The 121,896-nt window shown below is 37.9% G+C and overlaps 3 protein-coding genes across 5 annotated transcripts in view; 1 reads left to right on the plus strand and 2 right to left on the minus strand.

Annotated features, from left to right (window-relative positions):
- KIF14 (kinesin family member 14) overlaps positions 1-16,531 on the minus strand; it is a 20,042-nt gene extending 3,511 nt beyond the window's left edge. The window contains exons 1-24 of the mRNA XM_054286127.1: positions 15,441-16,531; positions 14,820-15,074; positions 13,348-13,435; positions 12,744-12,842; positions 11,713-11,765; positions 11,327-11,357; positions 10,862-10,969; positions 9,600-9,716; positions 8,894-9,012; positions 8,422-8,594; positions 7,933-8,080; positions 7,780-7,843; positions 7,387-7,571; positions 6,591-6,693; positions 6,215-6,375; positions 5,307-5,454; positions 4,527-4,679; positions 3,835-3,961; positions 3,135-3,228; positions 2,492-2,630; positions 1,977-2,080; positions 1,415-1,509; positions 470-691; positions 143-327 (exon numbers count right to left, since the gene is read on the minus strand). Coding sequence (XP_054142102.1) covers positions 143-327; positions 470-691; positions 1,415-1,509; positions 1,977-2,080; positions 2,492-2,630; positions 3,135-3,228; positions 3,835-3,961; positions 4,527-4,679; positions 5,307-5,454; positions 6,215-6,375; positions 6,591-6,693; positions 7,387-7,571; positions 7,780-7,843; positions 7,933-8,080; positions 8,422-8,594; positions 8,894-9,012; positions 9,600-9,716; positions 10,862-10,969; positions 11,327-11,357; positions 11,713-11,765; positions 12,744-12,842; positions 13,348-13,435; positions 14,820-15,074; positions 15,441-16,531 — 4,062 coding nt within the window. The remainder of the gene's footprint in view (positions 1-142; positions 328-469; positions 692-1,414; positions 1,510-1,976; positions 2,081-2,491; positions 2,631-3,134; positions 3,229-3,834; positions 3,962-4,526; positions 4,680-5,306; positions 5,455-6,214; positions 6,376-6,590; positions 6,694-7,386; positions 7,572-7,779; positions 7,844-7,932; positions 8,081-8,421; positions 8,595-8,893; positions 9,013-9,599; positions 9,717-10,861; positions 10,970-11,326; positions 11,358-11,712; positions 11,766-12,743; positions 12,843-13,347; positions 13,436-14,819; positions 15,075-15,440) is intronic.
- A 3,318-nt stretch (positions 16,532-19,849) lies between these two features.
- DDX59 (DEAD-box helicase 59) lies at positions 19,850-41,905 on the minus strand. Of its 2 annotated transcripts, XM_054285818.1 has the most exons (9): positions 41,819-41,905; positions 35,061-35,156; positions 25,335-26,158; positions 23,989-24,156; positions 23,353-23,442; positions 22,720-22,971; positions 22,404-22,556; positions 21,790-21,918; positions 19,850-20,159 (listed from the first exon to the last, which is right to left on the minus strand). In XM_054285818.1, exons 3-9 carry the CDS (start codon positions 26,145-26,147, stop codon positions 19,896-19,898), a joined length of 1,869 nt encoding a protein of 622 aa, XP_054141793.1. In that variant the 5' UTR covers positions 26,148-26,158; positions 35,061-35,156; positions 41,819-41,905; the 3' UTR covers positions 19,850-19,895. The 2 variants fall into 2 exon arrangements, with proteins under 2 accessions (XP_054141793.1, XP_054141794.1); XM_054285819.1 differs by lacking the exons at positions 35,061-35,156; positions 41,819-41,905 and adding an exon at positions 27,158-27,358.
- A 338-nt stretch (positions 41,906-42,243) lies between these two features.
- Positions 42,244-120,748, plus strand: CAMSAP2 (calmodulin regulated spectrin associated protein family member 2). Of its 2 annotated transcripts, XM_054285636.1 has the most exons (18): positions 42,244-42,708; positions 55,083-55,342; positions 82,798-82,959; positions 83,627-83,710; positions 88,946-88,978; positions 93,118-93,259; positions 96,398-96,537; positions 103,020-103,113; positions 104,185-104,278; positions 107,864-107,934; positions 108,444-108,513; positions 109,336-111,529; positions 112,590-112,726; positions 113,205-113,425; positions 114,509-114,581; positions 116,503-116,618; positions 117,767-117,885; positions 119,396-120,748. In XM_054285636.1, the coding sequence occupies exons 1-18, from the start codon at positions 42,570-42,572 to the stop codon at positions 119,699-119,701; spliced, it is 4,455 nt and encodes a 1,484-aa protein (XP_054141611.1). In that variant the 5' UTR covers positions 42,244-42,569; the 3' UTR covers positions 119,702-120,748. The 2 variants fall into 2 exon arrangements, with proteins under 2 accessions (XP_054141611.1, XP_054141612.1); XM_054285637.1 differs by lacking the exon at positions 88,946-88,978.
- The last annotated feature ends 1,148 nt before the right edge of the window (positions 120,749-121,896 follow it).

A 121,896-nucleotide genomic window follows, 5' to 3' on the forward strand; every position in this document is an offset into this window, starting at 1 on the left:
TCTTCCTTAGGTGCATTGTTTTGTCATTACACACACTGGACATTTAAATGCTTTTAGCATTCAAATAATATATACTATAATAAATACTGCATTAATGCAGAAAAATTTTCTACACACAGATGAATTCTTTAATATGCTTTACCTGCAACAGCAACTGTAAATAACCTCCCAAGTTCTTTATTTCCTGTTTCATTTCTTCATCAACTTTTCTAAATCCAGGACACTTTTGGACATTATTAAGCCAGAGTTTACTTATAACCACAATCTGGTCAAAAGCAGAGACAATTCTGATGCTGTAGGACTGAGCGGCACGATCAAGAGAGAAAACTACAAGAGAAAGAAATGAAAATTGAATTCTGCAAATGAACAGAGGAACATTAATTCTTGTGACTGACAAACACATAAATGCTTGTGCATCTGAAAGACAAGTCATTAGAAATGTTTAAACCATTATGAAAATGAGACTTACAGTTTTCCTGACATTCTTCATCTTGCTGTTCATAGGCTTTGGAAATGGCAGATGCCCCAGAAAAAATTATTAACAAATTAGTAAGGAGACTATCTGCTATGCTTTTTCCTCCTTCATGATTCTGTTCCAGCAAATCTAAAGCTGAACTTAGAGATTCCTTGCAAATTCCAGGAAGAAACAATTCAGAAATGCTTGAGCACATGCTGGACTTGTTCAGTGAACCTGTACAAGTTAAAAGCAAAAAATACATGCATGAAACTCTTCACAGGAGTTAGCAGTCCATGTGTCTTTTTAATGACTTTTCTAAAGACATTGACTTACTCAAGGCAGTGAGTCAGAAAAAAAATGTGCAAAATGTTCTAAACAGCTTATAAGTTCTGTTAGTCCAAAGAGAAATTCCATAGTGAAATTCCTTAGCATGAATACATTTGTTTCAACAATCAAAGCTACAGAGAAATAAAAAAATAAAATCCAACCAACCTAAAATAACTGAATGCAGTCAAATATTTGGAAGACTAAAGCATCCCATATTTCAGGAAAACAAAGGTTGTAAAACCTGGACAAAAGCTTGGGGAAACCTTAGCAATTGAATTAATAACAACTCAAGCAAATGAAGTCTCTATATTACTGTTTCAGGATTCAGCCTCATTCTCCAATTAACCCACATAGTTAAGCAAAGTAATGTTTTAGATAAATTTCTTAAATTAGGCTTATCAAGTGCTGGTCAGGAAGGTTTTGCCCTAAGAAAGGATAATCAAAAATACAGAGACCCCTACTGTGAACAGCTTGACATTACAGATTTGAAGGTATCATAAATAGGACATTTTTTATTTTGCTTTCCAACCCATAATTTTCAAACAACCATCAGAAGCACCCCAGTTTATGCATGTGGTAGGTTCAAATTCTGAGTATGAAATGAAATATGTTCTGCTATTTAGAAAGTACCTGATACATAGGAAGTCTGTTTATTCTGAATAGATTGCAATTTTATCTCAGACAAACATCCAGAAATTCTCTTGTTCTTCATGAAGCTTCTACTTCTAAGAAAGGATGATAAAAGAACATGAAAAACCTTGAAAAGAAAAGCATTTCTCCTCATCAAGCATTTCCATGATGAGCTACAGCTTGCACAAATGTGTGAGTCAGTTATAAATACTGTTATAAGGCTAAAACTTCAAATGCAAGGTCCCAGACCATTTGCAATTTACTCCTTAAAAACAATGCTTTGACGGTATAAAAGTGGGAAGGAAACATTAAAAACTACACATTTCACTCTGCACTGATGCTTTGGAAAGCTCTACATGCAACTTTTGTTCCTTTTATTTGTCCATGGAGGAAATCCAAGAGAATGAGTGAATACAAGAGAAGACTCGCCAGATGAAAGTAAGAGAGTGGAACAGAAGTATATTTAGATATACACAATATATCTACACAAGATATATTTAGATAGCTACACAATTTTTTGCTTTGTTTTAAGCATAGGAGAGTAGCTACAAATTACTTTTACCTTCTTCTGGAAAGCGAGGAAATGGAGCTGTCTGAAAGGTCAGGTTCCCACTCATCAGCAGGATCATAAAACACATCAGCAGCAGCTTTATTTCTATCATTACTCTGAAAAAATAAAGGAAACACAGGGGAGGACGAGAGTTAAACAGAAAAAGCGACAAAGTAGTCAACATATGGATAAATAGAACATAATAATGAAAACTCAATTTAGAAATTCAAGTTCTTTTACAATATAAAACAATTGAACAACCAAAAGAATCACAAAGCAGTCCTTGCTTTACTGCTTCTTACTCTATACAAAATGACCTGAATAAAGTAATTTATTTTTATTGTATTCTTTTTGTTTAATAGACAAATGCATCTGCATGTTTTTAGTGAGAAGTAGTCATGTATCTTGCTGTTTAAGATATATAACCCAAAAAATCACCAAGATTTTCCTCCTGTATGCATTATCAAAACCTTATCTTTGACAAAATATTACTGATTACTAGTGGTTCTTCTTCAATTGTTACTGACCTCATAGAGTTCCTTCATTGCTGCTAGTTTGCATTCAAATTTCTCTAGGCTCCAAAAAGTTGTTATTCCCAGTTTGATGTTACGAACCTGCACCTGAATAGAAGACACTGTTCCTGTTTTATCATCAATTTTGTCATGCCTAAGAATTGGAGAAAGTCAAAAAAAAAAAAAGAAGACAAAAATCAAGACAAAAATTAATATTACAAAAATAAATAAGATACTGGTAGGTAGGATTGTACAGAAACTAAAAACGTGACCTGCACACAAAAATTTCCTCAGACATCATGCATCTCAGTTACTGTGCTTTAGGACCACTTTAATAAGTGAACCAAAGTAAGATGGACATGGGCATCAGAAGATTCACCTTCAAAGCACACTAAATTCAAAGTTAATTGTCTATAGCATACATTTAAAGTTTTGATCTGAAATTCAAATTAGAAATTCCCATTTCAAAATACCAAGGCTCAGCTACACACCAACTAACAATAGTTTGGAAAAGAAATTTATCATGTTCAATTGCACAAGACTGTTAAAAGAAACACCAACAGCTCACTGCACATACTGAATCCATCCCCAAATATATACATAAATATTATATAACTATTACATATACACATTATAATTAAGTAACTCAGATACTGACCTGCAGAAAACAGTGTTTTTCCCTAGTGCAGTGCTAATGGCATTAGCCTCTTTAATCATCACAGACAGCTTCAGAGACTTCCAGTTCAGTGGAACTAATAAAGAATATAGAACATACTGATTTTGTGAACCAAACAATGTGATGCAACCACTTTGGGGTTTAAAAACTAAAAGGCAGAAAAGAAACTACAATCCAAAAGCAAAAAAGTAATTTAGCCAACAATAGTTCCAAGAATTCTCAACACATTGGGAAAACATTACCCTTCCAGGCAAGATAACTCTTTTAAATGGTTGGGTAAAGGGTATTTCAGAAACAGAGGCATAAGACTAGAGACTGTATTATTATTATTATTCCAAGATAAGAAACTGAAAAAAATGAATTCTGTTACTCAGTTTCCCCAATGAGTTAATGCCTAACCAGTGGAGACAGACAGGAAACAACTTTTAAGTAACTGGAATAAATACAGACTACAGGTATGTCCCCCTAACCACCCTGAGTGGGATTAAACAGAGTTTTTAAAGCAGTCCATACATACAGCTGATGAATAGAAAGGATTGCAACAACCAGAAGGCTGTTCTTGGTCAGGATCACTGGAGAAGTATCAGTGGAACAGAAAAGGTTCCTGTATCAATACCCATCACCCATGCCCACTGAGAAAAGAGAAGCCAGCATTGCCTTTGTAACACCATGCATTACATACCCATCACTGATTTATTCCCACTGCCATGGTTCTTCTGAAGGGCATGTATTTCCTCAGCAATCTTCTGCTTCTCAGCTTCCAGAGCTTCCACTATCTTTGCATGACGAATAGTATGGTCTTCTAGAGCCTGGGGGAAAATGGGCAGTACTAAAAAAAAAAAATCTCAACTCTTAATACTGTTTGTTGAAGCTAAATTTTCTGTTCCTGGCATTTTAAAGACTCACAAAATGAATTTTATACTGGACATCTGCTATGCTAATATAAAATAATTAATTTTCAAACTGACAGTTCTCTGGGTTTGCTTACACATTACCATGCTCAAAAAAACCCTGGAATTAAAGAGGAACAGCTTTTTTAAAAGCTTGTACTTGTTGCAGCAGTCAGATATATATAAACACCAGCCAAGACTCAGACATTACTTACATTAATGCCTGGAGTAATAACTTTTGCCAAAGGCAACAGTTGCTAAATTTTGGTGCAGGAACAAAACCATCCACATTATTTAAGAAATGAGATCAGCATTAGCTAATCCCCAACATTAATACATTAGCATACTCAGGTTGCAAACAAAACATCAGTTCTTCTGCATAAAATCATTTCCTTTACAATAATTGATTTTCAAAAAAATAATTTTAAAAAGTCCCCCAACCAAACCAGAGTTTATTGCCCTAAAAGGTTTTTTTTCCAATCACCTGCTTGGTAGCTAAGGTCTCCATTTCTAAACGCTTCTTATTGAAGTGGAGTTCTAGCTCAAGGCTTTTCTTTGCCTTCTCCAGCTCCTGTATTTTGGTTGTGGCTTTTTGGTTATTCAGTTCTTGGATTTGCTTCTTACGAGATTCTTCTCTCTAATATCAAAAAGGAAAGTGAGAGGAGGAATACTCCTACAGAATTTCTGACCCATCCTTCAGGCAGATATTCCATACATTTTAAATGTGCAGCCTCTGACCTACACAGCCCAAGGTCAGCAATGGTTTTATCCCAGTTCACAAGCATCACTTTAGGTCTTCTGTAGACTATGTAAGATACGAGATACATCATTATTTTTTTACCACAATATACCAAATTTTATGTCAACTTATGCATGTTGCAACTGCACTGAAAAAAAAACAATTACAAAGCAGCATGCAAGCTTGGAAAGACAAAATAAAACTGTATTAATCAATCTAGTATAGTGAATTAAAAGCCTCATACAATAAAGGTATATTCTGTAAGTATTTCTCTTTGCTTACAAGTTACAATTCCTGGAGTAACTCTGAAAAGGATAATGACTTTACAACTTCTTCTGTTACTAAGGCTGACTTTTTTTCAAGAATGAGGCTTTGCATTCTCTAACATGCTGCTAAAATATGCAAAAGAAAACCAAAGCCACACAAAGCAAGGCCAAGCAAGCACTGAAAAAACAGATACCACATGCTACAGTTTCTGGTTTACTTGATTGATAGATTTCATGTAATGATGCAATGACAACTTACCACCTCTGCTTCCAGGGATTTTATTTTGCTCTCATACGCTTCTTTTTGTGAGGTCAGTTCTTGCTGAACCATCTCTTTTGCTATCTGGACGCTTTGCATCATTTCTTCCTTGGCTTTGAGTCGTGCCTCTTCAATTTCTGATTCAAGCCTACAAGTGTCATACATTTAGATTGCTGCTGTTTGTCTCTTATAAGATGCATACAGATTATAATCTTTTTTTCTCTCATAAGTTTTTTAACAAAAACTTACTTTGCACGGTTTCAATTTCATGGACAAAATGTCGACACTTCCAATGTAAATATGAAAGACATTCAAGACATTCCAGAATTTCAAATCCACTCAATTTCCACATTTATTTTATTACACCATTTTCACAAATTTAAAGACTGTGATGGAAATTCACTAAATCACATTAAGACATAAAATTATATTTTAAATCAATGAGTCCTCTGGTTTAATAACACCCCATAATGAAGTACAAATAACATTTCACTGTCTCTCAAATTCTCCATCACAGAAGACCTAAGGTTATTACTTTGGTTTCTTCTCATTTTCCTAAGGCATTTACTTATCAGATTTTAAATCTCTTTGAAACATCAAAAGCCATTTTCAGACTCATCACATGCTTGGAGAGAAACCTTAATAAAGAGATAAACAGTACTCTGAGGACCCCTGGAGCTCAGGGTTTCTCTAATAGCGATCTACATTGTTGGTGTCTGGATTAGCTTGTGGTGATTGAACCTTAGAGGTGCACATCATTCCAGCCAAGTCTGTGACTTCCATTACAAATGGAGTTGCTACTTTCCCCCTTGTGAAATAATGAATAATCTTCAGTTACTTCTAAAACTAATTGCATGGTTGAATTAACAACTGAACTTCTTTTCAGAACAAGAAGAATCAATACTTACTGTGTTCGCTGTGCAATCAGTAGCTCATTCTTGGCAAATTCAAAATCTTTTGGACCATCATGCAAAGACAAGGTCCCACAAGAAGGTGTTTTAACTTTCTGAACCTCTGCTGGATGATTAAACCTGAAATAATGGTCTCCCCCAAGAATCACTCGATCACCCTATTGGGAGAAAAAAAAATTCTGCTGAAACTTTCAGATTTATAAGCAAATTTTCAGTTCTTAAAACATGCAGGTGAAGCTAGAAATCAAAGAGAAGAGACAAATATTTATGGTTACAAAGCATTCTCAGAAAACCTGCAGTCTGAAGCTGAGATATTAACAAAGCAAAGAAACCCACACATGCACAAATTACTATTACCAGATCAATTACTTACATGATGCAGAATTGTTGGGTCCAAAATGCATTTCCCATTTACATATGTCTTGGCTTCTCTAAGTGGAATAATACTTACTTTGCCAACAGTATTTTTAATAACACTGAAAACAAGAAACATTTGCACTATTAGTAGCTCATGATAATTGCAAGTGCTGCTTCCTAAGCTTTAGATGCTATTGTTTTCCTAGGTGTGTATTGTCTTCATACTACTTAGGTACAACACAACTACTGAATGACAACCTATATTTTGGTAGAGAACCTATATTTATATCTAGGAATCCACTGCGAGAAACTTACTGCAATACCCTGCCATCTGAGAATTTCTTTGATAATGTGACTTCCATGTTTTTAGTAACTGATTAGTTACATTTCTTACAGCATTTTTTTGGGGACCAGTTGCAGGGAATGCACTTTGAGCAATATTTCTCCAGAACAGCCAAGCTGCTGTTTTTATTAAATTAAAACTGTCAAGGCATTTCACTTTTCCACTGAACTTAATGTAACATTTATCTATCACACAGCATCATTTGATCAGGTCTTAGTCTATAGAAATGCTGCAGAAGAAACCTTTGCTACATGAATGTAATAAACAAAGAAACTCAACTACATCAGTTCACAGATTTCTAGAGGGAATAGAGGGTAGCTGCCTTAATCATTGAGTAGTACAAAACATATCCCTACATAGTATTGTCTTGGCTAGAAGACTATATTTTGTTACTGCCAGAAGGAAGAGTGACTCCAAAAGAAAGGGAAGGGTAAGAAGAAATTTAAAATATAAAAACAACACTACAAACCAATGGTCATCAGCAATCAGCACTCCAGAAAGCTGGATGTCATGTTTTGAATTTGGTGTACACCTTCCAACTGTAGTTTCTCCTTCTTTGATCATATATAACAGCACCTCAGAAAGCTGAGGATCTTCATTGAGATTGACAAGGTTTGGTAAATGATTGTCCATTTTGAATGCAATTCCAGCTTTCTAGATAAAAAAGAGCTCTGCATTAAAAAACAATTTACTTTATGCATTCATAAAGTAATGAATATCTACATTAAATTTTTCAAAGAAGTCACAGCAATCTGTTGCAAGGTGAGTATTAGGGAAACCAAATCTTACACTGTTCTCATTCTTCTGCAAGGCTTGCTGAGGTTATATTTTCTGCTTTATGTCCTATAGAAAAAAAATGTACCTGTAATTCTTTTATGTCTTCCAATTTCCTTTTTTCTGCTTGTTCAAGTTTTTCTTTCCAGGCCCTTAATATATGGGAAAAATAACATATTAGGAGAAAATTACAGCATATAAATTTTACTGTTTCAAATTAAGACATTAATGAGTGCCTGACCTTTGCATTTCTGCCATGTTTCTCTCCTGCTGGTGCAATTCTACCCTCAGAGATGTTATTTCCTGCAAATAACGCCTGTATTTTTCACGATCAGTGTTCAGAGCACTTTTCTGAGCTGCCCTCAGTTTTTCAATTTCAGCTTTCAATTCTACATGAGACAAACCAGACATACAGTACGTGTAAAAAATAAAGGCAAAATACACTTCAGTACAACAGTACAAAATTAATCCTGTTATTTATTTTAAAACAAAGCATCTTTCTCTATTTCTGGTTCTCAAGTGTAGCCTAAGATCTCACTTGCATTTTGGAAAATAAAAAAGCTCACAAAGAACAATAATATTAAAAGGAAGACATCCCAAGCTGTATTAGTCTAGTTGACAAGAGGTCAGTCAACACAACAGAATATTAGCAGTAACAACTCTTATAAGAAATAAGCTAAACACACATGCAAATGACAACCCTGAAAGACTGCTGAAAGGTCAAGCTCACCTCTGATTAGTTTGACATTGACATCTTCATTTACTTTAGCAATGTTGATAATTGAACAAGCCTGTTTGGCATAGCGAAGGGTGCTGAGCGTCTCCTCCGTGCTGCTGGCAGCTGGGCTCACTGTGGCTATCATGGTTGTTTGGGAATTGCCACCAAGACTCTCCTTTAGCAGCCTTCATTGGACAGGACAATACCAGTCAATCCCTCACACTGACAGAAAAATTCAAAACTTCCCAATTGGAACAGATTAAATACAAAATACCCAGGGTTTTGCTACTTATTTGAGAGGGACTGTTAGCTGCTTAAAACACAAACCAAGCTTCTGTTTGGTCTTTATCTGATGCAACAGGCAAATTCTGCCCTCCACAGGTCATAAGAGAGATAGGGAGAGAAAGGATGGGAAGAGATGCATCATGAATAGATGAGAAAACCACAACCTCAGAGAGCCTCAATCGCTATATAATGTACGTACCAGGTAAGGACAGATTCCCGGTAAGGAATGAAAGTTTTCTTTCCATTTTGAGACTGTTTAGACAGGGCAGAAATAACCCTTCCAAGGGTCAACAGTGATTTATTGATACTCACACCTTCCTACACAAAGCAAAAATACAAATATTTATGATACAGTTGCAGTTTCATGTGTGATGTTAACAACTATATTGTTGATTAATTATGTTTGTTCAATGTATGCTACAGCTGTACCACCTTAAATGTCCCCAGTTATTAAAAAACCAGTAAGATGGAAGGGCATCTTCATTTGGAAAGAACAAAGACCCTGCCTTTAAAATAAGTAGTGTTAAGAACCATCAAACTTACAAAGACAGCTTGAAATAAAGTCTCTTATCAGAAAAATCTAAAAAGGGGCAAGCCTCAACTCCATGTGATATTGGTTTCATGATTTCCAAAGTCATATAAACAGTTCCCCCTCCCTCCTTCTGCAGGATCATTAGGCGTACATAACATGGGGAGAGGTGTTCTAAGCAAGATCTGCCACATTGCACAGTTCAAGAGCTTCTTCAGGCCACCCACTCTCACTGGCAAAATGTGATGCAATACTGGTAAGCATAAGGGCTATATACATCCTTTTATAGCTACAGTTCCTGCCCAGAAGTCCTGTTAGGTGAGCATGCTTTGGAGTTTAGGGGGGTTCTTAGGAGTCCAGCCTTTTCTTGATTTACCTTCAGCCTTTCTCCAGTGGTCTGAGCCTTTGTACAGCACTCACTGCCAGCCAGATCAATGAGATTTATGTAACTGGTGAGCCTGCGATCACACTGTTCTTCATTCACAAATTCTGCCTGGAAAGAAAGGGAGATGCTGGCATTCAAACCAAAATAAAAACCCTGAGGAGGAGCAGAAATTGGACAAGCAGGTCACATTAAATACATAAAAATTTCATGCTGCCATTTATGTTTTGACAGGATACTCTTGTGTATATCCCTTGAAGGAGACTAAGTTCAGATTTATAACCACAGTATCAGTTAGCTGGGGCTGAATAACTGCACAAGCATAAACTGCAAACCAAACAGATTACCAAACCAGGGGTTTGGCTCTGAAGTGTGCATGATAATTGCAGTCAATCCAATTGCAGTTATCCAATAAACATGCAAATCAGTAAGCTGTTACTGACTTAGACCAATGAAGATGAGTTAAGGAGTCAGTGGAAAAACTCAGGAACAGCTGAGATAGAGAAAAATCAATAACAGTGGTGAGACTGGCAAGGGGATGAAGAAAGGAGAAAGTCCAGGAAACTGGGACAAAATATTAAACCAATCAAGACCAGAATGCCCCAGCCAACAAGTCATTTGTCGATGGAGAAAACTGACAGTCTGTAAACTCCTGAGGAGCTCTACCTATTCCATTTCTGTCTTCAGGCTCACGTCACTAAGTCAGGTTTTGTCTTTTAAGCATCTGTAAATCAGATGAGCAGTTGTAGTCCCTATATCCTGGAGACACTTGGGGAAGAAGCATCCTGAAGCAAGAAAACATTTATTCAGTGAAGTGTGTTGAAACTGAGCAGAAATTGCATCTCCTACCAGTGCCCCAGTTTTTTGCCTGCAGGAACTCAGCACAGCCACACACCTCACACAGCCCAACCTTCTTGGAAGCTAAGATGTGTTGGCAGCAGTGTGAAATTCAATCTAGCCTCAATTAGGATTCCTGTTACATCTCAAAACTCACACTGAGAAGCTTGGAACTACTCCTAGATCTGTCAGCCTAGACATATTTATACTGCTGCTATAAATATACTTAGCACAAAGACATCAGAATCTACTCAAAGCATGTAAAATAAAACAAGTTCTGTGCTGTAGAAAGCCACGTTAAAATGCCCTGTGCTTTAACTCAAAGATCTTCAAGTATATTCTCACAATTTTGTAGGCTGTACACACAAAAGAACTTTCTACTACCAGATTTGAACAGATACACAAAACCCCCAGAATACCTTGGTTTGTGTCATGACAAGGGTGAAGACAGAATGAGATCTAGAGCTCTTGTCATTCATTACTGTAGCAGCTGTTGCTCTCTGCTTATTACCTAGTTCAAGCCAACTCTGTAAAAGAGAAAAATCAGGACATGAAACCAAACCCTACTTTGGATGGTTAACTGAAGATTAAAATGTTTGCAAATACATTTATTAAGACAAATTATGACTATAAGAGAAGACTTAAAAGTTAAATTTTAGAAATAACAATGTGAACAGTGATACTTGACTGTACAAATCTATTCAGCTCCATTATACAGGACTAGTCTACATCACCTTTTCACAAAATCAGCTGAAATATCATAGACTACTGGATAGTCTGTTAAACATTTTCTTCCCATCCATGGAATTTATTTTTCAGCAGTAACCAGAAAAGGAGAAGGCAAAAATATTTGTATTCCCTTTTAGTAACCAAAAAACTCTTACCTGAATATCAGAGTAAGAACGGACAACGTTCCTAGAGTGGGGAGAAAAATTAGAAAGTTTGGGTTCAGTTTTCTTTGTATAGATTTCCCTGCCTGAGTTCTGAACCATTTTCCCAGTTACAAACAAAATACAAATACATAATGAAAGCTGCAGTTGTCTTGAGACTTCTACACTTTTAGATTTCACTAAGGCAATTAAGAAAATATATCAAGCTAGTCACGGGTATGCATTTCTCTAATACTACATAACACTAGGATCTTGCTTAATTTACTGGTGAGTACACAAGCTTCCATAGAGCCCTCAAGATATCCTTTCTCAGGATTACACCATACTTCTGTTAAAATAAGTACAGATAACAAACAGTTAACAAATAAGTTCAGACTTACACTGTCAGGCCTTCCACATATGGTCCTAACACTGGATGTTCTCTTACACGAAGCTGATGAGAATAATTTCAAAATAAAAATTATTAGGAGTGCATTAGTTAGATCTAGTACTCAGGAATATCTTAATAAAAGATTCTACAACATAAATCTATTATGGCTCTAAGTAGCTAACCCCAAAATCACTAACAAAACTCAGAGTGAAAGCACTTTTGCTTTAGACAACACAGTAGAGTCTTCATTTCTTTATAACAAGTCCATCTAAGCTTAGGTTAAAGGACTTAGTTCAACAGCAAGGTGGATGTTGCATACCAACTTTTGCATACCATCTGTTTCATCTATTATAAACTAATATTTAATTTATACACAAGTGGCCAGGATAGTGCTCAATGTCAAAGCACAGAAAGTACTTTTTTTTTTTGATAAATCAGACATAATAAATTCCTTCCTTACATACACTACTTAAGACAAATTTCTTTAATTTACAGTTCTACATATTTTAATACACAACCGCTAAACACTAGCTAAACTGGTTTAACTAGTGATACTTAACTAGTTAATCAGTCCAATCTTGTTTCTTTCCCCCTCCTCCAGCTCCTTAAGAGACAACCAGGTTTAAAAAAAAAAAGAAAACTCCATCTAAATTACAAGATCATAACTCAAGTTATATTGTACAGAAGATTCTTATTATAAGCTGGAGATTTAGATATATCCTAGGAGACTTTTTATAAAGGCTTATAAGATCATCTTCATTTTGTATATAAGGGGAGATTTTAACTTGTTTGATGGATTCTACTGAATCATTTTGTTTCTATTTCAGCATTGCTCAGCATTTGTCCAGTGACAAGCATTTTGCTTTAAGTCATCTGGTGATATTTTGATATTTTTATTTGTTTTTTTACTTGAATCCCATAGTTCACAACTAATGTACGTAGATTAAAGACAATGATCACTTGTCATTAGTGCATTTTTGTTTCAGAATAAATGCCACTCCTTAAATGTTATGCAGATATTTGATTCTGTGAGCAACTTACTTGTTGTTTCTTCTGTCCATGTTCAGCTTTAAAGACAAGCAAATCATGAATTTTCTCATTGTATACTTCAAAGAAGCTCATTTCAAGATGATACAAAACCTAATAAAATTAATGATAGTCAGTCATTACAGACACAAACAACCACACAAAAAATGAAAGTGAGGGTAGTTATTTTTTGTTTCAGCTAGAATACTGACCTGGAATACTAGAAGTGGAATACTATTACAGTGCATTTTGCTTTGATACGTGATGTTTAACAATAAATTCATATTTTTGAGCTCTATTTTACAGCCTTCACTGAAAGTATGGAGCCCACTGGGATTTTGTTTTTGCCTTTCCTTACATATATCTTAAAATGTAAGACATGCAATACAGAGGAAAGAATCCCTGTCTACTGACAACAAAAATATCATGCCCATATTTCTTCCTCACATTACTGCCATTAAGGAAGCAAAACAATGTTGATTTTAACTGTTTAGGGAACACCATGAATCAGAGCTATCAACACAAATAAGATTTGAATCAGCAGAAGAATATGAACACTAATAAAGGGATCAGCACTAAATATCACTTTCCCCATAGTCCAATGGCACAAGCATATCACCTGTTCCTTGTCCATTTGTGCTATTTGATTGAAAAGATCTTCACAAAGTCTTGGAATTATTCCTCGGTCTTCATCAAATCCCATCATCCTGCAGTCAAAAATCCTGCTGGTTTAGTTTGTGACTCTCCATGGGCAGTTTTAACATTAACTGTACAGCTCTACAATTGCCATGCCTCTCACATCTAAGTTATACAACAACAAGCAACAGAAATTAACCTGATCTAAATTGGTGCTTGTCTAAATCTGGAGTGGGACAAGGTGATATCCAGAGGTATTTTCTATTTCATCCATTGAGAAATAGTTTGAAAACCCAAGTCAAACTAAGACTCTACAGCAGCTGAAGAGTCTAAACCCACAGAAGTCCAGTATCATACCACGCCTGCATTTCATATTCTCTGCACACTTCCAGTGCAACCTAAGCCTGTCTCCAGCCCTGGTGCAGTTTGCTCCTGTTGAGTTCTGCCACAGCAGCACACCAGTGCACTGGACTAATTCCCTGCAGTCTGGAGACACACAGTGCTGCACAGCACAAATCTGTTGTGTAAAGTTGACCAAAGGACGCTGATACTAATTTCAGTCTTGCTCAAAACACAAAGGTAAGTTATTGTTTAAGTGAAAGAAAAAAATCCAAATACAACACAACAAACCTACAAACAGGATAACAGCTGCAACCCTGAGTTTATCTTTCTTTTAGACCAAGGTAAAAACAGCAGTGTCAGTAAAAACTGAGTTCATCCACTTAAAATGGAAGTTCACTCATTGAGAGGGAACTTACTTCTGTTTAAGTTCTATATTTATTGTAAATTGAACAGAAACATTTCTGGTCCTCAACTACCCTTATTAAAAATCTATAGCACCTGATAGGAATTATAAAACTCAAACTAATTTTAATAGATGCATGTTTGGAAACCAAACAGCTCACTAGGCATTCTATTTCAAAAATATAAATAAAGTATACACAATTGGCTATAAACCCTAAAAGTCTTACTTATCTGGGATTATTTTGTGCAAAGATTTGATTTCAAATAAGCAGTGCCACAAACATCTGAATTTCTTTAAAGTTCTGAAGCATAAGGACCCTAATTATAATGATCTCTTAAGTGTCTTCTCCAAAAAACATGCTATACTTTACTATGCCACTTCATGCACAAAATAACAAACACTGGTGAAAAACACCACTGGGAGAGTCTGACAAGCTCTCTGCATTAATAAAGGGGTTTTTTCCCTAAAATCTCAGAAAAGTTTTTATTTTCTCCATTAAAAATAGAAAGAAGTCAGGGTTACATACACAAAAATATTCTAAAGTTAACTTTTGTTTAATTGCTATAAATACTGATATAATTATTTTTAAAATACACAATAACATTTTGACACAATTCATTCACTCTGAAATCTATTCCATTCCACCTCTTTCATTACTTAAGACTGCATAACAATTGGCAGAATTTTAACAATTATTATTAGCAACTTACGTGTATGATTTTCCAGAGCCAGTCTGCCCATAAGCAAAAAGACAAGCATTGTATCCCTCAAAAGCTCTTTCAAGGAGTGGCAGTGCCAAAGTTTTATAAATCATTGCTTGGCTTGCAAAATTAGGATGACTCTTATCAAAAGACCAGAAGGAGAAGTCATAACTGAAACTGTAAACTTGGTTTGTGGATGGATTTTGTACAATTGTCTCTGAACCACTCATGGAGACCACAGGGAATGAGTCTTCAGTTTTCTCTCTGAAGGGAAAAAGTGGGAAAATAAAAAAAAAATATATAAGCTGCATGCTTTAAGTTAGTAATTTCACTGTCTAATGGAAAATTAAAAAATCAATGATCATTGCTAAAAATATCCATCAGATAAACATACAGAGTATTAAGGTTCAAAACACTTTTGTTAATGAATATGTAAAAAAAAGACCCAAACACCAATAAAATCAATTCAGTTTCTCAATAAAATCTTAGTGTTGCATGAAGTATCAGGTAATTACCTGATATGTAGGTATGTAGTATATCCTTCTTGGATCAATGATGAAATAACTCAACAAGAACAAAGCAGAACTCAACACAGAGTGTTAGCACCAGAAATAAGCCCAGGACACGAACCTGTTACTGAAGGGCCGCACCCGCACAGCTACAATCACTTTGCTGTTTTTCACCTTGAAAACATCTTCCCCAGCACTGCTGCTCTCAGCTAAACCTTCTGGGTTCCCTTTTGTTTCTGAACTGGTGCTCACAGGAAGAGAGCTGGAGACACTGGGGAATTTCTTGGCTAAAATTTGCAGATGAGGTTTTTGTTCATTTGAGGCCGGCTTGAGAGATGGTTGGTCTTGAGAAGTGCTGCTCTTTGGTGTAAGTGCAAATCTTTCTGTTAAAACCTTTGCTGGTGTCCTTGGTCTTTCCAAGCTGCTGTGCTTTATCAAGTGCTGTACCTTTTGCTTTCCAGCTACCTTATTTATATTGCCTTTTTCATTCAGCTGCCCTCCTGACAGACTATTAGCACATTTTGAGGTAATGAACCGTTCTGATTTAGGAGCTTCATCTTGAAACTTTATGTCAGCAGTGCTTGTCTTATCTTTTAAACACGTGTTGATGGCATTTTCACAGACACCACCAATTAAACCAAAGGCATCCTTGCTGTTCAGGTTGTGCTGCAACTTGGTACTTGACTGACCCTCAGTTAACTTTAGGTTTGGTTTAACACCATCTGTACCCTTAATATTCTGTGGAAGTGCAATCTTGTCATTTCCTTGTGCATCAGATTCATCATTTCCTTTTGTAGGCACAATATTCTGATTAATTTTACTCCTCTCTGTGGAGCCAGTCCTCACACGCCTGCGCAGAGTCAGTCTTTTCCCTGTTTGGAGCTCCTCTGCACTCTGTGCTGTGTCACTACCAGACACTGATTTTTTGCTTGCTCCAGTTCTCCTCTGGAGTGTCAATCTGCCCTCCAGTTTAAAAGAAGTTGACACATCAGTCACTTTTGCACAAGCTGAAATCACATAGGTCCTATTTACTTCCTCAGTCTTACTCTGAGGACATGAAGGCAGCCCATCCTTTTCTCCCAGTGCCTGTGACCTCAGCTGCTGCCCAGATGCTTTACTGCTGGCCAGGGCACTGTGTGAGGAAGGTTTCTGCAACGTGGCTGTGCATCTTGGCCCAGCAGGGCTCCTGGCAGGAACTGTGTAAATAGGCATCTTCTCTTCCAGCTAATTAAAACCCAAATGTTGAAAAGTACAGCACTTTCCTAAAGGATTATTTCTAGTTGCTGCTTCATGAGGAATCTGGGGAGACAAAGCAAATAAATTTTTATGATGTTGATGTGCAGTGTAAGTGATGTTTTGCTGCATGGGGAGCTCCTTAGACACACTGCACTACATGTTCCCAAACATTAAGAACAACTAGTATCCTGTTTTACCTCTGGTATTTAAAAAAAAAAAATCTTTTATATCTGAATGACTGCTTCCAACAAAAGGCTATTTGACTTGATTTATTGACTTCTATGATTTGTTTCAGTAAGCAAACCAAGCATCAGAAAGAGCACCGGTTGGTAAAAAGAACAATCTAACTATTTAGCAAAAAGATGACCATGGATATTTCTTCCAAATGATCTACCATGATTTCCAAACTGAGGACATTCCAGATCATGTCTCCATTCACTCACATCTATTTACACTCTTTGTGTTTCACAGCTAACAGACACCAACAGAACAACAAACTTAACCTTGACTAGGAAGTCTGTAAACATGGAAGGAAGATTTTTACCAGGATTTTGATATGCAATATATAACCCAGTATCAGAACAGGAAATAAAGATGACTATTAGCAGTAACTTTGGATGTTATTTTAGTTCACTCTGGTACAAATAGCAAAACAAGAGACACCTGGCCTAGGGGATAAAAGAAAACTGTAAAGTATACTCCCTGTCCTTTCTACATGTAAATATTTTCAAAGCTCTATATATATAATCTGTATAGGAAAGCATGTTCTCCCTGTTGCATCTGCATCATAGTTATTGGGTTGTATCAGGTTTGATATTAATACTCACTGCAGACTTGTCAACTGCATTTAATGCATAGTTACAAGCCAACAAGAAGTCACCTGCCTTTGATCCTTTAAAAGCTGCAGTGTCATTAACAACAGCAGTAGATGGTCAGAAAAAAAAAAAAAGAAAACAAGATGAGAGCAAGTGATGTAGAAGAAATCATTTAGCCACTGCTCCAACAAAAGTTTCCTTTAATGCTACACTTTAAGTAGTAGCTTTCAGAGTACTGTCAGAATTTATGCAATTACATCCACTTACACATGTCATGACTGTACAGTTTTCATAGCTCACAACTTTTGAGGAAAATGTCAACATTTCAGAGCAGTGTATTTGTTGCTCAGACAAGTTTCAGACAGGAAAGTATGTTACGTGACTAGTAAAATACAAGCTTTGTGGTTCCCTCTAGCAGTCAGTAAATACAGAAACACGGATGTAAGCTATGAATGGTGTGTATTCTGGAAAGACCACCCTTTAACATAAATCTTGTAAGTTCTCCCCTCCTCTCGCCACAGCTGTGCCTTATGAATAATAACAAAGTCTTTCTGGAGAAAAGTGAAACTCCCCATTAAAGCCTACTTTGTTCTACAATAAGGAATGAGGTTCAGTTCTTGAGAACTGAACTCAGAATGAGAAATATGCTCATTCCCCTCTTTTAAAGAATTACAACCACTAACTAGATAGGAAACGCAAGCGCTCAAAGCTGGAGCAACCGGCAGCTCCGTTCCCCTCAGCAAAGCTCCCCTCCCTCCGTCCCTCCCTCCCTGGCCGAGCCCCGGCAGACCCCGCACAGCCACGGGCCCGCCCTCAGCGAGAGGGCGCGGAGGTGGCGGCAGCTGCACCTCCAGACGCGGCGCCGCCCCCCACGACCCACAGCCCCGCGGCTGCCCAGAGCGCGGCCCGCAGAGGGGAAGCCCCGCCGGGACGCGGAAGGAAGGAAGGGTGGGTCGGTCGGTCCGTCCGGGCCGTCCCTCACCTGAGCGCGCCCCTCCTCAACCGCCGCCCCGCAGCGCCCAGCTCCGCTCGGGCCGCGGCACCGCCCCCGCCCCGTTTGAACGCGCCGGGCGCGCCTGATTGGCTGCGCCAGACTCCGCCCAGGCCCGGCCCCGGCAGCGGCCGCGCCACCAGGGGGCGCCCCGGCAGCCCGGGTTTGAGGGCTGGGGCACCGAGCGGTGACCGAGCGCAGCCCCGGCGGGCCGAGTGTGAGCGCTGGGGCACCGAGCGGTGACCGAGCGCAGCCCCGGCAGCCCGGGTTTGAGGGCTGGGGCACCGAGCGGTGACCGAGCGCAGCCCCGGCGGGCCGGGTGTGAGGGCTGGGGCACCGAGCGGTGACCGAGCGCAGCCCCGGCGGGCCGAGTGTGAGCGCTGGGGCACCGAGCGGTGACCGAGCACAGCTCCGGTGCCCCGGGAGCGCTGCGGGCCCACCCGGATCCCAGCCAGGGCCCCCCGATCCAAACGGGCAGCCTCACAGTACCGCGCCTACACCGCACTGCCGTGTATAGCCAAAGCACCAGTGAAAAGGGGAGAAAAAATGGTGCGAAAGGAATTAAAAGAACACACGATGGCTGTGACGCTTCCGTAACTTTGGCACTCCAAGCAGCACCCGGGGAAGAAATAAAAACAGAGTGCTGGAATCAATGGATACATGCACCCATGAAAGACACATTGATAATAAAAATATATTATGCGAAACCATCTAAACCCAGTAACAATGAGAAAGCTTGCTTGAGAAAGCTTGCTACAAGCTTACTGAACCGGGTTGCTGATACAATTTTCCCTTGACACAACCAGTACTTGCACTTAGTTCCTGGGACAAACGTGGGGTTAATCTGTTGTTTGATTTCATGATTGTTTAACACAGTTTGTGGGAGTTTGGTACAGCAGGGGTTCCCATGCTTCTGAACATACCAATGCCTAAATTAGTCTGCAGGAGAGTTACACAAAAACATTTTATAGGCAGGAGTGGATTATTTCAAATTAACAAATTCCATCTCCACATCATTTTGATTAAATAAAATCAAAATTATAGGTTGTATCTTATTTCTCTTCCATAAACTTACACTAATAACAAACTATTTTTTTTTTTGCAAAGTCCTTCAACAGAACTTGCAGCTGGTACACAGGCTCTAATAGAGTTTCAGTATGTTTACAAACAAAACTTACATATATGTTCTTAATAAAGCCCAAGACAGCATACTGAGGAATTGGAGAAACATTTTCCAGTGGAAGATTTTATTTAAGCTAACAGGAAAGGATTTTCAGAGGCTAATCTGCCATTAATTTTTTTTCCTTGCCAGCAAGACCAAGGACTACTGGTTTTGAAAAAGGGTTCCAGAGTACTTTTACTAGGTACTATAGTAATTCAAGCACACAATAGCCAGTATTTCAAAATAAAGATGAGATAAAAAGGAGACTTCTTAAAAACTGTACAAATTTCTTTTTAAAATGCAATATGCAAGACAACATTTCGTATTTATTTTTAATCATACTTTTATTGTAATTAGATAAATATGCCTTTATTACCTCTGAGAATTATTTTTGTTGTGTTTTTTAATAATGTCCATAATATTGTCTCCTGTTACAAGGTTATTATGTAACTGTTTAAGTCTCTGTTGTTCCCTTCTCTTCTGGTCATGCAGATATGGGGAATTAAGCAGCTGTGGGGGAAGAATGGTGCCTGTGGGTTTCACTCTCTTCACAACATCCCAAAAGAGCTTCTTGCTGTTGTTATTGATAAAAGTAATTGCAGTTCCATTGTGACCCAATCTCCCTGCTCTTCCAACCTGAAAAAGCATAAATTCAGTTTAAGTTAGCAATATTACATGGAAGTCCTTCCAGTTGTCTCAGAAGTTTATTTTCTTATAGAACAGCAAGTAAACATAAGTGACAGGACCAAATCGCTCTCATCCTCTAAGCACAAGGGTATTTAAGCTTCCTGAATTCAGGATGTGTAGATCTGAAGCTGTAGCTGAAATGCATTTAAAATTATGACTTGTTTATGTGACATACCAGAAGACTGATATTGTATTGAGATATGAAGCAAATCTGTATTTTGTATCTGTACAGTAAATCTGATCCAAACAAAAGGTTTTAAACAATACTAAAGATGCCAAATAATTATACTTCATATCAAGCACAATATGTGTCAGCATGGCCACAAAAATGCCCTTTACTTTCAATGTCCTAGTAACTTTAAATTATTTACCAATATTCTCTAAAATGCTTGAAAAATTAGAATAAAGTCTACAACGACTCTCTATTCAGAAACAGCTAACATGTTGATATTGGTACAGTTTTGATGCTAGAAAAAGAGCATCTTTATTTACTTAATACATGCTTGAAACTTTAGCAGAAAGATATTTAAAAACAAGAGGGGAATTTTGCAGTTAACAACACAGGCTACTTGAGGAGTTCATGACAGTGGATAACTTCCAGAGGTCCTCCTCATCTGTTTGGAACCAGTTTTACTTCAAAGTCAGATCAGCTCCCTCAGGGCCTTGTTTCCAGTGTCTGAAGCACAAAGGATTTTCAGGCAGTATGGGACCTTTCTCCCTGCTATGAGGCCACAATTTCCCTTGCAGAAAGCTACAACTGCTGGCTCTTGTCCTTTCCCTGGGCATCCTCAAGGCCAGTCTGGCTCTGTCTCCTCTGTAATCACCCGAATGTAGACAGCAATTAAGTCTCCAGAGTAGCCCAAACAAGCCCAGTTGAGCCTGTCCTCAAGTGTCACGTGTGCCAGCCCCTGACTTCACCTGGACTCCCTCCAGTTTGCTGCCCTTTCCCACAGCTGCTGTTCCCAGAACTGCACACAGTAGCACTGTGTCTTCCTCATGCCACAGAGAGGGCAAGAATGAGTTCTCTTGATGTGCCAGCTGAAGTAGGGCTGGACTGTGCACATAAACGCGCACACACGTGAAACTCACAGGCCATCTCTTCTAAAGCACGAAATCCATAGAAAAAATATCTTGACTAGAAACAGGTGAAGAAATCAAGTTCATGACTGCTGTCCTGACTATTAATGCATATCCCACACTGCAGATAAGCTGCACCTGCAAGAGGGGCATTTGGCCAATCTTCATACAATAAAAAAATGGTAAACTTTGTTTTCTATAGACACAAAATGATATAAGAGAGTACAAAACAGAAAGAAATACACTGCAAAAGTAAGTAATTTAAAAACATTCTTCTAGGTTTTAGTAACTTATATAGGAGATAATAGGAACAGTATTCTAGATTTGAGTAATTTACATAAGAGACTTACAGAAGAGACATCCAGCACCATTTTTCCTTTCCTATAAAAATAATTCTGAAGAGGAAAATTATCTTTCTGTTTACATTAACATTTCCATAGCTGGCTGTCATATTCCAATATACTTTTCAAATAAATCATTAGCAATTTATTTATTTATTTACCTGGTGTACATATTCATCCATACTTGAAGGCATATCAAAATTCACCACCAGTTTGACATTGACAAGGTCAAGCCCTCGTCCAAGGACTCCAGTACTTACTATAACTTCATACTTCTCTTGAAGTAATCCCTGGCAAGGAAGGAACAACCTACAATTAATTCTTCTTTCCTTATTTGTATTTTGAACCTCTCCAAGCATGGGTTAACATCTAGTTATTTGGTGTAAGATCACACCCAGTGGGATTATTCTATTGTTGGAAGAGAGAATGGCTCCCTGTATTCTTGATTTAAACAGGAATATAATTCAGAGAGATAACCAAAGAGAGAACCAACCCACAATTTTAATTGCAAATATTATTTGAAATGGGAATTTAAATAAGCATTTAATTGTAACTGATAATCAGAGAAACAGTCTCTGTATTTATCTACATTTAAAACAGGATTATTATCTACAGTTTTGCTTAGTCCTGTCTGTCTCTCATCTCCCCCAGCAATACCTCAGGTATTACTGCAGAAAAGCAGTCCATTATGACTTCAGTCATTCAAATGAAGCCACATTTTAAAAAAAGGCCATTTGAAATTTACCAGACACCCTGAACTTGAGTAGGCACAAACCTGTAATATGTCTGTTCTTTCCACCTGAGACTTTTCAGAATGCATAGCTGTGCACTGCAATCCTGTAATCTTATGAACAGCATCACTCAACAGATCTGCTCCTAGTTTACAGTCCACAAACACCAACACTGGAGGCTTGAAGAGCTTGTTATCCTGTAAAATTAAAGTGTTTATTTAAAAAGGGATTACAATACCTGGCTGTTCATCATCAGCATGGATTCATTTTGTCCTGATCATGAGATGAAAACCTGACAGAGATTTGGAAATATATGAATCCTTTTATAAATTGCTCTTATGAGAAAAATATTAAACTTACATTCAGTATTTCAAACAGCTTTTTCTTTTTAGATGGTTCTTCTACCCACAAGATAATTTGTCGAACATTGGAACATGGCAGATTCTTGTCTCCAATTGTTATTCTGACAAAATTGTGCAGAAGCTGATTTGCCAAGTGCTCAATGCCCACTGGAATCGTGGCTGACACCAGGATGGTTTGATGATCATGAGCGATGTTTTCCAAAATATCCAACACCTGCTGCTGGAAACCCATTTTTAGCATGGTATCCACCTAAATGAAAAATATTACAGTTGTACCACTTTTTTTTCCATGAACAGCAGGATTCCAAGCTTAAATTGACAAAAGAATCATAATGTAACATGTAACATTCCAAAAGCAGGAGCATTTACAGTCAGAAGAAAAGCTAAGTCAGAAAATTAAAAACAAATGGTTCACACTGGCTCAACAGTATTATCCTGTACCTAACTTTACAGCAATAGAACATTTGTTGTTTAAACACATTTCAAACTGTGTCAAAAAATAAAACTGTCTCTTAAGAAATATATTCTATTTTTATATCAAACACTCTGTATGTTTAATAAGTGAGATTAGCCACTCACATTACTCTGCCAGGACCCCTGTGTAGGTAATAGAGATCTGATAAATACTTACTTCATCCACCACTACAATTTTTATGCCATGCAGTTGAACAGAACTTTGCTTTAAAATCTCAAGAAGTCTTCCAGGTGTTGCTATTATCACCTGAAAAAAAAAAAAAAAGAGGGAGGAAAAAACCCCACGGGAGTAAGAAATTCCATGAAAGGACAGAGGACCATCCCAGAAAAACCATAAAACTCCATCACATACATAACAATGGCAGTAATGAATGAAATTACCTGCACTCAAGTAAGTAATAAAACTTCTAGAAAACTTATAAATTATGAAGCGCTAAGAGGAAATGGACCTATCAAAACTTTAATGGAGAAAAGTTACAAGAAATAAAATCTGCATGAAAAACAATTACAACTCCTTGTGTGAAATACTGGCATATTTCAGTCTTTGAAAGCAACAATATCAGAATGTAACTTTTTAAAAACAAACAAACATACAAAAAAGCTATTAGATGTTTAACCAGAAGTGAAAAAGTTTTTCAAAAATTGTGCAACTAAATTTTCAGGCGGTAACAAATGTTTCAGTAGCTCAGGCTTAGGAGAAAGCCATCTCTGTGTGTTCATAGGTGTCAGCAGTCACATTTCTGTTTCCTGTGAATGTTGACAGCGTGGCTCTGCACTCTGGGTCCGAGCTCACCTTGACACTCTGCCTGAGGCGGTGCAGCTGCGGGGGCAGGGGCAAACCTCCCACCAGCAGAGCTGTCCTCATGTTGGGTAACCCAGCCATCAGCTCCTTCGCCTGGTGCTCAATCTGAATTGCCAGCTCCCTCGTTGGTGCCAAAATAAGGGCACATGGAGTTTCTGTCTAGAAAGGAAAGGAAAAATCTGATTAATTTGGAATTGCATTATTGTTTAGATAAAAAGCTTTCAAATTTCCCAGTCTTTTGCATTAAAAATGAGAATTATTTTAAGCAGCAAAATAAAATTACTTCTCAATATATAGATTAACTTGTACAGTGACCTAAAGATGAAGCATGAAAAAGATTGTGTACAGATGCATTTTTCATTGAGACCCCAATTTTGCACATATTGCTATAAACATGTATCTGTCTTGCAGACTTTAATGATAATCAGACAGAGGAACTGCTGGAGTGTATACACCTTTTCTTACCTACTTCTACATAATGCTTTTGTTCTTAAACTAGAGTTTAGGAGTTGCTAAAGTACTTCAAAGAAAAAAAGAGTTACTTAAATAATCTTTCAATTATTCATTTGAAAAAAGTTATACACATTTGTGTGTATATACATTCTGTAAAAGTATCTAAACAGTGCAGAGCATCAGTAGAATCATGTCCCAAATTCTCTAATACATCAAATATATATCCAATATATATCCAATACATATGCATCCCTTTTTGAATAAATCCTGTAAAGCAGAAAACAGTTCTGAACCACACACAAGGTACAGAATACTCACTGCCATTGCTTCTAATCATACGTTCATGTCCTTACAAAGCAGTTTTCTTAATTTTTTTTCCCACTGTATAAAAGTGGAGACTGTGTAACTACAGGATTTCAGAATTTTTTTACCCCAATTTCCTGTAATTATCTGACAGTCAACCAAATATATTGCAAGAGAAATTACTCTGTGAAGTTATACAAATTCCAGCAAATCTCTTTGAGCCATTTGATACATGAAGATACAGGAAGAACTTAGAGAGGACCTGGAATTATTTTCACTTTCTATTTTAAGTCATTTAGGAAGTCTACCACAGAATTTAATTAACTTCTCAACAAGCAGGAACTGTGTAATAGGTAATATTGATAGAGTTGCTTCATCTCCTGACCAAAGTGAAAAAACATTCAATTTAATTAAAAATAATTAGCACCTCCCCCCTCCAAGAACCAAGTGATTGACCAATGAAAAGTCAAATAAATCACTGAATGTTAATGAAAAACACTGCAATCACATTCTGCATTACATTGGGAATCCAACAGACAAAGCTGCAAACTGCTTTCTCTAACTATCTGAAGTTTCATTACCTCTTTCAAAACCTTCATAATAACAGGAAGCAGGAAAGCTGCTGTCTTTCCAGAGCCCGTGTCAGCACTTGCCAGAATATCCCTCCCTAACAGTCCAACAGGGATCATTTGCATTTGGATGGGAGTTGGGACTTCATAGCCAGAATTCTTTAAATTATTGTTTAAAGTTTCAGGAAAACCACAGTGTTCAAACTCTACAATAGGTCTTGGAACTTGCTGGCCCTGGACAGCAATACCCAGCTGCAGTTTAAGGTTCTCAACCTGCTCCTCTTGCAAACCTAAAATAAAGGAATGATCTTTGTAGAAATAAGGTGTATTAAGCAGGTGAGCTTCTGCTTGAGAATCTGTGGCTTGATCAGAAGTTAGCTGCTTTTCCTTTGCTTGAGTTTGTAGAAGGTGCTTGGCTTTACATTCCAAACTACAAACATCTTCATCTGTTTCATCGCAGATGTACTCCCCGTAGCGGCCACACACAACACACACGGGTTCTCCAGGCTCCGCCCAGCGCTGGGATTTGCTGAAGGATTTGATAGGTTCTTCCAGAGAGCCATCATCCTCGGTATTTTGGCTGTCCTGTGCCAATGCTGTACTAGCAACACCAAGGTCTGCAGCTGCAGGTTCTGCGTGTTCTTGTACAATTTCACTTGAATTGTCTGTTGAAGCAGAAGTTTCTGTTCTAACTGACTTACAGTCCTGGAACTCTGGGGTTTCCCCTAGTGAAGATCCTCCAGAAGACAGTTTACTTTTCTTAGCTGTACAACTTTTGTCCTCATCAGCAGTCCTCTTGACTTTAACAGATCGTGGTAAAAACATGCTTCAGCACACTAGAAAGAAAATGGTTACAGTTGTTAGACACTACTACTACTGGAAAAGGTACATTTTACTTTGTTACCACCAAAAAAAAAAAATCTACCAAGTATTGGCAAACACAGAAACCAACTGTCAATCTCTGAAAAGATCTATAATATGTCTTGTTTAAAAATTATCTTGATTGTAACAATGTTGATGCAAATGTGAAGAAGAATATATAGAATACAGTTAATTATTGTCAGTATTCAGCCTTTGCAGCTGAGTGAGAACTTTGCTTTTCACCGTGTGGAAATTTATCAATTTTGCAAGCCAGTCATATTTAAATCCTGGGAGAGTTCACCTATTTCTAAGATGAAACCACAGATGCAAACACTCTTCAAAGGTATGGAAAAAACCCACCCAACCTAAACTAAATAAAACTACCAGTTTTGGAAAGGATGTCAAATCCAATACAGGATCCATCCAAGGTCACTCTTTTAGCTGCTCTTTTTAAAGTCCACTTAAAATTAAGCGCAAACTTTTGAGATTTGTTTAGAGTTCAGCTCTGCTTGTTCAATGTCCAGAAACAAGCGAAGACTCACACCATCAATTTGCCAAACATACACTGTAATACAAGACATATTGTTAAAACATAACCATATTTTATATTCTGAAACTTTCAGTATTTGTCTTCAAAAGCATCAGATATGCTCACCAATCGTTTGCTATCGTACAATCAGTAAAAAAGTACACAAACCACGGCAATTTTATTCTGAGAAAATTGCACTGTGCCTACCAATCTCTACGAACTTCTTCTTACACTATCTTTTTTAAGCACCCCAAGCTATGTCAGCGTGCACAGTGAGCTGTGTTTGTGTAACCGGGAGCAGTCCGAGGACGGAGCAGCAGCGCCGGCCCGCAGAGCTCCGCGGCCGGACAGCGGTTCCGGGGCCGCAGCTCCGCCGCGCTCCCGGGCCAGAACCCAAATATCACCATTGGATTTTCGCGCCTAATGGGAATCTCCAGCAACGAACCTCTCTGCACGCCCAGCAGCCTCTCGGCGAGGGCAGCGCTGACGCAAAGTGAAGGGCTGGCGGACGCTGCTCGGGACCCCGGCAGCCTCTCCCAGCCCTGTTATCCGGCAAGAGCCACACACCACACGGGAGAACAGAGCGGCACGAGGGCTTTCCTGCCCGACAGCCGTGCCCGCTGCCGCAGGCGGAGTGCAGCCCCGGCCCCCCCGGCTCATGAACCGCTGCCGCCAGGCCGCCACCGCCTCCCGCACAAAATGGCGGCGGCCGCACGGGGCCGCTCCCGCCCACAGCGCCCGGCGGGCAGGGCAGGGCAGGGCAGGGCAGCGCAGCGCAGCGCAGCGCAGCGGCCGGGCCTGCGCGCTCCGCCGGGCGGGAGCAGGCCGCGACTGCCGGGCTCGGCCTGCGATGGGGGCCGCAGGCGCGGTTGTTACCCACTAAAATCGCGTTCGCTGCCCAGCGTGCAGCAAGGCAATATTTACACATTCGAGACATTGATTATTTATCTCAGAGTTGCGCAAGCCTGTGTGCGCGGTGGTACTCCACAAACCAAGCGCGCCAATTATCAAAACTTTTCACTATTTATACATTCTAGCCGACAAAGAAATTCGAGTTCATTGGCTACAAGTTACACGGTTCTCTTAATTATCTGAATTCTATTTCTGTTATTAATGATTCCCTCATTTCTCGTGCTAATTAGTCCCCATGCTCAGTCTTTCTCTTTTGGGTTGGTGGGCCATGAGACTGCTGACTCAGCACAATCCTGAGTTGTCTTTATTAGTTTCTTCCTTATCTTGGGAATTCCGGTGAATCCTGCGTTCCTGTAAATCCTGCATTCTTTGTGTCCAGTATCAGTGAACTTCCTTCTTCCCAGGCTTTGCCAACCTTCCCACAGGTCTGAGGTCAGTGGAACATGTCAAGCCCTGCCCCGTGACAAGGTAATTCTACCAACAAGTAATTTGTTTTTCTAACACCTGGACATCACTTAGAGCTTGTTTGTTAGCTGCTCTTTGTTCCATGAATTAAATTTCCCTTCTTGTTGATTAGGCTTGAAAGTATACAGAGATCAAACAAAGAATTGAAAAGAATTGAAAAGATTATTGAACATTTGGAAAGTGGGCATCACTAGACTTACAAATTTGCAGGCACCTTCCACCCACACTCCATACATTCCTGTGAAAATCCCCACCTTTCTCTGATTCAGCCTCTGTCATTCCCCTTTGTTTGCACTAACTTTCCTTCATTTTCCCTCCCTAACAGAAGCAAATTTCCTTTACTTACTTCCATTTTTACAAGGTCATTTCCTGGAATTCAAAATATCATTTGCTAAACAAAGACCAGTATTTCAACAATATTTAATAGTATAAGAGATGTTTCATACCCTATACAGTCCATGCACCAAAATGCAAACAACTTATATATATCTGTTTTTTCTAATTTTTTCAGTGTGCAACAGCAGTAAGAAAAAACTAAGGTAGGAAATTCTCCTCTTGAGTGAGAAAGACTACAGTAGAAATTGAAAAAAATTTTAGAAAAGCACTCTGTGGATATTCAAAAGCATGAAACAGCTTCCATGCAAGAAACAACTATGTAGACTCAACAGTCTGAAAAAGAGATGACTAATAACAGGTAACAATAGAGCTACTATGCCTTGAGTGGCTTGTAAAGGCTGGACAGCTATTGATAGTTCATTATTTCTTCCAACAAAAATTATAATGTGCTTTATAAAAGGTGCTCACTGCTCACACAATGTAGTAGGTTATTCTTTATTTACATGGAGAAGTTAATCAGTATAGATGTAACAAAACCTCTTCTGAAACAGATATTGTACTTTGTGAGTTCATTGAATAAATATTTTTTTCCTGAACTAAAGCATAAACATTCTGGTTCAGTCACTTGCCTAAGTTTTCTTTCAGAATGATGAAATATGTAAGAGTAAGAGGTGCCTTGGGGAATTTAATTCCCATCCTCTCAGCTCTTGATGCTGCTAATCAGATCTGAGGTGAATGGCATTTTAATAGGATTTTTGAATTCCAATTTTTGTACCTTTAGAGTACATTACATGTCCCAGACAAGATGCTCTCAGATATGCTACAAAGGGGTTTGTCTTCATATTTTTCCTCCTAAAAACTAGTTAGTTCAAGCACTGGCTGAATAAAGGTGGATTTAAGTCCTGCTAGAAATCCATGAGCAATTATGGACAGTAATTTTTGCTCTTTCTGGACAATTTATCTGGGGGTGTCATAAAGGAAAGTGTTAACGTTATTTAAATGAGTTGGTAAAACTCAAAGACTTTAAATATTCCCATCTTGCCCACACTCATGTGTACAATAGCTGCTCAGGAAGGTATCACGTATTGTTATTAGAAACCCCTGCACAAACATAGTCCTTATATAACTAAAGTGTCTCTTCAGAGTAACTTCTAAAGTAAATATTAGGAGCTACAGAAATGTAACAAAGCACACACAACCCCACATGTACAAAAAGACCCATACATACTGACAGATTTACTACCTAAATATATAGCAACAGATTATTTCAATTTTATGCACATTTCTGTTAGAATAACAAAGACAGCAACTATTGATTAAAAGTCAAAAGAAATAATGAAAACCATAACAAACAGATTATTTATAGTAAGTATCCCACTTTTTGGTCTATTTTAAATTATATCAAGATTTTTTCATGTTCACTCAAGGTTTAGATATCAAATATACAGAAAGGATTCCTGCCCTCAGTTTAAAAACAGGCATTTGCCCTATAACATCTCACAGCCTTTCTTTTGAAGCATGAATCAATCTTTCCCAGCACTTGCAAATAATAAATAATTCAGTAAAACAAGACTGGATTAAAGCAGAAGACTGAAATCCCTCTACTCCCAGGCCCAGTAAATCCATAAGAAACAGGCATTCCATGCACTAATTCAGAGGCAGCATCAGAAGCACTGCAAAGAGCTGCCTGGCTGTGCCATGCACCCCAGCTCCCCACAGCGATGCCACCCACAGAGACCCTGTTAGATCCAACCTGAACCAAACTGCCCCAGAACCAAACCTCTGTGCACCTCCTCACATCTGGCAGGCAAGGCCAAGTTCCACACAGGGGTGTGAGGAACAGATGAAACCATCCCAAAGGGGAACTGTCCAAAACATTTTAATACAGAGCATTTCGAGTTTCCTTTGTAGCCAAAATATCTTCACACAATGTGAGAGTTTTCCACCTTGAGTGAGCTCCCAGCACGTGCAAATCTGCTGAGAGTGGACTGAAACTGGAGTCCCACCAGCACCTGTGCATCACTCCCTCAAGTGGCAAGTGCCAGGACTGACCGATCTGACACTTAAAATGTGTCTAAAATCACATCCAGAGGAACAGCTTTGGGTTTTCTTTAAGCTATTAATTCCTTCAAATATCTCAATATGTATCCCATGTTACATTATTCTAAACTAGGAATTCCAGAGCCTTGCTGCTGCTGTTCAATAACATTATAATGAAGAACATTAGGTTTATGAAGATGTCAATTAAAGAATGAAAAAATTATTCTCTGTGGGTTTTTTTTTCAAGTATGCCACACTTTAATACATATAATTGGAGTTAACAAAATATCCACTTCTTGGGTGGAAAGGAGGGAGAATGTCTTTCCATTCAGGAGCCATGGAAGCCACAGTATGTTTACTTGGGAACTGGTGTCTGTGTCTGCTCCACCTGATGCCATAAAACTAAATATTGTTCTTGTTAAATATTGTTCTGTTTATGTAATGCTTGGGGATTTTGAAGCCACTCAGCATATTTTTTAGGTAGGAAATCAACTGCAGCTCTAACCCAAAGTGTATTTAATGAATAGTTCTTTGATTGAAGGAACCAGTGAGTCAATTACTCCACTGGTTTCTGAATTGCAGCTTTTAAGGAACCACACAGGAAAAATCCAGATAATCTAAAAACAAATAATTGTGGCTAACCATTAACTAGACAATTAATATTCTTGTGAAAATGTCCTGATTGTACAGGTATTACATGCAGTATACTTATTCTGAGGCCTAGTTTTTCTAATTTCATTTAAACTAAACAGGCAAATCCTTCATTTTTGAAAGTAAATCATCAGTAAAAAAATATTTGAACTAATTTTTTCAGGCTTCCTGAGCATTCTGTTTGAAGAGCCACATTCTAAGGAAACATTGGCCAATATTAAGTCTCTGCAGAAATCCACAGTGAAACTTGAACTTAAAAAATAATCTAATTATTTTAAAGCATATTACTGAGAAGGTATAATTTTTCCTTTCTAAAGAAAAAAAAAATTAAAATGAAAAATAACAGCAATCCTGCCCTGAAGCTTCAGCATTTAATGCCAATAGTCCATAGGGAAATAACTTTATAGGGCAATTCATGAAAAAATTATGAACATAATTAATGTATGTGATTATATGCTCAAGTACTGCACATAATATTTACTTTGAAAACTGTAGGACTCCCTAATTCAGTATCATCATATTGTTAGCACAGCTATAAAAACTACAGTGACTACAATTCCCAACCTTTGTGTACAAGATAGTCTAGCTTCTTGCAATTAAAAGGAATGATTTTAGGGTATGAGAGTCATTTAAACAAATTTAAACTTACAAACCTCTGTTAGGTCTCTGAGACTTAGAGAGCAAGGATTTGATCAAAAGATTGCAAACACAATTGCCAGATTCCAGGGACTTCAGTAGGCAGCAAACTATAACCCAGACTGTTGGAGAATTCAGGTGGAAATTAACAAGATTAAATAAATCTTGAAATATAATGTAATTAGAATTAAGAATTAAAAGTTCTCTTCTTTTCTGTTAATCTGTTTTTCTTTCTGAGAGGATATATTTGTGTTCCAATTAGTAAGTCTGTTTGGAGGCAAAAGAGATTGGCATCTGTTCTAACAGTAAGATAACATTCACACAACATGCACTTACTGAAAGTAAACCTTTTTTTCCTCCTCCTTTGGGGTCTCACACAAAAGGATGGGAGAGAAAAAAAGAAATTCCACAAGAGACAAGAGGAATCATCCAGTTCCAGCTTGTCAGATAACCTGTGTCCAACGTGTGTTGCCACCTGCTCTTCAATAAACTCTCATTTCAATTATGTAACTTAAGAGATTAAGACTTTTCTAATTAATCAGCAAGTATGACAAATATAATAGGTACATATTTGTATTATAATTATACCTATACATAATAGGTATAATTGCATTCATAGGGAGTGAAGGAAACGGAGTCAAAATCCAATACTATGACAAACTGAAGACAAGATTTATGGCATAAACCTTTTGAGTAAATGGCTAACAAATTTTTCTTTCCACCACTAAAGCTCCTACCAACACTGCTGGTTTTAGCAGCAGAAACCACTGCAAGAAAGGTCTAGAATACATGCAAGAGAGCTGCTACAAACCAGACTTTTTATCAATTCTCTTGTTAAAACTGATGCCAGTATTAACCAACTGGTTTAGCCTTCATGCTTCCCTACATTACATTTGGTGCTCCCTCTGTCTGTTGTTGAAGGATTAAATTGCCCTAGTTCAATCCCTCTCCAAAAAATCACTGAAGGGCACAGAAAGGCTGAAACAACACTTTTTTAATCGCACACTCAAGGATCTCAGACTGCTAAAGTGAGACCAACAGGTTTGTCCTTCTGCAATTGTTACTTTCCTAAACTTTGTTTGTTTTGAAAACATGCAGATAATGCATTAGCTCAACTTGATAAAGCACAATGGCTATTAAAAACAAAAGTAAACCTGAAAAATGCAACATATTTCTCAGTATCATCCTTGAATGACTGCTCCCCATGCTTTTTTTTAGGAAGATTCAAAGATGCCAGGAACCTTACAGCTGGTAACTGTAATAGCAGAGGGTAACAAGACAGAAATAATGAATGCCTCCTTGTTAAGCAGTGTTGTTTGTGCTGTTCCAAGAGAGATCTGCCAAGAACTTTTCATGCAAACCTTATTTTTCTGGGATCTGTAACTTGGTGGCAAAAAATTCCAGCATGATACCCTGTTCAAAAGAATTCAGATTACAAGCTTTAAAAGACATTTTTGAGTTTTGGACTAAAATAAATTTACACTAAACAAAGTAAACACTTTAGCACTGCATGTATTTCTCTTGCTTTATTGATAGAAAATTTGTGTTTATCAAGTTTTGCACCCCAGATAATTTTATGTTTTCTAACTCTTGGATATTAAATAAGTCTCAAGTACTGCAGTGTGAAAGGAGACTTTGTGCTGTATGGTCAAGATTTCACTGAAGTGTGTTTTCTTTTTAAGGAAGACTTTATGAAATACACATGAAACACTCCTTATTTTATCTGCCAAACAATTCAGTGGAATAAATCTGTGCTAATTCTTAATACAACTCAGCTGACCTGGGTATAATGCCAGGTTGTGAAAAAACCTGGCTATTTAACATTTAGCCCAGAATTTAAATGTTAAATTATGTCAGGTTGGTTTTGTTTTGTTTTTGAACAAATGATTCAAAGCTTTGAGCCACACAAAAGTCCAATTTCAGCATACCCATTTCATTTTTGCCTCTTGACCCATTACAACCAGGTAATTTTGTAGAGTTCCTGGCCAAAGCAACATTCTTTCCTGTGGCAACTAGCAAGATATACAGAAATGAGATTTCAGGCACAAAACAGATTTCAGCCCAAGCTAAGGAAGTTTTCTATCAGGTAATAGCCAGGTGTCAAGAAACAAGAAGGATACAATACTGAGTTGACTGATACTGGAAAGGAATTGGTGGCTTAGGCTTACACCCATAAGGAATAAACCTCCCAGCAATTCAAAACTAAAAGGAGATAATAAAAACATATAAATATCATCAATATCAATATATTATAAACTTTTCTTAATATATATGGTGAGGTCATTTCAAAGGAAACACTAGAAAGAACAGAGCCAGAAAAAAACCTAGAGACAGAGTATCTTAAATAAGTTTCTGCTGATTTTCCTAACTTGGCTTTTTCTCCCCTAGATCACATTATCCCCCAAAATATCTCTAACTACCTTACAGTTCAAGACAAATCAAAACTACAGAAGTCTATGAAACCACAGTTGCTTTGAAATTATTTGCAATTCAGCTAACATGCTGGGTGTATAGAGACATTACCATACTTGGAGAGTTTGCATTAACTGCAACTTGTCTAAAAAGGCAAGGTTGCCAAAAGGCTTCTGTCTTACTGCCACTGTCTGCTCTGCAAGGAGCCACAAAGGGAGTCAGTGGTTACAAGAGGGTGTTGGCCCTGGGAAGCATGGCATGTCATCCTTTAATGATTAAAGAGCCAGCAGAAGCCCAGACACACCATCTCCATTCAGATGGCTCCTAACCTGCTGCTGATACACAAGGAACCTGTTCTCTAGCTGCAGTGAGGACATTTCTGTGGGACAGGCTCTCTTAGATAACAAAATCAGAGCAATATAGTAATCTAAGCCTTTCTTTGTTACCCTTTGCCTAGTCTTACAATATCTAACACCTGTATTATTCTCACTCTGAACTACAATGGTTCATCAGTTTGTTCAGCATTTGCATGATATCTTTGACTAGAAATCCTATGATGTGCTACAACATAAATAGCATGTGGTTTGGGCTTTTTTTCTGTTCCTACTGAACTATTGCATCTCCAGTTCATCTCTTTACCCCAAAAAGTCAAGTTTTATTCCTAATTATACCAGTACAATACCACTGAAGACCTTGGTGGTAAAAGAAAATAAAGCGCGGCTACGTGCCTTCTACCTTGATCACGCTTTCTTACTGAGACTGTTTTTGCTTCCTCAACACTTTGGGGACCATGACTTACTGCTTCTCCCACTTCTGAAAGTGCAGACTACCAACTGCAACAGAGACTTTCAAATACCCCATTTCAACAGTTGCCCAATGCATAGCAAAATACTCACTCATCTGAACCAGCTGGATCTGTATCACACACTGGCACATTGCAGTGAAATCTGTTCTGTTGCCCTACATTCTCCAATCTGGCACTTGCTTCATTTCTGTTAGGAACAAATAAAAAAGGAGGAAAGAGTTTGACACAAATACAGAGACTTGCCAGATCAAAGGTAATAGGTATAAATCCCAGCAAGTTTCCCTCCTTGTATAAAATCTCCAGGTGTTACTTTTGTTGTTTCATGGAATGATCCCCTTGATTCAACCCGGTGCCTGCCAGCATCCTCTCCCCCAGGGTGATTCTCCACTCCTTTAGTGAATTACCATCCATAAGAACGGAACTGTGGCTGTGAGAACAAACCCTGGATTAGGGGGGACTTTCTGACTGTGCTGAACTGGGGGTCCCAGGGGTACTTTTTCTGTCTCAGGCTGCTTCCAGGGCAGTGGCCATCACACCTGGGGCTCACACACACCCTGAGCAGCAAGGCCAGGGCCTCCTTCCTTCATCCACATTCAACCAGACTGGTGATCAGAGAGTTCCCAACACCCATGAAAATGATGGACATTTCTCTTCTTTGTGCCACCAAGTGGAACAGAGACTGCTCCCTGCCCAGGTGAGATAGCAGAGATAACTCTCCAGGCTTTAATGGAGCCATGTGTATTGTAGGGCAAGAATACCACAGGAGGACAGAATAACCAGAGATGTGCAAACTTTTGTACTTCATTTCTCTTTTGAAACTTTCCACAAGAAAGAGACCACCTAGGTTTTTTTTTTTCAATTCCAAATAAACTGCATGACACCTTTAATCCAGAAAACCAATTCTATATACCGTTATATTTAATCATGTCTGTAGCATCAGTGATTTCAAATGGGAGCAACACATAGGATTAACCTGAACTTAAAAAAAATCTTTGTTGGAGCCAAGATTTTATTGCTAAATATATATATACACACACATTTGGTTTAAGGCTAGTATTGAAATAATTGTTGTTCTTTCCATGTTTCTCATATATATTAAAATTGGGGAATATTTGAATATTTGAATGAAATTGTTCTGTACATGGCTTAGATATCCCATACATTTTTCTATCTTGAACATGTTTTCAAATGAATCATAAGGCAAACACTCTTTAAAGCTACTGAGAAAGTATTATAAACAAATTAAGTTATGCCAGAAGAGAATTAAATGTAACAGAGTTCTATACACTCAGGTTGTGATGACCTTACTAAGCATGCATAAATGGTTACAATAATAATCTTTGATATACACTTTCCAGGGCTGATTTTTAAACAGTTACCAGCCATGTACAGCAGCTCCCTAAAGTAACAAAAAAATCCTCAATAACATGCAATTTCTCAGTAATTTAAGGGAAACGGAAACTCCCTAAAAGTATCAGAGAAAATTTGGATTATGATGTTTCAAAGGCAAAAAAAACCTACCAAACCAACTTTACTGGGTAGTCTTCCATGCTATTCCCTTGCTTTCCCTTCCTCATTCATCTTCTTTAGCAACTCTTCGGGAAAAAGAAAGAATTTCAGTGCAATGAAATGATACCAGAAATCTACTGTTCAAACATAGCATTCTCTTTACTGCTGCTCTCATTCAGACACACATGAGCTTCAGTGAAAACTGGAAGCAGGGCCAAAACATGGGAAACTGAAGTCTATTCATGTTCTTCCAATAAATTATGTATATGCTCAAAACAAATGAGCTTTTATGAATGTTCAGATCTTCCTTCACATGTAGAAGCAGCACAAAAAAAGCCAGTCACAGCATGAAGAAGTGCACTATTTTGTATTCACTCTCATTCAGACTTAGTGAAAAAGTGTTACTGATTTAAACTTCTTTTACCTGAATGTACAGTTTGAAAACTAGTCATGTCCATTTTCCTCTAAACTGGGATGCAAATAAAGCATTACCTAACAACAATAATAACATGGTGCTTTATTTTTGTACAAAGTATTTTTCTGAATGCAAGTTTCCCACCATACATCTATTTTACAGTGCAGCCAAGCCATTTAAAGATTATATTCATTAAAAATTACCCTCAGAATTTTCCATAGAAAACATGTCAGGCAGTAGGTGGTCATAAAGATATAGTGCAGATCTTTCACTTAATGAAGAGGGTAGGATCTTTTCCATATGTTTTAAAGTTTATAGTAAAAAATACAAGTTATAGCAGGGTATTTTTTTCATCACAGACAACCTGGCAATGGTGGAATGTCAAGAAGAAGAAAGCCCTGGAATTAGGGAGTATTGCACAGCATATGTGGGAAGACAGCTCATCTAAAACCCCCTAGAACAAGAGCAATTCCACTAGATGGGAAGAACACAAAAGAAGCCAGTGGAAAACTGGAAATCAGATTTTAAAAATCAGAAGCAAAATTTAAAATCTTAGAAAAGAAGACACCAAAGTAAACAGAGAAAAGGACAAAAGAAACGAGGCAGTCCTGAGTGTTGAGGGAGATCGAGGTTTTGCAGAGCTACATTAGGTCAAAGTCAGGTTAAGGAAATGAAACCAGTAGTGTCCAAATAATAAGAGAAGTGACTGTTGGGTGCCACACCTGATTTTCATTGAGCAACTTTTTCATTGTGCAGATTTCAGTAGCAGTAATGTGCTAAAGTAGCTATTATGCCAATTTTCCTTCTTTTCGTTTTAATTGTATCAAAAATCACAGATGATTCAAGTAAAATGTCATACAAACCTTCATTTTCCCTTTGGCTCATGACTACTAGAATGTATAAAGTTGGTAAACTGTTTTATTCCCTCAGCACTTTCTGATCACAAAATAATAGAACAATTTGAAAGACAGTACTTATGTAACTGTTCTTGTACTTTTGTATCATCCTGAAACAGGAAGAGCACATTCCCTTCCAAAATATGCTCTGAGAAAACTCCTAGCTTGCAGAAACTACATATATGCATGTTAGTAATAATGGCAAAGCACTTTAATCATTCAGCTAATCATTCAATTAATTATCACAGAATAGCCTGGGTTGGATGGGACCTTAAAGATCATCTAGGTTTAAGAAAAATATTTTTAAGAGCTGCCAGCTCTGGTCAGCTTCTTTATCCCTATGGACAGTTTTCCAGGGAATCATATTCACCAACTCCTAAACAACTAGAAGTCTGTTCCTTCAAAGTTTGGGGTCCCAACTTAGCTCCTTGCCAGGCTCACAATCCTCACAATCTCCACCAGGGAGCGGTCACTGCAGTCCAGGCTTTCACCAATCTTGGCCCCTCTAATGAGCTCATCTGCATTGGTAAGCACCAGCACCCATAATCCTTCTCTTCTGTGATGCCTGGACCAGGAAAATGTCTCTACACACTCCAGGAGTCTCCTAGATTGCTTATAGCCACTGGATTGCTATTTAAAAATAAAATTTCTTAACTGTTACAGTTTTACCACTACCTGTAAAGAAATATATTTAATGAAGAGGCTAAAATATCAATAGTTCCATTTCATAAGTCATCCTTTGGCTGTAATAATCTCACACAATGATTTATAGATTACCTGTTTAACTTCATATATGTAACACAAAACCTGCTGAAGTCAACAAGCACATTCCTCAGGGATCCCCCTGGGACATGACTGGTTCTTGGTTTGCACACTGACAGCACCACATCAAGTCATGCATGCAGCCTCACTGCAGAGGTTACAGGCCACAGGGTGCACCCCTCCCCTCAGCCAAACCACTTTATCATGACTGATATCCTCTAAGCTCAGGAAAACAGATGGGATCATCTTAATTAGGCAAATTTGATAACAGCAATTAAAGGTAATATGCCCACAGTGTTATTCCAAGTCTGTTTCCAACCTCAAAAGTGAAGCATTACTCAGCAGAATAGTTACTGTGAACTGCTGTGTTTGTGGATTTGCCCTAATATGAACCTAAACTGAAGTGGGAATGTTTTTGCTAATCTCCATAGGTAGCCTGATAAACTGGCTGTTCACTAGCACCCAGTCTGGCTACAGACAGTGCCTCTGCAAAAACAGCCAAGGTATTTCTAACTTAACACATTTTACTTTGCCTTTACCATCAAGTGTTGCAAAGGAAGAAACTATGCATGAAATGTTATTCCAGATTGAACACTGGAATAACTCAGTGTTCAGTATAACTTCAGTACTCTAGTGCTGCCCTGAAATTAGCCTACAGGCTCTATTCTACACATAGCCTCTTGAGAAGCTAAGTGAATCTTAAAACAAGTGGAAAAAATGTATGAAATTGTTAGTCAGGACTCGTTCCACTATCTCCAAAGGTTAGAACTATTAGAACTTCCATCCACACCATTATTCACAGCTTCATGGTCATATTGGTTCCTTTGCCTGATGCTCACTACAGGCTTGGTACACCCACTGTGAAAATGGCCAGACACATGACAGTGAACAATCAGGCTTATGATGTAATCACAGGCTAAAACGAATCAAATGGGATTCTAATTTGGGGTAGAGGGAGGCGAAAGGAAGGGAGAAAGAAGGTAAAAAATAAAAATCTGTGAGATGCTTGTTTTAATACTTTGCCTTTCTGCTCTGAATTAACGCTAAAGTATAGAACACTGTGCAGCAGAAAGCTTGCATACAGGAAAGTATCACTATTTAAAATATTTCAAGATGTATAAACAGGATCAGAGCAGAAAGGGATGACTCCTCATTCAGTTTTCCTGTTTATTTACTCTGAGCAATTAGAGCAGTTTTTAATATTTTCCATTTTGGCTGTTGATATCTTTGACAATGCAATAAGCAAGATGGCATTTTGGCATGTTTGCAAAAGTAGAAGAACTGGCACAGGCACTCCAGCAACTGGTGGTAATGTCTTCTTTTGCACTTATATTAGATTTTATATTCATGCATTCTCTTTTAAGAGCACTAAGCAAGTGAAACCCCACTTTGATTGCAGTTACCCCACTTTGATTGCTGATGAAACTCTGAACAGGTTTCATCACCACAAGTGCTGCACCCACAAAAAACTGCATTATAGCTAAATAATGGCCCTACAGTGTTTCTAAACGTTTTCCTACAGACTGATCTAATTCTGAGGTATTTTCTCAGTCATACAACAAATTAATTTGGATCTGGAACATAATTCTTTTTTTTCTTCTTAGCACAAATCATTTGACATTTTAAAGCTTAAGAATTTCAGGTGTTTGTTATTAAATATGCAGGAAGAATTTTTAAAAAATTTCTATTGGCAGTGTAAAAAATAGTTAAAATAATGTGAAGTGTGTAATGTTACTTATTTCCAGAGTACGCATAAAAATAATTTAGGAAAATGTGCAAATATTAATTGTTGAAAACTAAGCATATAGTCTTTCTTAATAGAGAACATTTTCCAAGTGTATATTAATTTGGCATTATTATTACTATTTCTGCTGCAGAGGATCTGGGAAATTCAGATTTCAGAATCTGAAAGCAAGGATTTCTCAACTTTCCTCCTCCCCTCCATTCTGCTGAGTACTGCCCACATCAGCTCCCAGTTATGAGTGGTATGCATGACAATTTGGGAATCCCATCCCAGAGAGTGTATGGGGAATACTCAGCTACAATTTCTTCAAATGTTGACCTCCACAACCTCTTCATTACTCATTACTAATTAATATGGCTACATGTCAGTAAAACTGTGAAGTACTCTTGCCTCATAATCGTGGTGTTTGTCTCCCTGAGCACCAGAAGTGCTAGAAGCACACACAGACACACAGCAATGGAAAAATCTGTGCAGATCAATTCACAGTCCCCCTGAAACACAAAGAAATAATAGTCTGGCCGGAATATTATTTGAAATCTTACTATGTCATGCTTAGAATTTGTCTAATTCTTCTTTAGGGGAAGAAGGGCAGACTTAGACATTACTCCAAACCATACATATAGTTTTTATATACATATATACATGTAGATATACACATATATACACACATACAATAACAATATATCCACAATAGGCTACAATAACTATTTGCTGCCTAGACGTGGCGATTCCCGCCCTGTGACGCCGCGGGTCACCGATGACACAGACAGTGCCCGTGCCGAGGCAGGCGCAGCCTCCGCCGGGCTCCCCTCACAGCACGGCCGCACCCTCAGCCCCGCGCTCGGAAGCCGCCAACCCATCCAGTCCTGTTTGAGTCATTAATCACGCAGTCGCTGCTTCCTCCCGTGACTAATGTTCCCTCCACGCAGCCACTGTTACAGGGGTTCTGTGAGCGCCCCAAAACAGCCCAGGTACGTGTGAGCAAGACAGGAGATGGTCTCTAGCGCAAATCGCTACTCTTGCTGCTATTACAGTGGTTACGTGACCAGGCCTTCAACTATTTTAAAGGCTTTGTCATTTTTTTACCCGAGTATTCTCAAAGTTATATATAGACCCGATTTAAATTTGGAATGACAAATGCACGGGGCGGGGGATGCTCAGCCCGCCTCCTCGGCAGCGCTCCGTGCTCCAGTCACCGCGACCCCGGCCGGCGGGGCTCCCCTGCATCCGGGCGGCTCCTCAGCCCCCTCACAGACGAGACACGCGGAGCTGATCCCGACCTTCCCCGGCGACACCGCAGCGGGCCCGTCCGGCCACGCAGTGGAGAGCGGCGACGCCGGGGCGGGTGGACCCGCGGCCGAGGGACACCGCCCTTTCCCAGCCTTTCCCAGCGCCGCCGGCGCCCCCTGACCGCGGGAAACGCTCCCCCCCAAGCCTCCTCCTCCCGCTGCCGCCGGGCTAAGGCTGGGCTGGGCTGGGCCTGTCCGCGCTCCCGAAGCCGCCCCACCCCAGGCCGGACCCACCTCGAGCGACCCCGCCTGACGCGGCGCCCGCAGCCCCCGTGGGGAGGGGGCGGCCCGGGCCCGCCCCGGCGCTGCCCCTCGGGCTCCCGCCCCGCCCGGGCGGGGAGGCGCTGGCGGCACATGCGCAGCCGCCTTCGCCCATCCAGTGCGGCAGCCGCGGGTGGAGAACCGCAGCGGCATCGCCGAGCGGCGCGGGCAGCGGGGGCCGGCCGGGGGGCGCCGGGGCCGCCGGGCAGCGTTGGGGAGCCGGCTCTGCTCCCGGCCCGTAGAGGCCGCCGCTGGGGCGGTGCGGGGCCGTGCGACGTTTTGGGGCCGGACCCCGGCGTTTTGACATCCCGGCGCTGGGAAGGGCCGCGTCCCGGCCTGCGGCGGCTGCGGGGGCCCTGCCGGCGGCTCCCGCCCCGGGCCGGGGCACTGGCGGCCGCCTGGGGCGCCCAGCCCTGGCCGCGGGGTCTCCCCAGGGAACGCGGGGCCGGGGCCGCCGGGGGCATTTCTTCGGAGGCGGAGGGACGGCGGCGTGAGTGAATTGAGACAAAGAGCGAGGAGGAGGAGGAGGAAGAAGAGGACACTCGGACTCGGCTACATTCCTGTGCAGAGAAAGGCGGGAGGCGGTGTTAGCCCTTTACGGACAGCTGGGTCCGGCGCTGCTCTCAGCTGCTGTCGGCGTATTTACAGCCGGCTCTCCCGGCCGTGGGAGGAGGACGGAGAAACAACCATGTAAGTTCCCAATTGCCGGGGGTCCTGTGAGAAGATGGGGGATGCCGCAGACGCCAAGGAGATGAGGAAGACTTTCATTGTTCCTGCCATCAAACCCTTTGACCATTATGATTTCTCCCGAGCGAAAATCGCCTGTAATCTGGCCTGGCTGGTGGCCAAAGCCTTTGGGACAGGTAGGTGGCGTCTCCTTCTTCCCTTTCTTTGATGCTGGTTCCTGCTTGGTTGCTTCGCTACTGAGGACGTGAGAGCCATTCCCTGAGGAGCTGAGAAGGGGGGGGAGATGTGTGGGAAATGCTTTTGGTCTGTTCCCTTATCCTTAAGATCTCTTACCCCTTGTGAGATGTTTTGTTTTTCTTTTGTTTTTCCTTAATTACACTTAGTCTTTTTGGAGTAGCCCCACTGTTTCCATCAGCAAGTAAATTTTGTGTATTGGTGCTCATATTGTTTTCCTTGAGTGAATCGATCTCTGTAAATAGTATTTTATTTATTACTCTGGTCACACTTCTACGATGCGAAAAAACCCCAGCAATCCACGTCTGTCATCTTGAAAATTTTCCTGGTATTGCTTAGGAGCAGAATTGGGGGCTGGCAATGGAAATGGGTTCTGACATGTGTGACAGTAGCCTGTAGCCATTTGAGTGGTTCAGCAATAAGAAGGTTTCAGGGAAAAGAGCATTTAGTGCCAGGTTTCGGCCTGCACAATACAGAAGGCTCTCCTTGTCTGTAAGTGTAAATGGAATCGATTTGTAATGCCTCCAAAAGGCATCAGTGCTCTGTCGTTGAAAACCTTGGACCTTGAGGAATACCAGACCTATTATTCTGTGCCTGAAATATTATTGGGCCTTGAGGAATACCAGACTTGCAGAGGTCTTCTGAGGGAAGCATTTTGAAAATTTACCAAGCTGGGGGATTTTTGTTTGGGTTTTGTTTGTTTGTTTTGGAATTTTTTTTAGGTTTGTTTTTAATTAAATTTTTTAGCTTTTTGGGGGGACTTGGGGTTGTTTGCTTATTGTTTGTGGGTTTTGGCTTTAGTATACCTGTAGTGTTGTAATAATTTAATATTCTGTTCATTAAAAATAATGTGTTTTTTGAAAGGTGAGGTAGATATCAACAATCATTACTTTTGCCATTGTTTATTTAAAAAATAACAGGAAAAGGTTCCTTCTTATGGAGTATTGCACCTTTTACATTTAGGGCCAGGGTGCTGTTATGTATTTAGCCTGGGTTAGGATGTATTTAGCATGTCTTTGTGGGACACACTTCTGGGAACTCATATTTGATGCAATGCTTCCAAAAAGTCACTTTTAAAGTGCTTGAATCTAGTGAAATTTCAGTGAGTGCATCACTTTAAAAAGAAAGAAAATATCAAAATATTGTTTCCATATAAAGATTTGTCAGTAAACTCTACTTGCTTTTCTTTGTGAATTCTGGACCAATAATATTTTGATATATGGCTTTATTAACTATGCAGGTATGAGAGGTAAAACAGTAGGGAAAATTCTTGGAAGTACCTAATTGAACATTTTCAGAGATGATTATATTTTTAGGTAGCTTGGTTCCATAGGGTTTACTCATAGGATTCTGAGTGTACAATGCTTGTACAATTATATAACCCGGCCTTCTAACCTGAAAACTTTTTTCTACTGGAGTTTGACAGATTCCCAACCTATGGTTGAAATGTCTTGATTCATACTGGTTGAGTTTCTATTGCATGTGTAAAGCCACTTGCAGGGAACTTTTCTGCTACTTTTTATAAAAAGTGTCATCCAAAACAAATTCCTTGACTCTTTCATGACTGGGGTTGTTCTGAGATGCTCAAATAAAACATGATCAGGGGGAATAATTGCTCCATCTGCTCTCTAATCACTGCAGTAATGTAACAGAAGGAAGAGAGGTAAGCACACACATTTGTAGTGTGTGGTCCCAATTCATTGTGATGTTTCTGGTCCCAGTTCTTCCACTAGGTTAATGTAACTAGAAATGTCAAAGAAAAGTTTGGCTGAAGTAGGGAAAGACAGTATTCAGGACTTGCATGTCTGCAGTACAAATGCTTCCTTTATACTTGGAGTGAAACAGAAGAACTGACCTTCACCTTTTCCAAGAAGGAAGGAAGTTTGGGTTGGTTAAATTATTTTAGTTCTTAGGAATAAATCACAGCCTCAGTCATGTCTTCTAACTACTGCTATATACATTTGTACAGAGAAACACAAAGGATGATTAGTGTGTTTATGGGTGCCACATTTTATTTCTTTTTTTGAGCTTGAAGTATTGAAGTTCCCTAAGGCTGCAGGGGAAGGTGAAGGGTTTTTCCCTATGAAACAAAGTAATGCAGTTCACTTTCATTAAGGAAAAGCATAGGTTGTTACAATCATGTATCCATTAAAGAAATCCAATTCTTTATGTATCAAAGGGTGCATCTTTCAGTGGATGGCTTTCACAGTCTTAAAACATATTTCAATACAATCAGAGTTGTGGATACAGCTTGACTATGTGTTGTGCATTTGCTTTGAAAAATCCTTAGAATAGGTACTGTTCATTACCATTTCTAATGACTTCTGGTGTTTCATTGATACCTAGATCCAAAAACTCAGAGAAAAATTGTCTCTTGCTATTGTCCTTGGTTAAAGTGCAAGTGTAGAGTTTGATCCACAACACAGGCAGGTCAAAAGAAGTTGTCCTATTAGTGAGGTGTCACAGGAGAGTAAGTATGTATTAACAGTCATGTTGAAGGCATCTTGTATGAAGAATTGGTTAAGAAATACTAATTGAAGAAGGAATTCATATTTAAATGTTGAGGGTGTGTAGGATTTTATATCAGTGTTAGGACATGTCAGATTAAATGTTTTGTAATAATCAAATTGTTTAAGTGACACAACTTGCAGTAACTGAAAGGGAGAAAATTAACAAGTGTGAAGTATAAAAGGGGGAATGTTTGACTTTAGAAATTAAATCTGTAAATACTTAATTTCAGCCTTGTCTCCCAATGCTGGCAGTTAACTTTTTCAGTATAGAAAAATTTCTTCCCAAAGAACTGGGTGAACTGTATAGGCACTATAACCTTCAACTTAAAAGTATGATGGGACTTACTTCATAGGAATAAGTTGAAAAATGTCTTCATGTTGTGGTAGTCTGTGCTGTTTTTACTTCTAAAAGATGAGAATTGTGTTTCACTGTTTTGGAATGTGAAGTTTTTGCCTTCTCAGTCTGCTATAGTAATACAAAATGTGCCTGAAAAATTTGTTATTCATCCATGTTCCTAAAGACAGGCTGAGCTAAATATACATCATTCCTGACAGATGTTTGTTTAGCCTGTTTTTTGAAAATCACTAATTATAGACTTTCAACGGCATGTCTTTTAGTCAGTTTGGACCTCATTTATTTTTAGATGTTTGAGCAGAATCTTGATGTCTTTTGCTCCCTTGTTAAGCCATTACTTGCCCTCTTCCTGATGCTTCTGAGAATGGTGGGCATGTTACATTTTTATAACCCCTTTCATACAATAAAAGCAATGTCTGTTATATTGCTTGGACAAAACAGACTTCTTTTTGGTAGGTCAAACTTTTTTTTGCTCTCTGTGTTTATTAGGGGCTTGGGGTTGTTTGTTTTGGGGTTTTTTTGCTTGGTTGGTTTTTTGTATAATTTTTTCCTGTGGTTGGTTTACATGAGCTCTGTATTTAAATCTAGATCTGTTGGTCTAGCTAAACCGTTACCAATACAAGGTAAATTTGAAGAATTATTTCATGTTTCCAACCTATAATACTCTGATTTATTCACTAAAATATGATGTTTGCCATTTCTGCCTCAGCCTAGAATTGTTGACTCATGCAGTCTGTGATTCACTGTAGCTCTCTATCTTTCTCTGCAGAGCTGCTGCCTACTCAGTTGTTCCCATCTTATAATTGTACTGTTGTAGGTTCCTGCTTTGCAGCTATACTTACATAACTGCATCCTATTTCCAAACCACTCCTTCCACTTATCAAAATTATCTTGAATTATAATTTTGTCCTCCAAGGTGCTCCCAATCCTTCTGTAGCTTGGAATCACTTCTCTACAACCTTGTCTAGTGTGAAGAAAGATGTGAGCTCTTGAACCTGGAAGTACATGTTCTTCCCATTTGGTAGGGGACATCTGAGTACTCTTGGAAAATGGTTTTTCAAACCGCTTTTCATCCAATTTTTAGTTACAAACTTAAGAGAATATCTGTGTCTGATTTTCAGAAAAATATGGGAACAGTTTTAAATCAAGTTAAAGCTGCTGCAACTTTACTATCCATACAATATATTATTCTGTTTCAGTAATACATGTAACTGGTTAGCATGAGATTTTTATTTTTATTTTTGGACAAGAATAAACTAAAAGCAAAATAAAATGACAAAATCTGAGCAATTGCCATAAACATTTTTGTGTTTTCTAAAGTAAAAATAAGATAGTGTACCTTTTAACCTTAAATTTCACATTAAATGTATCCTTTATAGGTGTTTGAAGCAATAGCTTACAATTGCATCATCTACAAGTAAATATTACCCAAGAAACCTAAAATAGCTTTCTCCTGATGATTAATGTTTTCAGAACTGGTATGTGGCTACTTACTGCTCTCTGCCCATGTTGCCAGCAGAGCCATGAAGGGAGGAAATGAACACTGTGTATCTGACAGAAACAAGTTTGTAGCTAAATACTCTCATCTGTTGGATGTTGCAGGCCAGAGCAAATTTTAATCTTTTTCTAGCAGAAGTAATTTCTTCACTTGTATTCAGTCTGGCAGTAGCAAAACCTTGTAGAAGGGTTTGGAGTTCAAAAGCAAATGTTTGAGATTCTTGTGAGAATTTTTTTATGTAGATTTCATTACCTCTCTGAAATAGTTGCTGACAAATGGATACTTCAGTCAGTCCTACTACAATCAGTGGGTTAGACAGATCATCTACTGAGATCTTTTACGTGGAAGGTGGCTGTATCACTCCTTTCTGTAGAGCACATTTGTAATGTAGTTTGAGTGTAGATCACTTTTTTGAAGTAAATACATAAAATTACATGAACTTCTGGATCTGTTGGGTTTGACAGAGCCCTCTGAAGTTGTCCTGTGCGTGTACAAGTGTAAAGGAAGGTGATCAGTAAGGGGACAGTTGCAGGATTGGCAGCTGACAATGGACCTTTGGGGTATGGAATCTGTTCTTTCAATGAGCCTTTGAGCCTGTTTGCCTTTTCCACTCTGAGTGCTTGTCTGCAGAATGTAACAGATCTGACAGAGACTGTAGCCAAACACTCACTGATTTCAGGTGATGAGATGAAATATATTTCTTCTCCCTATACCTGGTGTCTCTTTATATTTTTTGAACCACCATTGCAGTTACTACTGAAAATATAGTTTAAAATTTTCCCCTTCCCCCTATGATTTATGGTCATCTGTTGTGTTGCTTGAGTGACTCCATGTTTGAAGGTGGCTCTCATTCAAACTTCAAGAGTATTTGTATGCTGTTGATCAGGAATGTGTCACTTTTTCAATAAGATATTTTAATGTAAGTAATTTCCATTCTACAGTTAGCACAACTGGATACAATTCCAGTCCTGAAATGAGTAACTTTCAATACTTGCTCTGCTAAACTGAGAGCTCTGAATGATTGTTTTTGCTGATCATTCTGGAAAATGAGGATAGAAGTGAAAAATTCTCAAGACATCATAAGAAAAGTAGAGCGAATTCTTCCTCTTCCCCTTCCTTTTTATTTTGTGCAATTGGACAATACATTTTTACTGCATCAGGTGGTAATAATAAACATTTCTGCTACGGAATTGAAATGTAATATTTGAAATCTATTTGCCAAATGTAAGATTTGTATAGTTCTAGCTGTTTCCTACATGTTTGCTTTTATTCAGTTGAAAGCAGTCTTACACTAAGAGAACCTGCAAGCCAAACACCTAAGATGATGTGTCCATTCACATCTATCTGGCAAAAAGTTTTCTTTGGCTTAATGAAGTCTAGTAAAAAGTTCAAGAAGTGTTTCTCTCTAATTTTCTGAAACAGCTTTTTCCCTACTCCATAGGATATTTAAGTCATGACTTGTCTATAATAGTCAGCAAGGTGCTAGCTGGGTGAGATAGGATTATAATTATAGTATTATCTTTACATTTCTCATAACTTGCCTCTCCCAAAAATAAGTTCTGAAGGCATTTATGTTAATGAAAATTGATCCCCGTATTGGCAGGGTTAATTCTAAGTAATTCTTTTGTTTATTAAACCTGAATCAATACACAGATTTTAGTAAAATAGATGCCAATCTTCCCATTTTAATAAGAAATGCCAGTACCAGACACATTCTGTAGGTTCTGTGAGGAGCACATTCCTGTTGTGCTGCTGAAGGCAGAATATTGGATGGGATAGGCACTTACTGTGACACTTAATAGAGCATTTCTTTTGTGATTTGCAGTGTTCAAAGAACAACTGAAGTCTGGTTAGGCTATGAAAGTAGAGCTGTGCTTGTTTTTTCCTTGAATGTTTTGGGGTTGGTTTGTGTTTGGATTTTAGGGGATTCTTTAGGATTTTGTTTGGGTTTTGGTTTTTAATTGTTTTAGTTTGAGGAGTTTTTGTTTGTTTGTTTTTTGTTTGTTTCCTTTTTTTGAATGAGGAATCCCTTTTAAGTGCAGAACAGCTGTTGAAGCAGTGGATAATGGTCTATTTTTGTAGCATCTAGAGGCAGGAGGGTAAGATCTGTTTATTCATAGTAGTTCTGTGATGCTAAATTCAAGAATCTCTTGAGTTCATCTTAGTAAGGTGGATAAAGCTAAGAATGGTTATACTGAGGCTGAGTGTGCCATCAATTGAGTGTTGGCCTTTCAGATAGTTGTCTCTAGACAGAAGTACACCTACAGCCTGCTAGCCAAGAGCAATGGAAGTGGCAGATTGATTCAACAAACCAAAAAATAAAAATTATCTTGTAATCTCTACTCTCTCATTTTGTTTTCTGCTTCCCGATTAAAAGTCTTGTTTCTTGATGGTGTCTCCAAAATAAAATAGTAAATTGAAATGTCTCCCTCTTCTATTGAGTCCACTAAAAAAAACTCACTAGAAGTTGAATAATATAATTCTGTCTTCTCTGACCTGTTTTCAATTCTTGGACTCTTGACTTCTGTGCAAGCTCTGCTGTCTTGTGCCCAGATTGTGAATATGGCACCAGAATCCTCGTTGGCAAGTGGGAGTCTGAATGAGGTAACTCAACACAGCCATTTCCTGGCAAAAGCACACCTTTGCTGAGCTGCAGAACTCCAGCAAGTCCATTAAGATTTGGCATACATTCATCTACTGGTTTGCACTAGGAGGTGGTTAAAGGTATTAGAATTTTCATTAAACAATTCTGTATTATATCTCAGTCTTCTACAAATATTTTTTTCTTCTTAATGTCTTTGTGCATTGATGTCAGTAACCTGTAGAGAGGAAGTTTTCTAGACTGAGGCTTAATGTGGCCTTGTGGCTCCCAAAAGTGATGGCATCATTTAATTAGAAAGCCCATGGCAAAATATTTTAATTTGTTTTATTGTCCTCAGGAATTAAAAAAAGGCAAAACAAACAAACAACATGGAGACCTTGTTGACAAAGACTTCTAAGCTTTTGGACATTGTTAAGGCAAGCGTTCATAAATCTGAAATTGTTTACTGGTATAAAGTTGAAAATCTCAATAGTTGTGTAAAGGATTGTATTCATCTCTGTGGAAGCATGGAAACTTTACAAAAAACCCAATTTGTTTTTAAAGAAAATGTAGACTTTTCACGTTAACGCAAGCCGTTTTTTCCAAAGAACAAATTCACACTGTCTTCCAAGGAGTAATTCATACCTATCTGAGCAGGGAGATTTTCTTATAAAGCAACTTTTAAAGGTAAATTCAGTAGTGTTATGCATGAATTAATTTTAGACCATTCCTTTCCTTTAAAATGGTCTGTTGAAATGGAAAGTTAAGTTGCATTTCTATCTCACAGTGGGGAGTGTTCTGGTTTTGTCTGGAACAGAGAGAATTTTCTTGCTGGTAGCTGGTGCAGGGCTGTGTTTTGGGTTCAGAGTGAGGGCACTGTTGCTAACACTCTGGTGTTTCAGTGGTTGCTCACTGGTGCTGTCTCTAAGCCAGGGACTTCTCTGTGCTCGTGGCAGCCAGGAGGTGCAGGAGGAGCTGTGAGGGAGCGTGGCCAGGACAGCTGAGCTGAGCTGGCCCCAGGGCCAGGGCAAACCATGGCTGCTGTGCCCAGCAGGGGCTGGGGGAGCTGCCTGGGAGGGGCTGGGAGCTGCTTGGGAATGGACTGTCTCTCTTTTTCCCTTCCATTGTTATTATTGTTATAATGTTTTACTTTATTTCAGTTATTAAACTGTTTTTATCTCAGCCTGCAGGAACTACCTTTTTCCAGCTTTCCTCCTTATCCTCCCATCCCAGCAGGGAGAGTGGGGTAAAGAGCAAGCAGCTGGGCAACTTTGTTGGAACTGGGGTTAAACCACAACAGGGAGCAATGATTATCCTGCATTTGTTTTAAAACTTTGAATAAGCTCTTAAATTTTTCTTTCTTCTCTAGAAAGAGCATCTGCAGGACTTTTCATTCATTGATCATTTATGAAAAATCACCTGAAGATACATTGATTACTTTTTTGAAGTTAGCTTGGTGGTTAAATTTGAGTCACAGACTTGGGCTAATGTGGTATTATTTCTTTTTTGTTCTTTTCTCTGTGTCTTGAACTTGCCCGTTAGCTGCATTAATTCTCTTCATAGTACAATATTTACAAATTTCAAAATGTCAAAATGATTTCCAAAGCTATGGTCCTGCTCACAATTCTAGGAAAAAATAGGGTGGTCATCTAGTTCAGCTTCCTTCTCCAGGAAGGGCCAGCCTCAAAGTTAGAGAGGTTTCCCAGGGCCTTTTTTTGAGAGTCCCTGTGGATGGCACTTTCGCAGCTGGGTCCCCAGGCAACCTGCACCTGTGCTCTTGGTCTCTTGAAAAGCTTTTCCCTTGCATGGGCCCATGAGCCCTGCCTTTATCCAGGTGCGTGTTTCCAAGGCCTGTTGGCGCTAGCAGAGTGCAGGCAGATCCTGCCCCTTGTCTCCAGCACTGTCCCCAGTCTCCTGTGTCACCTGCATTGCTTGTGTTAGCACTCAGTGTCCCCATACACCCCTCTGACATAATTACCAGGCATTTCAAGGTCAGATGGTGTTTTATGGCAATATGTGCAACAAGGTATTTCTGTTAAAATGGGTCATTTGCCTCAGAGTTTAATCTTGAATGATTCTTCTTTGTCAGCTGGGCAAAGGAAGACTGGTAAAATGCACGCATTGCAGATTAGTGTTAAGATTCTTCTCTGCCTAGCAGAGCCTGTGTAACAATCTCTAGTCCTGACAGAATTGTTAATAAAGGCTCTTGACCCTGCTGATTGTGCTGGTAATCTGCTGGGAACTGATGGAGCCTTGAAATTCCCTGCTGCAGGACTCCAGAGGCAGCACATGCCAATTCTGGAAGGACTTCTATCTGAGATAGGTAACAGACAGAAAACTATCTGCTGTGGGGGTTTTTGTTTCCTTTTTCAACTCTAACATGAGAGCACAGCTTGAATCTTCTATCAAGAGCTATTCTGATATCAAACAGTTTAATGTATGTTCTGAAGTGGGGGAAAGTGCCATGTTTCTGCCTGTGCAGAGGGAAGTCTGACAGGAATTTTTGTAAATAATTCTGATCTTGTTGCACTAAAGATTTCTTGTTTGTGTGCTTTCACATTTTTTATACATTCAGAATATGCCTGTAGCCACAGCTTCTCTTCCTAGCCCTTTGTTTCCTTATTTTATTTTTCTAATAAATTTATTTTTCTGGTTTTATTTTTATGAAGACCAATAAGTTTCTTTTCCAGATTTATTTTTGTGTATGCCAATGAAGTAAAAGAAATGGCATACATGTCATTTTGTCTTTTTCTGTATTTTCAGAAGCAGAACTAAGCTTTATAAATAATTCTATTTGCCTTTGCTAGTCATCATGTTGATTTTTTTTTTAGCTGTATTGAGTTTTTAATTACAAAATCCCAGCAGCGGATGTCATTCTTTAATGATAAATGTATTTATTGCATCTTGTCACTTTTGTATGTGCTTCAGTGATACAGAAGAAGAGAATTAACAGGCATTGGGTTTGTTATTTACTGTCTTGAGATTTCTCTAATGGCTCAGATTTTCAGGCTTGAGATCTGTCTTTGTCTTCAGTGGATCTGAACCACAGAGTATGTGACTTCTGTTTGAGTGTAGCTAAGTACTCCTGCCTCAAGAGGGTTTTTTTCATATAGGAATGAGGCTTTTTAAAGTCTTCTAAGAAATTACATTTGTCTTTATCTGTTCCTCCCTGCTTCCCCTCATCCCCATTGAAATTGTCATCTGCTTCAAAAAAGGGTGTGTGGATTTTGGTTTGGGTTTTTATTTGGTTGGTTGGGTTGGGCTTTTGTTGTGGGGTTTTTTTTTTGTCTCTTTCAAAAGCAAAATCTGCTGCCTGTGCATTGTGAGATACTTACAAAAAATGTTTTCTAATCCTCTCTAGCTTGAAGTAGCATAAAGAGAGTTGGCATTTGGAATTGTAGAGGGTAAAGTCCTGGTGAGAATTGAGCTCCTGATACTGGAGATGGATCATTAGGGACTTCAGAAATAACAAGTTTAATATTTAAATAGAGTGTAGTCAAACAGGGAAAAGAAAGAAGGTCAGGTAGAATTAAGATAGATGAAAACAATACCTGGGGAAGCAGGTATCTAGCAGCTCTGAGATCCTCAATTAGAAATGCTTTGTGTTGGACTGGATGACTCTGGATCATCATCTGGATCACAGTCAGCTGGGAAGTGGAAGAGAAGATGGAAATATCTCCTGACACCAGTAGATATTTTTGTTAGCAGTTTTGTTATCATCTTGTAAAAAAGTAGGGCTTCTTTACAAGATGATAAGAAAAGGCATTAGCTTTGTGTTTTAAAGGGCAGAGTAGTTGTGCTGATGGTATATTTTGGTCTGTATTCTAAAGCAGAGCTGTCAGTTTTCTTGCCAAATTTAGGCTCATGGTTCAAGCAAGTGACAAACTATGTCTCTTTCCCTTGATACTCTGAATTGGCAAAAGAAGCAGCAATATCTTACCCTTTCCTACCACCCTTCCAGCATTTAAAGCATGTGTTAATATTTCTTTCACTTCTTGCATTCTGCAAAGCGTGTGTTCCCTCACAACTAGAAGGCAGCTGGCACCTTGCAGAGCCCATCATGGCAGCACATGAACTGCAATAGAATATGTATGAGGAAGAAGATAATCTGTCATTATCTTGTGATGGCATGTTCTGTTTTTTCTCTCTCTTCTCCTCCTCCACCCTTGCTGGGCTGTTTACTCCAGACTGATTCAAACCTTGTCTGTTTAGCCATTTATCCAGCTGAAGGCAAAGGGAATAGAAACTTGAGTTGCATCACTGCTTTCCTACGCGCTTATTTTTTCTTCTAGCAATTAAATAGGGTTTTTACATTTGGACTCAGGAAAAGAATCACATGCTCTTTATCCCATAAATGTTGTTGGCTTAACTAATTTTACAACAATAGAGAATGAAATTCTTCCAGGAGGAAAATGAAGCATCTTGCAGTGTGTATGCCTGAAAATCTGAAAGTTATTTTCCACTTGACTCATGATTTAATTTAATTTCATCTAATACCATATTTAATTAATATATAGTTGCTAAATTTGTGGTAGACAATTATAGTCTGCCTGTATTGTGTTGTCTACAGTCTTTGAAAAAATTGTTGATTGTCTTGGAATGCTAATTTTGGAGCTAAAAATCTCAGCATAGATTTGCGTAGCTTTCTGTGGGTGCTAAGCCAGCTTGCTGAAAAAGTATTAAAACCAGAATTTTAAGGGAAGTCAGTAACATAACAAGGCAAATAAGAACTCAGTATTTTGTCAGAGAGAAAGTGATCATATTTTTTATTCTTTCTCCATTCTTCTGATTTCAGTCAAAAGCCCATATATTTATGCTTAACTGCTGAATTGTCATCATTCTGTGATGCATGACCTTTGAAATAAACAGTATTGTAATCAAAATTCTCCTGCATATACAGAAACTAGAAGGCTGCTGTTTGTCTTGAATTTTTCTGTGCTGAAACATAATGTTTCACTTCCATTTTGTTATTGTAATAGAGTCCAGGGTTTGTGTTTAAATGGTGTTGTTCTGCCTTTTTATGTCTGACCTATATAATATCATGCCAAAGGAAATGAGAATGTTTGGGCATGTATTTGGAGAAGCCAAGCCATCATTAATGTAATGATGATGTAAACCACAGGTTGGTCTTCTGTTGTGGCCTTTGCAGTGGGAGACACTTTGAATTTTTCTCAAATTTCTATTTATGGTTCAAATATTACCTTTGTATGAAATTTTCCCCAGAATTTTATAACATAATTGCTGGCATAGACTTTGGCCTCTCCCCTTGGTTAAGCTTTCTTCAACATAATTTTGAGTTCACATATAGTTGTAAAAAATCCCTTAATAGTCTAAGTGTCCTTTCTGTTACTGACTTGTGCTCTGTTTTGTAGAGAATGTTCCAGAAGAGCTCCGAGAGCCGTTTTACACAGACCAGTATGACCAGGAGCACATTAAACCACCTGTGGTGAACTTGCTGCTGTCTGCCGAGCTCTACTGTCGTGCTGGGAGCCTTATTCTCAAGAGTGATGCTGCAAAACCCCTTCTAGGTCATGATGCTGTTATACAAGCCCTGGCACAAAAAGGCCTTTATGTCACTGACCAAGAAAAGTTGGTGACCGAACGAGATCTTCACAAAAAACCCATTCAGATGGTGAGTGTTCCAAGCTGGTGTGTTCCATCTCTTCTCTCCATCTGTGTACTCCCACTACCTGCAGATCTGTCTTTTAAAATGCACCATTATGTTGAAGTATTTTTCACAGGAGTTCAATGGGATTCATTACTGGGAAGTTTATAATTGTTTTGGTTTAGGAGTTTTTTTCATCTCATCAGCTGTCAGTGCAGGTGTATTTCTTCTGTATTAATGCTAGAATACACCCCTTGTCTTCCTACTTAGTTAAAATGTTACATTTTTAAGTATAGCAGTGACAATATGATCACTCGGATTTCAGTTTTACAGCACTGACTGAATGTGAATATTTCTGTGTTGGAAAAGTTTGAAAACATTATTCTTGGGCAGAAATCTTTGGTTAAAAGCTTGAAAAAGAAGTTTTAATGGCAGGCAATTCAGCCTAATAACATTGAAGAGTCACCTGTTGCACATTAAGTCAGTGTAAAACACACAACAAAAAATATGTCTTTCCTTTATATAACTGCTAATTAAAGCATTAGTTCAAGTGATGAATGATTCTATTAGTAAGCTTCAAAGTCATGGGGTTTCTGCTTGGTTTGGAGCTGAGTTATAAAAAATTACCTGTAAAAAGGATGTCTACATATGTTTGTTTAGCAAATGGCAGTATGATAGAATAAGATGCTAATTCACTTAATTTAAAGTTAAATATTTGAAATGTTCACCCTTTTATATTTGTATTTAATATAGAGAATAAATTAAGTAAACAAAGTTTTTGTGGTCAGTGACCTGTAGCTGCCTCTAGAATGAAGGTGTGTGGAAATGAGTATGCTATGGTGATCTTGGAGGTGTTTTCCAATCTAAATAATTCTATGTTTCAAGTGATGAAAAAATTTGCGGGATACTTGCAATACTTGTGGGTGGTTAGGAGTGTTCCTGATGTTCACAGAAGTCACAGTATTTAAGAAACAAACTTTTTGACTGTTTATGTTTTTGCAGAACTTAATTCTGTTCTTGCTTCTGAGGGAAAATAAGGTTAATGACTTGCATTTATGAACCTCTGGTTACTCCATTTGATTCTTTTAATGTGATCCCTGTCTAGAGTAGTTGTAAGAGTCATTTCTTCCCAGAGTTCTCAGTTGAAAATAAAGGTGTCAGTATTATCTAGTTTGGTTTGCTGATGTTTGATTTAGTAATTCATATTGCTTAAAATGCACTTCAGTAGTCATTTTCTATTTCCCCATGCCTGTGGGGCTGTTTGTGTGTTTTCCCAGTGTTGTTCAGGTACAGTCAGCAGGAAGTTATTGACACATGAACATCATAAGAATTGGTGTCCCCAGGTTCCTGCTGTGCCCAGGGCACTGGTCCCCACTCCAGCACCAGGAACAGATGGGTGCACTGTTGCTGTTGTCAGTTCACAGCTGGGCTGTGGCAAGGACAGGGAACACAACTGGCCTGGGCAGAGACAGCCTTGTCCAAAGCAACTGCTGCCAAAGAAGTGGCTGTGAAGTTGGAGTCTCCATACTAACATCCCAAGCCCAAGAGTTTTACTTTGTTAAACCATGCTCTTGTTCCTATGCAAGTTCCTAGCAGCAGCATTCTATTTTAATTGGAAAGCCTCAACCCTTTTCCTTATTATACTATTAGTAAAGCTGGCAGAGAACTTCAAATCTGGCTGTTGCAGTATTGACAGTCTTTTCCCTTGATGCCTTCCAATACTCTCTCCTATTATTCCATATGTCAGTTTCTACAAGTCTTACAAATTTAAATGTATATCCTGTTTTAGAGCATGGAATATTTTTTCTTTTTCAATTATGTAGAACAGAAAGTTTTCATTTGTAATTAACACATATGTTCCTCTAGTAGACCAGATTGTGTTAAACCCATGTAAAATGTACTTTTGAGTAATTTAATAGAACATAGTATGGTTGTCATTCCTTTTGCTAGCCTGTCTTCCCCAGGAATAGGGGAAAGATGTTAGTGGATATTTCTTATCTTCTCAGATGTACTGTACTTCCTCTAGCTGAAAAGGGGTGAGTTACAGTACAAAATGGAACTATGGAAATAGATTGGAGTAGGGAATGTTTTAATTTTGCACGTGCATTGTACTGTGTGTAGCTGTGGCCAACAGACTTGGAATTCCTTGGGCTGGATGTTTGCACAGTGACGTCTGTGGGGATTAATTGTTGACTTAGTTCCCATGTGACCCTTTAATGAAGCAGGCATTTTGGTCTTCTCTCTCTCAGGTGGAACTTTTCTTAGAAGGACCTTACATATTTAGGTCTGCAAAGTGTAGCAAATGGATGTGCTGCTTTTGCTGGGGTCAGGATAGATGGCACTTGGCTCGCAGTCCCAGCTGACTTGGCTGCATTAGTGTCTAACTGGAGAGGCTGCAGATGCTGTGTTTGTGTTTCCGTGTGTGTGCATACATGGTGTATGCATGTATACAAATCAGTGCCCTGGTGGAATGGGGTAGGAAAGAGGCACTGGTGAAATTAACCCATGGCAGCAAAGGCTTCTCTTAAAGCCTCCCTTCTGTGGTCTGATTCATTCTTTTACTGTTTCTCATGCTTGGTTTGTTCACATCTCCTATTCCATTTCTGGTGAAACCAAAAGCTGGGTTATTCAGTAGTATCTCAATTTCTGTTCTCCATGTATTGCAAGATATTAAAATTTAATTCTATGTTTATTTTTGTTAACTCTGTGTTTCATAGGATCATCCTCTTTTTAATTTTGGTAGAGGAGCAAAAGAACCAAAGAGCATGTTATTTCTCTTCTGGTTGACATGTCTTGGCTCTGCTCTGCTAGACTTCAAACAGTGCAGAAATAGTCTAGAGCTTGGAACTGAAAGTGTTGAACCAAGAAACAGAGTATTTTTCTCCTGGAAATTATACTTCTGTATGAAAAGAATTATTTGATGTTTCAAAAGTTTATGGAAGCTACGCTGTAAAAAACTTTGCAAAGATATTTATGTCAGTTGGCAAGTTCCAACTGCATTAAAAGAAAAAAAAATCTGTCTTCAGCAGGCATCCCCATATGGAAATGCAAGATTTTTTGACCTGCTATAGAAATCAGAAACAGCATAAGAATTCAGCATGATTCTGATAATATGCAATAGTTTTCTAATGCTTATGCATAGATCAGTATTCAAGTGAAGCTTAACTTTGTTTTCCTATGCTATTTATTTTTTAAAATTTTGTATTTCCTTCATAACCCAAACTGACTTAAACTATCAAATATCAGATACACAAGAGGAAGGCAATTTGGATTTTTTAATATTTTTTCTCATATAAGCATTTTATCTCTTTGTTTTAAAAACATATATATATATATTGCAGGATGAGTCAGAGGAGACTTTTATACAAATTTATCCATTACAACAAGAATTTTGTATTAACTGAGTAATTTATTTTTCATGTCAAATCATTTTACAAGAATTCTGATTTTTAATCAGGCTGGTCACTTGGTATTCATATGGTCTCTTTCAATTTGCTTCAAGTGCAGGGAAGAATAAACAGATTGAGAGAGGAATTAAGAAATGCTTTCCTTCCCTCAAGTCCCTGCAATGCACTTCTGCCATGTGGGGAAAGGAATAAAAAAGTCAGCATCTCAGTTCACTTTGCAGGGAAACTGAAGTTGAATAACTACCCCAGCAGTTTCCTAATGTGACAGGGCCGAAACAATCTGATTTTCTAGCTTGAGGAGTAGTAATGTCAAATATTGAATACTTGTTTAAAATCATTGTTGTTAGGGGGTGTAGAGATACAGTGATATTACAGACTTTTTCCAAATTTGCATCAGAAAAATCTATTTGCCTAAGCTTATTATTGTATATTGATGAAACATTCTTAGCTGACTACAAAAAATAGTTATTGACTTGCAAGGCATTTGAAAATATTTAGTTCTTAAATAAAATTTAGTGACTCAAAAATGGTTGGTGAATACCCTGTGTATAAATATCCAAGAAAGTATGCCATACAAATATTTTTTTATATTTCCAGTGTGGGAAAGTATAAAAGCCATGCTAAGCCTAATATAATCAAAAAGCATTACTTTTTGTCAAGAGTTGAATTCTCAATTCAGAAAAATAGTGTTGCAAGAAAGTCAACCAGCTGAGCAGCTAGTTTAAACTTGCACCCATGTATAATTGCTGTCATTAATCAAGTAACACCTAAATCCTTCATAAAATTCTACAATTTTCAGCCAAGATGGAGAGGGAATGAGAGGCTCCTGCAAAACCCCAGCAGTAAGTCCATAATAGCTGGTAGGAATAAAAATTGCTGCTTTCTTAATTCTGAGCTATTATTTGTGTGTATGGGGTTTAAATATAAAAAGTAGTGTGCTGTCATGCAAGTTGTATATCCATTTAGCTGCAAATTGCCTTCTTCCTTGAAGACATCTTCTGAGGAATTCTGGCAGTAATTTCTCTGTAGCAGTTTGTGAATCTGGACTGTAACTGAGGTGTAATTATGTGTGCCTGTATTAGCTGGTTAGTAGTCATCAGAAGTGCATGTTTGGGGCAAACACCTGTATTTCTTCCAGTCACTGCTCTCATGGTTTGCAGTGTGGGGGTGTTTCAGAGAGCACAAATGCAGTTTTTTTGAGCTTGTAAGCTGGAAGTTGGGCTCTAGGATCACACCTATTGCAGCCCACTTGCCAAGCCCATTTCCCAGGACTGGAGCACAGCTGGCTGAAGTGAATCCCCTGAGGAGGGAGCAGAGGTGAGCCCAGGGACCTTTGCACCAGTTTTGCTTTTCTGTTGTGCAGAACTGATTGCGGAGTTAATCCAAGCCAGCGAAACTGCTGTGGAAGGCAGGAGGAGTGGGGATTGATAGTGCTAGGTGTGTATGTACCACAGCCAGAGCCTGGCTCTCTTTCTGGATGAGATAACAGACAGTAAGTGGTTAACTCATCCTGCAATCCAGACTTTTGGTCTCCCTGGCAGACTGCATTCACTGGAAATGACAGTGCCTTTCATCAGCAGTGTTTCTCCTTGAGGAAGGGCTGCAGCAGCTCACCCTGTTACTTGCAGCTACATGCTGCAGTCTCTGCACTCCCAGGCTGTGCAGCTCCTTTAACTCTGCTCTGGAAAGCAGCACAACATGTACTAAGCACTTCACAGAACAAAGTAAGATGTGGTTTCTGCCCTGAAGAATATTTTTTTCTGGTTTTCGGCATGATGCAACAAGTTTCCATTCCATGCTATTGTAAATTAGGTATTAGATGAAGACATATAAAAAGAATTTGCAGTTACTTGACTTGAACCCATAGTTGCCATAATTTGTTAGTTAAAGCACCAGATTCTAACTGCTTTGTGATATATCTTTGATAGTAGTATGTTTTATAGAAGATTAAAATAATAAGCAAATGTAGTGGTGAAATAGAACCTGAGTTCAGTGAGTCTGATGTGCTGTGTAGAACCAGTCTGCTGGGAGTTTGGGCTGGGAAAATGTAATCTTTAGAGGTTCCATATTTTTTGTTCCATTTCTAGTCTCATCTCTTCACATGCATTCCTCATAAGGTTCTCATTTGCTTGAAAATAGGGATCCAGTATTTTTGCTGGATTTCCTGTGTCAAATACACCATCCCACTCCAGTCAGCACTGCACTAACTCCTGTTTGCCCCAGCAGTGTTGTACCAGGCTCCCTCACACACAGGGTGCCAGTCCACTCTGGGCCACAGGAACTGCTGCAGCCCTCCCAGAGTTCATTCTGCACGTACCATTTTAACACAGGACTTCATGTCCTATTAGCTTTTTTTCAAGCAATTTTTGTTGACTCATAGCCTGGGTATTTTGTTTTGCTTGCTGCTTGTATTTAATTATGTTTTTCTTGTATGTAGAAAATGCTTTTTTTTGTGTCTTGGGCAGTGTCTTGGGATGTTCTCTGCAGTATGTTTGTCTAGAATTTAGTGAGTGCCAAACATGCAGGTTATCAATGTGAATTATAGTAGGGTTTGTCGTACGCCTGTATATCAGTATCAGAAACTTGTGGAAGACTTAGATAACCACAAAGGCCTCTGCAACATTCTTTGGGTTTTCATGGAATGCTGTCTGCTCAACTTGTGCACCAAGTGTGGCAACTAATGTGGAAGGTAGCAAAGCTACTGACACCAAAGTTGTTTCTATAAAGAATACAAAGGAGGGATGCTTTCCTGGTCCTTTCCAGAAGCTCTAATGCTAAAACCCCTAAGGCTTTCTATGATTTCTCTATATTTAGTTTTAGTTGTTGTTGTGTTGTGTGTGTGTGGTTTTGGTTTGTTTTTTTTTTTAAATCCACCATCCTTAATGTCAGTACAAAAATCTTTGTAGTATTTTGATCTTAGGGTTCCAGCACTGTAGCTGGCATTTCAAACTTGGATTACTAAGAATTCTTGCCTAGAAGGTAACTAAATCTGATTGTTCTTTTTAACACTTCTTGCAGGGTTTATTTCAGTTGTGCAGAGCTATTGAATAAACTATGCTCCTTCTATTGCCTTGAAACTGCCTTCTCAGAACCACCATAAAATCCCTGATGGATACAGATGTTTACAGAGCTGTCCTTATACTGGCCTTTGCCAGCTGAAAGTAGTAGGAAATATTTAGAAATAGCAGCACATCATGCTTAGTCTAATGTAAAATTGTGGCAACTACATTTAATCTTTTACTAAAATGAGAAGAGAATATTGCAATGTCTTCCAAACGAGATACATGATCTACTAAATCAAACTGCTGCTTTTGGAGTAATGACAGGAAATTAAATGAACCTCAAGAGAATGTAGTACCTCCCAAAGTTCAAGCCTCATGCCTCTCATGAGAAAATAATGCAGTGCATTATTATTGTCTCTTGCCTATCTTGTTCACTTCCTTGCAAAATAGTTGTTCTTCTGCCTTGAACAAACTCAAGATTTAAATCAAAGAGCTTCTGATTGTGTTCTTAGTTATTATTCCATCTTGTGATGCTTTTAACCTGCGGGAGAGGGAGAGGTGGAGAAGGGGGCGATGGTGGTGATTTAATTTAAAAAACCCAAAACAACCACCTGAGAGCATGCCAAAATCCACTCCTGAAGCACAAAAAGAAAACCAGTTAAAAGGAGGAATAAATTATGAAAGAAATATGTCATGAATTAAGCCCATAAAGAAAGCCAGACACTATGTATAAAATGCTTTCTAAAAAGGTCAGGAAGTATTTTCATTAACCTTGAAAGAAGGTCTATTTTGTTAAACACAGTTTAAGAACATTTTCTTCCTGTTTCGATAGCACTGTTACGTAGTGTGGTTTGGTTTTTGGCTGTTGGTTTGCTGCTGTGAACTTTCTTTGTATCTTTAAATATGTGAAAAGGTTTATTTAAATAAATGTTTAGGAACGGTCTTACTTCTGCTGGGTTAAGTATATTTTGGAGCACACTAACTGAGCTATTAGGAGAAGATCTATCTGTGAATTGTTTTACAGACTACCTAGAAGGAATTTCTTCATCAGTTTGTTTGAATCATGGTAAGGAAGAGAAATCCCTTATACTGGCTAGCACAAAGCTAAAAATCTTACATGGTTGTAGCAGGCAGTGGAAGAGCCCTGCTTTCTTCCTATTATGGAAAATAGTGAGCAGCTTTTAGCAGGAGGTGTGGGTCAGTCATGTAAACATAAGGAGAGCTTCACTACCAGCTCTGTGTAGTACATACACACAGCAACAAGGGGACAAAACCACACTGACTGTTGAAGGAATACAGTTTGTACTCCCCAAAATGCAGCAGCTGCTCCAGTCTAGTACAAAAGAACATAGAGAGTCTGCATTTATTAATCTGCACACATAATCCTGGCAATTTGCCTGCCTTTATCAGCAGAGAACACACTCTGTCATCACAGTAGATGTATCATAACAAAATCTTTGTTCTTACAAACTCCATGGAATTTAACATTATGAGATTTTCTTTTCCTGAGGTTGAATGAACAAAATATCTTAAGGTCTCCATAGTATATCTATTCTTCTTGTGTGACAATTAGGGAAATGCTGTAAATAGCCATGTATGTCCATTGTTTATAGGAACCGGTAGGTTTATATGAATAAGTAAAAAATTGTCTTGCCTTGCAGACATGTATCTCCCAATCAGCCAAAGCAAAATCCAGTAGAATTTCTCCTATGTAAATAAACAAGATTTGCATTAAAAGATTACCTGATAACTTGTTGAATAGTTTAAGTTTTTAATTGACTGTAATACTGCTCTGTAGGAAACTGACTATGTAGTATACATGTAGGTGATGTTCTTTTTTTCCTCATGTATCAGAAGATCATGAGGAAGGATATCTCCCAGTATACTTATTTTCTTTCTCAAACCATGAATCTAAGACCAGTGGAAAAATTAGTAAAGTGTGTGTTAGAGAGAAATCCTGCAGCTTTATGATTTTAGAATAATGGGAAAAGTTATCTTTAGCACAATTTATATAATCATCTAGCAGTAGCCAGAGATCCAAATCATCAGCTGTCAAGACTGATGACATCCCTCTAAAGCTGAAATGGCAAGAGCTTTCATAAGATCTAAGTTGGGTGTTTGGAATACAATTTAGAAGACACAGCAATCAATATTTATAAGTATATATATAATGTGAAGTGTGTGTTGAAATTCTTTTAATTGTTTGGTCTCATGAAGTGGCAGGCTAAAAATATTTTGGCCTTTAAAAGAAGAAAATTACAAGAAAAGCAGAGAGAATATGTAGATATTGGGTAAGCATGTAATGGGCCAACAGATTAATTTTACATGATGCAATTATTAAATATATACAGTATGTAATATGCAATCTCATTATATAGGAACATGTTTCTTAAATATGAAACTATTGTATCTGCTACATTATTAAAGGATACTCATATATTGAAGTACAGTGTAGTAAGTGGTATTTAGGCAACAAACCACTGCAGTAGGTGCCAATTAAGTGCTGTTGAAGGATAGATGGCATTTTCTCCCTGTTTGTCAACAGCATTTATTCAAAGGTGTAGTTACAGAAGTTGTACCACCTCACCCTCTTTTTACTGATGCTGGCCTGCTGACGTGCAAATTATAAAGTAAATGGGGCTCTGGGGTAAGAGGGGCTTTATTTTGCCATATCAGCTGTCAGAAGAACCCTGCCATCAGAAATAGAAAAAGGAGACTTTCTAAAATCTATTATGTAGTATCGACTCCTTAATTTCTACTGTGCCTGTGTGAGCATGAGCAGTTTATTCCCTTCCTCCTCGTAGCAGCTCTTTTACGTGTGGGCAGGTAAAGTCTCTCAGGCCCTTTGTTCCCCAAACCTTTTCTTCATTCCAAGCACCTCCCATTTCATGGCTTTCTTGCCAGGTGGTGCTGGAAACTGGGCCCAGGATTCCAACTGACCTTGTCAAGGCTTGTAGGGCAGGTGGCTTGTGGGGTGTTTTTGTGAGCAGGAGCCTGCAGGTGACCTGTGTGTGTCAGCTGCCTGTCCTGCAGTGACATTGCCTGTTCAGGTGGTGACAATCTCTAACCTCAGACTGTGCCTACTGACCAGCAATTCACTTGTGTTCTCTTCTCCAGTGCAAAAGGTTAATACAGACTTTTTTCTGACTCTCTTCTCCGTCATATGAAGATTAATTTGGAACTGATTATACCATATGTTGCTGAAACAGGCTTTGGTGGAAAATACCCTGTACTTGAGTTCCCTTCTTAAGGGCACTCTGTGAGGTAATAAACATATGTAAAAGCTTCCTGGTCTATTACACAGACAGAATTGTGTAAATCCCACTGGTATGTTTCTGGGGCATTGTCTTGCCAAGACAGCCAATTCACTTTGAAGCCTGGACTGAAAAAAAAAGTTAGAGCAAATTACAGAAATTACAGGACTCTGCCAGTTACATCCTATTATATAAAAAGGAAACAGTGAAATGGACAGAAGGTTGATGGAAAGAAAATTCACTTCACAATTATAAATGTTTTACTTTTTTGTTTGTTTCTTTTCCTAACCCCTGTTCTTAACTTCCCTGCTCCCAAAAGCAAAACCAAACCATCTAATGATACTTAGAATTCACTGTAAAGAGAGCTGTGTGTATGTGAGGTTAAAAATAATGTTGTGACTGCCTATAGAAAGATTGGAAATTAATGTAGTTCAGTATATCATTTTGTCAGAGAAGTCTCATAACTTCTGTGTTGATAAATTCTTTATGATAAGATGTATCTTATAAGGTAGATAGATAATTGCAAAGGATGAACTTATTCCAACTCCTGCTTTTAGCTTTTCTCGAGCAACAGGAAGAAATACAAAGAACACTCAACTTATGCAGTTGGGAAGTAAATAGCATGGTAATACTGAAGTGATAAAGAAATATGTATACATGCTACCAAAGAGCTGCTAGAGAGAAGCAAATCCTGATTCTCAAAGTATGATGCATATGTATGAAGATTCTTATTTTTCCATGTCAAAGCTTTTGGGGAAAAAAACCCCAATCCTCCTAAAGTACTATGTCCTTTCAGCAACAGCAGCAAAAATACTCATATGCCTCTAAGCACTGAAGAATAACTTATCTGGGAACATTGGGAGCTGAGAACTTATGTAACAGGCCACATGTACCTTGGTATTATTGGCTTGTACTGCTTGTGGGAGAAGGAGAAGGATAATGCAGCCTTGCTTGTTCTAACAACATCTAATGACTTAACACATTTATGCTCTTATCATATCAATGGCTGTAGTGTCAAATAATTTAGGTTCCTTTTCTTAAACAACTTTAAAATTTCCTTTATTTCCTATTAGAGAAGGCAGTAACTTTCTGATTATTGTAGCTTGCCTTTTTGAGCTAAGGTGAGATCTGCCATTTCTGTGGGACTTATTTCTCTTCTTACCCTCCCAAATTTAGAGGAGGAACTGATTATTCCTGTCATTCATCATTGTCCCACAAATTTTGCCTTCTCTTTAACCCTGATCAGTGATGAGTTTTCCTTCCAGGCCACTGGTAAAAATATTAAGAGATGGTGAGCTGATAACTCATTCATGTGGTGTTTCTTGAAAAATTCACCAATTCATCACTGATTCTATGCTCAGGGCTGCACTCTACATCAGTTTAATGTATCCAGCATTAAGAAGTCTCTTTAATCAGAATGCATTAGTATCAAGTTAGATGCCTTACACTCATAATGTCTTGCACTTTCCACTTATATTTATACATGAATGTAGAGAGTGGATTATATTCTGTTAGTTCATGTTTAAATTGGCATGTGTTCATTTATCATACATAAATCAAGCTGCTTGTTGACTCTGAAATTATTTTACATGAGATCAGAAGTATTTGGGGCATTAAAATTATTTGTGTTGTCTGTTGACTCTCAAAATAAAAAAAAAATCTGTTGTTTCATGTCTTCTAATCTTTTGGAATGTCCCCAGTGTTCTTACACTTATTGGAAGAATAGCTCAATGTGTACAGATTACTCCTCTTTAATCCTTTTGTAGTTTTAAAAGCATGGCATTTTTTCCTTTCCCTGTTTGCTCTACACTGACATGAAGATTTAGGTTAAGCATGAAATTGGCAGACTTGCAGTTAATCCAAAGACTATCAAAAATTAATATATTTTCTAGAAGACTGAATTAGAACCCTTTTAAAAAAGGGAAATGCACAACTAGTGTGAGCTTGCACGTCAGTATGTTAACTCCTAACAGAATTGAGATATTTCTCTGTAGGCCAGTATTTCCCACCCTGTCTTCAGTCATCAAAGAAAGAAGCTACAAGCTGGCTTTTTAAGGCTGAAACCTTGCACAGCAGCACAAAAGCCTGTCAGCACTTAGGTGGTTTAAAAATGTCTGTGTTTAATGGTATAACTGCATGTCTCTCCTGCCACTTACATCACTTTTTCCCTGTATGAAGAAGCTCTTGGTTCATATTTACTTTTAACTAATGTAAGCTGCCATCTTGACTAAATTAAGGAATAAATCATGCAAGACTGCTTTCATATTACTCTAAAATATATTCTGTTTTGACCATATTGTCCCTTGTGTTGTCTTGTCCAAATCATAGTCTTCTAAATGATGGTTTGTGGTTTTTTCCTGGCAGTTATTTTATCTGGAAAAATACCTACCATTTTTCCAGTACAGGTTACATCCTACGTAACCTGACTGATTTTTCCTTTTTAGTTTTCCTGATGGTTTATACTGCTGATTTTTCATTCTTTGCATTGCTTCCGTACCTTTCCAAAATCTTCTTTGAAAAGAATTTAAACTATGATCTGAATTTGCAAGTTTAATCCTAGTTCAATGACGCTTTGGTTTTGTCTTTTGTTCTGCTTGGGGATGGCCTATATCTCTCTTCAGCTGGTTATTTATTTTACAAATTCTTTCTTGTACAAGTTCTTACAAGCATATTGGAGATAGCTGCTGGACTCGAGGGGAGTGAGCCAAATTCACTCCTTTGCCAAAGGGAAGGCTGAAGTGCAGACCAAATAGCTGTGGACTCTGAGCTTCCTTCCTGAGGCAGCACATACTGAGAATAGTTCAAGGAGGCCTTCAGGATGCAGGTCTGAGGAAAAAATGTGAGAGATTAGAGGGTCTAGGGAGGAACTGGATTTCAAGGGGATTTGGAGTGATAGCTGGGTGAGAGAGGAAGGAAGTTTCTCCAGAGGCTGGAGCTCAGAGTTCATCAATTCACAAAGCATTGCTGATACAGAGCAACTTTAACTTCTTCCCACTCTGCACCTTCTTGTTGCTAAAAGATAATCACAGCCAAATGCTTGGAGGTGTTTCCCCAAAGTGCTTCTGTTATTCTTTAAAAAGGACATCATCAATCTGTGACAATCCCAATAAAGCAGAGACTTCCAGATCTGTGTGTAGGCATGATGTGATAAAGCCTTATTGCTGGGAATATCTTCTTCCAGAATGGGGATAATTTTTTCTCCCACAGTGTAACTCCCACCACTCTTCCTCTGCTTCTTGCAACAGCATCAGGATACATGGTGCTTTACAGATTAAAATAATACGCTGTTAATTTGTTGGCAACTAGACATGCCATTATCTCCTACTTTTTTGTCATAATTTCTGGGAGCAAAATAATGGATTGATATTGGAGCAGGAAAAAACTGAAGAAAAGTATGGGAACAACACTGAACTTTTAATTGAACTTTTTAAATGATTTAACTTCAGTACTTGCTGCTGTGAAAAGCATGTTACAGTAGGCTTATATTTACAGAAACTGTTTTGCATTCTTTTACGTATTTCAGATGCCTTTTTAGAGGATGCAATTAATTGCATTTGCATAAGCAGTTTGAACATATATATATATATATATATATATATATATATATACACATATATATATAAGATTAATGAGGGTTTGAGGTGAAAGTCACTTGTTTTCCCCTGTCATGAGTGTCAGAATGCAGTACATAGTGCTTAAGGTAGGGCTGCTTACTATTTCAGTGAAATGTTTATTAAATTAATCAAATGCAGGATAAAATGTGGAGGCTGAGTGAGAAGACTATAAAACCACGTCTATATATGTATCTATTAATTATTTATTTATATGAGAGAATTGTTTGTCTTTATCTCACCTAGCAGCATGTTTTATCATAAGTATATAGAATTATATTTGTATATATGAATGCATTCAGTACTTGACAGTACATTCTTTATCAGTAATTAGAAAGGAATTTAACTTGTTTCATCCAGTGTCTTGTTGAAATACCAGGATGTAACAGCAACTTTTAATGTTGGATCAGGGCAACAGAGGAATGAAAAGATCATACTATATACATAAAATAAAAAGAGCTGAACTGGACTTGTTAAGCAAATGGCTGGTGTTTGTAAGGGTTGATTTTTCTATAAAACGGATCTGTTTAAAAACCCAATTTTTAATATTGATATTACTATCTATAGAAGCGGAACTGAGGATATTATTGAGGATATTATTTAAATATATTAAATTTATATATTTAACTATACATGAACAAAAGTTTTAAAAAATTACTGGTACTGCCAAACACTGTAAAGCTAGGAAAAACCAAAGTGGCATCTTCATTTGCAGTCTTGGAACTCTGGCAAAAGCATGGCGTTAGTCTCTAAATGTGACAGGCTGTCTTGTTCATATCTCAAAGGGATAATGCTGTTTGAATGACTGATTCATTCTCATTAAGGCCTGTTGCAAACATCATTTGCTGTGTGCATTCAAAGCCACTCTGACATCTCATTCCTACAGACATATTGGTGTGTAAACGTGGGTATGTAAACAAACGTAAGAGTTACTGAGCCAGACCTACAAGAAGGGAAATAACACATTTAGAATGTAGAGTTAAGGTGAAGGCAGCATTCAAAATAACTTGTATAGTCAGTCATTGATAAAGCTCACATTGCCAATATAATCTGTCATTTATGTAAAGAGAATCCCAGTGTAGTCAGTTAGGGATTAATTCAGAAGTCATTGCAAAGGTCATGTTAATCAATGATAGAAGTATTTTAAAGAGTACCCAAGTAAAAGAAGAATCACTATTACCATGCCCTTTCTTTATTTTGCACCATTTCATTGTTGTAGTTTTCAGTAGTGTGGTATTCACATTCTCTGAACAGAGAGAGACATAATTCTCTCTCCCAGGATTTTCCCTGGGAAGGGCAGTGAGAACCTCAGAGAAGAGAAAACAATTCTTATCTCTACTCGCTGCTCCTGTTGTTTGGCACATGTGGAATGTGTTATGGAGATTGTTTACTGAGAGTGATGTGTTAATTGAACAGGGTTGATTGGATTGATTGGGTAGAGGCTGTCCTGACTGTCTCCAGACAGTCAGGGGTTTTTCAGTAGTATCTCTTTATTATAGTTATAATATAGTATTAGTGTGATATAATATAGCTTAATAAAGCATTTTTCAGCCTCCTGAATCACAGAGTCAGAGCACTGAGTTATTCCCAGGCTGGAGGTACCCTGCATTGATAAGGTAGGTCAGTGTGGCTCTGGAATGGGGGTCTGAGCAGCCCCTCTCTTCCCAGGGCCTCTCCTCCCAGCAGCCTGTGCCAGCACCCAGCACCCTGTGCTGCTCAGCCGGCCTGAGGCACGGAGCTGGGGGCACCCTTCCTGCTGGGGGCTGCACATCCTGCCGTGGCACAAGGGGCTTGCAGGCTGTAATGGAAGGAAAGGAGTGAGGGATGCTCATGCTCCTCTTGTCTGTAGTAGCTGCTCTGGTTGAGCCTCTCTGTGCTTCTCTCTGGACATGCAAAACTGATTTTGTTTTGTCTTCGTTTTTCTTCAGTATGGGTAACTTGTATTAAGCATTTCCTTTGGTTTGCATTTGATAATGCCTTTTGAACTATCCAAATGATGTAGCAAGTATTACACCATACACTCTTTGATGGTTAGTGTTTGTTTTGCATCCAAGTGCAAAGAGGATGAATGGGAAGAGTTCCAGACACAATAGAAAGTATGGGTACTAGCGTGAATATTCTTGACAGTTTATCCTAATAGTTTTTGTATTTGTCCTTTTTCTTTGCAGCAATGTGAACATAGAAAATTGTCTTTCTGAAGTGAGTTTATTTAAGTGAGGATTACAGGTGCATGTGTGATTGTTCTCCATCAATAACTATAAGATTGTGAAATAGTTCTTCATTCATGAGATACCCCAGATCTATACCCACACCTTTAATCTGTCATGGGTTATAAATAATGAATTAAATCAATATATCCACTGTACCTGCATTATATACACAGAGTACACATTATTTACTGGAAGCTAAAATACCACAGAGCCATTTGTTCAGGGAGAAACCATGTGTACATTCTCCTGTAAACTTGGCATTCTTCTGGCCTGGGTTCATTCTTGGGCTTTTCTAGTACCTCTTGTCTTGCTTGATGTGTGTCCATATGTATCCAACACAGAACTTGAAATAATCATAATTTGGAATACATCTGAAAATAGCAACTGTTCTGTGTCTAAGTATGAATAATTAACATTTCTAAGCAAACCCTAAATTATCTAAACTATATTTTGAAGTACATTTAAAAATAATGACAAATTTTCTTGTTTAATATAAAGTTCTGCACAGTCTTTCATATCTATAATGTGTTAATGTGTGCTGTTAGAATTTTCATTGGCAAAATTACTTACTGATTTGGATCTGTCATATGTCTGGATGATCAGGTAGATACTGAAATATATCCTGCCTGTTGGCTGTGACCAATAGTACATGTCCTGTGATATTTCTTCATCAGTGAGAACTGCATACCAGCTTTTCTATTAGTGCCCATTCCATCTTGTTCTATCACAGTATTGATTTTTTTCTTTTTCAAATACTACAGATTGACTTGCCTATGCAGACAGCCAGCTTTTTATGTTTGATAAAATTTTCCTTTGGGTATTTTAGGTAACATAAGTTACAGATACTGCCTGCAATTCTGAAATAACACACTTGAAGCCAATGATTTTAAATTGATTGCTGAAATGTCCCATAATGTGTCTCACATGTAGTTCAGCCAAGTTTCTCAGTAATCGTCCTTTCCCATTTACGGATTATGGGATTTCAGAGTTTGGATGCTTGAAAAGAAAGAACAGATGTCAGGCAATTTCTAATTTTAATGAGAAGGAGGTTTGGAAAAAACCCAAACAACCCACAGACATGAAACACAGAGCAAAATAAGGCATTTAGAAATTAAGAAAAAAATGGAAAACAACAATTTCTACTTTTCTTTGCTTTACTCAGTCCAGTTGGAAAAACCATCAATTAAGTCCTTGCAGCAGTACCTCTCCAGGGATTTTGGCCTGGCTTGATGTCATTCCTCAATCCTTATACCAGCTTCTTTTCCACCTCATCAAAAAAAACCCCTGTTTTCAGTTCCTCCAAATGTTCAACAGCCAGACTGCCCAGCAGAGATATTTGTTCGGTGGTTTTGCACTTTTGGCTGATGAAACAATGCTGAGAATCAGTGGAACTGCCTGAATCTTGCACAGAGCCTGCACTGATCCTTGCGTGGCATGGTGGGTACTGTTCATGTTTGTAGCTGGTGGTCTCTGAATCCATAGTTTAAGGACAGCTATAAAATACTTCCCAGTCCTTCCCTCCATTCATCTTCTCCCTTCTTTCCAATTCACAAGGTATGGGGCTCACTGCTTTTGCCAAATGAAAGGTTTCATCTTGTGATTGGCTTGTGTGGTTTCTGGCCAGCATGCAATGACATATCTTGTGCTTGTAGCACAAGGTTTCAAATAATACTGTTGGTATTTATTGGTATTCTTGTTAGCAAAGAAAATACTTACCATCTAGTTATTGCCATCTTAAGTAATTATTTGGAAAATAAAAGGATAGGAGTTAGCAGTTTTCCCATTTCTGCCTTGTGATTTTCTCTTCAGCTGGTTTCTCTGTTTTGTTTCATTTATCACCATGCTCTTTTACTCAGCTTGCCTTAGTTGGGGAGAATAGGGGGAGGGATATTTTGCCTAAGAAAATGGTTGTTTACTACAATGTGAATAAGTTACTGCTGCAGCTGACTTTACTGTTTCAAGAGCTACTAATTATGCAACAGGTCCTGGAATAATAACATTATAAACCAAAAATGCACGAGGAATGAGAACATGATCGTGTGGTTTATTGTTTTAGTCTTTAAAAAGACTTATGAACTGGCAGTTACTTCATTGCCAAAGAGAGGTGGAGGAAGGAGACTTTCCAATTCATTTCCATACCCTGAAAAGTGCTGGTTCACAAACAGATGCTTGTGAAGGATGAGAGTGGGCATTGTTTTACCTTGCTCACCAGTTAACTAAGAAGTAGCCTCTACTTCACAGTGGTCTCCTGTTCTATCTTAATTCTTTGGGTAAAACATTTTCATATTTTCTGTGCATAGGCCACAAGCTAATTTCCTATTTCATTTTTCAAAAGAAAGTTTTCTTTAGGAAATTGTACCTGAAGATGATGTCATATTGATAACCACTTTTCATGCCTTTTCCAAAGGAACTTTCAAGAAAAGCTTTAGTTACTATGTCATCAACCTTCCCAATTTTGTGAAGCACTGATAGAAAGACAATCCACTGCCTTATTAGCATGCTGCTTGAATTCCAGAATTTTTTTAAAGTAGTGATAGTTGACAACTGCAGTCCTTCTTGTAGGTATGCTGTCCTCAACACAACTCTTTCCTGGGCACCAATCTGCTCCTGTTGGTCTGCAGCAGTTCCTGATGCAGACAGAGCCTGGCTATGACCCTGTGCTTAGCAGAAGCTTATATGATGGAGACTGCTGCCAGATGTCCTGCAAAAATCTGCTGCAGTAGATGAAGTGGACATCCTCGGCCCAAGTAATCTATTAAAAAGGATTATTGGTACAGCATGATCTCTATGAGGGCACACAGATTGCTCTTTCTTAAGAATCAACTGTATTCCTTAGTACAGTTGCTTCGAACAATGAAAGAACAGATCTTAAAGTTTACAGTAAAGCAATTGTTTTACACCAGTGTGTGCCTATGTAAGAGTCTTTCTCTGAAGAACCCATACTCTACTTCAGAGGTTCAAAGTCTGACCTAAAGTTTGGTGTTTAGTTCAGATTAACCAAACAAGTGGAAGCCCTTTTGAACATGTTTATTGAAACAACCATGAAGTACCTTTCCTACTTCTGCTATAACATCACTGTAGGCCATATCCTTGTTTAGCAGCCACTGTTGGGGCTGGCCTGTCCTAATCCTTTAATAAGTAGATGAAAAAATGTTGGTCAGCTGTCTGATTTAGTAATGCTATTAGTCAGCAGCTTGTCACTTGCAAGGTTTTACTACATTAACAGCCGTAGAGAAACAGATTTCTTGTGATCAGTATAATTTTGTGTGTCTGTTTTAATTATTTAACACTGCTGATAGGCTTCATTTAAAGGAGTAGACTAGGTAATTTCTTTTGACCTTGGGTGTTATTTTAGCAGAAATTTTTTGTCTGGGTCAGTTTCCCTCTCATGTCTTACTGTGCTGTGTTATGGTCTATAAATGTGGCATTCTTAAAAACCTTTGAAAAAAAAGCCAAATAACTCCTTTCCTTAATGTAATTGCCATTGCAGTAATGAATGTGATGACCTTATTTCTTTGCCCTTGTATGGTTAATAAAGAAACACCAAGGAAATTATCAGGAGCCTGTTCATATGCAAATGCAGGAAGATTTCATATTATGTTCTCACATAAAAATTGAAAGTATTTTTTTTCTTTTTGAAGATAGCATGTTGAAATGAACATGCATGTTTTGATTTCTTAAGCCAATATTTTGCTAGATTACCAAAGAAAGCTAAGCCTAACAAAGATTCTAAAGTTTAAAATAGATTTTTGTGTATCAGCAATTTAACAAAAACACAGAAGCTTTTTGGAGGTTGGACAGCTGTTTTGTAAATATATGGTTATATTTGACATGAGAGAATGAAGCTGTCCCTAGGTCTTGGATGCTTACATGTCAGAGGCATTAGGCCTCTTCAATACTACAATTTTTTTCTGTATCTAACGTGCTGAATAATACACATTTCCTCCATACGTTATAACAATACAAATTTGGACCAAGAAGGATGGTAACTCTCAAAAACAAAGATGATTTTTGCAACAAAACACCCCAAATATCTTGTTTATAACTGAAGTTGTTCTTAAAATGCCTTCCTGGAGAATTTAAGTCTGTATTTCCAGTTTTATATTGTGATCAGTGTCTCACCCAAGTTCCAGCTGGGAGGCACATTTCCTGAGGAAACTGAGTAGAATGTAGCAGTTAAAAACATACCCTGGCAGGCCAGCCCCAGAACTGTGTGGAATTCAGCTGGAGATTCCCAATGATAATTTGGCCCTACTTTGATCCTCATTTAGGTTGGGAAATAAGGGAAGAACTACAGATAACATCATCTCCTCTCTTGTAGAAAAGCAGTATTTTTTGTTTACCTTTTTTATAAGCATAATTATATTGAGTGTTCAGTTTCTGAAACAGATTAATTGAACAAACCAGTGTATTGTACTATTCATCACTGCAATTAAAGCATCATTAGTACTATATGCAGAAAAGCTCATTATTACAATTCAGTTCATCAGAAACCAAGGCTGTAGACTTGTTAAATGTTGAGAATTATGTGAAATATCGTGCTCTGTATTACTATAGGTGTTTTTTAGTAACTTACTATTGTAATATCTATTGATTGCATGCCTTTTATCAAATGGGCATTTTACATTCATTCAAGTCTTTAAACCTTCTAAGGATTGTGAGATAAAGGCTGTGAAATCAGTTACCTGGGCTAAAAAGCTGCCATTCAGAACAGGCTGTCAAACACATGAACTAACAGTGTGTGCTGTAAAGTTTCAGCAGCAGTCTGCTCTGACCCCAGACTGAGCTGAGGCTCAGGGAGGCTTTGCCACTGGGGCTTGCAGGATGCTGAGGCTCAGGGCTTCATGCACTGGAGAAGACATCCCTGTTTCCTTTTCCAGTCTCATCTCCATGGATTAATGCCCCAGCACTACACATTTTATTTTGGGGCCTCTGCTTCTTTCTCTATTTGCCAAACTTCCCCTCTTACGTACTTCTGTACAATAGAACCCAACCTGTCACCCAACCCTGAACCCTTCACACCAAGTTCTGTGGAAATCTGCCTTGTCTTGCCACTGCTCCTCCTTGTCCATGAGGCAGTGGTAGTTCTCCAGCACTCCTAGGGCTGGGTTCCTCCAGCAGATGTTCTGAGATGAATGTGAATGTGCTTTGATGCCTCCTGGTGAAAAGTGCCTCTGCAGGTGTTAGCTGAGCTGCCAGAGAAGTCAAACTGATGGTTTTAATGTCATTCCTATGCAGGTATGAGTGAGTCAGGCAGAGGGAACTACTTTTTTTTTTGATATATGGATAAGACAAAGCCTTGTTTTTCTTTTTCCCACTCTTGTGTTCTTCAAAGAGTAGCAGAGCTTACTGTGAAAATAAGAAATTCAGATTATATTTAATACAATTACTGCTTGTTCTTGGTTTGAACCAGCATAAGAGCAAGGAGACAATGTACATAAGTCATTTTTGTAAGAGATTTTTGAGTTGTTTTATCTGGACCGGATTTGACAATATGTTCTAAGAAAATCCCAAATTATCTGCAAAAACAAAGTTCTCTGGGAAATTTGATGCTCTTGCTATTTACTTGTTGAAATGTGTATAACTGTCTTACCAGTTATACTGTGTTACTTTCTTACTTTAATTTAAACTATCTAATTATCAGTATTTATCTTTAAAACTTGGAGTACTTAGCATACAGACACTGAAGTGCCTTTGTGGTTTTTCCCATTAGGCGCTTGCTTCTCCCAGTAAATAAGAACAGGCAACTTGCAATTGCTAAGTATATGTAAAAAATTCAAAGTAGGTCATGTGAAACTGTAGAATAAGTCAAAATTCAAATAATGAGATGAACACCATTTGCTGGTTCTTGATTCCAGTGTGTGTTGTGCAGGTACTTTGTTTCATTATGCCCTGGAGGAGGTCAAAGTCTTGCTTGGTTATGTTATCCAGAAAATATGGGAATCTGTGTTAGGTATTTAGTTAGGATTGAGTTAGTAAATCAAATATGAAGCTCCCTAATGAGCATTATGAGGAAATCTTAGGTCAAGCTTATAAGTGCTATCAAAATGCTTAACACAGACAATATCTGTACCTGAGAAATCCTGTTTATAGAAGTGAATTATGTTTCCTGTGCCAGATGTGTATAGTCATCCCAACAATGATTTTTTAATATATATGTTCATATAATAGGTTACTAAATTTTAAAAGTTAACCAAATAGAGAAGGCTATAAAAATACTGAAAGCAAAAACCATTCCTTCTGTGTTGCTGAACCTGTCTCAAGGAGCTTAGCATGACTCAGTAAAGCCTGTTCTTGCTGAGTAAGCATCCTGTGAGAGTCAAGCCCTTGTTCTTCGTGGCAATGCAGCAAGGAGGTAATTCAGCATGATCATTCCCTTGCAGGACAAGACTAACTAGACAGTTCAGCTTATTTTAGGGTTGTGCTAAGTACTGTGTGAGGCTAGAGAAGAATTGCATCAAAAAATCATCAAACAGAGCAGAACTGACTACTTCAGACTGCTCCATTTTGTTGGTTGAAATACTTTAGAACTTGTTTCCTTTTTAGTATCAAAATTGTCTTTGTTTTGTTGTAAAAATGATGGTCAAATGAAGTAATAACTTTGAAATTTGTAATAGAGTTATCACCTATTGGCTCTGCTCATTAATTCCCTCCTCACCTGCAGTATTTAGGCACTGGCCTGTACTTTCCCTGAGCTGGAATTCTGTGATTTTTAATTGAGACTTGAAGTTTAGATGATATCTCCCTGTGCCAGCAGATTGATTTGAGATTTGGATTATCTGGGGGAGGGTCTCTGGGAAAGGGGCCTGGAGGCTTAAGCTAGCCAGGCTCCCCAAACTGTTGTTCACAGAACCTGCAAGGAAGCTGGGTGCACAGATGTGGGTCAGAGTGGTGTGTAAGGAGATCCTGGCAGTGCTCTGGGCACAGCTTTCCTCTGTGTTTTAGCCCATACTCACCTGCTGTTACTCTCTTTCTTTTACCATGGATAGGAGCAAGTCTTGTTTTTACCTTTTCTCCTAAAGTATGTGTCCTACAGTGATTATTCCATCTATATTCTTGATAATCAGAGTAATTTTCATGAAGCCCTTGGAATTACTGTTTTTTAACTGGAATGTGAAAAGTACCTGGATCCAAAGCTCTGTTTTCAGAAGGCAGAAGAAGTTGGTTGCATGCTAACTACTAATGCAAGGGAGATATCAACTCTTTACATTTAGCTGGGAGAATTTTTATCTCTTTTGTTCTTTGCTTAAGTGCCTGATCCAGTTGAGGCAAACTCTTTCGTGAATTTAGCTAGAAATATATGTATTTGTTGTGCAATTTGTATTTCTGTTTACAAAAGCCAGCCTGTCAAAGATCAAATCTCTCCTCCAAAGCATAGTGAGTGTAGGGGACTTTTATTACAAGAAAAATCTCCAGGAAAGAGTGAATTAGTTATTTATTTCTATTTAGCATGAGGGTAACAATTATATCCTCTGTTTTCTTTCTTCCCCTTTCTTCAAATACTGTAGTGGGAAATGAGTTTGTCTATATTTTTCCTAAAGAGGGAGTTCAAAAGGGAGCTCCTGACCTGAGTATCATTTAGTGGAATATAAGAAATATCCTTAGTAGCAGGTAACAATGTAGGAGCTGTCTGTAATTTGTGGTATTTATCCATAAGTATCTGTGTGTACAGTATCATATACACCTTTTGCTTAGTGCACTTTTTAATGAAGTTGCTTTCATTTCTTCAATGGAGGTGAAGAAAGCTCTCTAATCAAATGTTAGGCAGACAGGAAAGCGTTAGCAGCCATGCTCAGAATAATTTTTCTTCTGCAGTTCAGTAAGCTTCTTATTGAACTATTTAGCAGTAGAATGAAAAGCTGTGGAACCTACATTACAGGGCAGAAACTAACCAGTAATTACATGAGATTGTTAAGATTAGTAAATTAAAACTCTTGTGTTCTTTGCAGGCTGTAGCTGGGGAAGACAAAAGCACATTTGTGTCTTGGAAAATAAAATACCTCTAAGAATCTAGCATTTTGTATTTTTAAATGTATTTTTTGTATTCTATTTAAGGCTTTATTACTTTGCACCATTGTATTAAAGCAATCAAGGGAAAAAATGGTTTTTAGAATTGGCATAAACCAAATCTCCACATAACACTTGCGGGAAAAATGCATTATTTCCTGTGTTGTTCACTGCTGCTGTGTTGATCTTGACTTTTTAAAAATATATTTCTCGAATGGTTTTGTATAATTTTGTTACCGTGTGGGGGGTTTTAAAATTCTTTCTCTAAAATGATTTTCTTTTTTGGAATTGTACATCTTTATTTATGCCTTGCTGCAATTCTGGGTGTAGGAGGAATGTGACAGCATGAAAATCCTGCTTGGGTTTTTTAGGCTGTGTATCTGAATGGTACCACCTCAGAGAAAATACCAAAAATTAATCTACTGCCTTTGTCCCAGTTGTCCTCTGCTCCTGGGCACTTCCTTCAGGCATCGTGTCCAGGTTTGTCTGGAGAAAGAGGACATTGCTGAGCGGCTGCTCCCGGTTTCTGCCCAGCTCAAAGTGGTTTCTGGTTCTCCCTCAGATATGAAATGTTGCCTCCTTGCATAGTTCACTTATAAATGCAGATCTGACTAGCAAAAGTGAACTTTCCCTCTTGATTTTTTTAGCTCTACCTAAAATATGCTGCTCAGTGAGAGAGCCAAAAAAAAAAAACCCAGAACATTTATTACTATCAACAGAATTTCTTAAAACTTGGGGTTTTTTTACAGAACTTCAGCAGTTATGTTGACAAAACCTGTATTTGGAAGAGTAGGATGCTATTTTTATAGTGCAGTTTTTAGTTTACTCTTTCTTATTGAGCACAGTGAATGATGATATGTAAAAGAATGCAGCTTGTCTGCTCTTCCCAGAATAAATGGAAGAAAACCAGTAGGGCTTTATGTGCAATTAAATAGTTTTATTGTTCTTTTTGTAATTCCTTTAAAAAGCAACACAGCAAATAAACCAAACTAAACAAACAGCTATTTTAGATACAAGTTATCCTATATGTTTATTTGGTTGCTTGCAATTTTCTAAGGGAATAAATCCATATATGTTACTAGTTTTAAATATTTTCAGTAGTAAAGAAACTATTTATAAAATCAAAAGTTTGATTTTTGCTAGCTAAAAAAATTAATTGTTTGTTTCTCAGGATATTATTCATTCTTCTTTTCATTATTTACTGGTTTTTAAAAGTCTTCTGAGTGTCCTGCCTGGATTATAAACAAAATAACTTGGAGTCACTTCTGAGACTGAAGATGCTTGTATTTGATTGCTTGTATGCAAGCAATAAAGATTGTAACATGGATCACAGTGTTGGTAAAAGTTTATTACACTTAGTTTTGATAGTACAAATTATTATCTAAGGTCATTCTTCCCTCTGTTTGTTTAAGTAGTTTGCACTTCATTAATGATTCACTAGAAGCATTGAAAATGAGACTCAGTTAACTAATTGTAAATAATTTACTTTTTATAATGTATTTATAATGTATCGAGCATATTGTCAGTTCTAACAACACTTCAGTGGCTTTCTCTCTCCACTGGCAATCCACTTAGTAGGATTTTCCAGGGGAAAACACTTTGTGTTTTTCAGAGAAGCTGTTGATCCAGCAGGGGAGGTGAAGGTTGCTAAGTTCCCTCAGGGGAGTTCAGTGCTGGTTTTTCCTGCAGGCTGGTCTCAGAGCACAGGTGTAGTAGCCAGGGCACTACTCATGGATCAACAGCTGGGCAGGAAGATGCTGCTTTCACACCTCTGGGAGCTCCCTTGGTTGTCAGAGCTCACATGGAAGGCAGTGTCCTTCCCACAGGCAGGGAGTCAAGGGTGGAAAGCATTCCCTTGTGCAGCAGGCAGTGTGATCAACCTTGATGCTCCTAGCAGTAGCATTCTCTATGAAGCACTCTTCTATCTGGCTGAAAAACACATTTCTGTGCACTACCTCCTCTTAAAAAGCAAATCCAGCATTTTCTTGCTGTTTTAATGTCTCCTTTTTATTTTTGGGGGAAGGCTCTGAAAGTAGCCCAAGGTTTTAACCCAGGTGCCATTCAGACTAGGCAAGCTGTAGCAAGGAGAGATTATTAGATCAGTGACCCCAGGTATCAGAGATGATCCACATCTTCCTTTGTTTGCTGTGTGTTGCATATGCTAAACTACCTTTCACCAATCTGCTGGGAGCTCCTACCAGAGCTGCATGGGTTTGTATGGCTGTCCCAGGCTCTGCAATCCCCCACAAGGACGATACTTGGTTTGTGTGATGCTTGATTTGGACCTCTCTCTGCACTGCACTGCTGGGCCAGCAGAGGAGCAGCTCCTACATCCCTGTAGAGCATTGCTGCTCTGCACCCTGGGCTGCAGGCTCCTCATGAGGCTGCACACCCTTTCCCTTCTGAAATACTTGGAGTGGCAAGATTCAGCTGCCCAGCACGTGCCCTCATTCACCTAGGAGCTTATATCAGTGTTTGTCCATAAAGGGCTGCAGATAAGCTCCTAAAGGCATAAAAGCAGTGGTGGAAGGAGTTTATTCAGTCCATCAGTGGTGGCAGCAGGAGGGAGGTGCTGATTCCTTGCCCAGCTGCGCTGCTGCTGGGAGCAGAGATGAACTCTGTGGCAGACAGGGCTCTCAGGCCATACCCAGGGTCCGGGCTTGTCCCACGAATGTTGGCTGTCAGCTTCAGTTTTGTGAATGTCTTATAACTGTAGTTTGCCTTCTTTGTGAAACAAAGCAATTTACCTGCTGTAAAAAAAAGCAGTACATGCTGCTGCCTGCTTCTGAGGTCAGCATGATCACTGTCATTGATGACACAAACACTAAGAGCAGCACAGAGTCTGGATCAGTTCCTTCTCCTGCTGGGAATTCTGGAATTAGTGATGTGCATGAGCTACCTTAACTGTGATGATTAGATAGCATATTGCTGTGTGACTCATGTTGTTCATTGCTGTTACCATGGCTGTTACAGCTACTTTGTGAGATGTTTATATGAATATTTTTTATAGTATTCAAATGGTGGTGTTAACAAGTGTTGGGGATCTTTGTGAGCTGGGTTTAAAGACAGTGTTTTAAAAATACTGTCTTTGGAAATTGTTCTGATCCATGGGAAATCTTGCTTAATACTTCGCTGTTTCTGTTTTTCTTATCATGAAGCAGAAGGAAATGTGTTTAGCTGTAGGCACTGCCTCTAAAAGCCACCATCATTTTGTTATTCAATCACAAGAATCTAGTGTAAATCCTTGTTATCCTTTTTTGTTTTGTTGTTATTGTGTTGGGTTTGGGGGGGGAATTCTTTGCTGATTTTGAACTATTACAAACTGTGAAACAGCCATTGTCTTTCAATATATAACCCCAGAAGAAATGTAGCTCCTCTTTTATACAGCAGATACATTATTTTAAACCTAGCTGTGGCACCTACCTTACATCTGTGTAACATAACTACTTTACTGGAAGAAAAAAGATGTTTTTCTATCATTTTGTTGGGTTTTTACTAAAGATTAGTATAATCACATCTTCTTCCTGGATTAAGACTTTAAATATAGATGAACTTTCACATATTAATGCAGCATTTTCATGACAATGAAGATGGTTTAGCAGTCCCCAAGTTCCAGCTTTTATTTGCAGTACAAATAACATTGATCAGGTTTGGTTTTGCTATGGTGACAAATTTAAAAGTTCTCTTTAGCTCTCTTAAAAGTGATGTGATGTTTGAATCATTCATTAAACTTCCTTATTCTGTTCACTTTTAATTCTTTAAGTTTGGTGGGTTTTTTTTACAGAAATTATTTTAATTTTCAATTTAATCTGTGTTCCCAAGTCTGTTATATATGTTTTAATTTGCTTTTCATTTAAAACTGACAACCAGACAGAAAATGTATAGCATTCACAGTTTTGGTCCTTCCATGCATGTGGCTATGTTCAGAAGCGGTGCATAAGAAAGATGTGTTGATTTGCAGCCTGATCAGTGTTGGTGTTTGTCACTGCAGAGTGCTCACTTGGCCATGATCGACACGCTCATGATGGCCTACACTGTGGAGATGATCAGCGTGGAGAAAGTCATCGCATGCACCCAGCAGTACTCAACCTTCTTCCAGCCTGCAGAGGTACCCTATGACATTGAGGATGCTGTCATGTACTGGATAAACAAGGTATGAGTGCTGGAAAAGCAAGCTGGGGTTTTCTTTGATATCTGTGTGATTCAATTAGAGATGAGAGGCCAGGATGTGTATTTGTGTATGTAGGTATATCGGGACTGTTCTGATACAGACTGTGCCTACACGTGCTGTTTATGGAATAGAAAAAGGAAAGCATGCAGAATAAGTTAAACATGTATGGACCAAATAAATGGGAAGCCTAAATTAATGCTGGGATATATACTACATGTGACATCTCAGGTGTCATTGTCATGTTGAGATGCCACAGTGCCTGCTCAAGGGTCTCTTTTTGGCTCTTTATAAGTTGTCATCTCATTGTGTACTTTGTCATGATTTAAACCCAAAGCTATTCTGTTTGTTTGAACACATCTTGCTTGAAGTGATCTACCTTCACTGCATAATCAAATCAGGTGACAAGGATACCCTGTTAATCAAATGTGACTGAGCATAATAAGGGACAGGTTATTTTGTACAATGTAGAGTTAACAGGCAGTGACCTTAGACTGCATCCAAGACTGACATTTGCTTCAGGGCTATAGTCTGAAATGTTTGGTTTATCTCTTTAGTTGTGTCTTCGTGATTTATAGACCTTTTGAAGAACATCTAATTTCTGTGACTTGTTTCTTAGAACAGACAACTAAATGAACTATTTTGTCTCTAGGTAAATGAGCATTTGAAAGACATCATGGAACAGGAACAAAAACTAAAAGAGCATCACAGTGCAGAATCTGCAGGAGGTCAAAAGGTAGGTGGAGGAGTTAAAATGTTTTAAGCAAGAATGAGCATTTATCTGTAAACAGACATTGAACTTTTCACTGCTTGTTAAAGAAAGCAAACTTGTAGTATTCATTTTGTTATTAGTTTATCACTTTCATGAAAATACACATTTAAAAATAAAACTAACAGAGTTGCACTTTTTATAGCCAGTTGTCCTTTCTGACAAATAAATCTTGGATAGCAGGGAAACATCTGTTACATTAGTGCTAAGGAATTTAAGAACAATGACTACTTTTGAGTGAATTAAAATCCCTGATAGCTCTGATATGAAAAAGACCAGAACTTTTTTTCATGGTTTTTAATAGGTTTTTTCCTTGTGTATTGCGTGAATGTCAAAAGAGAGATGTGTATGTGGTATAATGGGAAGGATTGCTCTGGCCATGATCCAAAATACTGGTTGATCACAGGTTTTATTACCTATAAAATAAAAATATGTTATGTTTGCTTCCCTTTCCTAACAGGATTTTTTTTCTTTTATTTACATAGCTCAGTAATCAAGTAGCATTATATGCCCATCCAAATACATAGGGATAGCAGACAGTTCCAGAGTATGTAAAATTCCTTGCTTCAGAAAGATCCTTTACCCTATTGTGATAGAACTATTACTGGAGGATTGGTAATCAGTCTGAACACCTTTGGTATTATCCCTGCCCATGAATGCAGAGCAGATTTCCAAGCTGCTGCAAGGCTGTAATCCTCCTTCCCAGCCTGGCCTGCTCTCACCTAAGCTGCTGCCTCCTTTTCAGTGCCACTCTGAGGGGGTGGCAGGTTACCAGCCTGGATTCAATGCTCAGCTTCAAAAAACATGAGGTAGTGAAGATCTTTGCCTTTGTAGGGTTTTTTAATGTGAGGAATGCCAATGAAGGCTAACGTGACTCAGCAAAAGAAATGGTGGTTGTTACAATAATAGTGTGACCCTGGTGCATATACCCTGCCATGGAAAACCTTAACTGTGTTCAGTAGTGATAGTAGCATAGAAATCTGGAGAATAAGATGTCCTTGGCAAGTTCATTTCTCAAATTTAGATAAAATAAAGTAAACAGAGGCCAGAGAGATAACCTGTGTTCCTCTGTCCTCTAGTGGTTTTTCTTTTTCCCGAAAATAATAGTAGGATGTTTTATGTGGTTTATAGGTCACTTGGAAGGATGAGAGCAATTTTGAAAATCAAAACTGCATGAGAGTCTTAGTATGATAAACAAATATATATCAAAGTGAAAACTATTATCAGACCAATTCCATAAAATTATCTGTTTTTTAAAAATATAGTAATATTTATTTTCACTTATAGTTTGCAACTAATATTAGGAGTAAAAGGATAAAATTTTTAGTTTATAGTTTATCTTCACTGTCAACATTTTGAAATCAATTTTTGAAAGATTTATATATTCTGTAACTGATCCCATAAATAGACTTAGGGGAATAACACATTTACCTGAAAACTGGTATTGTGGTGTTTTGGATGAATTGTGAAGCTGTAACAGAATAGAAGAACCAGGTTTTGTTGGCCAAGGTACAAATGCATTGGCAAAATAACAAAATGAAACAGTTGCCCAGTCACAGATAAATGTATATTTAAAGCCCTCTCTTCTGTACACTGAATTTTGATACTATTCCTCCAGGTATATGTTATGTTTTTTGTCTCACTAGGGAATCAGCTGCATAAATTACTTTGTCAAGGAAGATATTCTGTGCTTGGGGGCTGTATTAGCATGAGGATTATTTAACTCCAGGTTTTCTTTGAGAACCTGTTCAACTGATGGTTAATCTACTGCTCTGGTATCTCAGCTTTTCTTTTAGTCATATGTCTCACAGTATTTTCCAGGTTTCCACTTACTCTTCCTAAAGGTAATGGTCACTGCATGCATGCCAACATCTGAGGTTTAGAAACCCGTGAAACACCCGAAATAAACCCTGAATTTCTTAACTGAGGATTGTACTGAATGCTGGCTTTACAAGGAAAACTAATGCAGATGCATTGGATGAGTCCATTGCATGCAATCAAATTTAAATTCTGAATGCCCCTTCTGCTGATTAGAGATGGCCAAGCAAACATGGGAAGAATACATAATTTTAGTCAACAGGGAAGGCTCTTCTTTATGTTTAATATCTGGCCAAGAAGCAAGAAAATTAGGTACCTATAAGCTGAAACAAAGTTAACATGTAATTTTAAAATAATTTCATAATTTCCTACAGTTACACATTTGTAAATTAATCAGTTGTGAAAAATAATTGAGTTGCCCTCAAGCCTGCCAAACTGTGTTACTGTGTTGTTACAGAACTGTGGTGAATCTTTTCAACAAAGAGTAAATTTCAACATTTACAAAAGGTTTAAACATCAAATACAGATTATTGGATACTCCAAGATATACCTGTTTTCTATGTCTGGATAGATAAAATCAGTATTAACAGATTATGAGGTTGCTTTTGTTTTCTTTCCCTGTCTTCTGCTACTAGCTGTCTGTAGAAGATAAGAGAGGAAGGAGTGTGTATGATTTTTAGTTCCAGGTAGTCCTCTGTGGACCTTGATCAGCTGGTGATTTGTGGTAACCTCATCTTTTTCTGGTAGAGTCTCTGCATCTCTTTTCAGAATTAGGATTTCAAGTTTTGTAGTAAATAGCTTTGATTTTCAGGCTTCCACTGAATAATATGTAGTGAATGTACAGTTGCACTGGTTAAATTGCTGGTTTTCAGTGTAGTTGGAGCTTTCCCAAAAACATGTTGTTCTTCTGTCTGCTTCTGTGGTTTAGACTGAATCTGTCTTAACAGATTTAAGTCAAATGCAAATCCTGTGAGAGAAACAAATGTAAATTCATTTAAGTACCTGAATTCTTCAAACTTTCTGTAAGATCAGTTTAAACAGTGCAACCTCTTGTGAAGGTAAAACACTAACACTGTAGTTCCACTTTCTGCTAGAATTAAATGTTTCATAAATCCACACTGCTACCAAAAGCTAACCTGTCAAGAAGAAAAGTTTGCAGCAGAATCAGCTTCTTGATCCAATCAGTGCACAGCTGCATGAGCACAAATGATGGTGCAAGGAAGAAAGCAGAAACAAGCAGTTCATGAAAAGCATGACTATTGTGTTTTGGCACCATAAGATGAGTTTATGTGGAAATAAATTTATCATAGCCGTGTTTCAAACTTTTTGTTAGGGGTGATAAATCATAGTGTAAAACCATAGGCTCTCAACCTGAGGGACAATTTTGTTCTTTCAGCTTTTTTTTTTTTTTTTTTTTTTTTTGGTTGGTTGTTTTGTGGGATTTTATTTTGGTTTTGTTGTTGGTGTTTTAAACATTGGGAAGAAGTCAGCCAGGATTCTCTACTTAGTTTGTTTCATAGTGACTGATTCTTGTGAAGTTCCAGGGCAAAAAAGTTTATTCTTGCTGATCTGAAGTGACAGTTCAACAAGCACTGAATTCCCAGGTTGTCAAAGAGACTTCAGCTTTTCTTTCATCTCTTTTCCTTTATGTGGCCTTAGAAAATGTATACTTATAAATCTTATGGTATGTTTGAATTTAAATTTTAAAAGTCTTTTACCCCTTTGAAGCATATTCATAGTCATCTCAATCATGGTTTCAATCAGGTGAATAAATAAAAATATATATTGGATTACTAGTTTGAGGTGGTACTGTTAGGGAGATCTAGTCTTTGGAATTGAAACAAATGTGTGCTTTTTTCCAAAGAGTACTTCTTCACCCTAGCATTACATAGACATGGGTAGAGTTTTTGAGTTCCAGGTCGGAAATACACTGCACTTTGATAAATGCAACAACAATGTTCCTGTCAGTGTTAAATAGAATAAAAGGCAGCCTAGGTCTGATCTCAGCCAGTTTAGCCAAAAGCTTGCTTTGTAATAGGTTTTAGGATTCCTGATTGTAGTTGAAAATTAAGATAATTTGTTTTGAAATTTCCATGGTTTTCCATACACTGACTATTTTTCAGTGAGATTAAGAGAAGCTGAATCCTGTGTAAAGGGTATAACAGAAATGTCCAGAGCCACACACTGACATGCATCTTGTAGTTGATTTCTTCTAAGTGCCTTTGGGATTCTTTCCTGCTGCAATCCAGTGAAATGGAGGAGAGGGATGTTGAGAATAGCTGTGTTACTGCTGCACACTCATTAGTGCACAAGAGCTTTTTTCCATAAAAGCTCTCTATCATTACTAGTTGTCTTCAAGGTTTTGTAGAAGCACAGTATTTTAACAATAAAATAATAAAATAATTAGGTTCCATAGCAGTTTGTTCCATGGTAGTTTTAAACCGCATTTTTACTATTTCCAGAAAATATTTATCTTCATTAAAAACAAAATAGATTGTTTCCTGCACTTTGGTAGTGGTTTTGATTTTTTTTATTTTTCTACAATGAAATTGATGGAGTGGTGACATTTTCTGTGTGTATTTATAGTACTGGTACATAATATTTTTATTCTTAATACTAGAAGTATTATGCCAGAGTAGAAAAAATCAGTGTGCTTCAGATTAGTATTTTTCTGGTTGTGTAGGAGTTTAGAGGTTTATGTATTAGTTCTGATAATTCCTCTGCCAGTAGTCAAAACTCCATCTACATTTCAGGTCATTGCACATCATGCAGCTGATGCTAATGTGATTTGTCATTGTAAAAATATAACTGCCTGTACCTCTTGTTGTCCTGAAAACTGTCATATGATTGTTTAAAAATATTGTTGAATGTTACTGTTTGGCTTGAAGAAACTAACACAAGCTTCACTGCAGTTGGGTGTACTGTACTACAGTGTGTTTATCCCCTTTTTCATTGCTTTAGCTTCCCTGCTTCCCCATGTGTGCTGCTGGAGTTCATTTTGATACTTGTGATATCATGACTTCAAGTCTCAAATGAATTCTTCAGTCGGATTGCATATGTAGAGTACAATTAGATGTGTGAAAGCATTTCATAAAACTGCATTGATCTGACAATCTTAGCTGTTCACATGGGAAAATTATAATGTTGATCTACAAAGAGTCCAGACATATTTCTCCAGTGTTATTGCTGCTAATTAGCTCAATATGCAGAGGTTACAGTGCACTTATGCTTGCCATTAAATTACAACTCACTGTTATACAAAACTGAGAATGTTAAAGAAAATTGCTTTATAAAAGTAATTTATGAAATCTGATAAAATGTTCCTTTTTTTTTTTTTCCTTTGCTTTTTGCTTTTATCCTTTTTTCCTACTGCTTCCTCTGAAGTCTCCTACCAAATGGTTTTGGAAACTGGTTCCTGTAAGTTTGCCCAACTGCTTCACTTTGATCGAATTGCTTATTTTGGGAATGGCTTTGTCCATGTCATGCTGGTCTAATCATTCATTTCATTTATCTGTGTGAGATAATTTTATAAGAGATTGCCTTGCAAGGAGTGCATACCTGCAGAAGCCTGTTTTGCAACGTAATCTGTGCAAAAGAAATGTGAGATATGATGCTGGATAAGGAATTACTTTTCAAGCAGTCAATGGGTTTGTACAAGGCAGTGCTACCTGTTATTAACTCATGTCCAATAAACATTTATAAATTACTTTTTCATAAACTTTCAGTAAACACATGCTATTTGATATCAGTTGTCTTCTCAAAAGAGACTTGCAGAAGTAGCTTTTGATTGTTGATGCTACATGCAAGCTGAAATCTTATTTATTCTAAGCATAAGCAATCATTACACCATTCAGCTAGAATTCCCCATTTTTTCAGCTGATTTAAGACTGCTGTTAATTTCTCCCCACACAAAATGACCCAAAGCAGCCTACTTTTAGTGAAACTATAATTTCACTAAAAGTAATAAAAAATACTTTTGCATATCTGCAGCAATATAAAGTTTGTTTTCTCTGTGCTGTGTCACCTTGAGGCTATCATTACTTTCCTCTATCATGTAGGAATTCACACTTGATGTGCATTCAGGTTGTTTATTTGGCTAGGTTTGGCTGGGAACAGTTCTTAAGGTATATGCAGAATTGCATACTTCTGATCTGAGTTCCAAAGAACTAATTCCCATCTATCATTGCTCTAAAGATTACCAAATAATTGATCTAGCTGTCCCTCAGGTGTTTGTTGCCATAACTAATGAAACACTGTTCTTACATTGCAAAAGAAATTGAAAATAACAAGGCAGTTGCATGTAGGCAACAAGAAAAATTACTCTGTGTCTGGAAAAGTAATTTAAAGGTCCTGTCTCCAGCAGGCTGAGCAGTGTTCAGACTCCTGACAGTCTCTGTAAAGGTATCTATTACAGTTGTGACACACACACAGATACTCTGCTCTTCACAGTACAGCCCATTAATTTTGTTTTTGAGTTAAGGGAGTATAATTGGAGGGAATAATGCAGAAAAAAATATCAGATGGACCATGATATCACAAATTTTTTTCTTATTTTGTCAAAGTAAGGCTACTTGAAAACAGTTTCAAAATGTCCGTGTTCTGTTTTTGTCTGTGGTGTTGGTTTTACTAGTGAGTATCTTCCTTTGCATAAAAATGATATTCAACTCTAAAATGCTCCATTTGTTGAGAAGCTAACTCCAGTTTGCCTGCCAGTTATCTGTAAACAACTTGAATTAGTGATATTTATGTTACTTTGTGTTGTTAGCTCAGTAGAGATGCAGTTAAACCCCAAGTGCTACTGATAAGACTCAGGCTGCTCTATCACTTGAGCCACTCTTCTGTCTCTCCCCTTTAGAGCAGAGCACATTTCACAGTAACAGATATTCCCGAGCATAGAGGCAGCTAAAAACTCTGATAAGTACATTTATAACATGTTATCTACTGTATAGTAAATATGTAAGAGCATTCATTCTTAATGATTAGCTCTGAATACACACAAGCACTTATGAGAGAGTAGCTGGTGTGCTGTTCTTTAACTGACCTTGTTTCTAGGCAAGTGTCTTGACCACACCTAGACTAGGTTAAGTGAAATAAGCTCAAAGATGCTAAATCAGAATGATTTAGGATCTCAGAAACAAGATGCCTGTATTAGCATTTATGTTTCAATTGACTCTAGAGCTTTATAATGTAGAAGTTCATCTTTTGTATTATTGCATATATATATATATATATATGTATGTATTTAGTAGCAAACACTGCAGCTGATGAGAAGAGTTTCTTCAAATGGAAGTTTATTTAAAATGCAGTGCAATTACAGAGTCTTTCATTTTTTCAGTATAATTTCTTTTATCTTTTCAATCAAAATGAAACATGATGCCTGCTATACAGTAATGAACCTAGCAGATCAGGTTATATGAGTGTATCTTTCCTGAAGTAATGTGCCTGGCATTCTCTACAGTGACTTAAATCCTCTATGTCCACTTCAAAGATATGACACAGTTTCTAGCATGGGTGGGCACTGTTCATGAGGCCAGTGAAGGCATCATCAAAGTGCAGTGTACTTTTTCACAGGATTTACTGTGCAGCACCACTAGATTGTCAGTTTCAAATATTTTTGAATACTCCATTAAAAGATACTATTCAAAAGAATTTATGAATTAAACAGAGCTTGTAGAATCATGATGTTCAGTCCATCTATACCTGTATCTGTTACTATTATTGATGCTTAATCATAATTGAATTGTGGTATTTCATAGACTTAATTTCAGTCATGTTGGGGAGGACATACATGGACATAGTAAGATGGAATTTGAAACTTAGAGCTTTTTCATCATAGTGGGTCACTGGATTGCCATACAGTGAGAGAGATTAAACTTTCACTGCAATTATAATTGACCTATTTCATTATATATACTAGGGAGTATTAAGAACATGAAGAAAAGAATATGAATAATGCATAACAGGAACATGATTTTTGTTTGGTGTTAATGTTTCCTCTAGCACACAGAAATGGGATTTTCATTTTTATAAAGCATATTTGGCACACAAATGCAACTACACTAAAAGCATGAAATAACAACTAAGTCTCAGGGGGTTTTTTAAATATTAATTGGTTGAGGTATAAGTTCTCTGGGCCAAGCACAAGCCCTTTATTTTTCTAGAACTGATGTGGCTGCTGTTGCCAGACCAGGCTTTTAGTTCTTAGGCCAGTTAGAGGACACTGACATTCACTAAAATAATGCCATGTGATCCTTGACAGAAATCCAGTGACAGTAAGTACAGCCCTCAGGGTTAGTCTGTGGTTCCACAGACCTTTTTGCATGCACAGTTGGCCTAAACAATTCCTGCCCCTCCATAAAACCTCCATCCCTGCTCATGCCCCCATTCAGTGCAGAAACACAGGAGGAGGGACTTGCTGTAGCTGGGGCAATGGTTTGGGTACAGTCCCATCAGTAATTGCTCCAGCACAGCCAAAAGGAGGAGAGTGGGAGGTAAGAACAGTCAGTTTTAGCCTTGCCATGAAGAGTGATTTCCACAAAGACTTCTGAGAGTCCCTGCAGGGAGACTTGCAGCTCAGTGGGTATAGATGCATTTAAATAGCATAAGATTAACTCAGAAACACTCTGCTGCTTGTAGGTGGTTCTGTGGTGTGAGTACAGCAGTAACCCTTCACTACTGTTTTAAAAAGGTCTTGGTAAATAATACTAACAAATTAAAGTCTATGCCACTTTCTTCCACCTCTGTTTGTTTTCCCAGGAAGAAGTGAAAAAAAATAGGAATGGTGTTAAGTCCATTTTTTCAGTAAGCCCTCCTCTCTTACCACAAAAAACACCCACAACCCATTGAAAATATATTCACTGCAGATAAATGCCATATCAACATTCTAACCCAAGGATCTCTTTATATGCTGACTGGATTTTTGAAATATTTCTATTTATTACTGGGTCACTGCATGGTCATAACTGTTGACCATTAATATTTCTCTATGTTGATGACTGCTTACACATGCTAGTAATAAAAATGGAGTTGATCAAATGCAGATTTTCTTGTTTCTGAATTTGTCATTAAGTCAGTTGTATGAATAGGATTTTGAGCAAGATACTTAGGTGTGTTAACTTCAGGGTCATGTGACTTGCCAGTAAACTGAAGTTGCAGTAGCTGAGGACTGGTCTCACTGTGTTTGCACACAGATCATTTTTATTGTATAATAATGACTGTTAAATTTTAATTAAGGTATAGAATGTTATTTAGTTTAGTGTGCTATAGAGAGATCATCAAAACTTGGTAGTTTTGAAGGCTAAGCTCAGTATTAGCATTGTTCCTTTCCTCTTGGATATTATTAAGATAATTATTAGATATTAGAATATTAGATACTATATTATCCTGTTCAAAATGTAGCATGGCATGAATAGTTGTAGGAAATAGAATACTGAGAATATTCAGCTATTTCTTGAATACTGCTTTTTCACTAACAGTGTAAAACCTACAGTATGACTCTGTTTCTTCATATGTGTCAGAGCCTTTGTTTCTCTGAGTGTGTCCATTTCACATTGCAGGCTCGTTACCGGAAGGAGCAGACGTTGCTGAAGCAGCTGCCCTGCATTCCCTTGGTGGAGAATCTGCTGAAGGATGGTACAGATGGCTGTGCTCTGGCAGCCCTCATCCACTTCTACTGCCCAGATATCATTAAACTGGAGGGTATGTCTGGCCTGTCTCTCAACTTGTATACATGGCCATAAAAGTTTAAATGTTTGTGTTGGGAGCTGTGTGAAGGAAGGTGCTTAGATGCAGTATACAGCAGGCATAATTTGAATATAGTAGATTTAATATAAACTTTGTGCCCATTTCTTTTTACATTTAAATAAAAGGAGCCCAGATGTCCTTCCCTGGTGCGCTTGCTTTTATATTGCCACACTAAAATAAACATACTTGAAACTACCTGCAAAACTCTTATTCTTGAAGCTGCATAAGTGCTTTTTGTGCATCTGAGCAGTTATAGATATAAAACTTAGAGAAGCTTAGAGCTGGGCTCTGCACAGCTTCACTGCATGGCAAATAGTTGCTCTGTATTCTGGGCTTTTTGTTCATTTGAGACCTATCTGAATCATTTATAGAGTAACCAAAAATGTATAGTGTAGAATGTATTGCTGTCATGCTGTTCTATAATAGCAATTGTCTGTGATGATGAGCAGCTTCATCTCATTCTTTTGCTCAGAAGCTTGGTAAAGTTATACCTTCCTCTTGGCAACTAAGAGCTGTAGAATGTCTTGGCAGCTAACACCCATCATTTTCTGCCTGTGTTCTTTCTATGATACCTTTGATGTCGTGGGAACACTTAGACAGAAACATCCTGAGAAATTCAGGAATATGAAGAAGGCTTTAGAGCTTGCTAAGGACTGAAATCTGGAATTCATATTCACAACCACTTTATAGGGAGCTTTCAGCACAGGAGGCATTGAAGATGAAAGGCACAATGATGCATTCATTCACCTTTCTTCTGCAGCTTGAGAATTTTGATAAATAGAACTTACAATTTACATAAATATTGCAGCCAAATGCATACTATCATATGAGATTAGGGAAGAGTTAGAACTTGGGTGGGATTGACTATGGTAACACCTGGTGCCTCTGTCCTGTTCCAGCATGGCTGAGATCCCAGACACTCTGAAAGGCCTTGTGTGCCTTGCCTGACCAGCACCTTCCTCCAGCATCTGCCTTTGAGCAGGGCAAGGCACATGTCAGCTTTGGAACTTCAGTTTTAATATTCTTTTAGGTGTCCTGACATCATCTTCCCTAAAGATACAAATGTGCATGTCATTGTCTCAGAAGTAAATTCAAAGGGACTCCAAAGCAACTGGAAACACTTTAATAAGATTTTGCTCATCTTCCCTGTACTTAGGTAATACAGTTTTTGATGCATGTTGAATTTTACTGAAATTTGGTTCTGTACTGAAACTGAAGAAGGCAGGTAATAAAAATACATATGCAAAAATGCCTAAAAATGCATTAACAAAAAAGAAAATGGTATTCTAGGGTTCTCTGTAGTCTGAAATAGATAAATTCTTCTCATTAAGTCTTCATTTCACTTTCAAATCTAGGTTTCCTTGAAGGAATACAGAACTAGAAAGGACTCCCACTGAGTCATGAAGTTGACTATTGTACAAAATTATATAATCCCTTTCTTGAATTTATCTTGTTTTATCTTAAAACTGCCAAACTGTTTAAAATCTGTACTCTTCTTACCCACTGTTCCTTTTTTTAACATGATTTTAAATTTCATTCTTGGTTTTTACCAAGCTATTCTTGGTTTTTACATAACCTGTCTTATGTGTCTTTGTTGTTCCTGCAGCAGTATCCTTTGGTTTGAATAGTTTCTAATCTGATGTTCACATTTTTGATTTGTTTTCTTCCTCTTGTTTTAGCCCAGGCTACTGAACCAAGCCTTTTCATCCTCCCTTGCTAAAGTGGATTTCCATTCTCACTGTTATCCTCAATAGTCTTCCTCTGCAGCTTGTCTAGTTTGGGTTTACTGTTCTTGACTGTAAAGGGTTGTAATCATACAGAAAAATCCAGACTGACATCCCATTCCTGCTTTGTTTAGTGCTCCTCTGTCACTGCTGGAAATGAATTTTCTGATAGGTTTTAGCATCAGGTTTGTTTTTTCCATAGCTGCATGATGCCAAAGGCACACACTGGCTAATATGTGATATGTAATATGTGCTAACTCCCTGCTCCATATCACCTTCAGTCAGTGAATCACATTAGAATTTTATTAGATTCAAATGTATGACTTCACATTAATCTCATTTCAGTCAGTTTAGTCAAACATTTTTTCCTATTGATCATCATCTGTGGATTTGGAATTATGGACAATGTCTGATTTTCTTCAGGGTGGGAGTCCTTATCCTGCTGGGATCCCCTTATCCTGCTGGGATCAAAGTAGATTTCTTTTATGAAGAAACCTTTTATCCTTAACAATTCAAAATTTATATGTAGAGTTCTGTCATACATTGCTGCTTTAGCAATAAAATCTGATGCATTCTCTGGAAGTATATTTAATTCTTTTCTTCAGTCCTTTTTTTTTAAGAGGACTGTCTTTTTTTCATGGGACTTATTATTCCAAGCAGCAATTATAAAAAGACAACAGAGAGTATCTGGGCTTAAATACTAGTCAGAGAATACTACACAAGTGTAACTACACAAGTGTGCTCACAACCACCGCTTCTTTGTCTTTAAATAGCACTTTCAGAGAGTGATAATTTATATAACAGCCTTCAGCTCCTTGGAAAATCTCATCTCAAACATCTCAATCCACAAACATGAATACCTAAGACCAGGCTGGCTTTTTGTGAAGATTCAGGCTTATTGATGCTAAAATGTGTTCTTGTTTAAAGACAAAGAACTAATATGTACAGAGAAATGTATGCAAAAACGTGCCTATTTCTTACTGCCTTTGTTTTATAGAAAACATAATTGTAAAAAAAAAATTATATTAATGATTAGATGTATTTTTTCATTACATGGAAATAGTTGGGTTGAGAGAATAACTTACATTTTCACAAAAGGCAAAACAGAAACAAATTAACTTCCCAACAGTGAAAAACAAAATTTAGATTTTTTTGTAAAAATTAATATTTAGAAATTCAAAGATAAAATGTAAATTAATAATTTCTTTCATTTCTGAATAAGAAAAATAAAAGTCTCTGGTGGGGAGGAATGGGGCAGAAATTATATCTGAAATTATTCAGTAAATGCTCCTGAATCAGTAAAAGCCAAAATGCAATTTTTTGGAATTTGGAGTTGTATCTAATCTTTGCTTATTTTCTTCCTTTTTAGATATTTGTTTGAAAGATACAATGTCTTTGGCTGACAGCCTGTATAATCTACAGCTGATCCAAGAATTTTGTCAGGAATACCTCAACCAGTGTTGCCATTTCAGTCTTGAGGATATGCTCTATGCAGCTTCTTCAATAAAGGTAAAAATAAAACACTTAAACAAAAATGCAAGCAACTATTTTGTTAGTCTTGATATGTTTAGTCTTTTACTAAACTAGACTTTTAGTCTGCTGCTGTATGGCTTCTCTTGTGACATAGCATGCAAGACACAAATTTCAGCAGAATGAAAAGCTTCCTTCTTTTGGCCATTATGTTTTCCTAGTAATTTCCAAGTATTTTTTAAAAAGCCTTTGGGAAAGGATTTGTAAGAATGTTGATTTTGTGCAAAACTATTTCCCACTTTATCTTTTTTCTGATTAATTAATAGTTGAAGTCTGTAATCTGCAGTATTTCTGTTGAAATGTAATAGTGATCTGCGTTAGTCTCAATGTATCAAGGCCTTAACAAAGGGTGGAAATATTAAGGACTTGTTTATGGAATTACTACTCACTGTTCTTACTCATTTCTGTATACACAATTTCACGTGTTTTAATCTTAAAGCTCTTTTAGTTTTGTCAAAGTGTAAATTTCTGAGTTAATTTCTGAGTTAAATTTTTTGAGCAACCAAGGGCTTGATGCCCCAAAAATAAGCAGCAACATAATTCCAACAAATATAGTTGTTTGGATAAGCAATTAAGTGTATTCCATCAATCTAAGATTTTGCTCATTTAGAAAGAGGAAAATAAAACATTATTCTGTAATTCTTTAAGCCTGTATAAAAAGGAGCAACTGAACAATTTCTTGCCTAGTTGTAATTTTAATTTTTCGTTATTATGTTTCACCAAGACTTTCTTCTATATAAAACACACTTCATTTGCTTAAGATTCTTGTTGGCTTGCCTTTAGGGAATGAAATATTATTTTTCTGAAGTCAGCATATCCATTGCAGATGGGATGTAATTGGTTTCTAAATATCTGGGTCATTTCACTGCTTTTATGATTTTCTAGCAATCTCACAAGCAGAGTCACAGAGGCCAGAGCTTGAATACAGCTTTGTTGTCTCCTGTAGGGTTGAACCCAACCCTTTCCAAATAAGTAATGAGCTGCCAGGGTGAGTAAGGGCAGCAGGACCTAAGTCTAGACTCCTTGGCTGTTGCTGGTTTATTTTGTGTATGCAGAGCTGTGCAGTGAGTGCTTTCAGGCAGCTTTTGGTGCTGTTGAATTTCACATGCAGTGCTCTACCTCTGCTGCATTGCAGTCTGCCTTGGCTGCACTCCTGTCCTACAGCCACACTCGGGGCCCCAGCAGGACTCCTGCACTGCACTTTGATGGTTTCTCTCTGCTTACAGATGTATGAAATATATGTATCTGTAAGCAGAGAGAATTAGTTATTCTTGTTTTGATTCATAACAATTAGTCATACCGTTTTTATAGTAATGGCTTGAATTATTTCTCAAACCAGTATGCACTAGGAAGCTTCAATTACAAAAAACCTAACTATAGTAAATATTTTGTCAATATCCCAATGCATCAGACTTTACACTTAGTGATTTTGCTATTTCTGAACACTGATTTTAGAGAGGATTTAGCGTTCTTTCAAAGAGTTAGAGTATTTCTAGATCTGAGAGAGCTCTTTTGTGATCATGTTTTTACAAGTTGTTGTGGCATGGATGCTTATTTAGATGTAAATGCTACAAAGCAAGGCTGCCAAGTTTTTCTTCTAAAACTTGGCATGGAAACTTCAGTTAGTGCTGTAAACTGTTTTTCCAGTGTTAAGAGTTAATTTGCTTGGAAAATAAATTCATTGTTAAAAGAGTTCCTCCTTAGTTTTCCAGTGCATCTGAGTAGAGTAAGTTTTAATAAATGTGTTTATTCTCCAATGAATTTTATTGTCACTTAAAAAAACTTGTATTGTGAATGGATATTTTAAATATTGCACATTGAGTTACACTGGTTTGTGGAAGCTACTCATCTCAGCCTACAAAATGGACATAGTATGAAGTCTTACTATTGTAGAGGTTTGTGTTTGTTAATCAGCAGAAATTCCTGTCTGTTTTCAGAGGAGCTCATACTGCACAGTAGGTGCCACTGTGCTTTGGGCTTACAAACATCTTACCTACATAGTAGTGACAGAAAAAGTAAAAAATACCAACTGCTGATATCTTACTGGAAAAAGCCTCAAGAAAAAAATCTGTGCAGAGTTTTTGGAATTGCAGTGCTGTGCCTTGTGTGGTCCTAGAAATTCCAGTAGGTATCCTGGCTTGCTGCTGGTTCTTGAGAAGGAAGAGAGCAGAACCTCTCCTTAAGTGATCCAGCACAAACCACATACCTTACATTCTTCCCAGGGCACCCTGCACTGTCCTGGTACATTAAATCAAGGGAAGTTAGAGATAGGATATGATGCAGAAATTTAGTGCAGCACTTGACCAAGGTGATTTCAGTTTTTCCATCAAAATGCACAGAAACACTGACTTCACTTAAGCATCCTAAGTCTTTGATAGAGGCTCTGAGATTTCCCAGCAGATGAAACTGTTGGCTTAGCTCTGGTTTAGCACAGAGCAGAAATAAGCTTTGTCTGGATTTCTAGACAGCTTTAATGTGTCATAATCAAAGGAAGCAGAAAGTTTTGTTGCTCTTTATTGCCCATTTCTTCTCCTCTAAGAAAAATACATTTGTAAAGTTCTTCATAAGATGTTTACTAAGGCAGGGCTACTGATATTAAAGAAAAAATATTTCAATACATTCCATGGATGCTTGAGGCACCAACAGGGGACCATACTGGTTCCTGGTTGTTATCCTTTGAGACAGACAAACACAAGTCGAGAGCGATTACATAAAAATAATCACAATGTTTTCTGAATCCTCCCTGCATATTTAACAAGCAGAAATAATAGAAATCTTGAGTCTGTCTTCTCTGACTGCTCTGTGCTGAGATTTGGAGAGTTCTCTCACCCAAGCTCATGCAGAAGGCATATCTGTTGGAATGAAAGCTTTCAGAATGTGAAATGACGCAAATGTGAGAGATGATTGCTGTGTCTTGGCTGAAAGGGCGTTCCTCTGACCTAGATGTGGGCCAGACTCCAAACTCTGCAGAATCACAACTAGGCATATAGAATAGGTACCTTATTTTTGCACCTGATTACTAACCTGAGTGGCAGAAAAAACATTTGCACTGTCAGATCTTTTTTGATTCAGATCCAGAACTTCTTTTTTTTCCCGCTGCTGAACTGGGGTATATGATATCTGAAGTGTTGATGATCTTGAAGGTCTCTTCCAACCTAGTCATTCTGTGATTTATATTAAAAAATATTTATTGCACTTGAGCAGTTTTGAATACTTGTACTTTCTGATGTAATATTGATGGTGTTTATTTGTAAATAACATAAGCAGAATAGTGTTCAAGTATGTTGCATAGATAAATCCTAGAAATTCAGGGCTGCACAATGTCCACACATGTTGCACAGCTTTCCCTCCCACTGCCAGCCAGGCTGCTCACCTAAGTCTGAACTGGCAACTGGAACCCCTTAAGGACCTGGGAGAGCAGCTGGCTCTGCTTGGTGAGGCACTTATTATGTATGGTGGGAGTGAGTTCAGCCATTTCATTCCCATCTGGCTGGGTTAAAACTGTTGAGGATCGGGAATTAAAAGTAAGATTCAACGAGGGAACAGTTTTTTGAGGCAGTTTTTCCCTGAGAGGGGACCAAATGTTCCTGACTCATTATTTAAAGGGAAGCAGTGTGGTTTGCTTTCACTGATGTTAATCGGCCGCTCTTCCCTCTCAGTTCTGATCTGGAACAAGGCAGAGTGGGTTTGAAAACTGACTTGTTGTGGCATTTATTAGCCTGTGGCAAGACAGAGGACAAACTGGTAGTGCTTAGATCATACACAGCTATAGTCTGACCTTCTCGAGACAGTTTGTGACACTCCAGTTTCTGCAGTCTTGAAGCATTTACCTTGGCACTTGTATGACAAAAAAGCTGTGGATTTGCACTGGACAGGACCTTTCCTGACCCACTGAACAGAGATTTGAATGTGCATCATGGTAAAAATTTCACAGTGTATTTTATGTTAATTTTGAAAAAAATTCTGAAAGCTTCTGCAGCTGCTCTCACACCCAATTTTAGTGGATGCAAGCCTGGTGACAAATTACGTGTATCATTGGTATGTATGACATTGTGGTTATTCTCAAAATATGCAGATCTAAAACCTAGAGGTGTTAGGAGGGTATAATTTATTTGAAGTATTCCAAATTAAATGAGATTAAATGAAATGAAATTAAATGAGAATGTTTAGCTAACAATGATCTCTGAAGCTGCAAGTCTGCCATCTGCTGTTCAGGGGGCTTGAGCCTGCCTGGACTGCTCAGAGCTTCCTTAGTTTTTAATAACTGTTAAAATATTGTTGTGTGTAAGTGCATCTGATAATCATATGGCAAGCTGTTAGAATTTCTGTCACCATAATCAAGGCAGAAATCTATGGAAATCATATGTACATTCTTTCGAGTTCTGAATAGCAGCATTACTACAGACCCACTGCTAGTTTTTCCAAAAAAAATTGTTACTGATCATCAGTCTTTCCCTTCAATCGTTCTGACTAAAAATAACCTATGAGAAAACGTGATTTCCATCCTGATGGCTCACCATCAGACATCTGAATAGCCTCTGTTCTCAGTGGGCTGAGCAGCACTTTCATTTTTATTTCAGTAAATACTGCTTTGGTGGCTTTAGAAAAACAAACTGTCTTGCAGCAGCTCAGCACTGCATAGAAGATATTCTCAGAAGGAATATTTGTCCTTCATAAAATAGTCACACTGTTGTGTGTCTATTTTTTGTTGAAATGCAGCATTTCAATATAAACATGAAAAACTGGAGTATCTAAATATTATTTTGGATGGGAACAAAGCTATAATTAAAACATTTTATGATTTAATTTTTTGCTAAAAGATCAAGTCAAAAATATGAAAGTTTAAGGAGAGGCAAGGGAAAGGGGAAGATATTCAGAGAGAATTTATAATACTTTGAAATTGTAGTATTAAAAATCATACTTGTCTAAGAAGTACATCTGGTTTTTTCTTGGTCTAAGCTCCCTAATGAATTCAGTGTGTGGTACTGAAATGCTATGCTTGACATTAACTTGAATGGAAAAGATTCTGCTATGCACTTTTCCTCATTCAGTTCTGTCAAGCTGAATAAACAGCGATGGGGTTTTTCCTATTCTATTTATAACTTGTGTGTAATAGCTATGCTACATCTGCCTGATCCCTTCACCATATAGTGCAGTGTAGGAGTTGCTTTTGGTCTGAGTATCCCTTTGCTGAAGTATAGGCTTATCTATGTTAGAAATCTTCAGGAAAAAGAAATATGAAGCAAAAGTGTGAAACAGATACTCAAAATTATATTTTCATATATAGTGATGCAGAATTTAAATTTTCTCATTTATTATCAAAGGTTTTTTAGTAAATATTTTGTTTATTTTAAAATTACTTTCTTACCCTTAATGCCTGTGGTTTGTTTTTGAATTAGAATGACATTTTTGTTTCAAATTTTTGAAAGCAACTCTTTGAAACAAAAAGTTGTTTAATTATAGTTTCCCAGTTGAATGTATAAGCATTGTTTACATCTTCAGACTTTGTAAGACTGTGGCAAAGGTCTGTGCAATTATTTGAGCCAGCTCAAACCTGGAGAATTGCTGATCTCCTTCAGCTGATATTTCTAGATATGAAGTGGCACTGAAGATGCAGAACCTTTGGCCTCTGAACTCTTTAGCCTCCACAGTCACCAGCCTTCTGGGCTTTTTGCACTCCTCATATGTTCTTGCAGCAGAAACAACTGCTCCTGCCTGGCTTTCCTCTATTGATTTTTGTTGTTGTTGTTGATGTGCAGTTTGTCAGCAGTTGTTTTTTTTTCCTTTTCGTCTGTTTTTCCCCTCGTGTTTTTTCTGGGGCTCCCACACTGTGTGTTTCATAGCTGTGTAATGGGAACATACAGTAGGACATAAATATCAGCAGTGCATAAACCTTTGGAGCTAAAACCTTGTTCTAACATGCAGCCAATAAACTCTGCTGCTGTTTTTTGGTTTGCATTAAAGGCTTGTAAATTTGGGTAGAACTTCACAAGTATGACAAATGCACATACTTAACACAAAAGCCAAAATCAGTTTCTAACTTCTAAAACAAGGGGCTACCATGCTTTTTAATATTAAAAATCTGAAAAAAAGTGTTATCTGCCCTTGCAGTGGGCTTTTCAGTGCTATTTTTTAATGGAAATGGCTGATCTTTGGCAGGCATTTTATTCCACCCATCCTGCTCCTCTCTGCCCTCCCTGCAAGACATCAGGCTTGAGCATATGCTTGTTATGAAACATTTCAACCCAATTGGTTTTAATCTGGTCAAGTTATGTATTGGTGCTTCAGATCAGTTGTACTGGTCTCTATTTCTGAAAAATACAGTGGGGATTGTATAAAATAAATGGAGATTGTAAACTGGCTGAAACACAGAGTCATCTCCCAAATGCTGCTTAATCTGTTTACTGGCAGGCTTGTGTTCTAACATCAATTTCTCTCCATCTTTTTTTTATTTCATGTAGAGCAATTACATGGTGTTCATGGCAGAATTGTTCTGGTGGTTTGAAGTGGTGAAGCCATCATTTGTACAGCCCCGTGTTGTTGTGCATCCCCAAGGTAATTATGTTATGGATTGGCCTTAATATGCATGTTTTGATATGTATGTGTACAGATTGCCATTGTGTTCACAGATGCAGTGAACATTTTAGTTAACAGGATTTGGCAGTGTACAACCCCCTTAAAGAAGGAAAAGACTTCTCTTTCTTCATTGTAAATCTTCATCTCATCTCATAAATCATAATTAGATTTTCTTTCTGTTACCAAAAACTCATTTAAATTGTTGTGGTATAATCACTTGCAAATTTTCCTGACCTAAACAAGCCTTGAATCCATTTATGCCCGTGCAAGAATTACAAACATAATAAGAAACCAAGAACAGAATTTAGCCTGAAGAGCTTGTGTTGCTGAGAAGATACCAAGAGAAAGAATCATAAATCTGGGCAAAGTGAATAGAGAGCTAATTGTAAAGTTTCATTTTGTACCAAGTGCAAAGGCACCATCTTCCATCAGCAATTCTCAAATTTAAAAATGCACCTTTCAGATAGATCTTGAGATCTGTTAATGACTACTTTCAGGTAAATAACAATTCAGGTAACTGAAATGTTTACACAGCAGTGCTGTGATTGGCTTTCCATGCACTAGGAAGAGATTTTCATTGGGTGGCTGTTATACCTTTTCTTCATTTTTATGCTTTACAGCACATACAAGTCTGACATAAATCTTTAAATAGTGCTAACTGGTTTAGGGTGGGACAAAAAACCTTTTTTCTAGTCGCTCTAAGGGTTTGGAGAGAAATTGTATCAGAAACACTTCTTCCAGAATAACTTTTACTAAAACTGTTTACTTTTAATTTTGTGGCTCTTTTTTAGTTTGTTTTTCTGTATTTGTACTTCCCTTGATTTTTTTAGTCTATTTTGTCAATCTCCATTTCTTTAATTAATGCCAGTACAGGAGCTTTGGAGGACATAAAGATGAAAGGAAGTGACAGTTTTAATCTAAATCATGGAATCAATGAAAATTCTTTAAATCTTTGAAAATCATTATTTCGGATTATTTTGGACAGCTTTTCTACTATGTAATTTAACTGAATACTAAACTATAATAACTTAAACTTTTTCTTCCTGGCAGCTGAACCTGCAAAAGATGCAGCTTCTGCTCACAGCTTGAATGCTAACAGAAGAAATTATGTGGATGGTCCATCTGGTTCTGACTTTGTAGCCAGGTAATGTCAGAGAATCACTGTTTCACAATCTCCTTCTCTCTGTTCAAAAAATCAAAATCAAACAATTTTTTTAATATTTTTTTTGCCTTTTTGTAAAGCTCAGTGATTGAGTTACCAGACACAATCTGGAATTTTGTGCAATATCTCATAGTTCAGCCCTCCCTCCCTGCTACAGGGCAGGCTGCTTTTTCATGTTTGTACACTTGGACAGTGCTGTTCTCTTAGCAGTGTCCAAAACAACCCTCAGCATTCAGCACAGAAGTGTCACATGGCCTTGTCCTCTTCAATTTCCAGTGCAGCTGCTGACCAGGTCTGCTCTGGAGAAGCTGCTTTTCTGGAATTCACAGAAAATTTTCCAAAAGTTATAAGAAAACTAAACTGAGGTAACAGCAAGGAAAACCCTGAGTGATGGGTTTAGTTTGATTTGGTTATGTTAGTATAGTACCATAAAATTCAAGTAGGTAAAAATAATACTTATGATGTGATTAACTTCCCCACCCCAACTGCCTCCTGATGAGGAGGAGAATTGGAAAGAAAGTGTAAACCTCACAAGATAAGAACAGTTTAATAATATGAAACAAAATAAAATATGACTATGATAATAATTATAATTGTAATGAAAAGGGGAGAGGGGAGTAAACCCCAGAAGAACAAGAGCAGCACAGTGCAATTGCTGCCTCCAGCAGCTCCCAGCCCCTCCCAGGCAGCTCCCCCAGCCCCTGCTGGGCACAGCAGCCATGGTTTGCCCTGGCCCTGGGGCCAGCTCAGCTCAGCTGTCCTGGCCACGCTCCCTCACAGCTCCTCCTGCACCTCCTGGCTGCCACGAGCACAGAGAAGTCCCTGGCTTAGAGACAGCACCAGTGAGCAACCACTGAAACACCAGAGTGTTAGCAACAGTGCCCTCACTCTGAACCCAAAACACAGCCCTGCACCAGCTACCAGCAAGAAAATTCTCTCTGTTCCAGATAAAACCAAGACCATGTGAAACATTATTTTTGTTATTACTGGTACAGATTAGGAAGCAATATAGAAACATCCTGTTTGTCTAATGTTCTGTAGCTGCTCATACATTAATTTCTCAAGGGAGACCTAATCACTCTCCACAACTACCTGAAAGAAGGCTGTAGACAGGTGGAGATTGGTCTCCTATCCCAAGGAAAAAGTGATAGGAGAAGAGGAAACATTTCCTCCATTTCCACTAGAAAAGGTTTAGATTTGGATATTAGCAAAACTTTTGTCACCAAAATCAGCTGTCAAGCATTGGAACAGGCTGCCTGGAGAGTGATTGAGCCTCCATCCCTGGAAGTATTTAAGATGTGTACATGTGGCACTTACAGACATGGTTTAGTGGTGGCCTTGGCAGGGTTAACAGCTGGACTTCATGACCTTAAAAGTCTTTTCCCACCTATTCATTCTATGATAAGGGACATAAATTGTACTTTAGGCCTTCTTATTAATCTTTCTTAGGTCAAGGTAAAGAAAGCCTTCCAGTGGTCTGATCTGGATCTAGTGAATGAGCATTGCAGTACATTAATAATTTTGGGGGTTTTATTTTGGTTTATTGAATGTATCTAAAGTGGCACAGAGGAGAAGGATAAAATTAGCATTGTAACTGGATATTTAGCAAATGGTTGATTTCCAACCCAGAAAATCCTGTTTAGCCTTTTCTGTTGTTTTTGGATGAGTTTTTTGGAGAGAGAGGTGAGGGTTTGTTTGGGTTTGAGATTTAAAGTTCCTAAGTATGTTTTTAGTGTTTTGGAACCTATGCTGACTTTAATAACAGAGTAATATTTCCTACTACCAATAAATGCTGGAATTCCAAGTCCTTTTCCTGTATGTGTCCAAAGCATGTTTCTCTTGTAGACAATGATTTTATTTTCATGTAGACTGAGCATATAAGCCAGGAGAACAAGTTTTGAACATATCCTTTGAAGCAGGGGTTCCCAAGGCCATTTGCTGTAACTCTCCTCATAAACCAGGGTATTTCATCCAACCTGATGACACATCACTGCAGGACAAAGGAGGGGCTCAAAAAGCATTTCAGATGGTTGGAATCCCATACACAGGCTGCAGGTTCCCTGACTGCAGGATGTTGTGTCCTGGCCTTCCTCCCTGTGCATTCCTGCCCTCTTCAGTGTTTGAGTTCCATTTCAGCACACAAAGACAGAAAAAAGGACCCCAGTTGGAAAAAGTGAATGTTCTGCTGCCTTAGCCTGTTGGAGTGACTCAGAGCATGGGCTGGAGAGGCAGAGCCAGCACAGAGGAGGGAGTGGGACTGTGGCAGTGTTACAGTGTCTCAGGTTGCCATGGAGCCCAGGCTTGGTGCCAGAATCAGTCTCTTCCCCAAGCAAAATTAAGTGTATAGATTCTCTTCATGGTAGCAAATTTTCACAGGCTGTGGGGTTAAATTTGGAAAGTATGCTTTTCTTTTAACATAACTTACAGACATTAGGATTTTATAATTTTCACAGAAATCTTGAATGCCATTTAAAACAGACATGTCATGTAGCTAGCATGTAGTGTTATTGATACAAAAAAATCAGGAATTTTGGGAATATGGGAACCTATATTGAATAATTAAATAAATACTTGTGAAAGATGCTCTTGTAGATTGTGTTTTTCTTAAATTGATGTGAATATCCTTCTTGCAAATATTATTTAGAAACATTTCTACACTATACAGTATATATAATAACACTAGACAAATATTCTGAAAAATGTGAGTTTGGGAGTGTCCTATTCAATTCAGTGGACAAAATTCAAACCATGAAAGGATTTAATCCAGCTTGTGTTTGAAGTCTGGCTTCTCTAGAAGTGTTTTACATACAAATCCATCTGTCTTTATGCATATGTCTTTGTTCTGATCATGAAAAAGCACCTTGATCAAAACATTGAATTATGTTAATCCCATCCTGGATTAACACAGCTACTCAATTACAGACCTTCTCTGTAAACCAAATAAAGTATCTGTATAAGTAGAAACAGAGGAAATCTCTATAATTACTCCTTTAGTAGTGAATGTATTTTTTTATTTATAAAGTCATGTCTATCACAAAGTCTTCTTTATCCACTTCTAGTGCGTGTTGCAGTCCAGACACAAGGCAGAAGTTTTGAACTAAGCAATTGAAAATAGAAATGTATGGAAAGTATGTGATATTGGCTGCAGTCACTCAGTTTTGAGGCCAGTAGGAGCTGCCTCATTTTGCTCATGTCTTTTTTGACTTTTTACTGAAATCAAGCCTAAAAAATGGAACTTTCTAATAGAGGCATTTACATGAAATAAATCAGGAGACAAGTACATTAACAAAACTTATGCTGCAGGTCTGTACAGCTGTCTGTGTACGAAAAATACCTTTTTGACTTTTTAGTCCACCTGCATTAGTCCCAGTCCAACGTTATTACAGTGTTCTCTTTTTAGTTGATAAATTAATATTTCCAGAAGAGAACTACACCTCACTTTCTTTCTCATCACAAAAAAAAAAAAAAAATCTTGTCTTTGTCTTGGCCAACAACAGGGTGACTGGTTGGCCTTTGTATTGTGGCTTTTGATGTATTAATTCTAAGTTAATGTCTCTTGCTTTATAGATTGGGAAGTCCAGCTTACACACCCCCTCACCAACTGCATACACCCCAGCAGCCTTATTCATCTGTTCCAGGTAACAATTCACAAAGGACGGGGAGAGGCAGTGAGACAGGTGTCATCCTCCGAGTAAATTGCTATCCTGCTTGTATTTATTCAAACATCATTTATACAGAAATAGGGGGACATCTTTACATGAAAAAATAATTCATTTACATAATTGACTTATGTAATTTATAAAATGTACAAGTGGGAAGATTCTGTTTGTACCAAATGCACTGTGTGTGGTTTTTTAATTTGACTTCTGTTTTGATTATGTGGAAGATGGCTTACAACAAGTATTTGTGGCATATTTTAGTAGGATTTGTATAATATTTTGCACATTAGTAAGTCCTTTGAGGGATGAGGGGTAAAATATATATTCAGGATGAAATTGGCTTTAGTTGTATTTTCAATATATAAACACTTTTCTGCCATTGCCGTGTTCTGAGTAGGGAAGCAGATCAATTTCTTAAAGCAACAGAAAGTGATGTTAAAATCATTTTTCACAGTAGTTACATTGGGTCCTGTTTTTGTTTCATTTAGGAGTCATCAGAAGGTCCACATCAATGTCTTATGTAGATGGGCAAGTAGGGACATGGCCCAAAGAGAAAAGGTAAGGAGTCTTACAAGCCGGTTACAAAATACTGGGGTTTGGTTATGAGTAGTAGTAAATGCTCCATTGTAGTTTGGATTTTCAGAGTCCTATAATGAAAATTCTTGTAAGCTGCTTGAAAAAGTAGAAAAAGAAACATAAAACCATATCATGGATTAAAAACTGGCTAATATGAAACAATCTTCAGAAGTAAATAATTTATTCTTTACACTAAAAGAGGTATACTTCAGATATTTGAATTGTTATTGTTAAATATGTTCATATTTACTCATCACACTGAACTAAATGTGGGTAACAGTATCATGGCTAATGATCTCAATAGCATTTAAGCTTGTATTATTTTGGGAATGCTAAGAACAATCAGGCTGAATGTTTTAGTTTTCAGTTAGACCAGTCATAAACTCTTAATCTGTGGGGTATAAAGCAAAGTTAAAATGGTAAGAGTTACAGTGGTGTGTAAACTGTGTCTTTTCACACCTTCCTTCTGATCTATGGTGGCCATTCCTATACTCCTAAAATGCCCAGAATTTATTCCAAAGTAGTAAAAAGCATTGCCTGAGTCTGAAGAAAATCTTGTTATATTCTATTCTATTGTGCTTTTAAAAGATTTATTAAACTTACATCTATTTATCCATCTAAAAAAATCTATCTAAAAATATATGCTTGTTTATTATATTTGAAGGTAGGCAAAAATGCAGTACACCTAACAGTGCCTTTAATACTTCCAGTTAAAATAATTTTAAAACCAAATACAAAGATTTTGTTATTTTTATTAATAATCATGAGTTGCTCAGTTACTTTCTTTATTCTGATCTCTATTAGGTCATCATTACATGGAGTTTCATTTGACATTCCTTTCGACAAAGAGAAAAGCATTCCAGCATCTGCTCCAAGCAGAGGAATTCCTAGATCTGTGAGCAACGAAGGCCTTACAGGAAACATCAACCGCGTGCCGAAGCATCCCAGAAAAAATCTGTCCTTCAAACCAGTAAATGGAGAAGAGGAGAATCAAGACATTGAAGAGGAAAAGGTCATGACAAAGGCCAATCAGTCTCTTAATGCAAATGAGAGAAATGCCAACGAGAGCAGACACTACAGGTTTCCAAATGGAGCTCTGCAAAACAGGGCAGTTCTGGATGATTTTGGCAATCAGATTGAGACTCCGAGCATCGAGGAGGCTTTGCAGATAATTCATGACACTGAAAAATCTCCCAGACTTCTCCAAACAGACCAAATTACAAATGGGTTCTTCCTTCACAATCGGGAAATGAGCATCTTGAATTCAAACATTAAACCCAATCAGACTACCCCAGATATAATCACAGACACTAAGGGTGCTCTGAGCCCTGTGACTGACAACACAGAAGTAGATACTGGAATACATGTCCCATCAGAAGATATCCCAGAGACAATGGATGAGGATTCTTCTCTGAGAGATTACACTGTAAGCATGGACTCTGACATGGAGGAACCATCTAAATTTCTCCAGGATTACGACATGCGGGCTAGCAATCACAGAGATCAATTAAGTCCCTGTCCCAGCTCAGTAAGTACTAAATCACAGGCAGGCAGCAGTGCTTCTTCCAGCTCAGGGGTTAAAATGACCAGCTTTGCTGAGCAGAAATTCAGGAAGCTGAATCACACAGATAGTAAAAGCAGTGGAAGCAGTTCTCAGAAAACCACACCAGAAGGTTCTGAGCTGAACATCCCTCATATGGTAGCTTGGGCTCACATTCCCGAGGAGGCATCTGTTCCTCAAGGAAGAGACACTACACAGTTACTGGCTTCTGAAATGGTACAGCTGAGGATGAAGCTAGAGGAAAAGAGGCGAGCCATTGAAGCACAGAAGAAGAAAGTTGAAGCTGCATTCACAAAGCAGCGGCAGAAAATGGGAAGAACAGCATTTCTCAATGTTGTGAAAAAGAAAGGGGACGGGGTATCACCTCTCCGAGAGGAAGCAGCGGGAGCTGAAGATGAGAAGGTATTCACTGACAGCAATCGGTTGAAAGAAAAAGAAACTCAAAAATCAGATGACCAAACTAGTAAGACTTCAGAATTAATAAAAGAAAACCCAGAAAATTCTCATAGCAAATGGTTAAAATCTCCTGCTACTTCTGGGGATGCTGAAAAGCAATGGAATTTAGCAAGCCCCTCAGAAGAAAATCTTAATGATGGAGATCTCTTAGAATATACAAAATCCATTGAAAAACTGAACTCTTCCCTACACTTTCTACAACAAGAAATGCAACGTCTGTCCCTTCAGCAGGAGATGCTGATGCAGATGAGAGAGCAACAGGCTTGGGTTATTTCTCCTCCTCAACCTTCTCCTCAGAAGCAGATTCGGGACTTTAAGTCTTCAAGGCAAGGGGGAACTCCAGCTCCTGTTGCACCTTTCTCACAGGAATCTCCTCGCTCTACACATCAATCTCCACAATCTTCCAACAAGAAGAATGCCTCTTTTCACATTAAAATGCAAAGGACTCCTAGGCCAAATGAACTGAAAATAACGCCTCTAAACCGTACCTTGACTGCCCCACGCTCTGTGGACAGCCTTCCCCGTTTGAGGAGGTTTTCCCCCAGTCAGGTTCCCATTCAGACCAGATCATTTGTTTGCTTTGGAGATGATGGTGAACATGTAAGTGAACCTCAGTTAAAGGGAAATCTTTCGAAGGAAGTCAAGCCTACAGAAGAGGCAGCAAAAGAAGAAGGACCAAAATTGCCAAAACAGGGTGAGCAGAAGTTGGAGGAAAAGGAGATTAGGCCTATTGAATCTAATGTTTCTGAAGTGTTATCTCAGCCTATCACAGAAACAGTCTGCCTCACTCCAAATGAAGATCAGCTAAACCAACCCATTTTACCACCTCCAGCTCCCAAAACAGCTAACTTAATTGAAGTTTCCCTATCAGATTTGAAGCCACCAGAAAAAAGCGAGGTATCTGTTGAGAAATATGAAGGTGAGAGTGATAGAGAACAGTTTGAAGATGACCAGAAAGTATGTTGTGGATTCTTTTTTAAGGTAAGAGAACTAGTGGATGTGTGTGTCAGCTTTAAGCTTTGTTTAAATCTTTAAGTGAAACGTGGATGTTGCTGATGATTGAAGTAAAAGCAGATAGTACTGCAACTCTAAATGTGCAGGCTTGTCTTCTCGACTTGATTAATTATGCATCATAAGAGTGGTGAGATTCTACCATATTGCAGTTCTGAGCATGTCAGAGTATCCCTTTCCTTGCATAGTTATGGAAGAGTGCTTGGAGGTCTTGGTGAGGAAGATTCATGCTGAATGTAGATTTTTTTTTAACCTGTTTTTGGTGATCTTGATTAAGCGTGCTCACATCTCACCCTCACTTCCTCACCTCACTCCCAAATTTAACTAAAAGTTTTTGAACTACATAACAGCCTGCATTTTTTTTTAATTATTCACATTTTTTAATTGCACTTTGGAGAGCCTTTTTTCCTTTCTAAGCTGGCTAAGGAAGTGTAAGTCTGCTGAGACTCCCTTTTGAAGTTTGTATTTGGGAGCACTTCTTGGAGACTTTTTATTAAAGAACTGTATTCAGACAGGCTTTTAACTATAATGCCTATTGTAAGACAGTGGTCTAGACTTATTTCCATCTTAGAATACCCCAACATTTTGTATCGTGTATCTAGATGGACCTAGCTTGTCTGGAAACATTCCTCAGTTCTAACAAAACACCTGGCTTGCTCAGAAGTTACTTTTATATGGTGCATAATTATTGGGGCTTGTGATAATTACCTTCATGTTCATACATGTAGACTCTTCCAAAGCTGAAAGAAGTTTATGCTATGTGGGATCTTACTCAAAACTAAAATATCTCACTTAGCAAGTTTTCTCATATCAGTGTTGAATTTTGTTTGACTCAGGAAAGAAAAATTCCTTTATGAAGTTTTTAAGAGTCTTAAGAAAAATCTTCATAAATAAACTCATTCCAAATACTGCAAGAGTATGTTAGGATACCCAGTGTACAGAATTAAGTGTCTAATGACTTGGCAAAACCAGTTGCTGAATTTAGAGGTATTCATATTTTTGGTCCTTTTCCTTCACAAACGGTTGCTAGGATGATCAAAAGGCAGAAAATGATATGGCAATGAAACGAGCAGCGTTGTTGGAGAAGCGTTTGAGAAGGGAAAGAGAGACTTTGCTTCGAAAGCAGCAGCTGGAAGCAGAACTAGAACATAAGAAGGAAGAGACAAGGTAAAACTACATGTCCTAATTCAAATGATCAGTAATGGTGAACATAAAAATGTCTTCTTTAGTTAAAAGTGTAACCTGCATGTCAAAGAATTGCATCTTAATATCCAAGTTATTCGCTGCTAGAGCCAGATGTGCAGAGGAGGACAGCAGGTGGCATCAGTCTGTAGCTCTCTCAGGCTGGGAGCTGTGCTGGCCTGAGCACAGCTTCTTCACAGCTCTTCCTTCTGCACAAATGCACAATGTTCACTCAGTTACAGCAATGAAGCTCATCAACCTGTGTTTGGTTTTATTAGTAGCAATATCCCCAAAAGTTTAAACTCTCTGAAAATTGCAAAAAAATTTAAAAGCAATTGTCTTTTACTGGTGCTTGAGAACATTGGAATTCCAAAAATCTGCTGCCTGTGTTGTCCTCGCTGTGCTAGCTGAAATCCCTTATTTGGAAAGCTTCTAGTGCTGAATTTTTTTGGTCATTTTTTAGACGCAAAACAGAAGAAGAACGTCAGAAGAAGGAGGATGAACGAGCACGGCGAGAATTTATTAAGCAGGAATACATGAGAAGGAAACAACTAAAGCTTATGGAAGACATGGATACTGTCATAAAGCCACGTTCCCTCTCAATCAAACAGAAAAAGCCACGTCCAAAATCTATTCACAGAGATCATATTGAATCACCTAAGACACCAATCAAAGGTCCACCAGGTAACAAATGTTTACATGGAACAAGAGTCTGTTCATGCTGAAACACCAGCTTGGGTTTTGGTCCTAACAAGCACGGGCATTTATGAGTCTTGTGCTACATTAAAATTGCACGTGTCCAAACTGGAAAGCAAAATTTGGCATAGAAATGGAAAGATGAATGTCACTTACCTGCTATGCATGCATGCATATATAAGCAAACAAAAATGTTAGCTCTGAAACCCCAATGGAGGGATGAATATGTGTTGCGAGTTTCATGCACACCCATGTTTTCTTCACTAATCTCTTCTTGCACCTGTAGAGCTAAGAATGAATAAAAGTTGGGAGATAAGGGATCAATAAATAAAATGGTGACCATAAGGTAAGAATACTTAAACTCACACAATATGGACAAAATTAAAACTTGACAGTTACTTTTAAATTTCATGGTTTTTTTCTATTTTGCTCACCAGCTGCATGTATAGTTAAGAACATAGCAACACTAATCATGTGGAATAACTTAGCATTCTTTTAGATACAACAGAACTTGCAGTAGAAGAAGTATTATCAATTTACAATTAGAAGTATTAGAAGAATACTTCTAGAAGAAGAAGTATTATCAATTTACAATTAGAAAAAAATAACCAGATTGCTCAGTGATCCCTTTTGTTACAGATTCCTCTACCCTTGTTGTTGTGCTGCGTTTTCTCTGGCTGCTTCCGTCTGTCTTTCAGTGTAATTTAAAGTATTTCCTTAAGACCTTCCAAGAATCCATCCCAAGCTTTAAATTAAGTCTCTTAAGCTCTCTTTCAAGAGGACTTATTAACTCTAATTGCATCCTTTGATTTGCATAGTGCCAATATTCCCATGTTCGTGCTTCCCATTAGTGCTTAGGCTGAGCTCATCCCCAGTGCTGCCCAAGGCTGGGTGGCAGCAGCTGTTTACAGGAAGTGCAGCACATATGCATGCAGGTATATCATGTAGAAATGCCCTTACTGACTTTCAGATGCTGGTGTTGGTCTGATGAACAGACTCTCCTACTTGCATAGGTTTATAAGCTTTAACTTTGTTTTTATCCAGGTTCACAGCTTTATCGTGTTTTTTCAGTATCTAGTCTTTCATTGGCATCGCTGAATACAGGGGACAATGAGAGTGTGCAGTCAGGCAAGAGAACACCAAGGTAAAGCTAAAATAACCATTTCATGTAATAAAATTTTGTAATCAGCTATGTAAAACTAGCATGAATTTTTTAGAGGTCATGTATATATTGTGTACTCCGAGAACAGGTATGTTTTCCTCATTTGAGACGTGGATGGTTTCCACTGTCAGACATTCGGGAACCAAGCCATCATCATTTGTTTTGCAAATTGTACCAAGTGAACCAGTTGGGCAGGTATAAATGAGGTCAAAGCAAAATGCTGTTCACACAGCCTCTTTAATTCACCTGCTTGTATCTAAGTCTCAGCCTATGGGTATTTTGCTAAACCTGTATGCTACATGCAACTACATAGCTGCTTTTCTTTTTTTAACATAGAAGCGTATTTTCTGTTTGGTTTTTTTCTTTAGCAGTTGTACGGGGCATTATTGAATGCTCACAAGGACTTCAGCCTTTTCCAAACACCAGAATTTATTTTGCATTAAAAACCACCTGAAAATAACAGAAAAAAAATTCTATTTTTTAATACAAACCCCATATTGTCATCAGAGGAAAATCACTATTTCTGTGAACTATTTGATAATATTCAGACAAATACAATTTTCTTTGTATAAAAAAAGAAAAAGTGAAGAAAAGTAAACTAGGAGAAGGAGTTGATAAGGAGTACTACATTTTCTGCTATTGCCTGTTGTGTCTTCATGGCCACTACACATTATTTATCAGCTCTGACAAACCTGCAGCTGGCTTCAGTTGACTTCTCAATTACCTTGATGTCTCCAGAACTGACTTTCCAGTTATTACATAAGAAGCTTTCATAAATGATTCAATTAGCCTAATATCTCTTGTCATCTCTTAAAAATCAGCAGTTTTAATTGAGAGGGGGATTTCTTCCAGCTATATTAGCTATTACAAAAGGCTTGATGTTGCTCATCTACACGGGCTTTGCAGGAGATAACTCCTGTGTATAGAGCTGGAGTTGTGCAGTGCTGTACTGTGATTTCAATGAGCAGCACATCTTCCTCAGGTTTTGGATTTGTTTAGGGGATTGAAACTTTTAAAACATTTTAAAAGCAACAGAGTTGAAAGAATTTTCAGTAACTTTCCAAATGCATATTGTCACCTTGTCCTCACATCACCATTGTTTTTGATGATCCCACTGAGAGATTCTCAGTGATACATTTGTCACCTTCTTCATGGAGGTGCTAATCACAGGATATATTATAAATTGAATTTTCATCTGCTGCTGATTTTACTGAAAATGAGCATGCACACAAATTTTGATGTGATACCACTTTTTTTCCTTATTCTGTGCCTTTTTCTCACTTAGCCAACTTTCATTCCAAGCTGCAAATTTGACTGGCTTTTGCAGTGGCCACAATCAAAAAATTTTAAATATCTTGTAATAATTTAAGAAAACGTGACAATCTTGTTTAAACCTTTAAATGCAAAATTATCCACATTTGAGTGCAGCCTGAAGAATTACAGCACCAGAAGCTATTGTCTGTGAAAACAAAAACTAGAAGGGATATTGTTTTGCTGTCTTAAATACAGCAGTTCTCACTGCCAGTTGTTGCAGTCATAAGTGTAAATGAACTAAATTTTTACTTCATATTCATTATTCTATCAAGAACTGGTTTGTTCACTACATGAGATAACATTGGTTTGCCAGTACATGTTAAAAGTAACACAAATTTCCACTTAGTAATTCTGTTTCACAACCAAGAACATCTATTAGGTCTCTGTCCCTCAGATGTAGCCCAAAAATTAACATATCCTCACCTAAAGACCAACTTCTTGCATCACTCAAAACACACTAAATTTGGTGCATTTAGGTTTATAGTTTATAATTCAAGTCATTGTGTTCTATCTTGCCTTCTTTTCATATCAGAAGGCTTCCCAGCTGAACATGGTGAATTTTTTAATAGATTTTAAAACTAATGTTTAGGTCTGAATCTGTGGAAGGATTTTTATCCCCAAGTCGCTGTGGGAGTCGTAATGGAGAAAAAGATTGGGAAAATGCATCTACAACTTCTTCAGTGGCCTCTGCTACAGAGTACACAGGTCAGTGGCAACAAGGGTCAGAAATGTACCTGCCATTGAACATAGTGGTTCTATGCATGAAAAGTTTTCAGTTACCTTGTTTTGGTTTCCTAAAACTTGATTGAGTTTTGCCCTTCAAAGTAGAGGATGATAATACAAAATTAACATTTTTAATCCAAAATAAAAGCACTGACTCAATAGCATTTGTGATAACCACAATAAACTGCAGTCAGGCTCAGAACAGCACATGAGCTCACACACCATTCTGTTTTTCAGAGTGTCTCTAGCATAGCACAAAGTGTTGATATTTCAACTCAATTTATTAAGAACTTTATGATCAGACTACTCATTCTTTATTAGATTATGAATCAAATATTTTCTCTAACTATTCCACACATGATACTGCCAAGACCTTGCATCATCAGCCTTATAAAAGCTCCACTTTTGCCAACCTAATATCATTTTGTTTGTGAGAAGAGTAGCATAAGGTTAGGTATTTTCTAGGGTTTTTTCCCCCAAAGCTTAGACAAACAGATTTAATCTTAAATTTAATTGATGCTTGCACATTATTTTCCTAATTGGTACTCATGTGTTGAGTTTTCTTAAATGGACTTGACCCAAGTACACAGACATTTCAGAAATTAACCAGAAGATTTTTACTTCAGCCAGATGAATCATTTTACAGACAGAATAACCTGTCAAGTGTAAAGCCAGATCTTTTAATCCCTGATTCTGGGTAAAACATTTATGGAATTCCAAAGAGAACAGGCAACAGTTACTCTAAGCACTGCATATGCCTCATTGTTATACCTCATACCCTTGAAATCATAGGTGAAGGAAAAGAAAAAGACTTTGCTCTCTCCTGGACAACTGAAATTTTGTTTAGAAAAAGCAAAAGAAAAGGTCCTCTGAGAGAGAAAAAAATTACCAAGGCTGCCAATAATAATGATTTAATAATGAAAGACACATTTGTAAGTAAATTCAGTGACAGCTGAATGACGTTTTACTTGTTCATGAAATTTGTGGTCTCTAACCTTATTCTGTATTATTCCTGGATTTGTGTTCCTATGCATGCAAAAGTTCCACACCAGAAGTGCTTCACAGCATTCAAAGTAATTCTTTGTTGGCTTATTGATTAATTTAGCTTATTTGTTGTTCCTTTTGCATAGGACCAAAGCTCTTCAAAGAACCCAGTGCTAAATCTAATAAGTATATAATTCAGAATGCACTGGCACATTGCTGCCTGGCTGGAAAAGTGAATGAAGGTCAAAAGAAAAAGATTCTGGAGGTAAGAATATTTTTCCCCTAAAAGCATAAACACCTATGTCAAACCAAAGTCAAGCATTATGGAGACTCTAAAGGATAAATGCAGACACTGAAAGGAAACCTTAGAGATGATGGCAGCAGTCAGTGAAGGGATTAACTTCTGTGACTTCCTTCCCGTGTAGGCAGAAAGGTTCTCCAGTGCTATAGAAACAAGAGCTGTTACTTTGTACATGCAGCACAGGGAGCTGAATTAATTCACATGTTTAATTAATAGTTATTGCTTGTTTTATGGAGGAACTTCAATATCTAGGCTTTCATAATTTGCTCACTAAATTGTTTTCCCTGATACATGGAGATCCTCAGGTTGGGAACTTTAGAACTAACGCACAGGGCCCTCATGAACAGAAAGAATTGAAATACATCCCTTCTTGGCTCTTCTCCAGTTTCCAAGCAGTAGGGCAAATCCAGGACTTTGTACTGTAGGAAGGTGCCTTCCAGTCTTCTCTCTTACACTGCTATAAACCTTTCTGAAAATGCAGATATTGTAAAAATCCAGGGACAGTGTGTTCCCAGGCAAAAGTAGTAACACAGAATCTGAGCCTTGAGAGTAACAGGACTGTTCCATTTACCACATATGACAAATACAACAGATTAACTGATATCAAACCTCACAGGCACTTGGAATCCAGACTGAATTTCATTTCTGGAATGAAATTCCAGAATAAACTTCATAGCAGTATTTCTTGCCCCTTCTTCTCTTCATAATCCTGCATCCATGTCTAGATGCTCCTTTCTCTGCCTTTCCAGACACTTTTTGGAAATACCAAGTCAGGAATCAGCACACACTCCTGCAGTTTAAGTAACTGGGAGCAAAATGACCCTCAGAATGACCCAGAAAAAAATAGGTGCACAAATGTCATGCTTACCTCAAGGATGAAGCATACATCACTTGATAGAAGGTTTAAGTTTCAAGGCATGTGTCCCATAGGACGTCTGTAGGTGGAATAGGAATCTGAAGATTTCAGCTAATTAAGAACTTCTGTTTAATACATTCCAACTGACTTAATGGTTTGACCAAGCTTGAATGGATGTAGGGATGACTGAAATTCCATTTTAGCACCAGAGGATCTTCCAGACACACAGAGACACGTTTCAAGTTTCCTGTTCCCAAACTTGCAAGTATTAAATCAACTTGATGAAATGGATGATGAAAAGAATTTTTATTTGGTCTAAAAAAAGACTTTTGGAATGTCTGTTCTTGAGGTACAACTAAACAAGTATAGCTGAAATTGTCTAAATAAATTAGGTTTTGGTTAACATGAATATCTACCCTATCAAAATTCAGATGGGTGACGCTTAGCAAACTCTAATGATTGAAAATAAGGTCTTTTAGTGGACAGAGTTAGGCATAAGTTTCAGCTCTGGTAGAAAACTGATTCAAAATGAAATCTAATAAATTGAAATGTTTTTTAATTACAATGCAAAATTCATATTCTGAATGTTTTTCTTTTTTTTCTTTCTTTCTTTTAAAGGAAATGGAAAAATCTGATGCCAATAATTTCTTAATCTTGTTCCGGGATTCAGGCTGCCAGTTTAGATCTCTGTACACATACTGCCCTGATACTGAAGAAATCAATAAATTAACAGGAATAGGTCCCAAGTCTATCACAAAGAAAATGATAGAGGGACTGTATAAGTACAACTCTGACAGAAAGCAATTTAGCCACATACCTGCCAAAACTTTGTCTGCCAGTGTTGATGCAATTACCATTCACAGCCATTTGTGGCAAACCAAGAGACCAGTAACTCCTAAGAAACTCTTACCCACCAAGGCATAGTAGATGGGAAAAAATTTGCTTGAGACAATTATGATAAACTTGCACTTCATCTTTACTGCCTATAGGAAATAGATTTCTAGTTGCCAACAAGACTCTTAGAACTTAAAACTGGACACCAAGTTCTATTATCATGTCCAACTGGAATGTAAACACAGTGTTTAGGAGTGCAGAAGATAACTCTTAGGTGAATAATTATGAGTGATTACGGAAATGTTTGACTTGTGTGGAGATTTGTATGTGCTAATGCAACATATAGAGTATATTTGCTCTGTATTTTGATTAGATACACTGAAGCACTGAATGTTCCTCTTTAGTGACTCAAACTATATTTTTTACATCTGTTGCCTTATATGTTTGTATTTGTGCTTGTCTTGAAATATTTTTCTTTCACTAAAGAAAAACTTCTTAATATTCTCAATACCATTGAACTTTGCATACTGACTTACAGTAAAGACTAAATGATAAATTGTATGTCACTGAATAACAGCTGAATGGGTCTGTTCTCCAAGATCCTTACTGCGTGCTGTAACAAAATCAAGATTCATTCCCCTGTGTATTTATAATTCTTTTTCAATTCAGTAGTACTGATTTGCTTATAAACTAAACAGTAAAGGAAAAACCTTTGAACTGCTTGAAGTTTTCTTCAAATGAATTATTTAACAACTCAGGGTAAAGGTGATGCAATTACTTCTGTTTCAGTCAGTTGCCATCTGAGATGTAATGACTGACCATGTGCATGTTCATAACATCAGTAACACTCAAAGTAAAAAGATTTGGTAGGTCTCTGAAATGGTTTAAGCAGTTCATTGCTTTGCACTGTTCCAGCTGGAGAGAGAGGACACGGTCAGGTCCTGCTCCTTCAAGGAAGGAACAGGAACTCATGAAACATTCAGAACTAAATCCCTGATGTTGCCTAACAGAGCACTAAATATTCAGAAGAATCACAGAATTCACTAAGTCACAGATCTTTGAGAAGTCCTGTATCTAATTCCCATTGATTTTAAGATTCAGGCCACTTCCTGCCTTCAATCTGCCAACTCAGACTTGAATCAGTTTTCTAGGGAACAGACATCTGATAATTTTCAGTGTGTCTTTGTAAATTGTTTTCTTGACAGTAACAGGTGATGTCTTGTGACACAGCAATTTTTAAGTACGTATGGCAAAAAAGCCTAACTGACATTTCAGTAAATCTGTTACATGACCATTTGCAAAACCAAACTCTAGGCATATTTCAGTATTATTTATAAAGGGCTGCATTTTATTTCAAAACAGTGTTTGATTATTTTATAAATCACTACCCTGTTTCAGCATTTGTTTCTCTTATAATTTGCTTTTAACATGTTCTGAAAAAAAAAGAAGACACAAACTTGAAGCCTCCCCTAAATCTGTGGCTATTTTGATAACATCATACACCGGAGAATTTGTTGGGGGGGAGGGAAATCTCATTCTCAGGAAAAGACTTGAATGATTTGTGATTCTGTTCTGTTTCAGTGTTGTGACAACTCCATTCACATAAGACAGTATTGTGCTATGAGTATGTAGTCCATTCAGTTTCATGGGAGACTAAAATGATGTTCGTATTTCTCTCATTAAACTGCTTTGAGAGAAACTGCCTCACTACTACGATGTGCTCATTTACTTAGAGAAAAGATGCACAGGAATGAGATGTCATTAAGCAGTTTAGAACAGTACTTTTTTAAATTATTATAAGGCCTTAGGCATCAGTGCATCTGGATTATAAACATTTTCTCAAAAATGCTGTCAGTTTACTGTAATTTATGTTCTTATATTTATGTATATTTGTTAAAACTGTAAAAAAAAAAAAGAAAAAACACTTTAAAATACATGTTTAATATGTATGTGGCTCAAAACTATTTGTGGTTAGCTGATTCCTACTGTTTGCATGTATATCACCAGGATATGTAACTCTTATAATTCAAGTGTATACATATTGTGTATATAGGATATAAATAATATTAAAAAGGGGGGGAAAGAGGGTTTGCACATTCTGCCTGTTAGACACTTCCTACAGATACCATTGTAGGAACATCTTGAATAACAATATGAAACTGTGTATAATATACAGTGATTCAAGAAACCAGGAGGTTGGAATTAACTGACACACATATGGTGAATAACTTCAAAAGAAGTTTTATCATGGGAGGCTTTTTATTTCTAAAATCTGTTCTATGATT

The sequence above is a fragment of the Melozone crissalis genome, unplaced genomic scaffold (assembly GCF_028551555.1).
Source record: "Melozone crissalis strain CALT ecotype California unplaced genomic scaffold, PUWL_Pcris_2 ptg000045l_1, whole genome shotgun sequence".
Taxonomy (NCBI): domain Eukaryota; kingdom Metazoa; phylum Chordata; class Aves; order Passeriformes; family Passerellidae; genus Melozone; species Melozone crissalis.

Excerpts from the sequence above, each read along its gene's own strand:
- DDX59 (XM_054285818.1), bottom strand. The coding sequence starts at position 26,147 with ATGTTTTTACCACGATCTGTTAAAGTCAAGAGGACTGCTGATGAGGAC. Across the intron at positions 23,443-23,988 it reads GCCTCAGGCAGAGTGTCAAG|GTGATAATAGCAACACCTGG; the intron begins GTGAGCTCGGAC and ends TTTTTTTTTCAG. Across the intron at positions 20,160-21,789 it reads TGGATGAATATGTACACCAG|GTTGGAAGAGCAGGGAGATT; the intron begins GTAAATAAATAA and ends ATGCTTTTTCAG.
- CAMSAP2 (XM_054285636.1), top strand. The coding sequence starts at position 42,570 with ATGGGGGATGCCGCAGACGCCAAGGAGATGAGGAAGACTTTCATTGTT. Across the intron at positions 83,711-88,945 it reads AATCTGCAGGAGGTCAAAAG|TCTCCTACCAAATGGTTTTG; the intron begins GTAGGTGGAGGA and ends CTTCCTCTGAAG. Across the intron at positions 103,114-104,184 it reads TGTTGTTGTGCATCCCCAAG|CTGAACCTGCAAAAGATGCA; the intron begins GTAATTATGTTA and ends TCTTCCTGGCAG.